Source organism: Hyaena hyaena, unplaced genomic scaffold, assembly GCF_003009895.1.
Source record: "Hyaena hyaena isolate Hyena2069 unplaced genomic scaffold, ASM300989v1 scaffold_616, whole genome shotgun sequence".
In the NCBI taxonomy this organism is placed as follows: Eukaryota; Metazoa; Chordata; class Mammalia; order Carnivora; family Hyaenidae; genus Hyaena; species Hyaena hyaena.
Window position 1 is genome coordinate 125,430 of NW_024081247.1, and position 144,179 is coordinate 269,608.

At 39.7% G+C, this 144,179-nt stretch overlaps 1 protein-coding gene across 1 annotated transcript; it reads right to left on the minus strand.

Moving 5' to 3' along the window:
- Positions 1–9,294: 9,294 nt before the first annotated feature.
- On the minus strand, positions 9,295–108,772 carry KLHL14 (kelch like family member 14). The gene is made up of 8 exons (XM_039257385.1): positions 107,823–108,772; positions 80,646–80,767; positions 32,759–32,848; positions 24,868–24,946; positions 17,980–18,170; positions 17,740–17,898; positions 13,511–13,668; positions 9,295–10,171 (listed from the first exon to the last, which is right to left on the minus strand). The coding sequence occupies exons 1-8, from the start codon at positions 108,770–108,772 to the stop codon at positions 10,031–10,033; spliced, it is 1,890 nt and encodes a 629-aa protein (XP_039113316.1). The 3' UTR covers positions 9,295–10,030.
- Between the last annotated feature and the right edge of the window lie 35,407 nt (positions 108,773–144,179).

Here is a 144,179-nt window from a genome sequence, read left to right on the forward strand (position 1 = left end):
GTATTTATCACTCCTTCTTGGTCTTTTGAATTATTCTTACTTTATAATTTAGTTATCTATATATTCTAAATTTCATGAGAATTCACAATTAGTTTGTATGATCAATATTCATTTTTAGTTACTTACATACTTGTCCATATATACGTATATATACTCTTTTCTATTCTTTTTTCTCTCTGTACTTCATTTGGACATTTTCTTTTTTTTAAAGTTTATTTATTTATTTTGAGAGAGACAGAGAGAGAGAGTGGAGGAGTAGGGGAAAGAGAGAGAGAAAGAGAGAATCCTAAGCAGGCTCTTCACTGTCAGTGCAGAGCCTGATGCAGGGCTCGAACTCACAATCTGTGAGATCATGATCTGAGCTGAAATCGAGTCAGATGTCCAACTGACTGAGCCACCTAGGCACCCCCATTTGGATATTTTCTATTAAACTTACAGTTTACCAGTCTTGTATTCTGGTATATCTAATTTGCTGTTAACTCCATTCATTTAATTTAAGATACTGTATTATTTTTCTTTTTAGTTTTAGAATAGCTATTTGATTCTTTTAAAATACAGATTCTAGGGTGTCCTGGGTAGCTCAGACGGTTGAGCACCTGACTTTGGCTCAGGTCATCATCTCATGGTTTGTGAGTTTGAGTCCTGTGTTGGGCTCTGTGCTGATAGCTCAGAATCTGGAGTCTGCTTTGGATTCTGTGTCCCTCTCTCACTCTGCCCTTCACTCGCTCATGTTCTGTCTCTCTGTCTCTCCTTTAAGAATAAATAAAACATTAAAAACATTTTTAAATGCATATTCTAATATTTTGGTGAATTTTCCATCCTTTCATTTATATTGTCTACTTTTCCTATATTTTATTTAATATATTGATCAAAGTTATTAGTTTGCCAAATCAAAAATCTAGATCAATAGTGGGTTTATTTGTATTCTCTTTTTGTTCTATTGATTATAGATTATATGATCTTGTATTTATTACCCTGTCTAGTAATTTTTGACTTAATATATGCTTTTGTGTATAAAAGAACTGTAGTGTTTCCATATAACTTTATTTTCCATGAGGAAAAGTTTCCTCTGAACTGTGTTATGCAGACAAAGTGAGGAGGTGATTATCTCAATTCATTCAGGCATTGAGCTTGGCTGGGGCTCATTTCCGGATTTCTTTTTTCTTTCTTTCCTTCCTTCCTTCCTTCCTTCCTTCCTTCCTTCCTTCCTTCCTTCCTTCTTTTTTTCTTTTAAATGCTTATTGATTTTAAAGAGAGAGAGACAGGGGCGCCTGGGTGGCTTAGTCGGTTGAGCGTCCGACTTTCGCTTAGGTCATGATCTCGCGGTTCGTGGGTTCGAGCCCCGCGTCGGGCTCTGTGCTGACTGCCAGCTCAGAGCCTGGAGCCTGTTTCAGTCTGTGACTCCCTCTCTCTCTGACCCTCCCCTGCTCACGCTCTCTCTCTCTCTCCTAGAAATAAATAAAATATTAAAAAAAATAAATAAAGAGAGAGAGACAGAGTGTGAGTTGGGGAGGGGCAGAGAGAGGAAGATATAGAATCCCGTAGCAGGCTTCAGGTTTTAGGCTCTGAGTTGTCAGCACAGAGCCCAATGTGGGATTGAACTCACAAACCAGGAGGTCATGACTTGAGCTTAAGTTGGATGCTCAACCACTGAACCACCCAGATGCCTTTCATTTCAGGATTTCTTTGTCTACCCTTGGTTTGTTCCTAATCCTAGGGCAGTGTCTCCTAGGCTCTGGGCTGAGTCTGGTTTTTGTATCCTCAGTCTGAAGTCTGATGAAGACTCAGCTCTTTCCCGCAGTGGCTTTTGGCTTAATTTTTTATCTTCCTGACTTGTATAACTTGAAAATTCACAAATGTCTTAAGGGAATGAGGAGTCATATATTTGAAGCAGTTCTCTTTACCTGGCCAATCTTTAATTCCTAAACACCATGAGATTGTGGGAACTTTTTCCTGTCTTCTAGAAGTTTTTGGCCTAGTTCCCCATTCTTCTAAACTCCAAACATTTCCTGTCGGGGAAAACTGGTTGTGCGTTTAGGGTTCCTCAAGTTTTCATTTTGTCACTCCAATTCTATATGACAGCTAAAACTTTGCTGGTTTTTCTTTTCCATAACACGAATTATCTGCCTGGGCAAAGGTTGATCACCTTGTGGCCAGGACTTGAAATTGTCCCCAGAAAAAAAAGTTACTGGCCATCATCAGCTCACTTTAGAACTCTGTTCCCCTCTTTGGAACTTTAGTTCATTGAGTCCTAATTGCTTTTAGTGTTCTCTGATGCCTCACAAAATATTTTAAAAAATTAACTGATTCATTTTTTGTTAGTTGCCACAGTGAACATCTTGGCCTACTATTGATTACTTCATTCTATGCAAACATTAAAAGTCCTTGCCCTCACACTTTTTCATTTTCTTCATAATTTATGCCACCATTTGCTCTACTCTGGAGAGGATTATAATATCTTTTATTTAGAAGTTTTCCATATGAAACTAAATTAGTTGTTATTTACCAAATTTTTAAATTGCCTTACAAGCATTAATTGAAGAAAAAAAAATTCTATTTATTTTCTACCTGTTCTTTAGGACAGACTTTATATACTCCCTCCACCCTAGCCTTCCCTGATACCCCTAGTTGGGCATAAACTCTTCCTTCCAGAAACTCCCACATCACCTTATTCATGTGTCTTTATTGCATATACACCTTGCATTATATACACATATATATTTACAGGGTATATCATAGAGCTTTGTCCATGCCAGAAGGAATAAATGAGGAAAAAAACTGACAGCATAATATTGGAGATGCTCTCTGGGATACCAAGAGAGTTATTACCTATTCATCATCATAATTTGTGAAGAGATCCCCTAAGAAGCAATATTTGTAAATGTTTTCTGAACAGAGGCCAGAATTGTACCAGTACTATCTTATTTGTGTACTGGGGCAAAGAGTTCTATAAAAGTAAGGTTTTAATACAACTGAACAAGGGTCTTTTCATTAAAATTCTGGCTTTCACAGTCATTAAATAGAGGAAACATCATTAATATGACAAAGACAATTAGCTCACCCACACTTACAAAACAGAGGCTATTGTAGAGTTTGTCATATTGAAAGCAGTCAGAATTGTCCTTGAGAAAATCCACGTACAACTTACAATTTCAAGATTATGAGCATAAAATTTCTGAGTCAGAAATGACTTTTACTACTCCACAGATTCTAATTCTTCAAAAATCAACTTGTTCTCATTTATTGAGCCCAACTGTGGGCAAAGCACTTTGGGAAAACACAACATCTCAGGCATTGTGCTTTCTGCACCAAGGAAATTAATTAAAACAAGGCATAAGTATGTCATATAACACCATCAGTATAATAAAATATACAATTGACGTTGTATGAATGTATGTATAGGTAGTAAATATTCTAAGTATTTAAAGGGTATGATGACCAGCCTACGTATGGTTTAGTCAGAGACTTGAATTATATTTTCTCATAAGACATGTAGCCCCAAGGGCCTTTGGTTTTAAAGTTCTTTCTTTTCCTTTCTATTTTTTTCTTTCCTATGAGTTGGATTAACATGACCAATCATGTTGGAAAATAAATAAATACATTTAATATGGCATCCTATCCCAGATGGTTTTAATAGTCTGAATTGCTTTTAAGAAGAACTTGTAAGATAAGTAAAGAACTTCCTGCCAAACTGTATGAATGCCAGGTGGCCTGAAGTGGGATGTTGGTGGCCTGAGTCCATTCGCAAGGAAATTAGAAGTTACCACAACTATTCTAGAAGAGCCTGGAGGTTGGGGGCTAGAGATGAGCTGAATAAGCAAGATCTCTGGAGAGCCAGGGCTTTTATGTATTTCCAAGTGTTTGTTATAGTCAAACAATATTAGCAGTGGGTAGAATATGAACTGCAGAGTGAAATTGGTGGGAGGGAACCAGAAAGGACACATAAGAATGCTGTTTGAGGACCCTGTGGCACCAGTACATAAATCAAAACTTGCCAATGCTTGAATGTTCCTCCAGCATATTATGAAATTATTAAAAATTACCATAAAGACCACCTAGTTACATGGAAGCAGGCTTGTGAAATGTTAAAAGTTTAAGCTGTCAAAATATAAATTTAGTTGCATAGGATGCAAAATGTAAATGAAAAAGACATGGGTAAGAGCTCAGACCCCTAAAGATAACAATTATTGTTTTGTATGCTGGACTAAAGGTAATCTTTTTTCCCCTTGCAAATATAATTTGGTTATATTACATTGATAATTAAAGAAATATTACCCTTCTTCAATAAATATTTTATGGCATTATGTTTTTTCAAAGGCACATTGGATATTATCTCTACCCTCAAGGAACCCTGAATCTAGTAAAAGGGTAAGACATAAAAACCTCACAAATAGTATAGTAGAGATAAAGTAAGAAAGCCATAGTAAGTCAGATGAAAAATATCACACAAGACTGTTGTGATCATGAAGGCTTAATGAAAGCAGTGGAGGTTGAACGGGACCTTGAAGGACATGATTTTAATAGATAGTGTTGAGCATGAAATGGCATTCTCTGTGGAGAAAATGCACAAGCGAAAGGGCAAAGATGGAAAAGCATAGCTGTGTTTGTGGAAAAGCAAGGATTCACATTGCTTAATAGACATGGTAGTAAAGAAAAATGTGACCTGAATGTGAGGCTGAGGCCAGATTTAAGGTATCATGCAAACCAAATTGAAAAGTTGGATTTTGTCATTGCATCCTGATAGTTGATCTGCGTATCTTACTTTGGAATTTACTAGATGCAAAGAATTTTCACATTCTTTACCTATGATTTTCACGATAATGCTTTGAAGAAGAGATTGTATCACTCCAAATACAGATGACAAAGCTGAAGCTGAAGAAGCTAAATGACCTCCCAAGGTCACACAGCAAGTTCTTTTTGCCCACTCTTGCACTTCCCTATAGTTAATTTATACCAGCAATATAGCATTTGTCATGATGCATCACCATTAATTGTTCCCTTTCCCCTCTAGCATATCCCCTTCATATATGGCAAATGTAGACCTATCCCTGGAGTTTCTACACGACTTCAAATGGTTGACTTAAGAAGTTTCTTTGTTGGTAGGAGAAAATGGTGGTTCAGAATGACTATTCTATTCTATTCTAATTAATCAATTAATTAATTAATTTTAAGTAGGCTCCACGTCCATCAACGTGGGGCTTGAACTCATGAACCCTGAGATCAAGACCTGAGCTCTGAGATCAAGACTGGGAGGCTTAACTGACTAAGCCACCCACGCATACCAGACGATGACTCTTTTAAAGCTTTTGGTTTGAATCCTCCACTACCAATCCGTTGTCTAACCTTATCAAATAGTTTACCCTTTCTGAGCATAAGTGTCCTTACCTTTAATATATGGGTAATATTTACCTCATAGAACAACAGCTCAGAAGAATAAAGGAGAAAAATATGTATAAAATACCAGCATAATACCTGATTCCTAATAAGCATTAAGTTAGTGGAAGGGTTATGTTGTTAAAATGTTGTTGACATAATAACTTTGAATGAATAATTAAATCCTATCTCTTTTACTCCTTTTTCCTAATTTAATTCAATCAGTTCCCAAATGTCTCAGATTTGAGTGACTTGATTGGAAGCCAGAAGCCAGCCGTCTCTCTAAATGTAGGGTGACTTTGTCCTGCAGCAAATGTTTACCTCTCCCTCTTGTCCCTACCCCCCACCTGCTTAACCCTGTGTGTCATTTTTTGTACATAGGGGATTTGGATTTGAAGAGGGGACTCTTCAAGGAGGAAGAGTTAGCCTAATAAATAAAAGTAAAAAACAGAAGGGGAAGTTAGAATCAAGGATCACTTTACCTAAAGTTATATAATTCTTCTTAAACTGAGGAGCAGACAGTTTTACTGTCTACATGTTAACACCCTCCAGTCATCTTGTTTTTAGCATCATTAGTGAGCTAAAAATACTAAGGTAATATTACTCCTGCTAATATTAAGAATCAATATTTACTGAGTCCTTAATATATGCCAGGCAATAACTTAGAATAAAATAAGCCACTCAATTTGTAGAAGACTTTTGTCTTTTTTTTAAAAAAAAGTTTATTTATTTTGAGAGAGAGAGAGAAAGCATGAGCAGGGGTGGGCAGAGAGAGAAAGAGAGAGAAAATCCCAAGCAGGCTCCATGCTCAGTTCAGAGCCCGGTTTGGGGCTCTATCTCATCACTGTGAGATCATGACCTGAGCCTAAATCCAGAGTTGGATACTTAACAACCAACTCAGCCTCCTAGGAGCTGGAACACTTTTGTCTGATTCTCATACCATTGTGTTGCATTCTTGAAGCACATTGTTCGTATGCATCTAGAACCGAACCTTTTGTTATTGCACCAAGACTGTAAACTCAACAAATGTAGAATACCTCCATCAAGAAACTGCATCCACTACTTGGCCCATGTTTATTGTACTAGCCAGGGCAGCACTATACAGCTTCAGCTACACAAAGCAAACATACTATTTAGATATTTTTTTTATACTGACCTTTCTTCTGCTTCTTATTGCCATTTTATCTTCTATCACAGCTTCAACATCCTCTAGGTCAGGTGCTTCTAAGAAGTCAGGCTTGATCAGTCATGATCTTCCTGCTACCTCATCTATTGGGAACTCAGTCTATCAAGATACCTGCCAGTGTGTATTAATTGGCTTTGGGATGCTTTACCAACCGTATGTTAGCTCATTTTCTATATCATTTAAAAAATGCTTTGACCTAGAGAACTAAGTTTAGTAAGAACTCTGGCATTTATAATGATGCCTTTTGGGATATGTTCAATAAATACTTGATCCTTCAATGTCGAGAATGATGACAATTTGTTAGGTGATGTAAGTGTCATGCAGGTGGGAAAATATAAATTTGGCCCTAACTGGAGAGAACAAATGCAGGTACAAATTTTTAGTCTACAGACACAGCTTAACTAACTAAAAAACCTGGTCCCTATGCTCACTCTCCCAGTTTTTGCCAGTCTAATTATGGACTTAAAGTAGGTGGTTTCATGGGATTAGGAAAAAGACAAGTTTTTGCTTAACTGTCCATGATTTTGCTTAGTACTAGAGCTTTTGGGGATTCAGAGCATTTGGAAGAAGCCATACAACAACTAGCCATTTGTCTCAGGAGAAGATGGTAACAGACGCTACCATAGACAGCAAGCGTGGAGAGGTGAAGATTCAGTAGAACACAGAGAGCTCATTACTCTTCCTTTCATGGAATACTAGGAGGGATCAAATGATCCTTAGTTGTGAGTTTAGTCATCAATAAAGGTGCATTTGCCTGGGAAAAATTAAAGTAGTTTCCTCTAGCTTGCAGGCTTCAGGAAATAGCTTCCAATACTTCGTATCTCTTTGCCTAGAAGGTTGCCCAACTCCTACCTTCAATGACATGCCTCAGTTTCCCCTACCGCCTCCCATAGCCTCTTTCCTTGCCCTGCACTTCCTTTTCAGATTTTTAAAAATAAACATCAATTAAATACTATGTATTTAGATAACTGATCTAATTAAGTATGTGATTCACTTATTCTTTAGAAGGTGTGCCAGTACTTTTTAATACTTATGGTGCTTCTATTACTTTACATATTTAGTTATTAGATCTTAGGTAACTTATGCCACTTTTGCAGTGGATAAATCAGATTCTAATCATGATTTTAAAAAAGTTTTTTAAGTCAGTTCTACACCCAACATGGGGCTTGAACTCACAATGCCAAGATCAATAGTCACATGCTGTACTGACTGAGCCAGCCAACCAACCCCTCTACTCATAATTTTTAACACAACATTTTTTCAGAAGCAATCTATAATTTTTTGCATTGTCCATACCATATACATTTATATATTCCAGAAAGCTAAATGATCATATAAAGTGTATCAGCAGAATAAAAATATTTAGGCATTTATATATTGTAAACCTTTAAACAGTTCGGTGTAGAGATTTATACATATGCCTTATAAGTAGGAGTATGAGACAGTTGAATTAGTACATAAAGTTTTTATTTAAAGTTTTCCCCTTCCAAGCAAGCCTCATTTACACATTCTAATACTGTACAAAATTTACAATCTCTGTGACTTACTTACTTACTTTTCACTTCTAATAGTTTGTGCCTTTCTGAAATACAGAAAAGCTTTACTTATAGTTCTCATAAATGCTCTTATTTATTTTGGCTAGAAATAAAAAATAAATGAAGAACAAATCTGAGGAAAGTGAATATCCTTGTATAAACTGTGACTTTCAGAAGAAATGGTGGCAGTTGACAATAAAAGGTTCTGAAGCAGACCTTGTTCTCTTCGTGACGTCAGCTAGGATTTTCCAAAGAACTGTAACTTTTCTTTCCTATATGGCATATGTTTTCAAGGAAAAAGAAATGAAAGTTGATTGCACTGGATATATATATATATGTATATATATATATATATTTATATATATATTTTTTACAACGGATCCTTTGGATCTGAACATACAAATAAATACAAAAACAACAAAGATTGCACTTTACTGTAGAAACGGCATTGGATTCCAGGACACCCATCTATCTCGACATGCTCCACGGTGAAATCTTATCACCAAGGCATTTTTTAATCTGTGGCTTCCCCATGTTGTTGTTTTGAATGACACCTTTGTGGAGGGATTGAACAACACCTCTGGGTGATTAAAAAATATTTTAGGATATTATTTAGTCTTAACTGTTGTTGCTTCAGCTCTGAAGGGCTTGAAAATCAAATTTGCGTTCCTTCCCGTTTTGCTCTTTTGATTGGTCACACTGAAAACTATCTCATGCTCTCCTGACCTTCTGCTCCTAAATTCCTCATGCTTCTAAAGACAACTAGCAATTGTTCAACTAACTGATCTCAGGCATCTTTGGTGATAACAAAGAAATATGATGAGTTGGAGAATAATCAGGGTAAGTCATGTTCTTTCCTAGAGCCAAATCCAAAGCCATTTCTAGGGCCAAAGGTGAGGAAGAGGGAGAAATATTTGTTAAGAGCTATAATTCGCTCTTGAGGCTCTTTTAAGTGATGTGTTTTAGGGACAGAGACACAACTGGGATCGCACTTAAAAGAAATTATTCTTTCTTTTCATCCCTGAATTCCTGAAAGCAATCTCCCAGTTTCATCATAGGTTAAGTTTGGGTCAGATGTGTTATCTAACAGAATCTCTTCAATATTGTACGAAAACTGTCAGTCCTACATTTTGAATAATAGGTATGTTCACTACTTTTTTATATGTTAAAAAATGAGAAAACATGAGCTTCTGTGGAAGGAATAGTGACAGAGTAGGTTTTGTTTTAATCTTTCATATAAAATTGAGGACACAAATTATGACCGGCTAGCTTAGAACCCACAGGGCAGAAAGCAATTGTTAAAGGAGCCAACATCTTCCTCTTCTGTGATTCCCATGAGGTGCTGTAAGGGGCAGATGGTACATGAAATGAAGTTATACAGAAACAAACATGTTCCCCTTTAATCTTATATGATTTTCTATAACTGTGTTGCCTATGGAGTCTGTGAAGTAGCCACAGGTTAGAAATATAGAATCAAGTGGCAATTTCTGTAATGCAGTGTAAGTATTTCAGTGGGTCAAATTCTGGATCATTCATGAACACAATATCCCCAAAACTTCAACATAGGTCACATGCAGGTAGACTACAATGCACAATACTGATCTTAGGTCTCTCTGGGGCACTCTTCTGTATTTTATCTTTCTCCTTTTGAAAGTTAAGATCCACACGAGGAGTTTTTGTAAAGCTGGGACAAGTTAAAACCAGTCCCAAATGGAAGAGTCTGTCACCACAGGAAGTTTGGTGTGATCCGAGTCGCAGACACAGTATCTGTTCAAGAACAGGTCTTTTTCTTTTTGTCATTACTTGTAAATCATTAGAAACCAAGGGTGGGTTTCGGCAGTTGTACCATTAGAATGCACTGTTCCTAGTATAACAGTGATGTCACCTGTCATTGTTTCCTAGAATTCGAGAGTGTTCATTCCAGGGCTCCCTGGAGTTATTTGTTGTAAGGTACACAGGCGGGCAGGATAACCGGTGCACAGGCGGGACCTGCCAGTGGCTCTGCTACATCTCCTTCCAGTTCTGTCCAGGTGCCTTTTTCCGGACAATAGCATATTGTGGATGACTTGTAAGCCCCCTGTAATGGCAGAGAGGGGTGTGTTTAGGGAAGAATATTTCGAGAAGTGCAATGGCAACTTTACCTATCACATTTACATTGGAAAGAAAATGTCAATTCTCTGTTCTTGCTAGAAAGTTCCACATGAAAGCGGTGGATTTGGAACTGTTTTATTTTACAGGACAGTTTGAGATTCTCAAGATTTCAAAATCTGTGTGTGTGTGTGTGTGTATGTGATTAATAATAAAAGTCAAGTGTCTACAACACCTAGATGATCAGCAAATCCTTTAAAATAATTGACCTCAAATTGGAATGTATCCAGCTTATTTTAGTTAAAAACAGTCATCTTAAATTTTCAAATAATTTTGGTCAATTGTGTTTTAGATCGTTGCCTCACGTTTCCATTTTTATTTTAGTACTGTAGGGATTAAGAGCTAGGATTCAAAACTAGTTCAAAATAAACCAGACAAGAGGACTTGTCACCTTCTTTGCACATTGATTTATTTATTTCCAAGTGGCCACATGAGAAATTAAAAAAAAAGTCTTTAACTTTGTTTTCTATGACATTTCCCTTCTATAACCAAAGCAGTTTGGTTTTTATCATAGGCGAAACCCCAAAATCCCAACCAGACTGGTCACCATTTTTTGAAAGTCCTCTCCTGGTATCTGATTCTAAATGTGTCCACTCTCACAGCTAGTAATGTGCACCAGTGAACAAGCTGCTGTATGAATAGGTAGTTCAACATATATTTGCCTCCGTATAACTAATACCTTTTTAAACTCCCCCCAAACTTTATACAACAACCACATTTGATGTAAAAGAAATAAACTAATATTATTAAGACCCCAAATTAATATTATGAAACCAACACATATAAATCAACAGTCATCATTTAAAAAGTGAACGTGTAGACCACAAGGCCCTACATGTCTTTTAATGTGATGTAATTCGAACTACACGATCACCTCCTCAAGTGTTCTTGACAGAAGAGAAGAAATAAGGAACAAAATAAATTTAAAAAAGAAAAATGCTGAATTTGTGTTAAGTCCTTAGGTCTAACCTCCAGTTTTGTAGGGAATATGGAGACCAAGACTATTTTATTTTATTTTATTTTATTTTATTTTATTTTATTTTATTTTATTTTATTTTATCTTTTTTTACAAATAGTTTATTGTCAAATTAGTTTCCACATAACACTCAGTGCTCATCCCCACAAGTGAGACCAAGACTATTTTAAATGACGCTGCAAGGTAGGCATTAGCTAATTCCAGAATGTCAGCTTTTCTCTCTGATAACTGACCCTGTTTTTTTCAACAAGTTAATGGCATGGAAGAAGAAGTTGAGTGGGGTGATTTTCCAGATTGCAAGAGATGGATGAGATATAATAACCAAATGCAAGGGGTAGTGTTGGATTCTGACTTGAACATATCAACTTGAAATATATATATATATTTTTACAAGTCAATAGGAAAAATTTGAAAATAAGGGAATTATGGTTAATTTTGTTGGGTGAGATGATAGTATGTTTACATAAGTGAAAAAATTTTTAAAGATAAATACTAAAGCATGTAGGGTGAAATAATATGATGTCTAGAAGTTGCTTCAAAATACTTCAGCCAAAAATTTTTAAGGGTGGATAGATGAAGTATGCCAAAATTTTGGTGGATGTTGAAGCTGGATGCTGGGTTAACAAGAGTCCATTGTACTCCCAATTTTTGTTGGAAATTTTCCTGATAAAAATGGAGGAAAGTGAAAAGCAATGGCAAATTATATATCCTCAAGGGAATTTGTGGATATTTAACAATTTCCAGTGTTCACGCCTCACTGGTCAGAAACTTTTCAGACAATTCAAACAAGCCAACAAACTGTTCAAACAATTGCAACAGAACATTTGTAAAACCACTTCAGTATCCTTCGTTGGAAAGCCAGAATCCCAAAAGCATGGAGAGAAAAGAGAAGCATAGAACTACTGCATTTGGAGACATAGTTGATCAGATAGGAAGACAGCTCAATAGCAACCACACCAATTCTATTTTATTACTTAAAGTAACGTACTACTCGCATACAAGCATGATACTCCTAAAAGGTTTATGTGTGAAAACAAATTCAAACTGGATGAAAGACCTAAATGTGAGACAGGAAACCATAAAAATCCTAGAGGAGAACATAGGCAGTAACCTCTTTGATCTTGGCTAGAGCAATTTCTTATTAGACACATTGCCAAAGGCAAGGAAAACAAAAACAAACATGAACTATACAGATATCATCAAGATAAAAACTTCTGCACAGTGAAGGAAACAACAAATCTAAAAGGCAGACTACAGAAAGGGAGAAGATGTTGCAAACAACATATCTGATAAAGAATCAGTATCTGAAATCTCTAAAGAACTTACCAAATACAACATCAAAAACATAGTTAAGAAATGGGCAGAAGCTATTTATCCAAATAAGACATTCAGACGACTAACAGACACATGAAAAGATGCTCAACATCACTCACCATCAGGGAACTCAAAATTAAAACCATGATGAGATATCACCTCACACCTGTTGGAATGGCTAAAATAAACAACAGCTGTTGGCAAGGATGAGGAGAAAGGGGAACTCTCTTGCACTGTTGGTGGGAATGAAAACTGGTACAGCTGCTCTAGAGAACAGTAAGGAGGTTCCTCAAAAAACTGAAAATAGAATTACCCTATAATCCAACTATTGCACTATTAGGTATTTACCCAAAGGATACAGAAATACAGGTTCGAACAAGTACATGCACTGTTTACAACAACATTATCAACAATAACCAAAGTATGGAGAGAGCCCAAATGTCCATTGACTGATGAATAGATAAAAAAGATGTGGCATATATGTACCCAATGGAATATTACTTAGTTATCAAAAAGAATGAAATCTTGCCATTTGCAATGATGTGGATTGAGCTAGAATGCATTATGCTAAGCGAAATAAGTCAATCAGAGAAAGAGAAATACTATATGATTCACTCATATGTGGAATTTAAGAAACAAAACAGATGAATGTATGGGGGCGGTGGAAAGAGGAGAGAGGAAAAGATACTTCAAAAAAGTCTTACTAGAGAACAAACAGGGTTGATGGAGGGAAGTGGGTGGGGGATGGGCTAGATGGGTGACGGGTAGTAAGGAGGACACTTGTGATGAGCACTGGGTGTTGTATGTAAGTGATCAATCACTGAATTCTACTCCTGAAACCAATATTGCACTGTATGCTAACGAAATAAAATTTAAGTTAAAAAAAAAAAAAGGTTTATATGTAGGTGATAACGTGTAGAGGGAAACACAAAGTAAGCACAACCAGAAGGAGTGGATGAGGTAAATGTGGACACATACCATACTCCAGCTGTAGCCACCCACAAGGTAGATGCTGTCATCCAACACTGCACAACCAGGGCCACTTCGACCTTCCAAAATGGGAGTTTGCAGAATATTCCACTGATCACCTTTTGGGTCATAGCATTCCACAAGCATTACATCAAGGTGGGAGAAACCTGAGTGACATAGCAAAATGGAACCACGTAAGAATAAACTCTCAGGGTGGATGGGCGCCTGGGTGGTTCAGTCGGTTAAACATCTGACTTTGGCTCAGGTCATGATTTCAGGGTTAGTGAATTTGAGTCCCCCATCAGGCTCTCTGCTGTCAACCCAAAGCCTGCTTCAGATCCTCTGTCCTCCATTCTCTGCCCCTCCCCACTCCCTCTCACGTGCTTTCTCTCTAAAATAAACATAAAAAAACCAACTCAGGGTCCCAATTCAGAGCTAGGGCTGCTTCTTCTTCTTCTTCTTTAAGTTTATTTACTTATTTTGAGACAGAGGGTGCCAGCAGAAGCAGGGGAGGGGCAGAGAGTGAGGGAGAGAGAGAATCCCAAGCAGGCTCTGCACTGTCAGCACCGATTTCCAAAGCATCACTTGAACTCACAAACTGCAAGATCATGACCTGAGCTGAAACCAACTCAGCCACTCAGGTGCCCCAGGATTAAGACTTTTTAAAAAAATAGTTCTAGAGCCAAGAAATAGATAATTGTGTCTTTAAAGAGACAAAGGTATAAGTTTACTAGTGAAATAGGGAGACATGCTACAAGAGACCTAAAACAAACTCGGAGTATGTTCAATTAATTCAAAGCAAGAATGTCTGACTCAATGTCCTTGGTAAATGTTGATTATATAGGGGTAGATCTTATTTTAAAATGTTTATTAAAACCTTATTTAAAAGGTTTAAAATAATTAAAAGTAAGCATTTTATAGAGTGTTTACAATAAGCGAGTTGTCTTCCAAATGCTTACATAGATGAATTCACTTAATTCCTCTCAACCACCCTATGAGATAGTTATGCCATTATATTCATTTTAGAGATGAGAAAACTGAGGGCAAGAGAGAAGTAATGACTTGAGTAAGTCACACAGCAAGTAAGTAGACAGGCTGAGGTTTAAACTCAGGCAAACAGGCTTCTGAGCTCATATTAATACAGACTAAACTGTATTGCTTTTCCTAAATGAATATTTAGCTCTCGAAATGCTTTTAAAAAATTTTAAAAAATGTTTATTTCTGAGAGAGAGACAGACAGACAGACAGATAGAGTGTGAGAGGGAGAGGGGCAGAGAGATGGACACAGAATCCAAAGCAGGTCCTAGGCTCTGAGCTGTCAGCACAAAGCCTGATGTAGGACTCAAACTCACAAACCACGAGATCATAACCTGAGCCGAAGTTGGATGCTTAACTGACTGAGCCACCCAGGTGCCCCATCAAAATGTTTTAATTAACTAAAAACATGGTGTTCAGAATCTTTACCTTTTTAACAGTTTATGTTGATAAACAACTATGATGAAGTGAATGGTTTCCAACATCTACTACGAATCAAGTTCAAGTTAGGGGGCTAACTTCTGCTGAGGGCTTCTTCTTTCACCTCTGATGAAGTTTTTCAGTGGCTGGGGCAGTAAGTGTCTTGCAGAGAACAACTTAAGTTCTCAGACTCCACTGGGGGCCCTGCCTTTAATTTAGAAAGTCAAAAATCTGGAGGGGGATTTTTCTTCTTTTTACACGCGTGCAACGGATATTTGCTAGCTGACAATTACAATGCATATGCAAATCAATGAACCTACTGGACTCCTCAAAGTAATGAAAAAGATAGACCAAAAAGTAGAATAATTTTCATTCTTGAAGAAGAGGACAAATTATTTCAGGCCATGAACTTCTTACATAACATAAATCACATAGATTTGGGAACAGTAGAGTGAAGGTTTTACTGGAATTCTGTGGTATATTCCTTTCTTTTAAGATTATTGATGATAATATTTGAAGCACAGATAATTAGAATAAGGACTGGGGCAAATTCCCAGATCTGAAGTTCTAGTGGCATCACAGGAGGATATGTATGCCTTCTCGGTGCCCACTACATATATTACATATGTTGACTGTAAGTCTCACAAACACTACCAAGGAAATGACGTCATCCTTCTTTTACAGATATGGGGTTAAGTGTCTTGAGTAAGACCACACAATTACAAGTCCATAACTGAGACCCAGATCCATACCTTTCCCTCTACACCATAATACCTCCCCGAGCTGACCTAACTTTGATATGTGTGTGTTATTTCTCATTTAGGCTGTCATTACCTTGTCCATGTATAACCTCAAATATTAAAGCTTCCTAGAATGTGGGGCACCTGGGTGGCTCAGTTTTATGAGCATCTGACTCTTGATTTCAGCTCAGGTCATAGTTTCATGGTTCATGGGGTTAAGCCCTGTGTTGAGCTCTGCTCTGAAGGTGTGGAGCCTGCTTGGGATTCTCTGTCTCCCTCTCTCTCTACCCCTCCTCCACTCATATTCTCTCTCACTCTCTCAAAACTAAACATTTAAAAAAAGTTCCTAGAATGTTTAGTCACTATTATGCAAAAGAAATGAGTAGAAATCACACTTTAATAAAGAAAACTACAAAATTAATACTGCATACAAATATTTTGATGAGCAGGAATGCTGTATGGCTCGAGATGAAGGAGTAGCAGTGAAAGAGAAAAAGAATAAAAAGGGAAGAGTTGCAGCCGCAAAGGTTAATCCATCCCCTCTCACTGGGGAGAATACAAAGGTGAGCAACATATATTAGGATATTGACATTTCTGATTGAATATGAACTTGGAAATATTTACATAAAAATTGCACCTGTGTGGTCTTTCTTATGTTAGAGGTATATACGTATTTGAGAACCAGAAAGGAATGTCTACATCTACCATTTTTTTAGATGGGTGTATGATGGAAAGCTAGATGCGTCGAGGGCCTTCTCTATCATACTTGGATGGCTTGTTTCACATTTGGTTCAGTTTCAAGAATCATGGCAGATCAGAGCTGGAGGAGATTTTAGAGATCATCTAGACCAGTTTCTTCATTTTTAGGTGAGGAAACTGAGGTCCAGTACAGTTCAGGAATCTTAATATCACCGTTCTCTCTGCTTTCCTGTCAAATTCAGTGTGATATGCATTTAGATAGTTAGACACATGCACAAAATTACAAAAAGTTGTAGTCAGCGGCACCTGGGTGGTTCCTTTGGTTAAGCATCTGACATGGGCTCAGGTCGTGATCTACAGTTCGTGAGTTTGAGCCCTGTGTTGGACTCTGTGCTGATAACTCAGAGCCTGGAGCCTACTTTGGATTTTGTGTCTCCTGCTCGCTCTCTGCCCAGCCCCCACTCATGTGCGCGCACCCTCTCTCTCTCTCAAATAAATAAACTAAAAAACAAACAGTTGTAATCATATAGATATATGGAGAAGGAGAGGAGCCCAAACAAAACTCTAAAAATACCATGTTTTAGGGGTGCCTGGGTGGCTCAGTCAGTTAAGCGCCCCACTCCGGGCTCAGGTCGTGATCTCACAGTTCGTGGGTTCAAGCCTCGCATTGGGCTCTGTGCTGACAGCATGGAACCTGGAGCCCATTTTAGATTCTATGTCTCCCTCTCTCTCCTCCCCTCTCATGCTCGCTCTGCCTCTGTCTCAGATATAAATAAATCTTAAAAATACCATGTTTTAAGTGTTCTTTTTTAAATTATAAAAGCAAATAGAAAGAATTTGAGAAGCATAGGTTTGATGTTCAACTCTTAAAAGAAATAATTCTAAATTTAGACATGAAATTCTACTAAATGTTTTCTTTAAGAAAAATCACGTATTAGCTTCTTTGTGCAGCTATGACTGAAGTTCTTTATGATCACTACAAAAAACAATTTTCTGGAAAAAATTTATTGCTATGACTTCGGAGATAGGGAATAATTTATTTTACTGAATTCATTGTTACAACAAATTGTTTGTGCTTTCAGTTATTAATGCTTTTGTTTTTTACTTTCTGTTGATATCATTATTCATTTCTTTAATGTGTGTAGTAACTTAAAAATAATCCTATCTGCAGAGGAGCCAAAATAAATGTGTGCCCAAGGGTACAGCTAATTTACGCAGAGTAGATTTTATTTGGTCAACATGTTTTTTACTTGGTTAACTATGATTATCTAACGAGAAACCCCTTTAGCAAGAAACATGAGATGCAAATGATATTGTGATTTAAAAAAAGAAAAAGAAAAAGACCTTTCAAATGATTTCCTCCAATTGCATACAAGCGATCATTCATTACAGCCAAAGTGTGGATCGCGCGTTTTGTGTTCATATCTTGTTTTCGAGCCCAGACATCCATTACAGGGTCATAGCAATATAGCCATGGGACATATTCTCCATTGTGTACACCCCCTGTGAATTAAGCATATACATACAAGTCAAAAAAGTGCCTTGGAACTGAACTTTGGAACAGAAAGTGGAGGAATGACTTGCCTGAAATGTATATTTTCCCATTGTGCACTGCTCCCGCGTGAGCAGCCAGAGGCTGGGGCAATGAGGACACATAACGCCATTCGTTTGTTTCTAGGTTATAGCTCTCCACGCTGGACAAATAGCCGGTCTCATTCCTTCCACCAATAACGTATAAATGCTTGTCCAATCGACATGCATAGAAACTGGCTCTTCTACAATGAAAACAACAACTCGCCGTAAATCACAAAAAGGGCTCCATCAGTTAGGGAAAGGAGGTACATCCTGCTTTAGAAAGGGTTGCAGAAATTTGGAAATTACACATATACCTCCCTTCTAAATCTGAGACAGTAATCGTACACATTGCCTGGTCTGGTTGGCATTTTCATCTTAAAGTAACAGTAGAGGAGAAATTCACCCAACCCTGCTTCAGCTTCTTTTATCTTTTTTTTTTAATACGCTGTTAAAGTGTTCACTAATGTTTGGGATATTTGGTACCTTGTACAGATATCACAGCACAGTAAGACAAAGTGAAAAATGAGGTAGATAATGTAACAATAATAAATTATCTTGACATTCACTTTTTTCATGGTCCTTCAAGGGTCATTGTTCCCAATTTATAAGAGGACTACATCATCAAAATTTTTCTTCAATTATCATTTTTTTTCTTCCCAGTACTACAGCAAATAGAGAAACTTCTGTGAACTGAGTAGGGTGCTAGAATTTTACTTTTATGCAAACCAATTGTAGGAATTTCACTGATACAGCTTTTGGTGTTGATTATCACAAAGCTACGGGATATTTTTTAAGTATCCTTTCAAGAGAAGCAATTTATTAAATTATCCCATTATGCTTCAAAGGCAAAAGACACAAGCTGTTTTGAAAGGGAAACCGATTCTGAGGTAGATCATATATAAGAGTGAGATATTAAGGACCTGAAGTAGAGTTTTACAGAAGACATGGAAGGACTGAGCAAAAGATATTCCAAAGGAAGATCTAAGACTTGGGAACTAGTAAGACATGAGAGCTGAGAGAATAAATGTTCAAAGGGGACTCGAAAATTTGGAGTTAGGATGACTAGGTTGATATATTAAGCAAGTCCTTGACCCTTTGCTTTTTTTCTCATTGATACTACTGGAATAATATACTTTACAAGAAGAAGATGTGGTTCAATACTGAATAAGTACAATTGTTAACTGCCAAGCCCTCAGAGAATATATTTTATATTTGATAAATGTATGATCTTTATAAAAATAAGGGCCAAGACTCTTGGGCAATGTCAGTAGCAAGATCAAGAGTCCTAGAGGTTTTTAGCAGAAGATTTTCCAAGTTGTGTTTACAAAGTGCCAAAACCTCAAGGAAGCAGTAGACAGCGTCTTGATTGACAGTTTGGTCTCTGGAACAGATTGTGTGGCTCCATGATTTATTGGATGTGTGACCTTTGACACGTCACTTAACCCCTCTTAGCCGCAGGTTGCTCGTCTGTAACAGGGGGATGTTAATGGTACTTTTTTTTAGAGGATTGTTTGCAAATACGCACATAAAGTGCTGTCATCATGTCCAGCATTTTGTTCATGTGTCAGAACCATCAGTTAACATGACCCAGATAAAAATGTTATTAAAAATCAGCCATTAAGATGTTTGCATATAAACTTTGCCTAGTGATACTTTAAATGACAGTGAAATTCTTTGATGCTTGTGTAGGTGATTTATTACCTATAGGTATAGTATGTTATAGATGGTGATGTATTCAGTTTTATTTTATTTTTTTCTAGTTTTATTGAGGTATAATTGACAAAGTTGTAATATATTTAAAGTCACAATGCAATGATTTGACATATACATACATTGTGGAAGGATTCCCACAATCAAGTTAACTAATGCATTCATCACCTCACCTAGCTACTTTTTTGTTTTTGTGTGTGTGTGTTTTTGGTTTTCTATTCTCTTAGCAAATTTCAAGTATACACCACAATATTAACTAGAGTCACCATGTTATACATTAGATATGCAGAACTTATTCATCTTATTATTGAAAGTTTATACCTTTTGACCAACCTCTACTCATTTCTCTCATTTCCTGGTCCCTAGCAACTGCTATTCATTCTGTTTCTTTAAGTTTGATTTCTTTCTTTCTTCTTCTTTTTTTTTTTTTTTCAGATTCCATGTATAAGTGAGCCCATATAGTGTTTCTCTTTCTCTTTTTCTCTTTCTCTGTTTGGCTTATTTCACTTCACAAAACTACCATTTCATCCATGTCGTCACAAATGGCAGGATTTCGTTTTGTTATGGCTAAATAATACTCCATTGTACATATATGCTCTCTTTATTCATCTGATGACAGACACTTAGGTTGTTTCTATATCTTGGCTCTTGTGAATAATGGTGAAATGAACATGGGAGTGCAGATACCTTTCCAAGATATTGATTTTATTTTCATTTTTTTTGACATAAAACCAGAAGTGAGATTGGTGGATCATATGGTTCAAGGATTTTTTTGTTTTTGTTTTTATTAGCTCTGAAATTGTTAGCATCACGGACAATTTTAGAGCAAAATTTTGGCTGTGTTCATTTTTTTTTCTTTTTCCTGTATATTCCTGATGCCTTTGAAAGAAATATGTGCTGTGGGAAATTCAAAATGACAATAAAGAACAGCAATGATGGAAAAAGAGGAGGGAGAAAAGGAGGAAAGAAAATAAAGAGCAGGTGTGGCAGATTTCATAGAGTGAGTCTTTTTAACCCAGATCTTCTGAGGGATATGAAGCTCTGAAATTGTAATAAAATAGTAATAAAAAGTTGTATATGTAGGTTTTGCACATAGGCATTTTTTGGAGAAAGATATTAAGAAGAAGCTTTCAATCAGATCAATCCCAGATCTAAAAATTCTGAGATCCCCTGTTACAGAGAAGTAAAAACCCATTGAAATATAAAATTAGGTTAAAAATAGTTGCAAAATTAAGTGCCCACAGATGTCCATTGCTTCCTTCTATTTCTCTAACCAGATTTCAATTGCTTTCTCATTGAATAAGATAGGTCAGGGTTGTCTTAATAGTGCTTTTACCTTCTCAGTTAAAATGTTTCATTGAAAAGAATGACATGTCTATAAAAATAGACTAAAGTGACATAGATATTTCTTTGCACTATCGACACAATCCGTCTTCCATATGATGATTCTATAACAAGTCTTAGAGCCTCTGAAATAACTAATATACCAATCCTACTAATGGGCCATCTTTAAATAATTTGGACTATGTGGGCCATAAGGTGTTCTGTTCTTCCATATGCCAGATACTGGCCTATAAGAGCAAATGCCTGTTAGACATGACAAGTATGAAAACCCTCCACCAATTAAGTTTAGATAATGGAGAATAAGAGCAAAGTCTCCTTGTAGTAGTGTGAACTCCTTTCATCTAGTCTAAATTTCAATTTTCTCACTTTTTTCTATCCTGGTTCCTTCCTTCCTCACTGACACTGAGTGAGCCTGTCAGAACTTGCTCTCTTTCTAGCTAAGATTTTCTTAATCTGATACTTCATGTGTACTCCTAGCTTTATCCACACAGTGTCACTGTTAGGATCTAAATGGGAAAAAAAAATCAGTAAGTTCCGCTTCCTGACGAAAACTGCATTTTTATGTAGAAATTCCAATAGTGAAGATTCTGAGCCTATGACTTATTCCCTTGCATGTCCAAAGTGAGAATTCATGAAATGCATTATAGGAACACTGGATAGTTAATGGTCTGTCAGCAACTATGAACAATTGCTCCAGGCGAAAATGTTACCATACCAGGTCTCTCTTGGGAGTGTTCCCTGCCCCTCCTCCTCATAAGAAGAGGACACATAATTAGGCTATTTTTTTTTTAAAGTAAGTCCAAGATTACTGAAAAATTTTAAATGGGATTACACTATTTGTACTTCAGTTTGTTCATCTCTCCTACTGCCTCCACTCCCTCCTCCCCCAACTCAGGAGGCAATAATAGTCAGTGTATTGTGATAAGTTAAAAAAGACCACCAGCAACTTCCACAAAGACTTTGTGAACCCTACATATTGTACAGGTCTTTCCTAGTTCTTTCTGACCCTTTGGGTGGTCAGTTTATATCCTAGAGCATGAGATTGAATTACTGTAATCTTAGCTTGAAATCTTGACTCTCGCCATCCGGTTAAAAATGACAACAGATTTTTTTTCAAACAGAATATTGTCTCACATTGTTTCTTAAGGCTTCTAGTAACTATTTAAATATGGAAACGCTTTTTATATATTTGCTTCTAGCTCTTCTCTTACTCTGTGAAACGTAAGCTTTGTTGGTGGTGCTTTCTAAACTCCATTTACTTTTTCATTTTTTTTTTTCTAGACTAGCTAGGGGGTAAGATTTCCATATGAATCATAACTACAATGTCTATTTTTATTGAAGAAAACTGTAAAGTTACCAAAGCATTTCTATTGATCTTAGTTTCAATTTTTACCATCTTCTTTCTCCTGAAGAATCGAATCCCACATCTGAAATCACAATAACTCAGTAACATTACATTTAAGTGTCTATTTTCCTGTAATCATTTCACAGATAGCAGGGATGCATTTCATGAATTGGTTGGGTAAGCCTAGAGGCAGTGTGCCAATTCCCTGAGGAACTAGAGGGTAGCACGCACTTTCATTATAGCACTCCTTTGGAAGCTCTGACTAGGTAAGATATCCAAAGAACCTGTCCAGCCAGCTCTAAGAGTGGGTTACCCCAGACGTGGTTTTCAACAGGTTTCTATTATTCTCAGTTTGGTAACTTCTCAGCAGTTTGGTAGCAACAATGGAAGGTGGGGGGTGGGGGGACTTCTGGTGAGCCTGATTCATGATCTATACAATGTACAATTAATTCAAGTAAATGTTTCAAGAAACTTCAGATCTGAAGGGGATCTCATATCTGTTTTTTTCTTTATTTCTTCTTTGTGTGCTCACCAATTAAGCCATGTCAATAACTGATCGTATTTGCTACTTAGAATGGAGACTTGGCAACAACAGAAAAATTTCATTTTAGGTTACGGATTGCTGCCAGGGTCAACCAACCCATAGGAGATACGGAGCTAGAAGATTGACTGGGCATTTGTGAGATCTGCCTTTTCCCACTCAGCTCTGTAAGGAGCTCTTTATTTGGTCTATCGAGTTGATTGTTCTAAATCTAAAAAAAAACTTCTTTTACTAGGGACCTGACATGATATACCATAATGACTTAGAAAGAAACGTTAAACAGTCCATCCTGTCAACGGTGGCTGCCGGGCGCCGACGGACCATGGCAGGTCTTTTTATCAGGTCAATGAGCTGCTAAAAATTGTCTAAGTAGGACCCTGCCATGATAGGCCATACCGCCTCAGAGGAAGTCATTATAGAATATCAAGTAAACAATACACATTTAAAAAATTACTAATTAGGTTTTGCGGCAATACTTCTCATCCTTAGGGGCTCTAGAGTGAGATAATTGACCGCGACGTGAGTTATGCCTCCCAAACGGAAGGCGTGAAGGTTAATTATCATGGTGTGCAGCCCCCCAGCAAAGGGGAGCGTGGTGATGAGATGCTGACATTTCAAACAGATTATTGATATTCATTTTTAAAATATATTTTTTAAGGAAAACTTTTCGGAATGGTTTTGTTTAAAGGGTAAAGTGATGCAGCCACAATAAGAGAGGGCGGGAAATAACCCCAAACGGAGAGAAACAAGGTGCACCAGGGAAGGACATCAGGGGCTTTCATGCAGGCACGTGTGCAGAAGAGGAGGAGTGAGAAGTTTGTCTGGGTATTAACTGACTTAGAATAATTTCTTCAGGTACCTTTGAACTACACATTCTCAGGAGTGTCTGTGGTTCTTACATTATGCCTCATCCTTTCCAGTGGGTAGCTTTTAGTCTCCTGAAAGAGGGTTTTAATATGTTTATAGGGAAGAGAGAGCTAGACAGGGAGTTTTTTCATAGCATAGATTCATACTGTGCAGAAATGCACATTTTTGAATAAATGATATTATCTGAACACTTCCTTTTAACTTGGAATTATGATGAAGGATCTAATTTGATCTTAGTGATCTAATTCGATCTAATTGAATGCTTATAAAAGATGTGAAGGTGGAGAGTCATGAGGGAAACAGGAAAGAAAGTCATTTCTTAAATAATTCAGTTGAGAAGAACTAGGTTGCAGCTTATTGTTATTATAACTGATACTTTGCTCACGAGGATGCTGAGGTATTATTTGAAAAGTATCAAGGGCTCAAAATTTAGCATGGGAATTTGCATATGCATATGAAGGTGTGGCCTTATGTAGGTAACAACCACGAGAGGCAAAATATGTATAAACAATGGTAGCCACTTGTCCCTTGGCTCCTAGGAGACTGGGGTGACATAAGCACCAAATATGTAAAAAAATGAGATGATACTTTTCAAACTCTGTTTCTTAAGCTAACAAATGACCTGTTCTTGAATGTATAATGAGAGGATAGTTGAGAGGGCAAATGTAAAGGATTTGAGTTAGTGAGACTTGAAAACTTAAGACTGAAATTTCTGCATCAAAATGCATACCATTGTAAGAATGGTGTTTTAGATTTCATTTATAGGATTTAAATATATTATCACCAAGAAAAGTGAGATAGATAGTGAGATTTTAGCTCCACTTGCCAACAAACCAAAGTAATGTAGTAATGGAAGACAAGTTACACATTTTTTCTCTTCCTATATTAGGACCAATAATTGACTTATTTGATTAGTCTTCCCCATTAAGCTAACAAAGTAGTTATTCCTGATTGGCCAGGCCAAATTTTGTATTTTGACTCGTATGTCTTTCCTTAGCTCTGTTTAGCATAATTTATGATAGAAAACCATTCAGCATTCATGCTTGTAAAGCAGCCACAAATGTTTCAGACATAAGACATAAACACTTACCTTTCTTGCATGGGTGGAAGTTGTATCCAGCTATTAAATCGAGGATCATATCGACTGACAAAATTTGTACTGTGTTTTCCTATAAAAATATATGTGAGACATTTGAAACTTAGTTCCCTTTGTTGTTTTGCACATTTAATAGTGTTTATAAGATGCATCTGTTTTCAGGTTTAACACACCCATGAATTAAGTAGGGGGACTATTTAACCCAGTCTGAGAAGCAGTAAGTCAGCAGAAGAATAAATGTGCCACCTCAAATATTTTTCTTTTTTTCTTCTCTACTACTCCATCTTTTCTTTCTTTCATTTTTTTGGAATGGGTCTGAACAAAACTAAATCAACCATAATGATAAAAGCAAGTACGTTTACCAAACCAGTTTTACCACAACGTTAGGGGGAAATTTTCTGAGTTTTGGTATTTTTGTGTTTTGAAAACATGAAGTTATTGTCTATAAATAATCAGTTCCAGTGACTAACTTGTGTGATATCTGTGGTTAGAGCCCCCCCCCCAATTTTTTTAATGATCCAAGAACCTAGCAGTGGTTGAGTCAGCCCTCTCCCCATGGAAATAACACCAATCACTTCAGTGAGAGTTTGCATTAGAAAATCAGGTTTAGTCCATGCACATCACGTGTGTTCTGTGTGTGTGTGCTTGCGGGAAACATGGTTGTGAGTACATGTACTGAAGTGGGAAGCATGAGTCCTCAAAGCTGGTGAACTGGTCTATCCCCTCTGTTGAGGCTAGGAGCACAGCAATGTCTCCAAGGTATTAAAATGAATCTTATTTTACCTATAGATTGACACCAAAGCAAGAAATGGAAGCAATTTCCATGTTCTGTGTAGCACCTGCGATGACAATCATCTAAAACACTTGAAGTTTTAACTTTGAAGATGTTTTTGTTCATATATGTTTAACTAAACATTGAAATACAGGTACCAAACTTCACCACAGGAATAAATAGGTAAGTGTGTATGTGTGTACATGCTTGTGTGTACATGCTTGTGTATACCCAACATAATTGTTAATTGCATAAATATATTTTTAGCATTTATTATATGTCTTATGTGCTCTAGGTTTTGAGAATATGTTGGTGAACAAAAAAGTTAAAGTTTCTGTTCTTGTAAATGAATAAAGAACTATATATTTTCAAGTAGAGATGAATGTTATAAAGCAAGGATTGATAAGGGGCAGGCTGGTTTAAATAGGATGGTTACCTGCCTTCAGATGTTTTATGCAGAATGAGCCCCTCACACAGTGGGCTTGGTGAATAGAAAGTCCCAGGAGTTGGCCATGAGTTCAAATCCAGCAAGAATGCTGGGGTGACTTAGACAGAAGTCAGAGGCATATCAAGATCCAGAACACAGTGTGCTTTGTAGACTGGAGCAGGATTGTGTCTTCTGTTATAAGAACAGTAAGAAGTCACTGGAAGGTTTTGAGAAAATGAAGAATATGGCCTAATTTATCTCTCACAAAGATTACTCTGGCTGTTGTGTGAAGAATAACTATAAAAGGGCCACTCTGAAAGCAAGGGGGCTGTCAGGAGGCCATTATAATGGTCAAGGCAAGAGCTGATGGAGGCTTGAATGAAGGTGGAGGCATTGAAATATGTTGGGATCTCATGTATGGGCACAGCCAATAAAATTTTCAGATAGATTGAATATTAGTATGAGAAAAAGTAAGCAGTTAAAGATGGCTGCCAGATGTTTAGCTTGAGTAACTAGATGGAAGGTCATGAAATTTGCTGAAGTATGGAAGACCAGGCAAGAGCAGTTTTAGGATTAGGAAGAGAAACAATTAGTTCTGTTTTGGACTTAACCTTGAGAGATTCATAGGGTCTTAAAGTAGAAGTATATGGTAGGCCACTGGTTCAATGAGGCTGCAGATGCAAACTTTGAAGTCATTAGTCTAAAGGTATTATTTAAAATCATAATAAATTTCACAAATTGAACCCATTTAGGCAGAGGGTATAGGCATAGGAAATAATGAGTCCTGGGAATGAGCCCTGGAATACAAGAAAAACCAGCAAGGAAAGGAATTGTCAGAGATAGTAGGAAAAGTATGATTTTTGGAAGCCATGTCAATAATGCTTCAAAAATAAGAGTGACCAAATGGCAAAGCATTTGGCAGCAGGGAGGCTGATGGAGGTAGTTTGATTGTATTTTTAAGTCCAGAAATACTGGAAAGTCCTTGAGTAGGCAAGAGGTAATGAGATATAAGCCTTAGATTAGAGCAGAAACAGTAATAGGAGGGAAGATAAAATACATGGGTAGTAATGGCAGTAAGTGAACAGATTTGGTAGTAGCGAGATAAAGATTTTATCTTTGGATTGCTTCTATTCTTTTTGAACTAAAAGGCAAGGCCATCAGTTGAGAGTGAGGAGAGAGGTTTTGGAGAAAGAGGCATTTGAGGAGAGAGAAAGTATGAGAAAGTTACCTTGGGTGGTAGAAGAGTATATTGACCAGGGAAGTTTAGTGGAGTTGGCTAGTAGTGGGCATGGTTCATTAGTAACCAGTGTGGCTCTGTGGTTTTCTACATCCACATTAGGTTGTCCAAGGAGAGGGAAGAGGAGGTGGAAGGGAGTTGGGCTTAACCAGGGCCAGGGCTTTATCAGGCAAGTATAATGAAAGGAGAGATGGAGGTATAAGTGCTAATGTGATTATGGGAATGGGCACTAGAATATAAGCCCAGTAAGAGGGGAGGTAAGGACATCAGAGCATGAGGTACAGTGAAAAAGTGGTAGAGTAGAGTGAAGGAGGCATCATTTCCAGGATAACTGTGGCTAGCTGCCACATAAGAGGGCAGCAGGTGATAAGACCTATAGATATTCTTTACAATGGTGGGCTTTAAGGTTATGGGAGTGACGATAAAGAGGTAGTAGAAAAGCTATCTGCCTCCAATAATAAGAAGTTCTGGGGTTGGTGGTGGAGGCACACAGTCTCTGTTAGACAGGTGGCTAGGTAAAGAGTATTCTTAGAAGACAGCCAGGTTTTTATTAGAAGAGAACGGAAGTGACCGTTAAGGATTAAGATTAAGAGTTTAAGGATTCTGAGGATTTTGTGGATGTGATATCATAAGTTCTAAGGATCTTATGAGAGGGTCTGGATGGTGTGATTGATTGGTAAATTAAGTTTTATTTGGAGGGGTACAGAAAGAGTTAAGAGTTCCAGGAGTGAGAATGACCCAAAAGATTTGGATTCCACAGAGAGAGGCTCCAGCTGAAGGAAAGATTATGTCTAGAGTTGGTTTATAAGAAGTTTTTGTAGAATTTGTAATCACTTCATTCTAGAAAAAAAAAATTCTTAGTAGGTTTCAAGGTTAATTCCTCAAAGTATCTGAAGATGAATGCTGTTAATAGGAATGTAGAGCATACCCACTACATATATAAGAATGTTTCTTTATGAAGTTTGGTTTAAATTTCCATTTAGAGGAAGACATCTGCCTCCTTTTAGCAATGGGGCAGAGTGCCTTCACATGTTGAGCAGTGGTGGCAGAAATTGGCAATAGTTGCTTTGGTTGTACTGGTAGTGGCCTTCACTCAGAGAAGAGGCTAAGCAAGGACTGATGTGATGTGTATGTATGACAAAGAATTGCTAGCGGCAAGGTCAATGGTGTGAAAGAGACATAAGGATGGGAGGACTGGGGAGGGAAAAAGAAGGAAGGCATTCTGGAGTTGGCAAAGGACGTGGAGAGGGGATAATGAACCTCAGAAGAAATGAGTGTGGTATAGTGAGGAAGGTGACTTAAAAAGGAGTTACTAGTTCCTTCCTTGTGGCTTCTATTGGGACTCTACCAGCAGCTTGGGTGTGGTGGCCATATGCAAGGGAATTTGGGGTTACTTCACTCCTTTAGTTTCTTCTCATCTTTTCTACTTTTTCCTAATTCTTCCCCTAATTCTTCTCTTTTTGTGATGATGCCCACCAGATAGCTTTTTTTTGACTATCCCTTAGGTGATATGTAAAATGGAGCATGGGTGGCAGTTTTCAGACAGTGGTGAAAGGGAAGAAGGGGGAAGGAAAGGAAGTCCCCTACAGGCAGTGTTTTGGGGAGTCAATCATGAGTAAGTGACAAATGTAAATTGGTCTTCTGTAAGCTGGGCCAGTGACAGGAGAGATCCATACGTATTAGAGTATTATAAGGCGTTCCTATCACTAATAACATGAAGGGAGTTAATTGGAGTTAATATTTCTAGCTGATTTAAAAATGGGGGTACTTGGGTGGCTCAGTCCATTAAGCTTTGGACTGTTGATTTCGGCTCAGGTCATGATCTCACGGTTTGCGAATTTGAGTTCTGCACTGATAGTGCAGAGCCTGCTTGGGATTCCCTCTCTCTCTCCACCTCTCTGCCCCTACCCCACCCCTCTCAAAATAAATAAACTTAAAAAACTGTATGTATCCTGCTTAAATTTCTGGTAACTAATACGTTTTATGATTTCAAATTTTGGTTTTATAATCAAGACAATAGTTAAATAAAATTATATTTGTATTTTATGAGTCCATACGTGTTTTATGTGCATGCATTAAATATTACAATTTTGAATTTCATTCAAAGACACGCATCTCAGGCACCATTTTCATAAGAACTAAAGTTTAATTTAATGTTTCATCTTTGGAACTGACATATCCGCAACATTTGGATTCATGGATTTTTAATTTTTCCTCCTTGGTATCAATGAAATTAAAGCATGTTATATATTATCATCGGATTGTTATTCTGTATAAATTTTGGTATTAATTGCTTACTTTTTAATTGCATAATGTAGTCTAGTATGAAAATCCCATATTTTTTAGATGATTGAGTCCCTTCATGGTTTTCTAAATCAGAAGTGATGAAGATTCTTTGAGAATAAGGGCCCTTTCTACTGTGACACAATACTAACTTTATTCCAAAAGATCAAAGGCAAAAACACGATTGTTATTTAATATCAAACAAAATCCATATGCTTGTGTGAGGGGGAATTGTCATACAATGGTTAAAGACTATGGCTCTGGAGTCAGACAGACATACGTTGGAATCAGCCCATCTTCATGCAAACTGTATGTGCTGGCCAGTTATTTCCTCTATTCAAGCTTAGACTCCTCATGGTAAAACTAAAACAATCATGGAACAGACCTCTCAGGACGGTTGTGAAGATTCAGTAAAATGATGCAGGTGAGTGCTTATCAAATTCCTGGGAAATAATTAGTACTCAACTACTGTTAATAGTAAAAAAAAAAAAAAAAAAAAAAAGGTCAGCTATGGTTGACCAGATGGTTGGAATAGGAAGCTACCTGGAAAATGTGCAAAAGATTGTAGTAGATGTGTGTTTTGGTACCTAGCCCAGATCCCTCTACCAGACTGGTGCCCCTGTCATCCAGGTTGCTCATTGTCACATTTGTTCCCTCTCTGGAGATTTGCTCTCATATGTACAGGCCATGTCCCTGCCTGCCATCCTCCCTGACCCGGGGGAAGGCCTCAGCCAATGACTGAATGATTGACCTAGGGGTACAGAAGACTGGCCTGCTTGACTCCTGCTGTGACCTATTCTCCTCTACTTCGGAGAGCCAAATGGTTCATCAGCATTTTCCCAGATCTATACAAATGGCTTCACATTCCAAACATGGCAGGGATAGAATGACTCAGCTTTGCAGGTAGGACTCCCACAGCTCTAAAAAGGGGTCTTACAGACAAAGAGTTAGCTGCTAGGCCTACATTGAGAATAAATGTAAAATTAAAATATAGTAATTAAAGTTTTACTAAAATTCAATTCTGAGCCTCCTAGTGGCTAAAGCAAAAGAGGAGCGTAAGTGGTGATTTTCAAAAGTACACAATGACCCAGTATTACGCTCTGGCAAGAATTTGTCACATGGGTCTCCTCATGGGGCACGCCGAGTGGTGAGTGACAGGTGTCCCTGCAGTAACTGCAATACTGCACCTTCTACAGTATTTTGTCACAGCATACTCATTGAGGGCTGCAAAATGAATTCCTGTTCCTCTCAGGCCTGGGGGGAGGCAAGTGAGTGAGGTCCAGTGGCACAGTTTTGTGGGACTCTGAATTAGTTCAGAGATAACACCTTGACTCTCCAGCCTAGAGGAAGGAATGTGGCCATGCTGCTCTTCCTTATCGCCCCACCCAGTCTCTTAGTTGTGTTTGATAGGAGTTGATCAGTAAGCAGTTGTAGGTTATTTTGAGGAGAAGGGGGCAGAATCTGGGAAGAACGTTTTCTGTTTGCTGAAAAACTCTGTCTTAGCAGAATGGGAGGTTCATAGTGTTTTGTGAAAACTAAATGTTTGCACCAAGACTGGTACTTTTTTTAAAATTTTATTTTATTTTATTATTTTATTTTTTTGAGAGACAGAGAGAGAAAGAGAGGGAGCAAGTGAGTGAGGGGCAGAGAGAGAAAAAGAGAGGTGGGGCTCGTGTTTGCCTGAAGCAGGGCTCATGCTCACTTGATGTGGGACTTGAATTCAAGAACCATTAGATTGCAACCTGAGCCAAAGTCAGATGCTTAATAGACTGAGCCACACAGTCACCCAAGACTGGTATTTTAAAAGAGGCCTACCCCATGTGGGAAGAGGGATGGGCTAAGAGAGCATTGTCACCAGAAAGAGGACTTCGCAGCCTTCTCTTGTCATGTGTTCGTTTTAATCTGGCCTTCAAAAACAATGTTCTGTAGATTCTTTGCTTAGATAAACCTTTGCTTAGATGGCTGTGCACTGTTGACTTCCAAACTCTCTATTCAGTTCAAAGCACTTTGGAGGGAGAACAGGTTAAATAGTAAGCGGGCAGTTACAGTGGATTGTACATACGCTAGTGGTGATTTCAGAGTGGGGAACATGTCAAGTCTGTCATTGCAAAGATAATTTAGAGGAGAGATATTAAATCTCATTTTTGCTGCTGTTCTAAACCCGTTTCTCACATGGCCCAGGCAGGAGTGGTCTTCTTTGGATAGGACCCAACAAGGCTGCAGGTTTTGGGAAAGAAAGAATGTCCTGCTCTCTTCAAAGAAATGTTCTTGGAGGTTGGCCTGGGTTGTTTTCCTTTAAGATTTTCTAGAGTGAACAGATGTAACAATTTTCTATAATTTGCCTTGGTGCAGATGCTGAAAGAGAGCATTCACAATAAAATATATGCAGTATGTGTAATTTCACTTGGATGTTCTGGGGTTTTAAAGCAAAAATGTGTACCTGCAAGCTGTTTTATGGTTTCTCAGTCATAATTTTCTCTGTTACACAGAAGGCTACAACTGCAACCCCTCCTTTGTGGGCAAGCGTTCCAAAAATATCTTGATAATTTTGCGTATTCGGCAAGGCACGGTGTTCTCCCTGGGCTGGCTGGGGAGCGGTGTTAACATGTTCAGTTTCTGTTTGCAATGAATTTATGAAGTAACCACACCCACAGGGAGGATGGTGGATAATCTTCAAAAGGATCCCCAACTAGAATGGGTCTCAAGTAGGAAATGCTGCAAAAGAACTTCAGCTGTGAAGTTCACTTCAGTTCTGACTGCAGATGACACTTATCTATTGAAACTGCATTATTACACTGATAAAATAGGAGGAAAGTGGTGGAGAAGGTGGGGAGAATTCTTAATAGCTGCAGCTTGCTACCTGCCTCTGGGGAGTCTGTGCTTATGCCTGTGATGTTCCTCAGGGGATGGATAAGGAGAGGGGCTGGGGCGCCACTGCGAAGCCAAATCCCCAGACAGTCCATGAGCGAATGCTCCACTGCGTGCGTCCTCTGCCAGCTCAATGGTTGACCCTCCCTCCAATCGTCAGCCCAATTTACCGACTGTTTCATGTGTCCCTGCGCACAGAAGTCTATTTTCCACAGTAATCACAAAACCGGCTGCTACCAGTGCCTTCCACGACACACATGCTCGTTGAGCATCTACTATTGAGCAGTTCAATAGTTACCATTGGGGTTCCATTGGTCCTCTCCACCCAGCACAAACAAGAAGTTTTCTACCTCCACAACGCAGTGGTGGGCACTGTTGTACGGCATAACTGGAATTGAGGGGGAAGAAAAGAAAAGATGCATGAAATTCTCCATCTTAGGACTCGAGACCTTGGCTCCCTAGTTATTTGCTGCCACCAACGGCTGTAAAATGTGAGAGTAACTCAGAAGGAAGAAGGGAGCAGCAGCAGCAGAGCGGGGCACCCGCCGATCTACAGTGGTTCAGCCGTGTGTTCACAGCAGTTTCAAACCCAACCCCTTTTGATTAATTTTACATAATGTTATTCCACAAATTAGTCAAGAACAACCTGTCAATGTGGCTTTCGAGTCTTAAGTTCTCCTCACCTGCCTGATGATGGGGATAGCATTCCAAACCAATGACTGATACTCCCAAATGGTCAGGACTGGGGGTTACTTCTTGGAAGAAATAACCCTGCACACACTTGGAGCCATTAAGATGCTCTGCCCAAACTTGGTTTGCTGGCAGTCTTTCCATAAACAGACTCAGGGTGCTTGGTAGCTTTCTATTCCACAGCAATGAGCAAGCTGAATTTCCATACAGTTTTAAGTTTTTAAATTAAGGTCCTGCTGATTTAATGCCTTCTCCAAATGTATACGCTTAATTTCCTGTACAATGTCATTAGCAGCACAATCACACATTTTCTATCTATCTGCTTAGGAGCTCTTCTGTAACAAAGATAAAAACTGTCAGGAACATCACAAATATCCATTCCCCCAGTCTCGCCCTTCTCCCTGCCCCAATGTGGTTGCTGTGAGCAGGGGGTGTTATTCAGAAACCCACCAAAGCCCAGTTTCTCTGTATTTGTTTGTTTTCATTTATATTTTCTTTTGGGAGACACACACAGTGAGAATAGGACAGCCCTGTCACCCCATGTGCTGTGCGGTGTTGGTGTCTGCTATTATAATATCATATGGCAAAGGTAAACTCGCACAGAATTAGTTATCATCTCACATGCCGTGGTTTGGACCCAGTGACACCAGTAGGAAAAATGATGTCCTTGTTCAGCTCATCATATGGGCACCTTAAATCTAGGTGAGGACAAATGGGGAGGTGATGTGCATGTTCAGGCAGAGAACTTATTGCTTGACACGGATCAACAGAGCACTTAAGAAACCAGTGCAGTGGGAAATCAATATGAGTCAGGGCCAGCTCTTCCTCTGTGCTCTTCTGCCAATGCTGAAAGAGACAGAGCCTATCTTAGACCCAACTTATTTGGGATGATATATCTCTCTCATTTCATTCTGTGTTTATCATCTTTTCTTTTTCTCAGAATGCACTTACGCTGGCTGAGATATGTAAATAAAATTAACAAGGGACAGGCACAGGACAGCTTTGAAGTCTATAGCATAGCTTCAGAAAGAGCGAATCAGATCCCTGAAGCTTCTTACTAAAAGATTTTAGGAGTTTGGGCTATTTTATGAGTTACTTTTTACTGTGCGTACTCATCATTTTTAAACATATCTGTAATGCCAGAGGCGTTGGTATGGAAAACCCTGATTTCTGTGATAATGTAGAAATTGGATGTGCCCTGGATTTGTGTGGTCCGTTTATTAGGTCATTGACAAGGAATCATCTTGGGGATGCCCGTTTGCCCCTCAATCCTCAGTTATCTCTTTGGAAAATGCTTTTCACCACATAGCCCTGCAGAGATACCATACAGTTTCTCAGGATCCACTGGGGCAGAATATATGTTGAGTTCACCGACCAACTAAGATGGAATATGCTTTGAACACCTTTTTTTTTAAATTAAACATCATTGTTTGGATTATGATGCTGGTTCCCAAACAGCAAATACAAAAGTCTGCTGCTCATGTATGATGTATATTGTGTATATTGTGAACATCCTGGTGCCACTCCAGTTCATCATCATGTCAGCTGGGCAGTGTAAACTCACAGCATGGATTACCATCTGCACGCAACTATTCACATGAGATGTGAGGAGGAGAATAGAGGCCATTGACTATAACCAATGAGTGTATGACTGCCACTCTTTCAATATTTAAATTTTTGGTCAGTACAATGCCCAAACCTTATAAAAATGAAAAACTGCATTATCATCTTTTTAACCAGAAGTCCAGCTTGATAATAAAGCACAATCTCTGAAAATATAACAACACACGTGCTGTGTTCTTGCCATTTATTTGCTCCCACTCAGGCAAGCAGAAATTAAGTGAAGGAAATAATACATGATTTATTCTTAAGCCTCTTTCTCATTTGATTAACCCTATTGTTATGCTTTATGCAAACAAATGAAACTATTGCACTAAACTAACTATTGGAACCCTCAAATAAGAGAGGTCTTTTAAGTCCCAATGTAAAGGCTATTGAAGGCATCCTCATTTTTTACTCTTATTTTTAAACCTTGTATGCTATATTTCTTGGCTGAGTATTTTAGTATTCTCATTCCTGAATTATTGTCTTTTCTAAATTATTACCATGAATCACGAGGCTATAAGTACACACAAATAACTCTTTGAAATTATTCTGAATGTGGAACGTTCCAAATTTGTTAGAAAAAATCTATATTAAATCAATGTTTGAGTTTTGCAAAAGACCTCATTTGACTTCGGATTAAACCTGAAGGAAAGCAAAATAAATAGAGCAGTGAGCATGAGCAAACATCTGTTTAAAAGGGCACCGGGTACTGTACATATTGATTACCTTTTAAATAACAGAGAATACACGCCTGACCCTTTCCAGCTTTCTCGAGAGGTGGACACCGGCCTCGCCCTCGCAAACAGGATTGGAGGAGAAGTTTGTACTCATGTTCATATACAGCCCAGTGTGAGTTTTTAGCGTGTCAGTCAGTGAGTTAGAGGGAAAGGGTAAAGAGAAGCTAATCAGGATGAAATGAGATTAAAGGCTGTCTAATTTTACAGCAACTGTGATCCATCAGCCACTGTGAAAGTGACAGTGGAAATGAATGATGGAGACAGACAGGTGGGGCTGTACATTTCACTGATTTATCCTCAAATGCACTGGGCCTTATTTTATTGAGTGAACATGACCGCATTTATCATGACTGTCATCTAAACCCACTTCCCTCCATTTAAAAAGGTCACTTTACTCGGAGGGAGTAGGAGAGAGGCACTTTCAAATCAGATTTAAAATCTCATAACACGTGTTTATAAGACCCTTTGTGAGAATTCTAAACTTTATTAAACAAACTCAAAGTGCCAGAAGGAAAAGGAAGAAAAAAAGTCAGAAAATAGAAAAAAGAAGAAACCTTTGGTCACCTGAGGGGACACATTCATTTAGTCTCTGAATTGGAAGCAATTTGTATCGTTTTTCCCTTTCCTGCTCCAAACACCAGATATTCTATTCTAGTCTGGGAAATTAAATAAAGCACTTACCTTTAGTATTTTTAATTAAGAAAGTAGGAGGCAGGTAAATGAACTTGGAGAGGATTTTAAGTCACAATATTTACTCTGCAGAATGACTAATCATCACCCACTCAGTAGATGTTAGGAATTGTTACAAGCTGTCACAATTTACTTATATACCTGTTAATTGTTTCTCCATAATTTTAAGGACATAAAAAAATCTCAGTTACACAAAATCTTTCACCCTTCCCTGTATCAGTGCAATAAAATATCCTGGAGTGTTGTGTACAAATTGGTCTTTGTGGATATGAAAATGGAGAGTCAAGCCCTCAGAGTATTTTGTGTTATTTTACATAATACTAACCACCATTTACCAAACATTTATCATGTGTTAGCCACTGTTCAGGTGCCATAAATACAGATAAAGAAATGAAATATGTAATTATATTCACGCATAGTTACCTATATTATATCTCTGAAAATATAACACTTGTGTTTTGTTTTTGCCATTCACTTGCATCCATTTAGGCAAGCAGAAATTAGGTAAATAAAATAATATCTGATATTATAGTACATGATAAAATATAATACCTGATAAAGTGTACCAATATTTTATTTACTGATACCTTTGATTTAATAAAACTGACTCCAGGAGAGGCATTCCTCATTCACTTTATCTCTATGAGAAATACTGACGCCTTGAGAGGTTAAGTCACTTGTTGAAGGTCATACTCCACTAAGGAGCGGCAGAGAGAGAATCCAAACACAGGGATAACTGGATCCCAACCCACGTTTTTGTCCATTTCACTCTACTGATTTTCAATAGGTATGTTCATCCAACCAGCAAGTAATTACTGAGTACCTGTGTGTTCAATGATGGTGTTTGTGAAATTTCTGCATAATTTTTTGCATTGAATAGTGTTTTAAAAGTTTATTATTTTCGTATTGAAAGGAATCCTTAATTACAGTGAGTGGATACTCCTACAAAAAAATTTTTTTGTAAATCCAGATATTCAAATAATTGGTTTTCTTAAAAATAGGATATTGTTGTTTGATGAAGCCAGGAAAACACTGAACAAGTTAGCCAGTTAAGGATGGGTAGAGTCTACTGGCAGAGAGTTTTTATTTTTTAAAAAAACAATGAGGTCATATTTCAACCTTGTACGCAGATTCAAAGTATCTTGGGCACATACCTCCTTTTCCTGACATACAAAACATGTAGAGGGCTTGTTGAATTTATGAAGGCCTTATATTCTGTTAGAAATCCACACTACTCTGTTTCCTCCCATATATATCAAAGCAATATATATCTCTTCCAGCAGAAAGTATAGGTATCATCACAAAGTTTCATGAACATCCAAAGAAGGGATTACATATGGCTAAGCCAAGTTTATAGGATTGCTAAATAAATAGTTATTGAATACTTATCATTTTGCTGTAACATTTATGGGGGGCTTCATTTCCTGTTGGCCTCAGATATATAGACTTGTAAAACTGTCAACTATGACATACTTCTTAAGTAAAAAAATTAATGTCCATGGTAAGAATACAATCTTATTAAAAGTAAAGATGTGTAGGACCAGTAAGGTTTCCTCCTATCCCTGTGCCTCAGCCTACCTCTACTACAGAGGCTATCACCATTACCACGTTCTTGGATTTTCCTTTCCTTTCCTATATAGACAGGAGTCATTTCCTTTAATACAAATAGCTGTGGCATACTATGAACATTCTGTTTAGTACCTTCCTCTTTTGCACTCAAGAATGCATTCACTTACTCTTTCTCCACCAACCAGATATTTGCCCAGCTGCTACTCTATGCCAGGCAATGTTCTGCCTGCTGGGGTGGTTGTGGTGGAAAAGAGCATCAAGGACTGTGCTAGTCGGGAAGCACATAGTGAAATGCACACAAATAAACAGGCCCTTTTTTTTCAAATGACAGGTGCAATGAAGACAAGTAAAGCAGGGTCAGAAGAGAGAAAGTGACAGGGGGTAGGGGTATTGATAGTGGTTAGGGAAGGCCTTTATAAGCAGACTTTTGACTCATCTCAAACTGCCTGAGGTAAACCAGGGAACCAGGCAGGGTAAAGGTTCAGGAATAACAAACACAAACACAAACACAAACACATCTGAGGCACAGATGTGGGATGATTCTAGAATGCAAGAGGACCAGAACAGAGAGATCCGAGATGAGGTCTAGGTGGGAGACCAAGGGCAGGCCAGGTGCAAGGATGCAGGTCCCGTCAGAAGAGAATACTTAGATTGTCCACCACTGCATTTTTTTTTAATGGCCGCACAGTGTTCCGTTTGATGGAGATCCTATAATGTATTCCATTCTTAATTCATTCAACAAGCATTTACTCAACACTCATTATGTGCAGACACTTTTCTGGTTGCTGATAATGCAACAGGGAACTAAGCTCGCATAGAGTTTACATTACAGGGGAAAGAAGTATGTAAACAAATACATAATGAACAGGAACACAGCCAAATGAAAATAGATGACATCAGGAGAAAGAAAATGGGATGATGTGTTACAGAGCGAATGCCTGGTTATTGTTCCAGCTGGGGTGGCCAGGGAATGGCATTTAAGATAGAGAATGAAGGGTGAGAGGTAGGCACCATTATAAAACAAGGGCAAGGAGTCCATGCAGAGACCCTGAAGCACAAACGAGCTGGATGTGCCTGAGAGGCCAAGGGCAGCCTCTGTGTCTGGAGCTCTGAGGTCATGGGATGAAGTCAGGAGGCAGGCAGAGGCTGGGTAGATGGCTGTCATAGGCCCAGTTAAGTGGTTTGGGTTTCATTCTTAGCATGATGGGAAGGCATTGGAGGGGTTTTTAGCAGCTGAATGACATAATCTGATGTATGTTTATAAACATTACTCTGGCTTCTATAGATGTGAGACTGAAAGGGGAAAGAGGGACACTGAACAGGGTACCCTTTCTGTGATCGGGATGAGAGATGACAGACACCTGAGCAGGAAGCGGTGCTAGGGATGGAGAGAAGGGACACGTATTGAAGGTCTTTGCTCTAACGGTGCCCTGTTATGTCCTTGCAGGTACACAACATGCACACACAGGAGTTCATCTGTAGGAATGATTTCCTCCCAGGGAAATTTCTGGGCCAAATCATGGCTGCGTTTTAGATTTTGTTGGATATTGTTACACTGTACCCCTTTTCACATTTGAATCTTTGCCAGTATGGTAGGTGAACAATTGGTATCAAGTTAAAATGTAAATATGTACGTATTTAATTATGCTAAATTTGAACGTCTTTTCATAAATTTAAAAATCTGCTTTTCATATATATTTTTCTGTCGAGTTTTCCATTTCATGATATCAGAATTTATGTTACTTATAATTATGTGATTTGTGTTTTTGATGTGTTCTTTTCTATGGAGCTATCTAGACTGGCAAAATAAACGATATTCTGGAAGCGCGATGTTGCTAGAATATATATTTGTAAAATATATACTCATTGAAGCAAATTCAAATAGCAATTACATGCTGTTGAAAACAAATATAAAAGAAAGATGCCTCACTTTAATAATATTGAATGAGTATTCTTTCTTTGCCATAGGATCATATAGGAATTTTTAAAAACATTTTCTTTAACTTTATCATAAATGTAACTGAGAAACATAAATAGTTTAAAAATTTACTAGTTAGTTTAATCCTACCCTCCAGTGTTTCTGTAAAGACTTAGCAACGTAGCCAGTGACTGGTGATAGAAACAGATACATAATAAAACATCTTGCATTAGGCAGGTGTTTGATAGATACTGTTGAATAAATAATCCACAGAAAAGGCCCTATTTTTTTTTCTGTCATATTTGGACTGTACTATTTCTGTAAACTACCAATAGTAGTTTGCATATTTGGGGATGACTTGAGCACTGTGGACAATTAGTCTGGAAAATTAAGCCCTGTAAGAAATCTACATGGTCTGGACTCAATGGTGAGTTGGTTGAAGTTCTGAATGAAACCAAAGGTTACCAACATTTTCTCCCTCATCTGCAACTTAGTTCTGCACATCCTGAGCCAGGATCCCATAGTCCCACAGGAAACAAAAGTATTGGAATGAGTTCATTATATTTATATTTATTTATATTTATATTTTTTTCTGAAGAAAGTGCAGGTGTATTAGGTTTTGGAAGTTTTGCATGAACCTAGAGAAGTTTTTTCTCTCTTATAGTTCGAAATTGTATCTTAGGAAGAGTTTTCCTGACAATGAGTATTACTTTGTTACTTCCTGAACCTTGCAACTATGGTACTAAATTCATGCCTTTATTGTAGACTTGACAAGTCATCACAGTATATTAAAATTTTGTTTTGTTGCCACTAACGGATCTGTGAGCAACTTGAGGCCAGACTGTGTCATCTTTATTGCTGTATCTCTAGCACAGTGCCCAATACCTAGTGCCCAGGCATTGCTATAGCTTTGACATCCAATACTAATTAGAAATATTGGTGACTCAATAAATGTTAGCAGCATGAATGAATGAATGAATGCCAGCCAAAGAGACAGTAGAATTTACTTCTTTGGAGGGTGTGAAAAATATGATGAGTCTCAGAAGATGTGAAATAGGGAGGGCTTGAAGGAAGAAAAGGAAGAGAGGAAGGAAGAGGTGCCTTAGATGACTTCTAGAAGAGATGTCCCCTTGTAAGCCATACATATGTTTTAAACAAAGGAAGTTTGTAAGTTCCTCAGAAACTGTGACATATTTCTTTAGGAGCTATCATGGATTTAATTGTGCCAAGGTCAAAGGTTTTCAATAAATCCTCGTTGAATTACAGTTTTAGCTCTGAGCTCTGGGGAACTGCTAACAATAAGCTTAAAATAGACTTCTATTATCTATTTAAGCAAAACTGATTTTCAAAGTCTTATTTTTATTTTAATTAGAATATTTTCACTAATTTGTTTGTAAATTATGACTGTGTTTTGCCATATCGACCGTTTAATTTCGGATACTTCCTGGCATGTTAGTTGGACATTAAATGTAGTTTGATTTTCACTTTTGGAAAGGAAAAATATCTTTAGGAATAAAAGCTTCAGTCTCTTCTGACAATTAGGTTTTTTTTTTCTGTTTTATAAAGTGTTGTGTTTTCAGGGACAGGTTGATGAAACGTGCATGTGCCTTGATGTTTACCCCTTCCTATGAGCCAATGCAATGGTTTCCTAGTCTTCTCTTTCTGGGGGAGTGAAAAATTATTTTTCGTTCTACATCTAAAACGTGTCACTAAAAATATCGTAAACTCTTTAAATGAATTAAAGTAGCAGAGCAGCACATACTATTTAAAGCACTGAAAATGAGACCATTCATAAAGCTCAATGGAGCTGGAACTATTTACCCTTTGGACAGTATAACAGCAGAGTAGCAAATATGGTGGTCAAATATTTTGAAGTCTTTTAGATGATGGCCGCCCTGTTGTCCCAAATTATTGAGGACAGGAGGAAGGGAATGGGTGTGGTCTGTATGATGGGGATTTATGAAGAAGAGTGTTTTGGGTACAGATCCCATAAACTCAATATTGGAAGTGAACACTAGTGGTTCACATGAAAAGCCATGAGATGCCAACATCACTTGTCTATCAACTCATTTGTGCATTGATTTCATTGAAAAACATTATGGAGGAACCGGTAGTTATCGTGCTAAACTCTGGGACACCGTTCCTGTATTCCAGATGTCACAGTGTAAGAGAACATATGAACAGGGACCCAGAACGCACAGGGCTCTCGAGGAAGAGCAATAGAAGTACCAGGGGGAAATGACTAAAACTTCAGGGACAAAGAGATGCTTAAGCTAAACCATAAGGCTAAAAGGCATTTTCCAAGTTGTCACAGCAGCAAAAGTCCTTGTCAGCAAAAGGAACACGGATTCAACAAATATTGACCTCTTCCCATGTGCCAGCACTTGGACTAGACACTAGTGACATTATTTTTATTCTTGTTAGATTATTGTATAAAAATTGATTCTTAAAATTAGATCAGTTTCCAAAATGTTCTTAATATTATGGTCATATTACTATAATATGAATTGTTTTGTTGAGACCAGAGGAAACGTGTTTGGGGACTGTGGGAACGAATAAAAGGGCTGGACCATCATCTGTGCTGTCTTTTTAGACAGCTGTCCTATTGCCCAACTCGAATTCCCTCTGGAGCACTGTCTCCTTAGACAATCCAGCAGTAATGGCCTCTGCTCTAATTAAATCTCTCCCAACATTTGGAGTCACCTGCTCGTTCTAGAAGCAGTTGGTGGGATTATCAGAACAGCGAGCAGTACTTTTGTTCCTTGCAGACTATCCTTCACCGCATTTGCTCTTGTGTTGTTACGCTATTGCACTCATTTGACTTCAAAGGATATGTCACCGCAAAGATGCAGATACATTCCTCCCATGGACGTGTCAAGGTGTGTGCCTGTGTACATTCACACAAGGTTGTGTGTGTCAAATCTGGGAAATACTAGGGCAGCTGAGCCTCGCAGTGACGATTATATGAAGTCAATAGTTTATAATACACAAAAGAAATTAAAGTGCAGCCCACGGTCTTAGATGAGCCCATGTTGAGTGGTATTTGCCATGGAAAGGCACCTAGAACCGTCTTGAGAAAGTTCTGAAATCTGTATTTCTGGGGAAAAGTGGAGAATTGTAGCTGTGTGGATCTAAAGAGAGAATATGTAGGGAAAAATGATGAATACTGAAGTTGCCTTTTCACCTTTTTTGGCACCATTTTTACTGGCAAAACTAGACAGTCATTGAATGCTAAGTGATATTTACTTGTAAATATATTTATGAATGTGCATGAATATTTGGCACTTTTCCTGTCTTAGAATTTAGGCTGACACCCTAAGGCTGAAGCTAATTTAAAGGTATATGCCAGGCCATCTAAGCAGGACTAGCCAAAAGTGGCCCCTGGTTACCTGTGTATACACACACACACACACACACACACACACATGCACACATACATACACATGCACACTTGCACACCTCTATTTAGCCTGTAAATACAATAACATGGAAGACTATTAATGAGTGAGGAATTTTCCTTAAGAGAATGTTGTGGGAATTTGCAGGAGCCTTGGACATTTTCCATCTGCAGGAGAACAGAGTGCTCCTCCCACCTCCACCCCGAAGACAAATCAAAGACTGGTGGAAGATTCTTGGGCCAGATGTTTCTTTGTCTCTTGGGGCTTGGCAGGCACAAAGAGAAGTCTGAAGGCAATAAGCTGGTAGGAGCCATCTGGGATGGGAGTGTGGAGGGAGACAGCTGGGGAAGAAGTGGCCTGCATTTGTGGATTTGGTGGGGCAATGGTACCTACTACCTTCCTGTGCCCTGAGCTAGTGCTTGGGAAGCTTGCGTGGCTAGAGCTGCCATGCAAGAATCCAAGAATATTAATTTCTAGGTCAAGGTGACCCCAATAGAAGCTATGTGGTGGGTAGCCCACGGTATAGTAGAAAAGTCTTCAGAAAGAGGTTTATAACAGAACCCATTATGACAGCTCATCAAAAACAAAGTCAGCTGTATAGCATTTGTCCCCTGAAAGCCAAGTTCTAAAACAGCTAGTCCCTGTGCTCCCCCTCCTCCACCAGGTCTATTCCTGGTAGAACTAGATTACTCAGGATGGCTGAGTTTTCCTCCAGGGCTGGTCAGCCTTTCTCACACTCCTGTCAACATTGCTATAGGCAAGGGCTAACTAACACTGCAGGCCTGAGACTGCTATCCATAGAAAAGCCTAGCCTTTCTTAGAAAAGTTGACCTTTGGCTGATGTCAGGGAATTTAGATTGCAGGGTTATTCTAACTACCTTAACTGAGAGTGGCTATTTGTGCCCGAATTGAAAAACAAAGTGATTTATCCTGAACATCTGCCTTTTTTTCTGGGAGTATGGAATTTTGGATGTCTATCTGATCAGTACTGAGTCTCTCATGAGCTTCACTGGCAGACAACGTTTTGCCGTGTTGCTGTAATTGGATGCTGGAAGAAATGAGTGTGTGCAGGGGACTCTACTGGGAGAGGACTCTTGGAAGCTTGCACCTGGTTTCCTCCAGACTTTGCCACATGCACCTTTTTCCTTTGCTGATTTTGCTTTATATGTTTTCACTGTAATAAATCACTGCCGTGAGTACAACTATATGCTGATCCTGTTAGTTCTTCTAGTGAATTGCTGAACCTAAGGGGGGGGTTACTGACAATCTCTGATACGATAGGAGACATAGAATCTTCAAGCGTATTTAGAGAATAAGGTTTAGATTTAACATCCCGTATAACTGAGGAGGCTTTAAGAATGTCCTGAGGTTGTAGCCCCAAGAGAGGTGTGACATCCAATAGAGAGGTTTTGAAAAATCAGTGGTTAGAAAAAATCAAGCTGTTTTTAGTGAAGCTCTTTCAGGAAGCTGATTATGGATGCATATATTTATGACAAGACTGCGTCTGGACTCCTGAGGAACCCTCCTAGCTGGAGAGGCATGGGCTCCAGATTTGCTTGGGTTGGAATCAATGTGTAAATCTCTCCTGAGAATCTACTGGTGGCCAGCTCTGTCCTGTCAGAGGTGCTAGAGGATTTGTCGGAGAAATGGACACTATAGCCCTTTTAAGTTTCCTCAGAAAACTTACATTCTAGTTGAAACACTAAATAGGCATATGTGAGACCACTTGGAAGGAATATTGCAGTGATGAAGGAGCTTTATGTCACAGAAATCTGAAGAAGGAGGAAGTCCCTGAGCCTTGGCTTAGGTAGCGACATGCTGCTGCCTTCCATGTCCTTCTAGCCATCCCTTCTTCTACGTCTTCACAGGGTGCCTTACATATCTTTTGGGTGGGGGAACCAGAAATGGGGCACTTGGGTGGCTCGGTTGGTTAAGTGTCTGACTCTTGATTTTGGCTCAGATCATGATCTCATGGTTTGTGTTTGAGCCCCATGTAGGGCTCCTTGCTGGCAGCCTGGAGCCTGCTTGGGATTCTCTCCCTCCCTCTCTCTCCAGCGCTACTTATACATGCACGTGCATGCATCCTTTCTCTCAAAATAAAGAAATAAACTTAAAAAAAGAAAAAAACTCAGAAAATGCAAACTTCTTTCATCCTGCTGGCCCTCCCAGCTCTCCTTAGAGCACCCCATATCCCTGGGCCCCAAAGCTAGGCTCATTGTCACAGCACTGAACACAGTGAAGATTGGTCCCATGAGGGTCCCATGACCCAGCCAGTCCCTTCAGAGGGGTTTTTGAACTGGCGCTGATTAAAAAAAAGCCTTTGACTGACCACAGATCCCAGAGCTTCTCGTGGCAACAGAGTAAGTCTGAACAAATGAGCTTGTGCAGTGAGGAGAAAAGAGACTTACAGAGAAAGAATCCTGAGAGGATGTCAGTGTTTTGTTTCCGAGTCCTGTGTAAGGCTGCTGCCGCCCTGCCCTCCTGGTGATGCATCAGTTCTCTTTCCAATAGCCTCCTGCCTCCCTACTGTCATTGTGTTCCTTTTTGGCTTAGTCTTCCTAGGGCGCACATAACGATCCTTCCATCTGAGTCAACTCAGATGATGACACTCATTTCTATTTGGTCTTTTCTCTGCATCTCGTCACCCTTAGAATTAAACATTCAAGTTTTCAGAATGGCCTACAAGGACCCTATGGCCTAGCTGCGGGCCACCTTCCCAACCATCTTTTCTACCACTCTCCCCTCACCAGGGGTGCTCCAGCCATACTGGTTTCCCTGGGATCTCCCCAATACCACAAACACATTCCTGTTTGAGGGCCTTTGCACCAACTGTTCTCTCTGCCTCTGTGTTCTTTCTTTGTGTATTCTCATGGCTCACTCCATCACTTTATTCGGGTGACTGCTAGAAGGAGAAACCTGCCCTAACAGTCCCATTACAAAAAGACTCACTTGTCATTCATCACTTCTTTTTTTTTTTTTTTTTTAATTTTTTTTTAATGTTTTATTTATTTCTAGGAGAGAGAGAGAGACAGCGTGAGCAGGGGAGGGTCAGAGAGAGAGGGAGTCACAGACTGAAACAGGCTCCAGGCTCTGAGCTGGCAGTCAGCACAGAGCCCGACGCGGGGCTCGAACCCACGAACGGCGAGATCATGACCCAAGCGAAAGTCGGACGCTTAACCGACTAAGCCACCCAGGCGCCCCCATTCATCACTTCTTTACTCCGCTTTAATGTTCCTAATAGCACTCGATGATGCCTATCATGATATAAAGTTTTTGTTTGTTTATAAACCATTTCTATACTCACAAGTAGGCGATATACTAACATATTAGCTGCACGCTGCATGACTGTCGTGCCCACCACCAAGTCCCTAGTGCTTAGAACAATGTCTGGTGCATAGTGGGCACCCAGAAAATATTTGTTAATGATGAAATAGTTTATCTTTTTATTTTATTTTATTTAAAAAAAATTTTAACAATTATTTATTTTTGAGAGTCAGAGAGAGACAGAGCATGAGCAGGGAAGGGGCAGAGAGAGGAGACACAAGATCTGAAGCAGGCTCCAGGCTCTGAGCTGTCAGCACAGAGCCTGAAGTGGGGCTCGAACCCACAGACCTGTGAGATCATGACCTAAGCTGAAGTCGGACGCTTAACCGACTGAGCCACCCAGGTGCCCCAATGATGAAATAGTTTAAGTTATGTTGAATTGCATTTTTGTGACTCAAAACCAATACTTTTAAATTTTAGATGGAGGTGTAAAGCAGTATGGTTAAGGTGAAATAGTAATTCAAAAAGCATGTGGCTTTAGCTACTTAGTTCAATACTGGAGACTTATGTCAATTTACCTTTTAAAAGGGAAGATGGTATAGTGCCACATAGATCTGGGTTTTATATCATTTAACTGTGTGAGCTTAGGTGTTTTGATTTTCTCCATCAATAAGATGTAGATTATGATATCTACCTCAAAGGGCTATTGTGAACATTCAATTAAGTTGGATAACTTACGTAAAGCACCAGGCTCATCAGACAAGCTATAAAAGTTAGTTCCTTTATTATCCCCTTTCCACTACCAAATATGTTTACATTGTTTAATTTTACAAAAGGCAAACCATTTCCAGACAAGCAAAGTTCCATTACTTGTGATATTAACTAAGTAATAAGAGGATGAAATTGTTAAAGCATAGATTTGATATTGAACTGACTTAAAATACAGTTTTGACATATTGGAGTCAGAATGTGTGGTTCTAAGAAGATCACATCTGGATATATGGATAGGATGAAGTGGCCCAGGTCTCTACAGTTTCAAGAGTTATATTGGTGGTGCTTACAGTGGTTTAAACTAACCTCCTAAGAACACACAGTACATGAGGCTAAGAGATTTCAGTTAGTGTTTACTTAACATATAATATACACAGCTACTATGTGCTGTGTGTGAAACACAGAAGAACGTGAGCACAGACCCTGATCCCTCCCAACAGGAGAAAAATTTACACGCAAATGGACATTTAATGCAAAGCAGACTATAGTTAATGATATGATAGAGGTCCAAAATTCAGAGAAAGACAAGACAAATGAAGAGTAATTATTTTAGTTGTCCTGGAAAATAATACTACAGGTGGATGTGTGTTGAGTCCATGCAGGAAGAGTGAACCAATGCAGAGGGGCTCGAGGAATTCCAGTCAATGCCATCCATGTGCAGAGAGGCATGGTGGCTGGGGAACTGTGAGGCAGTTTTGTGGGGCAGGAGTGTAAAGTTTGAGGAGCAATGGGATGTAACGTAGAAAACTTAGCGAGAGACAAGGTCACAGAGATCCCCAAATACCAAAGAGTCTGCCACTCTTACCTGGGAAGCATGGAAGGTTTAGGGAGGGGAATAAAGCATAAAGTATGTGAACAGGTAATAGATCCTGTCCTTTGATCTTGCTAACATCCTTGCCCTACCTGGGTATATTTCTGCCAAAGTAAAAACAGCCATCATCTTAAAGCTCATACATCCAACGAGACAGAGAAAGTTCTATAGGGGGAAAAAATGAAGAGTAGGAACACTTTCCAGTGTCTACCCAGAAAAATAAAACATAACCACATGTAAAGGCTAAGAGGCGAATAAAATGGGAGACTGAGACATCAAAGGAGAAAAAGAAAGACCACTAACGATATAGGCATTATTTGTGGAGAGAGATTAGGCAAGAAAATGTTTATATAATAAAGGGGGAAGAAGAGAGGGAGTAGTCCTAATAACTAAGAAACTAGGCATAGCTGTAAGCAAGGTTGTCATTCAAACACTACTTCCAAATTGGATTTGAGTGATCTTTCCCCTCATGTTGATAAAATAGGGAGTAAGAGTACATCTACCCTGCAGAATGATGACTGTTCTATGCATTGTGACCCAACAAGGTTTGAATCACTATTTAGCTCTGACTCTTCAATAAAGTAGCTAATGAATTATCCTTTTTCCTCAGAAGGAATGTCTGAGTCTCAAAGGTTAATAGAAAGGCCTAAATCCATTAAGCCCGCCTCCTTCTCACTGCCCTTCAGAGCCCATACCCCTCATGTCTTCACTTCCACCCTGACTCAGCTTAGATGTCACTGCTCATCTTCATAATAATTTTCTGGCTTACATACTCAATTCTCTTGTTCCTACTTGCAGTCCCAAACTAGATCTTGGTTATATACAGCCCTATGTCAACACCCACACAACTGAATGTGACTGGAGATATTTATACCACCATGTGAATAGTCCTCATTTTATTTTACTAATTAATTTATTTTTTGTTTGCTTAATTTACCCTTTGTCTTAGAAACTTAAAAAGACACACAGGAAGGTGTGTAAAAGGAAAGGCCTCCTTTCCCCTTCCCCCCAACCCTCCCTCTCCAGAGGCGGTATCCAGACCTGTCCTTCCTACCATCCATTTTTAAACTTCTGCGTAAATAAAAGGCCAGGTTTGGGCTTGTTTCTTTTAGTAACCAGAATCATGCTATAGGTATTGTTTTTAATGTGCTTGTTGAAGATGTTCCCAATCTGACACACTTCTTTTTTTTTTTTTTTCTCATTTTCAAAAAAAATGTTTGTTTGTTTAGAGAGAGCATGAGCTAGGGTGAGGCCAGAGAAAGAAAGGGAGAGAGAGAGGGAGAGAGAGAGAATCCCAAGCAGGCTCCTTGGTGTCACTACAGAGTTGGTCTCATGAACTGTGAGATCATGATCTGAGCTGAAATCATGAGTCAGATGCTTAACCCACTGAGCCACCCAGGCGCCCTTCCCAACACAGCACATTCCTTTCTTCCATTACATATTCCACATAATTTGTGTCACCATTTGGGTTGCTTCATTCTGTTATAATTATGCCCACTTTTGAGCACAACTTTAAGTACAGGGGCTGGAATTTGAGGGAGAATCTCAGTTTGAGTCCCTGTTGCTCTGAGGTGAAGACATATTGATTTGGCGTTAAGTAAGTGGCAGGCAGTGCACATTGACTTGGGCAGGAGGGCGGCCGGGCATAGATTTGGGACCGACAGGCTGATGGCACTGTGTGTGACAGGAAAGTGGCTAGTTTTGCTCTCGGTTTAGAACAGGCTTCGTTTTAAATATATATGCATATATATTTAAGTTTTTATTTATTTTGTGAGAGACAGAGAGAGTGGTTGGGGGAGGGGCAGAGATACAAGGAGATAGTGAATCCCAAGCAGACTCTGCACAGTCAGCATGGAGCCCTATGGGAGGTTCAAACTCATGAACCCAAGAGTTGGACGCTTAACCAACAGCCACCCAGGTGCCCCAGAATTGACCTCATTTTAAATTCATGATATCGTTGCCTGAATTTCCTACCATGTTTCTCTAGACCACTCATTATCTCATTCTTTTAGATCAAGGGTTAACAAACTATGGCCCTTGTGTCAAATCTGGCCAACCACCTCTTATTGTAAATAAAGTTTTATTGAGACACAGTCACAACCATCAGTTTATATATTGTCTATGGTTGCTTGCTTTCATGTTGCAACGGCAGAGGTGAATAGTTGTGACAGGTACCTAATGGCCTGCAAATTATAAAATATTTACTATCTTGCCCTTTTCAGAAAAAGTTTTCTGACCTCTGTCCTAAATGATGATTTCACATCTTGTTCTCTCTCCAACTCTTTAACATCTGCTCCTTGACTTACTTTTAGCTGATAACCTTGTTTTCTATTTCACTAAGAAAATAGAAACATTTAGAAAGAACTCCTACAGGCTCACAGCATCATACCTACCAAATTACCTGTGCTGGTATATCTATGCTCTGCTTTTGCTTTTGTTTCCCTTTGTTATTAAGGATGGATGGGCTGCCCCTGCTCCTTTCTAAAGTCAAGCCCTCTATTCGTGTCCTAGGTTCCATTCTCTCTCAACTACTCGAGGATATTTTCCCAGCAACATTATCATGTCTCATATTATCAGTCTTTTCCTGCTTTATCAATTCTCTCCTATCAGCAGAGAAACATGCTGGTAAACTGCCACCTTAAAAAATTTCCTTGGATCAGTCTCCTCTTCTTCCTACCCATCTCATTTCTCTGTTTCTCTTTACATAAACAGTCCTTGAAAGAGTTGTCTTTACTCAAAGTTTCCAATTTTCCCCCTCCCATTTACACTTAAACTCTTTCCAGTTAGGCCATTAGCTTCATCATTCCCCTGCAACAGCTGTTGTTGCATTAACATCCAGTGCTCATCTCACAGGATATATCTGCAGCATCTGACGTAATAGATCACTGTCTCCTCCACATGTGTCCTTCTGGGAGGCCATTCTTCCGGCATCCTCCTTCTACCCTCTTGGCCATTCCTTGGTCCTTCTTCTTTCTGCTTCTTTCTCATCTCCTCAGTCTGTAAATGTTGGCATGCCCCAAGAGCACACCCTTTACGTCTCTTCTCACCTCTACCCATATTCACTACCTCTATGATCTTCCGGCCATATGACTATAGCTCCTCATGGGTATCAGATGGACTCTCCAACGTCACACGCTCCCAAACAAGTCCCTGGCTTCCCCTCCAAACACTGCTTTCCAACTAAGTCAACGTCAACTCTGTCCTTCCACTTGCTCAAGACAAAAAACTGAGTGGGCATTTTTGACTTCTTTCTCTCATATTATGCTTGATAAAATACAGTATTTATTCCCCTTGGGATTAGAAGTATCCTTTTAGATTTTTCTTTGCCTACTCAGAAATAAAGGTGGAATATGACATATATGCTTTTCTAATCTGCTCTTTTTCACTGTGAATATATGGTAAACCATTTTCATTTCAAAAATATAGATTTTTGTTAATTGTTTTTAATAGTGGTAAGCTATTTTGGGGTGGGGGAATGAATAAACTAAAATTTATTCAACAATCCCTAACTGTCCAAGTTTGAGTTCAGTTAATTGCTATGATAAACAATACTGAAGTGAATATCTTTGAACATGAATGATTATCTCCTTAGAAAAAAATTTTTAGAAGTAGGACTGCTGAAATCCAGACCATTATATTTCTTTTAAAAAATCTATCTTTTTATGTACGTATAAATATAAATAGATATTTTTTCAAGATCCCTAAGTGAGAGTGGTATACTCATAGTCATTGTTGAAAGTTATATAATAAACGATAACTTAATAATGCTTTTACTGATTACATTTGAATTGCAGTTATTAATCCAGTGTATGCAGATGACATCACAGTTTCAGTCTAGAGAACAAGCCTTGTGAGGGTGAATTCAAAGACCCTTTGCAACGATTCTTGGCTCCCCAGGAGTTCACAGACTGGCAGCCACATCTTTAGTTGATGATGATTTAGACCCACAATTCATTTGGCATATGATTACAAATGGAACCTCTTTCCTTTTTCATCCAAGTTGCTCACTTCATGCTATAACAAAGTATTCCAGTAGTAATATTAATTCCAGTACTAAGCAGGCAAGAAAAAGTTCTCATTAAAGCAGAGTAATTATAGATACATATCGGAATAAAGTAGGATTTTAACTGTGGGCTATTTAAATTAACTTCCTAGATTGAATCTTTTTATGTGCTGTGAGGGCTTCCCCCTGGAATTCGTGGCAACCACTTCGGTGTTCTTCAGGCTCTCAGAGAAATGTTGAAGAAGAGCTGTCTGTTAATTGCCATGGCTGCAGACACCCACGCTGCATCCTGCTCAGACTCCCCTTCCTTGACTCTTGCAATTTTGAACGGAGCCACTAGATGGCGTACACTGTTCTTTGCTTGCCCCCCGGAAAAAGCACCAAGAACTATGCTTAGATATGGGGCTCTAAGTAAGGCCAACAAAAACAAAGAGGAAAACCACAACAGTAAGACGAAAATTAAGAGGATCTTTTAAAAACTCTGGCGTTCAGAGTAATCCATCTTTACACTTCATACACCTCGGTGTTGAAGGCAATATAGTTTATTTCCTCTTTCAGAACCTCATATGGATAAATACTTAGCAGTGATATTACTCTATGGTAATATTATTAAAGAGGGATATTTAAAGTAGGCCAGATTCTCCAATAATTAAAAGATCAGCAGATAAGGCCTGTGATGTTTATGGGGCACAGATGTAACGAATTAGAATTTACTGCTGCCCTTTTGTCTCCAAGAAACTTTGATCTATGCATCAATATAAACTTGTATTTCTATATATGGTGTACACATGGTTAGGGAAATGATTTGATTTTCTTTTCTTTTTCGGGAATAATTCCACACTGCATTTTTAAATGGTAAACTGTTGTAAGAAGCAACTTTTTAGAGAAATTGAAGAAATAAAGTCCTTTGCTTTACCTTAAAGTTCTCTCTTGGGTTTTTACAAATACACAGGCATTTAACTATGGATGACTTTTTTTTTTAAAGTAGCTTCAAGATACCTTTTAATCTTTTTTTAAAAATGTTTATTTATCGTGGCGCCTGGGTAGCTCAGTCAGTGGAGTGTCTGACTTTGGCTCAGGTCATGATCTCACCGCTCCTGAGTTCCAGCCCTATGTTGGGCTCTGTGCTGACAGCTCAGAGCCTGGAGCCTACTTGGGATTCTGTGGGTCTCTCTCTTTGTCTCTGCTCCTTCCCTGCTCATATGTGCTCTCTCTCTTTCTCAAAAAAAAAAAAAAAATTAAAAATGTTTATTTATTTTGAGAAGGGGGAGGGGCAGAAGGAAAAGGAGAACAAGAATCTCAAGCAGGCTCCACGCTGTCAGTGCAGAGCTCCTGATGTGGGGCTCGAACACAAGAACCATGAAATCATAACCTGAGCTGAAATCAAAAGTCAGAAGCTTAACTGACTGAGCCACCCAGGTGTCCCTCTTTTCCTCTTCATTGAATTCATTAAAAAATATTTTAATGTTCATTTATTTTTGAGAGAGAGAGAGACAGTGTGAGCAGGGGAGGGTCAGAGAAAGAGGGACACACAGAATCTGAAGACAGGCTCCAGGCTCCGAGCTGTCAGCACAGAGCCTGACGCGAGGCTTGAACCCATGGGCCGTGAGATCAAGACGTGAGCCAAAGTCAGACACTCAACCGACTGAGCCACCCAGGCGCCCCTTGAATTCATTTAAAAAAATTTTTTAAATTGCTTTCAGTTAGGAAGCAAGCATTCTAGGGGCGCCTGGGTGGCTCAGTCAGTTAAGCCCCCAACTCTTGATTTCAACTCAGGTCATGATCTTGCAGGTTTGTGAGAGCTGCGCTGTTAGTGTGGAGCCTGCTTGGGATTCTCTCCTCCTCTCTCTGCCCCTCCCCGGCTCATGCTCTCCCTCAAAATAAATACACTTTTAAAAAAAAGAAGCAAACGTTTTAGTGAAGAAAACAAATGGGGTTGCTGGAGGGGAGGTGGGCAGGGAGATGGGCAAAATGGGTGATGGACAGTAAGGAGGGCGTTGTTGTGATGAGCACTGGGTCTTGTATGTAGATGATGAATCACTAAATTCTACTCCTGAAACCGGTATTATACTATATGTTAGTTGGTTGGAATATAAATTAAAACTTGAAATACTAAAAAAAAAAAAAATAAATAAGAAAGGATAAAAAAAAAAAAACCCTCCTCCCCCTAACCTTAAAATACTCTCTCAGATTTTTACGAATAACACAAGCATTTAAACTACGGATGATCCTTTTTTGATTAAGTAGTTTCAACATATCTCCTACTCTTTCTTGTCATATTACCCTAGGTCTTATATGAATTACGGCTCCTCATCTCAAGTAGCAGTTAACTTTCTGAATCCTTAATAGTCACAGATGACTATAGGAAATCAGTAGGGTCATCCTTTGTGGGGAAATAGTCTTCAAACAATCCGGGCCTCTGAGCTGATAAGAGCTGCTCAAAGTTCATTTCCTCCACATGGTAATGAGATGAAAAAAAACCCATCTATAGGTGGATCTTCACTTGGAAAGTCTAAAAAGTCAGTGAAATTACTAAAAGGCCTTAATGGTGCTTCTGAAAACAGATACTAATTTTATGTTCTCATCTTTTGAATTACAGTCATCTGACATTTAGAAGTAATTTTAAGGAAATTTTTTTTATTAGCTGAGAGACGAGATTTCTTGGGCTATAATGATAAATGATGACTGCAGTTTAGGAATATGGTCAACTCATGATCATTCAATGACTGGTGTTCTGGTTCATATATTATTCCAGTATTATTATTTCTTCTGTTACCTCCTTTCAGCCTTTCCTTTGGTCATTTAATTCTTCAGCGAGTGGGTAAAGCCAAAGGGCAGTGGTAAATGCAAATAAATTGATCATGTATAGCCATGAAAAGCTTTGCTCTTGGGCGGGGGTGTGTGGTGAAAGAATAGGATGATAAGGCTGACATTTTATAAGTTGTGAAGTTTTTAGTTTGCTTGAATTTTAACAATCAATTTTAGCCTTTTACTTCATATAATTAATATTTAGAAATTGTTTTTTCATGTCATTTTGTATCTAGTTTGTATTTTAATTTCTTTCCAAATATTACTTTTATAGATATGAACCTTTTACATTGTAACTCCTGAAAGCTTTAGGTTTAATTTATTATTTACATATTGTTTGTCCCACTGTCCTCATCTGCCAGTCTATGCTGGGCCTATAAGAGCAAAATCAACTCAGATTGAGATTGAAACGTCCTCTCTCTCCAAAGAGAGGTATTGATCAAGATATTGGGCCAATAATTCCACAACCTCTTATGCATCGTGTTGCATATATGAGTCATAGTAAATCAAGTAAGTGGAATGAATATTTTGGTTCTATTTGGCTCACTCTGAGTGCATGGAAAACTGTTACAAGAAGTTCCTGTCACTGTCATAGTCTTAAGGAAAGAATAATTTGTTACAACTGCACTTTGATGGTAGATTTCGGTAACTGGAAAGAAAACATGTGGAGGTGAGAAGCACAAGGGAAAGAAATTCCTCATGGTTGCCTGAAATATAGGCATTACCATGCACGGTCCCTCTTGGAGCCAAATGTTGAGTTGTAGAATTCGTCTCTGTGATTCGGACAAAACACTGGAGACCAAACAAAGGGCTATTACAAGACTCCCAACTGCACTTTTATTCCTGAAAAGTTGGTATTCATTCATTCCTCCATTCATGCATTCAATAAATCTCTTTATAAAACCCTACTCTACATACATAATACTATTTTCTTAGAGTTGAATAATTAATTCTCTTTTGACTCCATCTCTTCTCCTTTTCAGATCTCAGTGATGTTATTTGTTTAATGCTGACTTCAGAATTTGTATTTCTAGCATTCTCTTCTCTGTCAGTCCTCTGGATACCTTCCCTTGAATATCTCTCAGTCTTTAATTCTTCCATTCTTCATTGATACATTCACCAAATATTTATTGAACATCTACAATTCTACAGGCACAGGTCTGGGTGTGATAAGTATAGACACCGCAGTGTGGATGTTTGAGACTACACTGACTTTCCTCTAAACTTACATCTTCTTGGTTTCCTCTTTCGAACAAAGGCATCAGCTCAATTTGAGCAAGCCAGGCCATCTCTTATCTCTCTTAATGCCCAGCACTACCAAATGAGGTTTAACTCTATTCATAAAATGAGTTCTAATTTTGCCATTCTTTCTTTGTTTTCATAGCCATTGCTGTAAATCAGGCCCTTATTATCTCCTGCCTGGGTTATGCAATAAATGATTAGCTTGTCTCCAATCTCTCCTTTTCCAATTCACCCTAAATTAGCTTTTAAAATACAGGTTTAATTATGTTATTTCTCTGCTCAAAGATTTTTGGTGACTCCCCACTGACCGTAGAATAAGATCTAGATAGTTTTCACTTGACCCTTTACACCTGTTCTCAACCCAACTTCCAGAAGTTCCCAACTCTGCAATTTCCTCAATTTAAAATGCAGTGTCACACACCTTCGTTCATGTTGTTCTCCCTCTGGCTGGAATAAGAACTCATCACATTTGCAGGTCACTTGCCAGTTTACAAGGGACTTTCCCATGCACCTTCTGTGAGGTAAGGAAGGGATTATTCTTTAGAATTTAAAACTGGAAGAACCAAGGCAATGAACACATAAATGGTTTACTGAGGGTCATATGATTAGCAAGAGAGCCTGGATACTAAACATCAATGGGCACTAGTGCCAGAAAATCAGATTAGATTGAGGTGTAGCATTTTTACTGAATTAAAGTGAATCTGGAATATAGGTTTCCATCAGTTTTTGGTGTCATGTATTTTATCTAAGAGCTTCTCTTACACAGAAAGCAAATTCTTACATTCCATACTATATCTCTGGATACATTACAGTAATCAGAGCTAAAAATTAGTTAAATAGTTTCAGTATTTTATAGTCACTTTAATAAGCTCCCCTCTATTTTTAATCTTTGTGTATTTTTACAGTGATATAGATATACTCCACAATATGGCTATAGTGTAGCTTTCTTGAACATTTTGTAAAGATAGCACTTGCTAGTTTCATCAAAATTTATAATACCTTGTGCTACAATTGGATGGAAACACACTACCTCAACAAATATTTAGCTAGTACCTGTTTTGTGCAACTATGGTAGGCACTTAGTACACAGTCTATAGGAAAGAATACATTTTCAAAGCTTGCCCACAATTTTTGAACTTGAACTGTAAATAAGATATGCCTATATTCCTTAAGTTCTCTGTTCAAAGATCTGGATAAATTAGATATTTCTCTCACCATTAACAACTATAAGCACTTTGGGGCCTCACTATATAATATTATATATGTGGGTATATATGTATATAATATTAAATGCATGTGTGTGTGTGTGTGTGTGTGTGTGTACGTATCTCAAACAATTTGATGTAACACTCCTCCAAATTGATCACTGTATAAATAAGATGTGAAGGTAAACTGGCTTTGATGTCTGAGAGTTTATTGATTGCCAGGGTTGCTTAAGCTGCTATTGTTCAGGCTCTACTTACTCATTTCTTCAATAATTACACATGTGCTTGGCACAGTGGCTATCAGATAAATAAGGCACAATATTCTTGCTTCCAGTATAGGTAGGCAGATATTTAAACAACTACAACACAAAACAGTAAGCTTCCTAAGGTAAGTGTGGGCAGGGTTCTGTGCCAACACAGAGGAGACTGCAATGATTTGTCAGAGGTAGGTCAGGAGTGACTGGCACGTGGTCAGAAGGAGATGCGTCACCAAGTAGTTGTGACTCTATGTTCTCCCTTAACACCCTGCACTTACTTGTATCTTGGCCTATCATATTACATAGAACTATTTCAGTATGTTTCATATGAAAACTGTGGAGGCTTTAACGATATGGTGTCTTATTTGGATCCCAAATTCCTAGCACAGACTTGCAAGGCTAGAACAAGTGTTGCACAAATTATGTGTGGAATTAGAACTGAAGAGCATCCGATGCAGAAGCGAGGGCATGAGCAATGGCCTGGCTGTCAGAAGGATGACATTTCAGGGATCTGCATGTAGTCTGGAAAAGCTGGAGGACTAGGTGTGGGATGGGAGAAAAAACATCGGTGAATCTGAGGAGGCAGGCTTTAGAAGCCATAGCGAGGAGGTAGCTTTCATCTGGTATGTTCTGGGGATTCATCGAAGTTCTTATACTAGGGACTGATAGGGTGAGTGGAGAGGAAGGGATGAGTTAGAACAGAATAGAATAATGACAGCACTTATTGGCAGGATGCAGAAAGGCTTAGAGAAGAGGGACAAGTCAGGGATGACACTGAGGCTTCAGGCTGGGGAGATGAAGATGTCATATACTGCCATAGATAATAGCAAAGATGAGTCCGAAGGCAAGATAATGGTTCCAAGGCCAAGCAGACGTGTTCAGGAAGTGGTTGGAAATATAGCCACCAGTTTCAAGAGAGAGGTCTGGGAAGGAAACCTAGGTTAGTAGTCTGTCACCATCTATTACGGATGCCACAAAGCAGGAAAGGTGTTCAGGATGAGGGGAGGGCTGGCATGATGTTTTGCCAAACACCAGTACTTAAAGGGTAACAGAAAAGAGGCATCTAGGAAGGTATCCTAGACATTACATTCTTCCCAAAGCTACATTTTCAGAGTAAGAAGGTGACTTAGCCAGATAGATGCAACATTCACTGGGATGAAAGATATGTTAGAACTGCTAGAAGTGCAGAATGGATACTCCATGAACCAGAACTCATGGCCAAATAAAATCCTCCTTGTTCTTCATGATTTCAATACTAGGCCCACCTAGCTTCCTCACATATTAACGATTTAAAAAAATTTTTTTCAATGTTTCTTTTTTTTAAAATTTATTTCAGAGAGAGAGACAGCGTGAGCCAGGGAGGGTCAGAGAGAGAGGGAGACACAGAATCTGAAACAAGCTCCCAGTGCTGAGCTAGCTGCCAGCACAGAGCTTAACACAGGACTCGAACCCACTAACCGTGAGATCATGACCCAAGCCGAAGTCGGACGCTCAACCAACTGAGCCACCCAGGCACCCTGTTACATATTAATGATTTTAAAAATTGTCATTCTTGGGGTGCCTGGGTGGCTCAGTCAGTTAAGCGTCCAACCGTGGTTCAGGTCATGAGCTTGCAGTTTGTGAGTTCGAGCCCTGCGTTGGGCTCTGTGCTAAAAACAGCTTCAGATTCTGTGTTTCCCTCTCTCTCTGCCTCTCCCCACACTCATATTCTGTCTCTCTCTCTCAAAAATAAATTAAAAATGTTTAAAAAATTTTTCAAATTGTCATTCCTCTCCTCTTCCTCCAGTTCGTCTTCTCATTTGGAAGCACAGGAACTTTAAGATGATCTGCTTCACATTAGTTTTATTACATGGAAATACGGGAGACGGGTGATGGCAAATCGGTAAGGTGAACAGTAGAGTTGGGGAGAACAAAGCACATTGTCTACAGGGAGGGCTCTTTGTCCCCACGTCGGCCAGCAGTATGCTGGGGCTCTGAGGCTGGGGAGTTTTAAGCCACTCCAACAGTGATGCCCTCAATTCCATGCCTCTAAGCACTTTGGTAATACTTGTAGGCAGGGGACAACAAAAGTGACCAAGTTCATATTTAAAATCCGAATGACAGAAAATGTGGGCATTTATTACTAGTCTGTGGAGTGGCACACCCTTTGGGTGGTTTTAGAGAGATCTAGGGTACAGCAGCTGTGTGCCAGCCCTGATGCCCCGATGCCTTGCATTGCAAGAACAGGTAGAATTAAAAAGTAAGAAGTAAGCACTTCTTAATGGGACCCATCTATTTAAGGGATAAAAGAAAGGAAAAGAATGACTTTCAAACTAGATTTTTATTGAAGTTAATAATACTCATTAAGAATGATTCGTTATTGGGGCGCCTGGGTGGCTTAGTCAGTTAAGCGTCCGACTTTCGCTTAGGTCATGATCTCACGGTTTGTGGGTTCGAGCCCCGCGTCGGGCTCTGTGCTGACTGCCAGCTCAGAGCCTGGAGCCTGTTTCAGTCTGTGACTCCCTCTCTCTCTGACCCTCCCCTGCTCACGCTGTCTCTCTCTCTCTCTCNATAAAAATATTAAAAAAAAAAAGAATGATTCGTTATTGACATCTATGTTCACTGAGCATTTGTTCAGGCTTGAGTCCCATAAAATTTACATTTTTACCTGTTTTGTTGTTGTTGTTGTTGTTCACTCGAGGGAAGATCTCCTCTCCCCCAACCTTGACACATTTGTTCTAAATGGCTAATTAAAAGCTCTTCTTTTTCACATGACTGACCTTCCTCAGTTACCAATCTAAAAATCTTTACACGGTGAAAAATATTAGAACACTTAGTTCTCACCCAAGTTTGGGGAAGCCTTCTCCAGTAGCTTCTGTCTTCAGATCACAAGCGCAGTGAATGCACTTGCCTGACTCATCCATTGAAATCCGCGATTACCCATCTGATCTTGAAAAATAGACAGTGTGATTCTCCCACAGGACCCTCCCAGGAATGGCTTTTCCTTCAGCCTTTAGTGACAATCTGGAGGCCCCAGTTCAAACCTATGCTATCCCTCAGACACACAGGGCCTTTTTCTTTATCAGAAACAGAGCCTCCAGTCTAACAAGATAGGAACAACAAAGACAAAAAAGAGAGAGAAACATGTCAAGGAACCTGGGGAAATGGAAAGAAAGAAAACAGTAGCAGACCTGTGCTCTGTAAATAAGGGACCCAGAGAGCCCTACCAGAATCCACATTATTGAAGATAGTGGTCTCAGGTCTACTACACATACCAATAGTGTTTTCCAATAAAGGTGAGTCAGCCCACTAATTTTTACTTTGTAACATTAAGCTGCGTAAAGCACAACTCTGTACCATGGAAAAGGTCTTCAATTTGCAAAGAGAATCATAGGGAATGAGAAAAAGGAATTCATCTTTTAGAAGTCAAACAAACATTTGCGGTTATTCTTACTGTGAGGGATGGGCCTGGCAGAATACTGATTACGGGGCTTGAGCTGTTAGTTGTTACTGGTGGACAGGTTTGGTGGCATCATGTCACTGTCCTTCTGTTACCTGCTTCCGCTCCAAATTGTTACTTTGGTAGTGAACCAGTTAGATCCAGTAGAAAATAGAAAATAGCTCAGGTTTAAAGGAACGTGGGTAAGCCAAAGTAGACATTACAGTTCCAGAGAGCTGACACTGTATCTGCATTTCGACATTTTCAGTCATCGAGCTTGGTCTGTAATAAAAGACAGCTTATGAACAGTGAAGGGTGGGCTTCTTCTGATTGGCTCTGCAGATTCACTCCCTACCCCTGATGACTCTGCTCGGTTCTTCTGAGGGCTGATGGTACCACCCACATCCAGGGCCTCCCTCTCCTCTGGCTTCTGCCTGGATTCGGTTTCAGAAGACTAAGAGGAGGAGGAGGAGGAGAGGAAGGTCAGGGTATTTCTTCCCCCGGCTTCCTTCTGGTGGGTCAGTGTGGGCGGCTTCCCTTGTTTGAATGAAGGTCTTATTGGATGACCATCTCAACTCAGCCCCTCTGTCCCTGATTCTGCTAACTTCTCCCTCTCCTTGCCCCTCAGGCCTGGGTGGGAACAGGGCCCCATTGTATTGGCACCAGGGAGTGGGGAAGGGGGTGTACCACTCCTTGAGGTGCTCTTAGCCCTTGCCCACGTCTCTGCAAGCAGCTCTTATATCTGCTTCCTGTTGGGACCCTGTGTTATTCCTCAAGTACGCCTCAGCTTTGATAGGGCATCCTGTGAGTTCTCAGGTCTGCATTCTTTGCAACAAGGAGTTAATTGTTTTCCATTCAAAATGGCTCAAGTGAGTTAAAGTCTTCTGATATATACTTTTCTAAATAATCCAGTTGGAAAAAAATATATCATGTTAGAAAGAGATCAAATAATGTCAGTTACAGGTCAAAGAACTCCTAATAAGGTTTCATAGAACATGGCTTAATAGAAAGAACACTGAACTAAATTAGGTCAGAAGCTATGGGTTTGAGTCACAAATTCATCAATTATTGGATGACCTTGACAAGTCACTTTTAACCACTCTGAACTTTAGTTTCCTCATATGTCAAACAGTAATAATAATGCCTGACTTGTTTATCTCCTATGGTTATTATGGGGGACCCAATGAATGGCAGACTTTAAAGTGCTTTACAAATGTGAAGACTGGATAGGGATATTACCCAAGGTTGTAATAAGAATAAAAAGCATCCAATAAATACACTTGTAAAGTTCCATTATCTTGGAGAGCCCTCAATACATGTCTACTTTTATCCTTAAAACAGTACTGACAAGGGACATCTGGGTGGCTCAGTCGGTTAAGCATCTGACTTTGGCTCAGGTTATGATCTCATGGCTTGTGGGTGCAAGACCCACATCAGACTCTGTGCTGACAGCTCAGAACCCGGAGCCTACTTCGGATTCTGTGTCTCCCTCTCTGTCCACCCCTGCTTATGTTCTCTCTCAAAAATGCATAAATGTTAAAAATTAAAAAAAAAAAACAGTACTGACAAGATGAAAGCAGTACAGTGTTGAGTTTAAAAGGTAGAATACACCTGCTTGGGGGGCCCTGGGTGGCTCAGTCAGTTAAGCGTCTAACTCTTGATTTCCGTTTGGGTCATGATCTCATGGTTCATGAGATAGGGCCTTACATATGGCTCTGTGCTAACAGCACAGAACCTGATTGGGATTTTCTCTCTTCCTCTCTCTCTCTGCTTTTACCCTGCTCATGTGTGTGCATGTGCTCATCCTCTCTCTCTCTCTCAAGAGAAATAAGTAAACTTAAAAAAAAAAAAAAGAAGAAGACAACTGCTTGGGTTCATAATTTGGCTCCACCATGAATTTTCTTAGAAACAGTCTTCGACCTTGGTTTCCTCATTTTTTTAAAAATTTATTTATTTATTTTCAGAGAGAGTGAGTGAGAAAGCAGGGGAGGAGCAAAGAGAGGCGGAGAGAAAGAGAGAATCCTGAGCAGGCTCTGCACTGGCAGCATGGAGCCCGATGCAGGGCTCAAACTCATGAACTGTGAAATCTGAGCCAAAACCAAGAGTTGGATGCCCGATGCCCAACTGACTGAGCCACCCAGGCACCCTGACCCTCATTAACAAATGGAGAAAGTAATGATCTCAACCTCACATTGTTTCTCTGAGTATTTAATGAGATAATCCATGTAAGGCACGCAGCACAATGTGTGACACAAACAAGTTCTCCATGGATGTTAGCCTCAAGCCATGGAGCATCTCAGTGAAGGCAGTGCCATACATTGGTTAAGTATTCAGGCTTTGGAGTAGAAAATTTGTACTTTGGAATATTAGCTGTAATTTCCAACAAGGTATTTACTCATCTTAAGCCTTGGTTTTTGAATCTTTATCAGGGTAGTTACATCTGCCATAAAATGTGATCTAAATAAGAAGATGTATACAATCTGTTCAACACAATGCTGGGAGCGTAATCAATGCTTATTAAAATGTTCGTTATCATTTTGGTGTTGCTAAAATCAAAACTCCCTTCCTTATCCTTTTCTTCTTTACTTTTTTTGCATAGATAGTCGCAAAGAGACTGGTTTTTATAACAGATACTTGCAAGTTCAGACAGATTAAAGACAAGCAGAAAAATGTAACTGTGTACATGCTGGACACATCCTTGAGAGGCTGGCACTTTCTCCGCACAAGCAGTATACGACCTCCTGGAGGACCCCATGGCTATTGAGTCAATGTTTAGCTACTTTAGGGACTGGCCTGTGGCTCTGGCAAATGTGAGAGTTAATCCGCTAATGCAACATTTGCCCACTGTCTGTTGGCTACGTCCTGTGAGCCAAGCCAGGGAGTGGAGTGAGTCCACAAGGTAGATAGAATGTTGGCTCTCATGGTGCTGGTGGAGAAAGTATCTCATTTATGTGCACAACAGAGTCTGTTTCCAAAGTTAAAGAGGAAGGTCACTTGTGATTTGGCTTGTGATTTAAGAGCATGATCTCTGGACCAAGACCACTTGAGTTTGAATTTTAGCTTTGCTTCTTACTTAGGGCATCGGACAAGTTATTTTATCTCTTTTTTTTTTTTTAATTTTTTTTATGTTTTATTTATTTCTGAGAGAGACAGACAGCATGAGCAGGGGAGGGTCAGAGACAGAGGGAGATACAGAATCTGAAACAGGCTCCAGGCTCTGAGCTGGCTGTCAGCACAGAGCCCGACGCGGGGCTCGAACCCACGAACCGTGAGATCATGACCTGAGCCGAAGTCGGACGCTTAACCGACTGAGCCACCCAGGCGCCCCAAGTTATTTTATCTCTTAATGCCTTGGTTCCTCTTCCATAAAATGGGAGTCATGGTAGATCTTGCACCATGGGATTGTCGTGAGGATTCAATGAGCTAATGCATGGGAAGGGCTTTGTCGGTCTAATAAATGTTAGTTATGAGATCATAAGTATTGCTTTACTACCAAGAGGTGTGATTTATGAATAAAATAAACAAGTCCTTAGATTAGAGTGCAAAGGTTGGCAAATTACACTTTGCAGGTCAAACCTAGCTCTCCACCTATTTTTATAAATAATGCTTTCCTGGAACATAGCCTCACATATTCATTTATGTATTGTCTAGACTGCTTTTGTGCCACAACGGCAGAGTCGAGTAGTTGTGACAGAGACCTTACGTCTGCAAAACCCCAAAGATTTACTATTTGGCCATTTACAGAAAAAGCTGGCTGACCCTGGGTAGTAGGGGTAGTAGACAACTTCTACTTGCGATATTTTTTCTTAAAAGGAAAAGTTGCCATAGAAATTTTTTATTCTGGGAAACATGTTTATTTTCATGTGTTTGCATTCTGGCAGGTGACACGTGATACACTGACAACAAGTGAGACTCAGAAGACCTTAGAAGGTACTGTGCTGTGCCCTCCCTGTGACCTCCCTGCCCTCCCATCCGTTCTGCTCAAGGAAGCAACATGCAGGAGGATGATGCTACTAACCTACTTTCAGCAGAATAAATGTCCTGGTATTTTCCAGTAGTGTTAATGGATTTGCACTGTTCCATCCTCTCTTTAGTGGGTTTGCATTACCAGCAGTCACATACGCCTCTATGAAGCTGGGGGGCGGGGCAGGGAGGCACAGCTCGTGGCTTGGGAAAAGAATTCCCTCTATAGGAAGCCAGCTGGGCTGTAAAAGGAATTGGACTCTTACCCTTGGCTTTCCTCAGATCATGACAGACTCGGGCATTGGCCATCATATTTCTAAGTAACTACACTTTACTTGATAAAAAGAACAAAAGTTGTGTCTTAAGAAGATAGGTATTTGATGTTTCTGCCTTCTTTTTGAAAATGGAGTATGGAAACTTCCCAATTTTCCAAAGGTCAAAAAAGGTTACTCTGTCTAGTGAAAGCACTTGGTAGTGCTTCCCTTTTGGCTTCATCTTGTCCGTGGGTCTACCAGAGCTTTTCAGTTCAGGGCTGAGACCGGCTGGTGATGAAAGCCTAATGCTGTGGCTTGCAAATGAACTGGACAGTAGAGATATAGGTACACAAAATATGAGAACCATCTTGGATCATTTTCTGATTTAGATCTAGAAACCCACTTACATGTATTTGTGACAAATGCACTGTAAGATATCAGACCTTGCAAATTTAACAATAAGATTGAAAGCACATAACCATTACACTTCTCCTTAATTCGTCTGCACATAGATCTTTTGATTATCACTCAGGTGGGAAAAAGGACTTGAGTTTTTGACAAGAATAAAGACAAAAAAGGAAGCTCTATCATTTTTTTTAGATGAAAGCTCTAAAGTGGAAGAAGTAATTTATTCCTAGGAAATGTTTATGCACACACAAGAGCAGCTACTGGTATTTGGTAAACTTAGTGATTACAGTAATGAAATGCTTCAGACAAATTTATGAGTGGACAGGAAATGAAGTTCTGGGATTTACTGATACACTACAGATGAAGGAGGCCCTCTGCGTCATTAATATAAGATAAAACAGACAAGCAGGGAAACGTACACATACAGCTTTTCCCTATTTAGCCAATAGTGTCTTGGCACACAGATCTTACAATTATGATTTCTGTAAGTGAGGAGGTACACACAGAAAGTGGTGGCAGGAGTTGCAAGTCACCTTGAAGATCGCCTCATTCTAGAATGATTTTCCCCTAGAAATAACTCAATCCAACATTCTTCAATTGAAAACAAGGAAATACTGGAAAGTCCAATAAATAAACATGCAAGATATTAATATATTCAATTTGTGCAGAGAACATTCCATTTTATTCTGTGTAAAATGCTGAAGTGGGCTGTCCAGTCTTGCTTCACCTTGAGCTCTTTTTATGATATGCACTTTGCTATTACTTGAGTAACAAGAAACAGAAGAGCGTAGGTTCTGGAGCTTTATTTGGGTTTACATTTTGGCTCTGCCATTTACCATCTGTGTGATCTTGAGCAAATTACTTGATGTCTCTGTGCCTCCGTGTCTTCATGTCAAGTAGAGATCATCATGGCGCCTAATACCATAGTGGTGTTGTAAGAATTAAATGAATAAATGCAAGTGAAGTGACTAGGACGTGTGCCTCCCACACAATAAGTGTCTAACAGCTGTTTGTTTTCCTTATGTGTATCATTTGCTAGGGGTCATGAGGGAATTGTGTCTCCTGAAAAGATACGTTTAAATCCTAACCCCCAGGACCTATGAACGTAAACTTATTTGTAAATAGGGTCTTTGTGAATGTAATCAAGTTAAGATGCGGTCAGATTGGATTAGGGTGGGTCCTAAAGCCAATGACAGATGTTTTTATAAAGGAGAGGAAAGCAAGATTTGTACACAGAGGAGTGTCATGGGAAGGAATCTGTGTAAAGACAAGGTAGAGATTAAAGTGATGGAAGCTACAAACCAACGATTTCCAGGACCTTTCCAGAAGCCAGGAAGCAGCAAGAAAGCATTCTTCCCTACAGTCTCTGCAGGGGCCATGGCTCTGCCGACACCTTGATTTTAGACCTCTAGCCTCCATCAACGTGGAGGATATATTTTTGATCTTTTTTAAAAATTTAATGTTTATTTGTTTTTGAGAGTGGGTTGGGGGGGAGAGGGGCAGACACACACACACAGAATCTGAAACAGGCTCCAGACTCCAAGCTGTCAGTACAGAACTCGACACGGGGCTCGAGCTCATAAACCACAAGATGATGACCTGAGCTGAAGTAGGACACTTAACTTACTGAGCTACCCAAGAGCCCCCTATTTTGTTGTTTTAAGTCATCTAGTTTTTGGTATTTTGCGATGGCACCTCCAGGAAATGGATACACCAGACTTATAGATGGAGAGAATGCAAAATTAAAAGATGACACCCCAGTACCTAGAAGAGGGCTCACATGTGGTTCACTGAGTGTTCTTTGGCTTTAGTTATTTCATGGGGTCACCTATTTTTTTCCTTGCACAGAAGGGAGTAGGTTTGGACCAGCAAGGTTGGGGTGGCAGACAGCTCTCCAAAGGAAAGGTGGGCATCACAAAGCTGTCATCTAGAGCTTGCTGTTGGTGCAGAAGCCACTTACCATGGGAGGTGATTTAAATGTAAATTTATTAAAATTAAATAAATCTGAAACTCAGTTTCTCTGTTTTAGCCAAAGTGTAAAGTGCTCAAAAGCCACCTGTGGCTAGTGGCTGCTATATTGGATTTCAATGTTTGAAAGAACATTTCCATCACTGCATAGAATCCTATAGGACAGCACTAGATGATATTTTTATTGTTAAGATTATTTAGGAGGTAGTAAAGCAAGCAGACAGGTTGTGTAGAAAAGAGGAAAGTGGCATACTCTGGTAATACAGGTAAACAACTACATCATTTATTAAAGGAAAAAAGAAAATGTGAATATGGTAGAATTGTACTTGGGTAGCTGTTCACAAGGCAAGTCTCACTTGTCGAATGGTCTATTGTTTCCTTCATAAAGTCACTTACATCACTGCTTTTCTGTAAGTTGGACAAAGGATAGCCTTTAGGCTGAAAATTAGTATAGCCAAAAACTAACTTATATCCAATGCCGGGCATCACCAAGGAGAAATATGGCCTGTTTTACCTTCATCTGGTCGAGATATACCTTGTCTAAAATTGGTTACTATTTGGTCCCTTAATACTGTGAATGAAGTAAATGGTATAAGGCGACAAATGAGATCAAGAAACCTATGAGCCACAGTTTCTCTCCTCCTCTTCAGATCTAATCATACAGATGAATAAATTGCTATAAAAATACCAAAAATAAAACTAAAAACAATGACTGAATCTTTTTTTTAATCTCATGTACTCTGTGTTCAGGTAGCAAGAAATTTAATTCCAGTCAGACCAGTCTCCTGTGATTTTTTTTCCCTTTTCATCTAAGATATTTTTAATGCTCAGAGGCATTATAATAGAAAAGCATGTATTTTTGCTTGGTTTATACCCATCATCCTTACCATTACAACAAGACAAAAGCATTAAAGTAAAATTAATCATGTCAAAAGATTTTAGCAAAAACAAGTGAGACCATGCATAAAGCATCGCTTTGTCTAGTGTGAAGTCATGCTCTGATTAAAAACATATAATGAAAGCAAAAGCGATACATCATTGCCTTAGCAGTAGGGTTTTCTGAGAGTGCTTTGCGGTTCTCAACATAAAAATGTGGGAAGATTCTGGTCTTTGAAATTCACAATGATTATTGTTCTAGCTAAATAACTGGAGTTCAATCTTAATTTTTTTAAAGAAATTAAGACTTAATGACCAAACAAGGCATGCCAGTAGGATTAATAATTAGCACCCGCTGTACGGAGCAATTGTTTGCCTTGGCATCCAGACAGAGAGGCAAGAACGTGTCTGCTCAGCACTCCCCTTTCAGCAGAACCATTGTTGAAGCCGGCTCAATGTGGCCAGGCGCTTAAGGTATCTTCTATGAAGCACTACTGTTTGCTCCATCAAAAACAACATAATTAACAAGTACAAAGGTGTGGTCAGAGAGTGATCATTTGTATACGATACACATAACCAACTTCTAACTGACCAGATCGTCATGAAATAAACATTTACTTCCTAACTCCGGCACAAAGTGATCTCGAGGATCTGGAAGGGAACAGTGTGCTTATTTGCACTTTGCCTTAATTACTCCTTTATTTTGATGGAGATATTTGCATATAATAATCACTCACCCCAATTATCTTTCTATTTTTTGTTGTAATTTTGAAGTCATTTTAATCTTTTTTTTTTTTAATGAGTTCTCTTTAAATGATAAAAACCGTTCTGTTCTATGGGAATTATGTGTACCTATGCAATTTTTATCTATATACATTTTTGCATATCTATGTTATAGATGTGTAGTAGTTGAGCTATAACAAGCAGTAGAAACAGTGAAAATTACATAAACTCAGACATAATTAAACTATTTGAAGGGAGTAAAAATTTTATTTATTTATTATTTTTTAATGTTTATTTATTTTCTGACAGAAACAGAGACAGAGACAGAATTCGAGCAAGGGAGGGCTGGAGAGAGAGGGAGACACAGAATCTGAAGCAGGCTCTGGGTCCTGAACTGTCAGCACAGAGCCCGATGTGGGGCTTGAACCCACAAACCGTGAGATCATGACCTAAGCCAAAGTCAGACACTCAACCAACTTAGCCACTCAGGTGCCTTGAGGGGAGTCAAAATTTTAAAAATTCCACCCCAGGGGCGCCTGGGTGGTTCAGTCGGTTAAGTGTCCGACTTCGGCTCAGGTCATGATCTAACCATCTGTGAGTTCAAGCCCCGTGCTGGGCTCTGTGCGGACGGCTCAGAGCCTAGAGCCTGGTTTGGATTCTGTGTCTTTTCCTCTCTTTGCCCTTCTCCCACTCACACTCTATCTCTCTGTCAAAAATAAACATTAAAAAAATAAAATTCCATCCCAAATGCATTGTAATATTTAGAATTTATTTCTTTATCTCTTTTTAATTTTTAAAAATACATATTTATTTTCGAGGGAGAGAGAGACAGTGCAAGTGGGGGACAAACAAAGAGAGAGGCAGATACAGAATCCAATGCAGGCTCCAGGTTCTGAGCTGTCAGCATACAACCCCACGTGGGGCTTGAACTCATGAACCATGAGATCACGACCTGAGCTGAAATCGGACACTTAACTGACTGAGCCACCCTGGTGCCCCTATTTATGTATTTTTAATAGCTTTTTTTCTTTCTTTCTTAAAAATTTTTTTTAATGTTTATTTTTGAGAGAGACAGAGAGACAGAGGACGAGCAGGGGAGGGGCAGAGAGAAAGAGGGAGACACAGAATCCAAAGCAGGATCCAAGCTCTGAGCTGTCAGCACAGAGCCCAGTGTGGGGCTCGAACTCATGAACTGCGAGATTATGACCTGAGGTGAAGTCAGATGCCCAACTGACTGAGCCACCCAGGAGTCCCTGGAATGTATTTTTAAACAGTTTCTTTAATATAGAGGTGTCTAATCTTCTGTGAATAAATATCAGTCCTGACAATAAAGTCATACTGATGCAGGAACAGATAGAAAGATGCATGGAGCAGCTCTCTTCTAACTCATAACTAGTCACAGGAGGAACAAGGATATTTTGGATGTGACAAGAGTGATTCAAATATTTGTTGAACATAAGGGTGCATGGTTTGTAATCATCAGGGCTATTCAAGAAATATTTTGATAATCCTTCTGAGACCTTGGGAGGATTATGCTTTTCCACCTACTTTGAAGTTGGGTGTGGCCAAGTGATTTATTTTGCCAATAAAATGTGCTCAATTCAGAGAAGAAGCTTAAAGAGTCCGTATGAAATTGCCCTCTCTCTTGCCATGGCAACAGTGACAAGAATCGTGGAGTTGTCATGAACCTGAGAATTGGAATAAAGAGGTGGAACAGAGATCCCAGCAAACCTACCAGAGATGGGTGACTTGAAAGGAAATAAGCCCGTGAGGTTTGGGACTGACATTATGACCCCCTAGTCTAGCCTAGCATAGGGTTTGCTGTCAAGAAGGCCCACAGTGGCTGATGACAAGGAAGTTGAGATTGGAGGGTGGAAAGATGAAAATGCATGTTATGGCATGGAAGACCACTTGGTAAAACTGCTGTTTGGTCTTATTTAGATAGTGAATCATTATTTAATAATCTTCCACCTCTGGGTGCCTGAGTGGATCAGTCATTAAGCATCAGACTTCAGCTCTGGTCATGATCTCACAGTTTGTGACTTCAAGTTCCACATCGGGTGAACATCGGATGGGCTTGTGCCCCACTTTGGATGAATACAAGCCCCAGCTGAGCTCCACTTCTCTCTCTCTCTCTCTTTGCCCATTGTAGGATCCTCTCTCTCTCTGCCCTTTGCTTACTTGTGCTCCTCTCCCCCAAATCTTACACTTCCAAGATTGGAAAACAGAATGTTCACAATTTTCACTGGTTGCTGTAGGTAGTACTTGGCAAGATCTGCAAAAAAAGAGATGATCTCACAAACAAAATTGGCCTATTTATTTATTTAAAGTTTATTTATTTTGGGTGGGGGGAGGGAGAAAGAATCCCAAATAGGTTCTGCTCTGTGAGCACAGAGCATGATATGGGGCTTGGTCTCAAGAATCATGAGACCATGACCTGAGATCAAGAGGCAGATATTTAACTGACTGAACCACCTAGGCACCCCAAAATTGGCCCATTTATGAGCAGGATTAAGGAAATGGAGTCCAGAAATCGAAGAATGTGCAGCATTGAAAGAAGTAATTTTTTTTCAATCTCATCTGGTAAGAGATTTTGGTTTTGTGTATCATACACAAAATGAAGTGAATCTTAAGGAAAAAAATGTAAATTAAAACTCAGCTGACAGAGACAAAATTAAAGGTATTGTTTTCACAGTAATTTCACCGCATTAGAATATCTCAGAAGAAAGTTTGAGTGAAGGGCGAGATACTCAGTAAATTCTTCTAACTCAGGGAGAATAGTAAAAAGGGGGCTTTCCCATTAAAGACTACAAATATAGAGCATATTAGAGAGAGTGTGTGTGTGTGCGTGTGTGTGTGTGCGTGCCCACACACACACACACGTAAGTGTGAAAAAGAGAGGAAAGATGGAAATAAAAAAAGAAGGAGAAAGCAATCTAAGAAGTATACTAGAAAAGAACTGTGGACATGGTCACTGGCAATGGGGTGGATGTAAACGTAAGAAGGTAGCAACGTTTTCTAGGGAATTAATTGCCAAAAGACCCACCAGGCTGGATTAAAAGAGGCTGTGAAAATTAGAGACTTAAAATAACCATTGTTATAACAATAACCCTAAATGTCTACAGACAGGAAAGATACTTAAAAACTCTCCCATTTCCAGGAAGAGCATAGTCTCAGGTTCACTTCAACTATGTCCCAGGAAGATAATGGAAAAAGATAATGAATCTCCCATAAGGCAGCAACAGGGGCCATGGGGGACAAAGGACAAGGAACAAAACTAGGGAGGTCCCTAATCAAGGAACACAACCTTGGATAGGCATCCTTCAAAATGTCTTTTTGGTGGGATTGCTAAATTGCTATTCTCTTCCCAAATGAAGCTGATTGTGTTGATCCTGTTCCTAATCCATCACTGTGCATGATGTAGGAGGAGACCAGATAATTTGATTTTTTAATTTTGTTTCTGGATTCAGATGAAGAACAAATGAACCTGGTATTGAGATGATTGTCCATCACCCAGAGATCATCACTGAGCTTGATGATTTGGGGTAATCTCCCCTTGTGGGGAGGAGTGAGTGTACTTTGAGCATGGCAGGGAGAGTCCATGGAATATTTAATGTCCAGCAGAACAGATTACAGTGGATACATTGCACTGTTCACCAGATACTTGGATGCTCTTCTTGCTGAACCCTGGTAAGGTTGCACTTCCCTGCCCACTTAAAATGGGGCATGATCTTGAGACTGAGCATAAATGTGAAATGTCACTTCTCATTGCCAGTGCAAGGCATTGCAGCACATTCTTCCCCCATTGCGTTGATGACAGAAATACACGTTAAGATGCAGCCCCATATGCCTGGATCCCTAATGACTGATAAACAGATGCTCTCTGCCAACCTGTGTTGGACATGTAGCATGAATGAGAAATAAATTTTTTGAGATTTTGGAGTTGTTTCTTATCATAGCATAATCTAGCCAAATTTTATTCTGAATCAAAGGTGTGTCTTCTTTCTCAATCCTTGATGATAAAAGCAGAAGACTAGATTCAGTCTTTTGGTTTTCTTTGTTTGATTATATGCAACATAGGCTAAAATAGAATAAAAATGTATTAAGGAACAGCTATCTTCCAGATACTGAGCCTAGAGCTTGATTTGTATGATTTGACTTAATTCTCACAATAACTCTAAGAAGTGGGTATAATAATGTTCAATTTGCAGATGAGAAGGATCGAGTGAAAGCAGCATTCCAAGGTCTCAGCCAGCAGATGTCTGGGGGTGTATTTCAGTTTAGATCTACCTGTCCTGAAAGATGTCACTCCGTGGTGTGTGTGTGTGTGTGTGTGTGTGTGTGTGTGTGTTTGGTGTTGTTTCATTTTTGATACTGCTTCAAAGACAGAGTGAAAATGTTAAGAAATCTGCATTGAATTATGGTTTTTCCAGTAATATCAAATGCAGATTTTCATAATTTGCAGTTTAGTCCATAAACCAAGACAATATTCTTAACCTCTAGAAGGAGAATATTCATTCAATTAACCTACACTAGTTTTAGTCTCCGAATGAGGTACTATGATAAGTACTTTGGATCCATTTAGATTTTCATGGGTGAAATGGGTCAGCACAGATTAAATCTCACTCATCTGCTTGGGCTCTTGACTAATGGCACTTGTTGGTGAGACAGATTGGTGTGGTACGTGAGGCAGCACTGCTTGACGGAAATACAGAGGCCAGTGTTCTCTTCCTCATTCTGCCACTAAATCATCTTGTGACTCTGGGTATGACACCTTCTCTCTTTCAGTCACTTAAAGTAAAAGCCAAATTTGTGAACCTGCCATGGAAGTGCCTATATGGTCTGGTTTCTGCTAAGGTCTTTTGCCACATGTCATATCTTTCTCCCCTTCAGTCTTTGATTTCAGCCATGCATCTTCTTTCCACAGGGTCTCAGTACTTACTATTAATTTATCATTAACCAACTTGGAACAATCTTCTTTTCACCTCTTTACCTGCCTAACTCTGTCTCATCCTTCAGTTCTTAGCTCACACGCCTCTTCTTTGGTGACATTCTCCAAGAAGGCTAAACTAGATCAGGTCTCCTTATTACAGATCTTATATACTTTTTACACATTTATGCTCTTGCTTCAGAACACTATCATATTTTGTTCTTATATATTGGTATCTGGGATTACTGTTATTATTTCCTATACATTAAAAAAATCTTAGTGTTTATTTTTGAGAGAGACAGAAGAAAGAGAAAGAGAGAGACTGAGAAGGGGAGGGACAGAGAGAGAAGGAGACACAGAATCTGAAGCAGGCTCCAGGCTCTGAGCTGTCAGCACAGAGCCTGACGCAGGGCTTGAAGCCACGAACAGTGAGAGCATGGCCTGAGCCGAAGTTGGAAACTCAACGAACTGAGCCACCCAGGCGCCCCTATCTGGGATTACTTATTAATGCAGTTCCCCACCACCACCAAAATCTAGGATTGGTGAAGGTGTGATAACATTTGCTTTGACTCAGCACTGTTTTCCCTGTTTTGAGAATAATGCCTGCTGCATAGAAGATATCAATTACGTTTGTTGAATGAATGAAATTAATGTGTAAAATGAGAGGGTTGGGCAAGGAGTTCATCTAACCTTTTAGTATTCACATTCATTGGCTTGCCAGACTTAGTCTGCAATTTACCTAGGAATGTCACGGAGCAAATTTAAGCAGGCCATGTGATTCATACCTCCTTTCTACCAGACTCGGTAGCAAATACCACAGCTTGTGTGTAAAGAAAGCATCAGAATTATTTGTACACATGCTGTTCTCTGGAGAAAAAGCAATTGCTGTATTCAAGGGAGGTATAAACCAGAAATAAAGTCGACTAGTTTTTCCAGAAACCCAACTTCCTTGAAATACAGTATTTTGGAGTGACCATCACACATATTTTTTTAAAAAAAATCTATGAAAAATCCACTAATGCACTGGTGCATGAATACACTGTAGCAAATAATTCAAGATATATAGCAATGTGCAGCCAAGTATCTCAAATTAGAATTGAGCTCATTGAAGGTAAAATTAGATGCTAACATATTTAAAAAGTCCAAACACAATTCTCTCTCCTTCTTCTTTGTCCAAAGTCATGGAAACAGCCACTCCATGAACTGAAATAAGAAGTTCCAAGCTAAGAGACAACTGCCAGACTATTATAGAAAGTCTTTAGATCACTATGTTTTCACTAACCTTGAAAACAGAAAAGAGAAGGGTATTCATTACTCCTCAGTTCTTGCTTCTTAAGCCTATCTTGACAATTCCTTGAAATAGTCCCGTATAATGTGGTTCTTGGTTAACCCTCCAGCCCCACCATATACTTTCCTAGCCTCAGACTCTCCTGTAGATACACAGATTCATTTCAGTTTCTAGATGGCACCAATTCTCTCTTGCCTTTTGGCATTCCCAGTATTAGACCCTCCTACTAAAATACCTCCTCATCGACTTCTTCGCCTTGATAATTCCTACCCATTTTTTTTTCAACTTCACAGAAAGTCACTTTGAGGAAATCTTCTCTAACCTCTCCTCTTGAGATTAGGGGCCCCCTTTGTGTGCTTCCATGGGTCCCTGAGCCCCAATTCTCTTTTCCCTAGCACACTCTGTTGTAATTGCTTCCTTAGGTTCTCAAGAGATTATGTTATCTACATTCTACCCTCCCACCCAGCACAGAGTGTATATTCAATAATTGCTTGTTACATGAAGGAATGAAGTCTATAAATAAGTCTAAATTCTTCCCAGACAGCTTCAGAGTCCGTTTGGAAGCACCTGATTGTTTTTTGAGGTTCTCCTGCAATAGTGTAGAAACGCACTTCCTACAGAGTCTCCATACCTTCTAGAAATGAAATGAAATAAAGTTGAATAATTTGTGGGGTTTGGATCTAAAGATAATGTAAGTAAAGGGAACCCACAGGTATAAAACCCTCAACTGAATTTACTTTTTATTTCTTGTTAAATAAATAATCGTAAGAAATGATTATTCACTTTTGATTAACTTGACTTTCCTCCAACATATCCTTGAAGAACAGAAATTAACCAAAGTCAAGAAACAGAAGGGCTAAGGAAAAACGTCCAGGGGGAAAGTATTAATATGCAGGTTTATGATTTTCTGAATAATCAGCAATTATTGGATATTGTATATGATCAAACCTATGTTTATCTTTTGGAACTGAAGTTCAATGTCTTTTATAAACTTTGTTTTCTTGGTACTATTTCTTCAACCTTTATGGAGAGTATATTTAGCCTCTGATCTTTGTGACTCTACTAAAAGAAATGGCTGAAACCCTGCCCAGGGCCCCTCCTGTGTGGATGGGATCGCATTCAGTGTCCTCCAGGGATTAGAGAAGACAACCCAGGAAGCCCTGGCACAACGGGTTCTCTTACTTCTTGTGACTAAAGAAATATAAGGTCCCAAAGCCTTGCACTACCAGGTAGAGGACAGAGCTGCAAATCAACTGAAAGGGAAGGGGCGGAACAGGCATTTTCTCCTACTTCTGACAAAGGGAACCGAGGTGGCCGAACTAAGGAAGAAGCCTTGCTAACCTATTTCTTCTAATTTTCGTTTGAACATTATGAAAGGGGAGTCATCTCTGACACATGGAAGTACAGATCTTTGTTCTGAACTCCTTTCCTTCTCAATGCTCACAGAAAGCAGTAACAGTCACCTAATAAGTAGATTCTCTCATCTGAAATGTAGGAAAAAGGAAGTCAGTCCCCAGGAAACACCTTTCCCCATCAGTGAAGGATGTGGCCAATGGAGAAGACAAATAAAATAGATGGCTCCTTAGTGCTGTTTCTAGGGATGGGGGTGGGGAATGTAAACCACTTCTATGTGCGGACTTCATAAAAACTTTGATCTGCAAGCAAGGTACTGTCCAAAGCATAGAGTAGCCACAGGAATTATTTTGTGTGATCTTTGCACCAAGGATTTGGGGCCTGCAAAGAACAGGAGGCATTTTTTTTTTTTTTTTTTTGCACTGGCCATTTTAGTATTCATGTCTCCTGTACTGCTTTCTAATAAGTTAAGAATGAAACGGGAGACTGCGTGCAGGAGTGAGAAATGCGGGAAGAGCAGAACTGTAAAATAAAAATGAACGAAAGTGCATCTCAACTTCCCGTCCGTTATTAACACTCAAGAGGACAACAACGCCAATTTTACTGTTACTACTTAACATTTCGCACTGACAAAAGGATGTTACAGTCATTTTTGCATGTTATTTCTCGATACTTTTCTAAGAGAGACCACCGAGCTCTGACACCATTCTCAACATTCATTATATAATGCTACATTAAATGATTTTTCCGAGGAGGAGGATAAAAACGCAATCTGTGCCAGCATGTTCCCAAAAACAGTCTTTTCAGCGAGAACAATTGTTCCCTTTGCTGTTCAGGTAGACGAGACTGGCTGATGCTTGGATTTTGTTTTCTTTATGTTCTATAGGTCCACTCTCTCACTTTTATTCACCCCTCCTCCATTTGATTTATTATTATTTGTGTACCCCTTAAATTGTGATCCTAAAACTTAATATAACAGGGTGAGAAAAGAGAGAAGATGACTGCCTTTCCTTTTCATTCTTCTTTGTTACAGAATTCCTGTAAGCCGTGTGGCTCCCATACAGTGACCATGCCCCTCTCTGGGGAATGGCATCTTTCTCAAAGGAGCGTGTTTGCGAGACAGGCTGAGAGATGTGTGCTCGAGTCAAGTGGACGAAAGAGTCTCTGATTCAGAGGCTCTGGCTGACCTCGAGTTTTAGGTGTTTGCTAGCTCAGCTTACTTGTTAGTTTGTATGGAGACAGCCATTTAATAAATGAGCAGACCCCAACCAGGCACCATCTCCTAGCCTTACTTAGCGTCTTTGTCTTCCTGCCAGAAACTTTAGCAGTTCTTCTGGGTCAAAATAATGTCAATGGGAAGCTCTGAAATCCCTAATGCTTCGTTGGATTTGGGGGAGAATGTGGATTTCTTTTATTTTTAATTCAAGTGAGAAAAATTTCTTCCTTTATTGTTAGATGGCCCAAACAGTGTGGAAATCTGTCAGTGACCTGACTTATTTATTAATTAAATAAGATGCCTGAATTAAAAAATACAGTCCAAGAGCAGAGATCATTTAGGTATGCTGTCTATATCTCTCCAACAAACCTGAAAAATATGCCTTCACTTGGGGCCATGTGGTCACAGCCCAACAGGTAATAAACTCTATTTTTTAAAGTATAGGTCCCAGTGAAATGAAGAATGTAAGTGGAGTAGACATTTATTTCAGAGCTAGAAGCGTGCCTGACTATAGAAAAAAGGTGCAAGATCTTTGAGTATGTTCCCATTGTAAGAAGTCTATACATTAATATCTTTGTTTCCTTCCATTTCAAACCTGGTGAATGGGTGATAGGTACCCATTTATCTTTACTTCTTAGTCTGTGAATTACCACATCCAACATATGCAAACCATGGAAAACAGGCTCCTGACTCGGGGACAGGGGGTCCAAGTGTTGTGTCTGTGGTGTTGTAATTTGTCTCCCCTTTGCATGAAGGGTCTGAGTTGACCAATACCTGTAGGGCACAAAGCTATACACAATCTTTGTGCTAATATTGGTAGTGGTGTTACAATAATAGTCATAATAGCTTCAATTTGTGGAGCTCATGCAATGTGTTAGATGACTTTTAAACACATCTTTATCCTAAAAATACCCAAATGGTGCTGACAAAATGAAGAAGCCAGGAACTGGAACATTTACATGCCTTGCTCAAGATCATAGACACTCAAGGTTTGAATCAGGTCTGACAGATTCAAGTTCATGCCTTCTTACCACATCCTTCTAGGTAGAGTTAAATCTGGCAACGCAAAAAATTTGAGCAGGGTGACCACATGTTTCAATGTATACCTATTGCTCCACCATAATCAAAGGGTCCCCATTTCACGCTCTAAAATGTCCCAGTTTGGAGAATAAATTGGATGATCACTGTCTCCAAACAAGGTTTAACATGAACATAAGACTTTTCTTAGGTATTACTCATGATGCTTCAGGGAACCTTTCTGCCTTTAATGAAAGGCTTCAAACCAATAACAAATTGGACCTGGCCTGGCGTATCTGGGAAAAACAGACGTTTTTGTGAAGGAATATCACTTATTGCTTGAGTGTACTCTTACCTGTCTGTCTCTGTCGGTCAAGAATATTTGTCTTTCCTTCTCCTTGCCTCCCCCTCATATCTGTCTTATTCTGCGTAGGCATTCTATACTGATCAAGTGTCAGGTCATTGATTCTTTGGTTTTACTTTAAAAATACAGGTTGGTCACTCATTGAGATGTTTGACTCACTATTAACAGTGCTTTTGTTAAAACGAGAATAAAAAAACATTTCAAGACACCTCTTAACTTCTTTTTCTTTCTTCCTTCTCCTTAAGCTTGCTGCTATCATTCCCCCCACTTCTTTACCACAGCCGTGGTGGATAGGTGTCCAGGGAGCTTCCTAGTTGTAGCCCCCGGACAATGCTACTGGCAGTTTCGCTGGGGTAAGTCAGATCCGAAACGTATTATTTCAAGCACCACCTCACATGTCTGTGCTCCTCTTCTGATCTTATGGGCAAACTATTGTCCTGTTTCTATTATTTTCAAGGGCTTTTAGGAAGACGAAAGGAACTGATTTTTTTTTTAAGCTGATAAAATATATAATGGCTTCAAAGACACAATGCTATAAGAAAATCTAACTTTCTTTTTTGTCGGTTTTAAATGTATGGCTTTGATTTATGGATCAAAATTACTCATTTATTATTTTATCTATACAGCTCTGGGCAATTTTGACAGTTAAAATTTAGTTTTATTGACCAGTGCAGCCACTGTACCCACGAGGGGCCTGGTGCACACAGCCTGCTGCACTCAAGAAATGATGATTTTTGATTCCATGAGTGAGTCAGATTGGGGATCATAACCGATATAACAATAAGTTCCAAATCTCAGTGCCCAAGGCAAGAGTTTTGCTGTAAAACACAATCACCCTGGTAGGAGGGGAGGAAGAGCATCGTGGGCAGAAGTCTGCAAGCACAATTTAATGCAGCTGGGACAAGCCCCGACTGTCTGTCCATCCCAAATGTGGAGCCACAGAGGGGAGTGTTTCTCTAAGACCCAGTTCCACAGACTAAAGATTAACGAGCAGAAATGCCTAAAACGCAAAAGGCATGTTAGTTACATAGACAATGAACGAAACAACCATTGAGAGATGAGAAAACCTAGTGCAATTAACCAAACTTTCACTTTTCAAGAAGCCAAAAAAAAAAAAAAAAAAGAAGAAGAAGAAGAAAGAAAGAACGGAAGAATCTCTTCTGGAACATCTCAGTTACCACCCCCTCTCTCTCACAGAAACACAAACTCGCTCAGTGGTTTTAGGCCAGTTTAATTTAGGCGTATTCCACGACCAAATTGGCCACCTCTGCAATGTTAATTTAGTCTTTTACTCTGAATCCCCTGGGATACATAAACAGACCTCCAAAGGGTAACAAATCAATAAAATGTCTAATTTGATTAACCATGTTTTCAAATCCATCAGGACAGCTCTGTGCAGAAATAAATAGGTGGGTAAATGAATAAAGAAGGGCACTCACTTGTGAGTATTTTCCATGTCTTCTTGTCATCATCATAGTACTGGACCAAATTGCTGGGAAGCCGGTCCGGCCCAGGAGGCAAGCCTCCAACCAGTAACAGCATTTTCTTGTTAGAGCGAATTCTTCACCCAAAACAAAAGAGGAGATGGATAACCACATTATTGTAGAGCCTCTTTAGTGGCAACGAAATCATAACCATCAAAAGAATGTTCCTTGCTTGCAGATTTCTATTTCATTTTTTCCTGTTTCTTTTCCCATTCATGTCTCAACAATTTTTTTTGAACCAAGCAGAAAAATGATCAGAAGAGCAGCATATCCCCATACTCATGGAATAATAAGCTCCCTTTATGCAATTTGTTAGAGGTTCATTCTAGAACGACCTTTTTCTTATATTATCCCTTTAAATCATCACTCTTTACAGCTGAGTACACATGAAATGCTCTGGAGTTGTACTAAGGTTAAGCATTAAAGTTGCATGTCAAAAATCGTATTAGTCAAAATCATTATTATAAGCCATTCTCCACTCAAAGAACCTTGAAAAAATTAAGGTTATGCAGAGAGTTTGTGAGCCAACTCTTTAATCACCCAGGGAACTTCAAATACCAGTTTGGTACAATTAGTAGCACAGGGCTAACTGGGGTAGGTTAACCAGGATCATCAAGGAGACTTTCTATTTGTTTAATTTAGCGGAGACTTCTGCCTTCATCTCCTTCCCAGGGCCCCTCCCTCCCTCCCTCCCTCCCTCCCCGGCTTCTCCCGCTCCCACCCCCATCCCTGGGCACCACTGGCGACACAGCAGCACCAATTGGTAAAAATGAGACTGTGAGGTTGTTTTGAGCCTCCCCAGAGTGGAGCCCTGCCAATGCTTGCCACTGATCCAGCGGCATGAACCTGCTCAACTGTGCAAAGTCACTCTAATTCCCTCCCTCTGTTTTTCTACCTTCTCCCCCAGGGGGCAACCACTGAAAGGAGTGACTACCCACCCATCAAGAGCTGGCAATTCGCTGCTATTAACCGTGACTGTGATTCCCAGTCTGCCTGGCAGTTCCTGAGAACAGGCCTGCAACGTCTCATATGCAGTAAAAGCTATAAGATGCACCCTGGCCGGCACACTCGACCTGATGGATGTGCGATCCTCAGGAAGGGTAATGGATTGAGCACACTTGCGATTGGAGCAGGGAGGGGAGGCCCAGACCCCCACAAGGGGCCTGCTGATTTAACAGTCGCTTTACATATAATTGAACTTTTCATTTACCTGAAAGGCTGAAGGTGGTGGTGGAAGAAACGGAACAACCATGACTGAAGGAAAAAGTCAATAAATACGAAAGGGTTCCCCTTAAATATGATCACAACCCGCGCTGGTGGCTCTGAATCTATTATTACATATTCAGCCTGTCGTTCTGATTCAAGGACGCTTGGCAAAGTACGCCCTTGTGGAGAAGCACTGTTTATTGGTTAAGAACCTAACATTCGGAGAGTTAACTTAATACAGTTAATGACATTTCCATGTGAAGGAAGGGAACAAGAGAATTCCTTTAATGAAACTCTGGTGCCATTGAATGCACTGTAAACGCCTCAGTAGAAAAAATACCTTCTGGAGAAACTCTTCTCAGGGAATCATGGACAGTACGTAAGCCATACTTACAGAAGAACGCCTAATGTGACAGCAGCTCGCAATATTAATTTTGTCACAAAGAAAACCCCTCACTTCTTTGAATTCACAATACTTTGGAACTGTACCCATATGCCTTATAGACGTGTAGTTGTGAAACAAAAGCCGAATACGAGAGCAAAGAGCTCCATACTTTGAGGATTGCAGTGATCGGGGTGGTTTGCTAAAGAGGGGTTCTGGGAACTCAGTGTAGTAAGTATTCTGGAATGAGAACATACATAACTGATGCGCTATATCATCTCTTAAATGCATGGTTACAAAACTGTTACAAGATGATTTTCTTCTTGTAGTTTTTTTAGTCCAAATAATCAACCAGCCTGTGAGGAATCAAGATGAGAGCAGATACTCTTTTTTAGGTTGCTATCCGTCACCCTGTGTCGACGTTGCTGTTCAACTGGAAGGCACCATTCTGTGATTTTCATGATGTGACATGTCTACCTGCTTTCAGGTTCTGGTAGAGGCAGAGAGACCACTATTGATGGTTAGATGTAAGAGGAAAGGACTCAATGAAGTGGTATGACCAGAGCAATACAAGTAAATTTCTGTTATGATATGTAAATAAAGGTACTCCTTTTAAAGGGGGTTTCATGAATGACAAATGGAGACAAATGAATGACTTACATTTATTTGTAAGTTTGTTTCATTAATTGATAAAGCCTGCTTCCCTGGACCAACCCACATTGGTGATTTTCAACAGTGATTTAGATGGACCATCTCTGCAGATGAGGAGAGGATCTAGAGTCTTTGTTCTCTCTTCCCAAAGAGCCACCTGCTGCCATCTGTCCTCTGAGAAACTGGCCTGGGACTACCCATCCTAGGCCACTGAATAGCTGGAAAATGGCAACAGCCCTCACTCCCGCCAACAATGACATGATTCAAAGGGCTAGCTAGCATAGCAGCAGCGACATCCCCCACAGAAACCAAGATGGATCTCTAAACCATCCAGCCTTCTCAGGGAATGTGATAAGAAATTACATGGAAGGAAAGGAAATCCCACTTACCCTCATGGGCCGCGTGTTTTCTGTGGAGAAGTGTTTTAAGTTCATCGTGTACAGCCTTCTTAGTGAGTGAAGACACATTTAAAACCCTGTTTCATTACATTCGTGTCATCATCCATTTCACTTATTATAGCATTGCACTTGGACTATCTTGTTTCTAATGCTTGTTGTCACTTAATTTTCCAAACAAATATCGGTATTATTTAAGTCTAAAGAAAGTTTAAAACTCTACCTTATGCAGGTGAATCACACAGAAGCCAAAAGTAGGATAAAGCGTGTGAGAAGTAGCAGAGTGCAGAAGGAAGAACACATAGACTAACAAAACACGTTTGAGTGGTTTCTCACCATTTTCTCTATGACTGTCAAAACAGCCATTTTACAGGCAGCTGAGAACGTTCTCATAGTAAAAGTGGCATGAGCTGTGTTGAGACCTGGGCCTTCATATGTTACCAGGCCTATGATCTTTTTAAAATTCAAATTTGTTCTTTTTTTAATTTTTCTTTTACCATAACTTCTGACTAAGACCCAGATGACCTGGATTCTAGGGCTAATTTTGCTGTTGGGCAGAGTAATTTTGTAAAAATTACTTGGCTTTTTGGAACCTCTGTTTTCTCATAATAGATAAATAGTGTCTGACTTGCCTCTTCAAGGGATTGTCATGAAGATTATATAAAATGAAGTGAAAAGTTCTACAGAAACTCTAAGGTAAGTGATTATTAATCTGTAGATGCCGAGAGTACAACGTGGGCTTCATTTCAACAGACCAAGCCCGATTACATAGTTAAGAAAGAAAATTAATATTTTTCACCGAGATTCTTGTTGAGTTTGTGTCTATAAATACAAGCTAATGACGAGAACTTCACTACACAGCTGTTATCTTATGTGTTCTTAGAAAATTGTCACTTTAGTTGTACTGGACATCTTTTGAGCCTTGTTATAAGAAAATATACATTTGGACATTACATAAAACTGCACCTTTCTGAATCCAAATAAAGGAGCCTAATAGAGATCACTCTACATTTCTTACTTCTTTAGAATAAAACAAATGAGAAAAACCATCACATATTTTACTTTGATATAAATGCAACATCAACTATTCCATTACTCCTAGAAAGTAATACATGTGAATAATTCCTGTGGAAAAGCTTCCATTCTTTTTACAACGTGCAATTATAATAGTGACAATGACAATAATGACAGATAATAATGAATGTGTATTGGATATTGAAACCTCTGATTATCATGCTATTTATTTGATGTGTGTGAACTTCAATTTGAAAACACCGTGATAAAAAAGATACCTTGTGATCCAGAAAAGTAAAATGAGAGGGATCTGAATTAACGTGCTGAAGGGGGTTTCAGTTATTCTTTTTTAAATAATTCCGACAGAACCTTACAGGTTTCACTTTAGATTAGTCAAAATCTACAAGTGTTACCCCTTTTGCAGTGACTAGAGTTCCTTCATATGGCTACCTGGTATACTTTTCAGAAGCCATTCACATAAGGAACCAATGTACCCAAAATGAATATGCTCTCTTCAAATTTGTTAATATTTTAAAATACACGTACTCTTTTTTACTCCTCAACTTGGCACTACCCAGACCAAACTAATGTGTTTAAAAGACATGAAATTAGAGACAAAGAACTTAGTATGTATGTCATAATTAATAATATTATTTTGATGCCTTTGATTTGGGCTCCTAGATTCTTGCATAGAAAAATATAAGGTTAAAAAGGCGATAGAATTTGCAAGTCCCCTTTGTTCCATCTCAGTAATTGCCCAACATTTACCATGTGTCATATTTATGTGTGTGTGTGTGTGTGTGTGTGTGTGTACGTGTGTGCTTGCGCGCATATGTACTTTGGTTACGGGGATGAATGATTGAAGGATGACCTAAAACCTCCTGGTGTAAACAAATTTTTCATCATACTGGTGCTATAAGTACGGTAAAGTCTCATTTATTTATATTTCAGTGATTTGGAACTTTAATAATTGGGAAACAGGCCAGATAAAGTTTACCTTCCCATGATACATGAAAAAAGTTTTCATTACCTAGATTGCAAGGAGGGTTTTAATCTGTTTAAGAAACCAGGTGGTCTGCTGGCATTTTAGAGCTACCTATGTCCCTTTAGACTAAATTCATTTTGCAGATTATAAATTTTTCTCATTTATTTTGGTAAAGAAAACATTCTATAATCTTCTAATCATTAAATGAGAGAGTTAGAAGACAACTTGGAAGTAATCTAGTTCAGCGAACCCCAAGCCTGGTGAGGCACCAGGATCATCTAAGGGGATTCTCGAGTCCCCACTCCCACAGATTATGATTCAATTGGGATGAGGCCTTAAAAATCAGTAATGTTTCACAGTCTTCCAGTTAATTTTAACTAACACAGAGCCAGATTTGAGGTCACTGATTTGGTCCTGCTCTCTACCTAAAGTAGAAATCTTTTCAATAGTTTTTTTTCAAAGGTAATTATTCTTACCAATTAAGCGATTTATTTTATTTTATTAAAAAAATTTAACAATTATTTTTGAGAGAGACAGATAGTAAGCAGGGGAGGGACAGAGAGGGGGAGACACAGGATCTGAATGAAGCAGGCTCTGGGCTCTGAGCTGTCAGTATAGATAGAGCCTGATGTGTGGCTCGAACTCATGAACCAGTGACATCATGACCTGAGCTGAAATCAGATGCTCAACTGACTGAGCCACCCAGGCGCCCCTCAGTTATATAATTTATAACAAAATGGACCTTAGTTTTTCAAAACTGCTTTATTGTGGAAAGATGTTTGGGCAGATGTGTTAAATATATGTTTTTCTCCTTATGCTGAGCTGAAAACCTACCGAAGTCTTTTAGAAAAAAAGAGGGCAAGACTCGTGTCTTTTCTGGCAGCACTTCAAATATTGAAAGATAGTTGCCATATGTCTTCTCTTTTCTGTGTTAAAAACCCTCATTTCTTTCTGAGAAAGTTTCCATTTTCCCTCTCATCATTCTCACCTCTCTAAAGTATCTCTAGACCATCATTATCCCCCTTTAAAAATGTGATCAGAATTATATACAATATAACAAATGTGGTATGTGATATGATGGATATATGTGTGTGTGTGTGTGTGTGTGTGTGTTATAAAGCTTTCATTAGTCTTTCATAAATTACATTAGTCTTTTAGCAGTGACAGTGCAATGCTGGGCTGCTGTTCAGCTTCCAGAGGACTACAGATATAGAATTTTTAAAAATCTAAGTGTTTTAACGTCAGGTTTTTCCTATCCTATGTTTCTTCTGGTTAAATATTTTCAACATCAACACATGAGTATTTTAAAATGCTTTTGTATATTCTACTGATTTAGGTATTTTGTTTCAATTCACTTATTTTTTAAAGTTTTTAAAAAATGTTTATTTTTGAGAAAGAGAGAGAGACAGCATGACTGAGGGAGGGGCAAAGAGAGAGGGAGACACGAACTTGAAGCGGCATCCAAGCTCTGAGCTGTCAGCACAGAATCCAATGTGGGGCTCGAACTCACTAACTATGAAATCATGACCCAAGCTGAAGTCTGAAGTTTAACCAGCTGAGGCACCCAGGCACCCCTGTTTCAATGCACTTATTATTTAGCAGTTATTGATTGAGTTCATACTATGTTCCAGGTACCATTCTAAACACTAGAGCTAATGGTGGGAAGAAGAGGTATAAATTCCTTGTTCCTCATGGCACTTACTTCCATCCTAGAAGGAACATCTATTGAAAACACCTTGATTCTTGAAGTAGGGAGCCTGGTTGTTAAGGGTATAAGCCTTACAACTTGGGTGAGGCCCCTGGTTTCAGCTCCTTTGAGATGAGTGACCTTGGGCTAGCCTCTTTACCCTTTTCAACCTTATTTATAAAATAGGGATAACAACAGACTTAGGGCATAGTTTGTTGGTTTTTTTTTCAGGATTAAATTAAACAATATATGCACAGCATTTATAAAAGTGCTAGATCCATGCTATCATCAGCTTCCTCGTCGCCATCATCATCAGTATTAGCTATTTCTTTGTGTAACTTGCAGATTTGATAAGGTAGTATGCCTATGCCCCGGTCCAAGTTTTATTACTTAAAAATAATAGTGTTGTGTTTCTTTTGTTTAGATGTTTTAATTATCATAGCTTGTTCTCTCTGAAATAATACTAACTCACTGGGGTTTTACTCTGGAGTTCCTCATATACTCATATATAGCCTTTAGGAGTATACAGCTTTTTGTTGTTGTTGTTGTTGTTTGAAACCTAGAGATTTGATGGGAAAACTAAGCAGTTGTGAAGTAGGAAGGTAAACTGGAATAGATAATCATTTTCCCATTCTCTAAGGGCCAAGTTAATTTTCATTTAAGAGTCAGCCACAAGTGGATTTAAATTCTCTTTCTACCACTTCATACGTTTATATCCTTGGGTTAGTATTCAATCTCTTTACACCTCAGTTGCTTCATCTGTAAAGTGGGAGTGTTGTGAGGGTTAAGTGTAATGGGAAAATAAATGATTGCTACGTGTGAATAAAATCACCTTCTAGAGTCAGTCCCTTTAACAAATGAAAAGTACTTTGTGCTGCTGATGCCTTGAAAACTGAGTGTCTCTGCATAGTGGAGGAAGATAAAAACTGATACCTCCGACATAGCCCAGTAGGGAGAGGCTGGAGAAGAGTAGAGGGAATGACTCATTCCCATTACTTTCCAATTTCAATGGACTTGACGAAACTTATGATGCTTTGGTATTTTCTACTAGCAGGGAGTGAAAGGGCAATTTCACACCTGGTGGTACAACAGGGATGTATGTTGGTGGTCTGGGAGGCAGAAAAAGCCAGGATGACACAAACCCCCAGGGATTCACAGAAGTGAGGATGGTTTTGGGTTTCCACTGGCCATGAGATTGGTGGGGTTTACACCAATTTTACTGGATCTGGGAAGCCACCAGCTGACATTTGGGTCGCATATGGAAAATATTTATGTCGCTCCCATGGTAATCAATCGGTAAGCAATAACAAATATTATGCATAATTATTAACCTTACAAATCACTCATGTGAAAATCAATCATTGGCATTTGGCTTTTTCTTATATTGCTTAGAAGCCTTTCAGAAACCATAGGTTGTGCTGTTTATAAATAGCCAGAATCTTTACTGCATAAGCAAGTTTCTTGAAAATATAAAACCACTGGGCTTACTACAGCGCTGTGGATCCAGATCTCGTGAACAAATTCAACCTGCTCACCCTTTGGTCTGCCATCTCTCTCTCTCTGTTGAAGATGTCACCAAACTGTATCCAAGTCACCAAGTTTAAAAAATTTTTTTTCAATGTTTATTTATTTTTGAGAGAGAGGGAGGGACAGAATCCGAAGCAGGCTCCAGTCTCTGAGCTGTCAGCGCAGAGCCCCTTGTAGGGCTCAAACCCACGAACCTGTAAGATCGTGACCTGAGCCAAGGGTGACGCTTGACCAACTGAGCCATCCAGGTGCTCCTTGAGTCACCAGATTTTATGAGAATCTTGACTCTTCTTCCATTTTCTTGCTATAGTCAATGTTTTGCAAAGTCCTATAGATTCTAGAGCCGTATTGTTTCCTGAGCCTATCTCTTCATCCCAGTCAGACCGCTATTAGCCTGACTCAGCTAGGTTGGCTCTCTCCCAAGCTGATGTAGCAGTGGAGTCTCTCCTTCCTGCGCTCCCATTGAATCTCCCCTCCACAGCTTTGTCAAATGAATTTCAGCAAAGCCTGATGTTAAGGATCAACTGCTTCAGTCTTCTTCTGAAAAACTATCAAATAATTCCCCATTACCTATCATCTACAGGGTGCATATTTCCCCCACGTTGTAACTTCCGTTTTCTCTCTCACAGGTAAATAAATGCCTTCCTTGAGATTCTTTTCAGGGATAAAAGAGTTTCTGAGTTAACGTCTGAAAGAAACTTGAAAGAGGAATTTCAGATGGAAATTGCTTAGACCGTGGGGAAAAGTAAGGAGAGGAAGATCCGGAGTGATTGGCCAGGAGGAGACTTTGAAAATCAGCTAGCCTTCCCTAAACTTCCAGCTAGAATGGTCCCCTAAAGTCCCCAGAGGACAGCTGCTACCCTTTTCTTAAAATTTTCCAGAGAAGTAAACTCCCTTGAGAATTTGTTCCAGCTGATTTGCTGTTGTATTTAGGTTTCTTTATCATAGCTGTTCTTGGTAATTACACAGCAGCTTTCATCGGAAGAGGCTTTAAATAGACCTGATAATGCCTCTCTGAGGTAGGTAAACACAAACTATCATTATCCCCATTTAACAGATGAAAGAATAGAGGAAAAAGGGCTTGGGCATCTTTTCCAGTGCCTCAGGATGGGTTTTATTTCCTCTATTTCACAGAGGAAATATCTCTAGGGTTTTCTCACACCAACCCTTCTGTGATTCTCAGGGTCAGGTCTAACTGAAAATACCTTAGCTTCCCATCTTCTGACGTTGATTCTGCCCCTGCCACCGGGAGTCTGGCTTCGTGATGACTGCGGAGGGGTCAGTTGCACGCATTATTCCGTTTTTCTAAGATGGAAGTAACTCTAAGATTTGCTTGATCATATCATAAAGACAATTCATGCTCACTGAGAAAAATTCTGACAATACTTAAAACCAAAAAGGATTTCGCATCTAGTAGGTGGTCAATAAATACTTCTTGTGTGAATGAGGAAATGATAAACAAAAGAACAAATGGGTGAAGAGACACTGGTAATCTGACCTTCGAGAAATGCATCATTACAGCTTCTTTATCATATTTTTTTTCCTCTCTCACTTGTTTTAAGTTCCAGTCAGTGAGTGTGATGGTGAAACACGAGGAAAAGTCGTGTTTCTGAACTATACGGTGGGAGAGTCAGAGGGTAATACTCTGGGGAACAGTCTTATTGACAAACACCCAGATCTAACCTGCTGCCTTTGCACTGCCCCAAGCCCTTTTGTGTCTTATGCCTACTTGCGCATGTCCAAATCATCAGTCTCGCCGTGGTCATACCACTACATTCATGATTCTCATTGGATGCCTCTGTCTTTCTCTTGCTCTTTGAGATTACTATTGTCTCACGGAATGGGAACTATGCACAATAGAGAAATGTTATCCAATTTCAGTTATTAGCACAATAGAGAACCTTCATGATATTTGCTATATTCACACACTGATATTATTTAATACTTTATTGAAAACCTCTCACTAAAAAAATAAAATTAAACAACATAAAACTACTCACTTAAAAAATGTTTAACACCATTCTATCCTAGCGGTTCCCAGGGCTGGTTGCTCTTTAGAATCGCCTGGGAAAGTTTTACAAAGTGTCTAGGATGGGGGCAACCTCTCAGAGATTCTGGGTTAACGACCCAGGGTGGGGACCCAGCATTGGTTTTTGTTTGCTTGCTTTTTAAAGCTTTCTGTGTGATTCTAACATAGAGGAATATTGAGAATTACTGCTCTACGCAATTACATTTATGAATTATGGGCTTCATGGGTTAATTGTTTATTTCTAATATATGCTCAAATGTAGTAATACCTCAAAATTAAATAAACATTAAAAATTTTTAGAAAGGGGCGCCTGGGTGACTCAGTCAGTTAAGCGTCCGACTTCAGCTCAGGTCATGGTCTCGCCATTAGTGGGGTTGGAGCCCAGCGTTGGGCTCTGTGCTGACAGCTCAAAGCTTGGAGCCTGCTTCGGATTCTGTGTCTCCCTCTTTCACTGCCCCTCCTCCACTCATGCTCTGTGTGTCTCTTTCTCAAAAATAAATACACATTAAAAAAATTTAAATGAAGTATTATCTAACCTACTACAATAAATTTAGAAAGGGCTTTTTGTGTACCATCTGAAACTGTCTCACATCCTACCAGTGGTCAGTAATCATAGTTGAGGACACACTATAATGAACGGAAGAAACCAGGACTTTAAAATGTGAACCTCTAAAAACTGGGTTACATTCCAACCCTGCCACTAGTTATGCGTTTGGCTGCAAGATCAACCTCTTTACTGACACGTCGCAATCCTAGATAACCACCTTCCCTCTCCTACACTCTTACTTCAGCCCCTGTGGCTTGCCAGGGTCTTCCACAATTGTTTCCTGGCCCATACACATTCGGGGTGAGTTAGGAATGTGGCCGTGTCTTCCTGTATGTGGATGGGGTAGTTTGCTCATGTTTTTGCCACTTTCCTCTGGGACCAAACCTGCAGACTGGTTAATGGTGGCAGAGGTCGGTGTGGCAAAAAACCCTTCATCTGAATCCATGAAATATAGGCCTTCCTGAGGCTTCGATCGTAAGCCTGAAGGGCCAGAACACGTCTATGTTTACACTGTACATAGCGCTTCACACTCCATCCTGGGTCCTCTGCTTCATGAGGGACCATGGCTTCCGGCCAACCTGATGCTCACTGCATTCTCCCCGCCCCTCCTTCCACACCTCCCAGATTAGAGCTTCCTTTAGTAACTAGAAGCAGCTGAATATCTTCTTTGCTTGATTACCTATATAATCCCTAATTCTAATACCTAGTACTTAGTGCCTTTCTTCTGAAGAGCATAAATTGCAATGGAAATAGCATCTCATTAATCCTCCCTGCATCCCTGTGAGGAGGTTGAGTGGCAAGTATTACCTCCTAGACTAATCCCCGTGCTTGCAAGGGGGACACCGGCTCTCCCTGCTCACTAGCACAGAGGCTTGCTACCAAACACGCTGGCAGGGACAACCACTGTTCGTGCGATAGGAGAAAGCTCTTCTTGTTCAAGGGAGAAGCAGTTCTATGCAGCCCATCACAGAGGAGCCATTGGGGCTCTGTGTAGCTTGGTGACAAAAGGAGATACAGCATTACTCACTCTAGTGATGGACTCATAACTAATGCCTGCACTTAAACCCCAAATAAAGCTCCATTGTTAGACTGTGCAGCCTCCTGAGAACCAGTCTCATTGAGACTTCCCTCTCTCTCTTTCTTTCACTCTCCAGCCCATCTGGCCCGCTTTTTGAAGAGATGGAGTGACTTCCTGACCTGAGGAATCTGGTACCTGCTGCACAAGAAAAAGTGCAGAAAGACATAAGGATGGTGTTGAAAATTCAAGTTCAGGATGTAACATACCCGGCTAAAGTTACTTGTCTCCGAGAGGACGCAATGGTCAAAATGAAAAGATGAACAAAGTCAGCATTCCGAAGGAATCAGCGTTCCGCTGATGCTGAGGGGCGCAGTGGCTAGATCCTACCTCGTGATCTAGAGCCTGATTTTATCCATTACTCTAACTCCGGGGAGAGATTTCTCATGGGGAAGCCAGGAAGCTTGTTCGGAAGAACTGGAGCCAGCCTCCTGCCAAGCAGGCTCTTTCCAGTTGGAGAGTCACTGCAGGAGTGGCCACGCAGGAAGACAGTGAGAAAAGTTAGTTAGTAACCGAATATATTACTCCAGGCTTCCTGTGGAATATTCACGGCAACACATAGGTGTCCATCTTCAACTCAAGGAAAGGGAGCTTCAGCTAATACCTTCTAGATGGGCCCAGAATTTGATTTTAGGAGACGAATAATTTTATCAAACCATCCTGGGGTTAAGACAAATGAAGAAGGTTACCCTTACTTTTGGGTAGATAAGCAGCAAGGGACTGAGGCAGGCCCAGGGTGTGTGTGCTGTGGAGACAATGAGGTGTGGCTTGTGGGATCCAGCTTAGGGACACCCTGCTGCTTTGGGTGAAATAGGAATCTCTTATCCTGCTCCTCTTCTCCTCTCCCTCCCTGTGGGGAGCCAGTTCTTTCTGTTCCTTGCTGCTCCACCAGCCCTGGAGGGGCTAATGCTAAAGGAAGCCCTAGCTGCAGGGCTCAGTGAGGCTGAGAGACTCTTTAATGTTCCCCGTGCGTAGGGCATCTGCGAGGAAGCCTCATGCACCCTCCCAATCAGCTGGTCCATGACACTGTCCTCTTCCATTATCAGACTTTTGGCAGGCAGAAACAAATCCTCCTGGGAAAATGGAGCACGTTCTCTAAAACTGAATTGTGGACACTGTAGTGTGTGGCTTGAATGATTCTGAGAATTCTCTGGTGCGGTAGGTACCCCGATTTCATCATCAGGAAATAAATCCCTCAGAGCTGGTAATTCAAATAGCCTTCTCTATCACTCATTCCCCCTCTCCTCGTGTCCGTTTATCAGAGTACTTTGAATTTTGCAACACATTTCCCTCAGACTTGTCTTTCAGTAGGATTAGGATTTTCTCCCCTCTTCTATAGATATGTAGCAAATTGGAAAACAGGAGCAATTTTTGGTTTAGTCTTGGGATTTTCAAAGTGTGGTCCAAAAGGCACCAGTAGCAAAACCACCTGGGATGTTGCTAAATATGCAGGTTCCTGGGTCCACGTTCCTGGTCAGTTTATTTAGAATCTCTGAGGTAGGGCCAGGGAAGATATATTTATTTAAAAATCTCTATTGTTGAGTCTTAAGAGAACTATGGATTCAGGCAAGACTTTCTGAGACTGAGGAAAGAGGATATTTTTGTCTTATAGCTTTGTATTGCTGGAAGAGCTATTAATATATTGCTGAGTTGGATCACTGCTCAATTGCCTATATAACTTTGCCGTATAGACCTAGTTGAAAAGTAACAGTTCAGCTAGCTTCCCTAACCTGTTTTCAAATCCCTGGATCCTCTTACTGGCTCTTGGTATAAACTGAATTGTTTCTGCCAGATTTATATGTTGAGGCCCTAACCCCCAATGTGACTGTACTTGAGGACAGGGTCTTTGGGAAGTAATTAAGGTTAAATGAGGTCATAAGGATAGGGCACCAATCCATTAGGACTGGCATCCTTATAAGAAGAGGAGGAGACACCAGAAGTCTCTGTCTCACTCTCTCTGCCAGTGCACACACAGGAAGGGCTGTGTGAGAACACGGTGAGAAGGCTGCTGTCTGTAAGCCAGGAAGAGAGGCATCACCAGAAACCAATCCTGTTGGCAACTTGACCTTGGACTTCCAGCCTCACAGAACTGGGAGAAAAGAAAGTTCTGTTATTAAGCCACCTAGTCTGCTTTATTCTAAAATGGCAGCTCGAGCAGGCTAATCTAGACTTCCTAGCAACTGTCCTACCAACAGGAACACGGGGCAGAAGAGACCAATGAGTCTCATACTCACTTTTGGAAATTGACCCTTGAGAAGGAGCCTTCTATGGTCAAACTTGCACAACCATCTTGAGAAAGGATCTTCCTAATGTCACCACAGAATAACTTTACTTTATAGCAGCCTACCAGCTACACTATATATGGAGATTTGGAATACGGGGAGGCAGGTTCCTTATCTACTCCTCTGTTTGGTGCTCAAGTACTGTGCATATGCAGTAAATGTTAATGGATAACAATGTTCCAGCAGGGGAAGGGCGACTAGGATGGATAATAACAGATATGGCCAATGGAGAGAAGTGATTCGAGTATGCTTTTGGGGCAGACTCTACTTAGCGTCTATAAAGCCACAGACACGAATTTCTTTGTGCTGTCAGAAATTCTAAATGCTTCTTATGCTCTGAGACTCTATAGTTTCCTTGCCATAAAAAAAGTGAAACATTTTCCAGAAAAATCTTTCAGAGTTGAGAATTATTCTTTCTAGGTCAAAAACACTGTTGTTTTCTAGAACTTGGGCTCTCAGTTTGACGAGGCTGATAGAAGGCTTGAGGGGCTCCTTTCTGTACAGGGGGTGCTTCTTCCCCGGAATAGAGTTTTACTTAGACTACCTGCTGCTGGTTTAGTTTGCTGTGCCCTAAGTCTGGAGAAATCACAGGCCCTGAGTTTATTTGAGTGCATTGCAGTGATGTTCACATATTTCAGTTTTGCTTTGTCTGCTTTTCTCTCTTCCCAATTTTTTACTATAAGAATGTCTCAGTGACAGTTGGAGTTTGTTAGGCTTCTAGGGATACTGAAGTGACTGCCTAGAATGAGTACCTTCTCTCTGTAAGACTTCCGCAGATGGACAAAGGTGGCTGCTTTCTAAACACACACACAAGTGACCAATTTGAAGAGGTTACCTGCTTTCTTGGGATCTGTTGGCAGTGCATACTAAAAACTGTAAAGTTATCATATATTTTGATAACACTTTGTCCCCTTGAATATCCAGATAATGAAATACATGCTAAAATTCCTACCACTTTGCACCCAGATCTATGATGGCCTGGAGTCTTCTTTGTTACATAATGGAGATATAAACCTCACAGAAAGCAACAGATTAATAATCAAAATAGAAACTGTCCATCCAGAAGCATAAACATTAAGTTTAGGAAACAATCTGCTGAACGTACTTCCATATCTATACGCTCAAAGCAACAGTTAGTGAAGTAATAGTACCTAGCCTACTAAGAGTCGTAAATGTAATTTCTTGTCAAGAGTAGCAGGTATTTTTTGTCCCTGAGGAAAACTGCAAGGAGACTGTAGCAAAGGAAGATGAAAGTGGACAAGTTACTCTCATGCTGAATTTAGCTTTTCCATGTCAGAAACTGCCTCGATAATATGTGTAGTGAAGCCCTCAGTTGAAACCCAGCCATGACTGGAAATACTGGGCTGTACTATTTCCTGCTGATTCCCAAAAGGAACTCTTTTGCCTCCCCTTCCAATTGAGAGGATGTGTTTTGCAGTTTTGTTGTCTTTTTACATATTTCTTCTTCTTCTGCAACGACTCTTCTGAGTTATCATTGTCTTGGCAACCAAGAAATTTCACCTCATTTTCTGGTCTCGGCAACCAAAGAATTTTACCACATTTCCCTAAAGTAATTATTGGGTAAACATAGTTCGAATAAACATTTCTTATGTACCTCTAAGAAAATTTAAATAAATTAATTAACGGATAGTTTTTTGAATGAAATTTTTGCTAAACCAAGTCCAAACTATCGGTTGAGAAATATAATGCCTCAGTAAATATAAAGCCAAAATTGTCACACAAAGAAAACAAATAACAACAAAATCAACCACAGATATTTTCTTCTGTCATACCCAACACCAGAGTTTCCGTAACTGACATATGTGTCATACAAAAGTACCCCGAGAGCTTTCCAATGTATATCTGCATGCATTTTCTTGTCATTCTCATCAGCTACAACACCCAATTCCTGCAGAAGGTGGGCCCTGGCTGTGATGCAGGAACCACAGGAAGCACTGCTAAAAATGCTTCAAAGGCTTATAACTCAGTAAAAAAGAGACAGCTCAGCTAAAAAATGGCCAAAGGATTTGAATAGACATTTTTCAAAGCTAAATGAACAAGTGGCCAATAAGCACGTGAAAAGAGGCTCAACATAGCTAGCCATGAGGAAAATGCAAACAACGATGAGCTAGAGCTTCACAGCCATAAGGACGGCTATGGTCAAAAAAGACGACAACAAGCATTGGCAAGGATGTGGAGAAACTGGAGCTTTCGTGCACTGCCGATGAGAATGCAAAGTGGCATAGGTGCTTTGGAAAACAGCCTGACAGTTTGTCAAAAGGTGAAACATTTGTTCATTGTTCACTGAATACCATATGACCCAGCAATTCCACTGCCAGGTGTGTGTGTGTGTGTGTGTGTGTGTGTGTGTGTATCTCCAAGAGAAATGGAAACATAGATCTATACACAATCTTGTACTTTCATTACTCACAGCACATTATTTATAATAGCAAAAAGTGGAAATAATACAAATGTCCATCAACTGATGGGTAAATAAAATGTGTTATATCCATACAATGAAATACTATTTAGCCACAAAAAGCAATGAAGTACTATTACATGATTCAATGTGGATGAACTTTTAAAACATTGTGCTACATGACAGGATCCCATCAAAAAGACCACATATTGTGTGATTCCATTTATCTGAAGTGTCCAGAACAAGCAATATTTGGGTCTCTGGAGACAGGAAGTAGATTAGTGGTTGCCTAGGGTTGAGGGGAGCAGGGAGGAGATGGGGGCTGATTGCTAACAGATAAAGGGTCTTTTGTGGGGGGGGTGAAAAAATGTTCTAAAATTAATTGTGGTGATGGCTGCACAACTCCACAACTACTGGGTTTTACATTTTAAATGAACAAATTGTATGCTATGTAAGTTACACTGCAATAAAGCCACTCAACATGAATCTACCATGGTTTTTCTAACGTTTCCAATTGCTGACATAGATGGATCAAGAGGATAGAACAGACTCCAAGACTGGCCTAAGTTCTGTAGTTCACGCAAAGAACTTTGAGTGGATAAAATGGACACTTTTAGCAGAAACATTATCACAATCAGAGCAACACTTGGGATTCATGCTATGAGAATCCAGCTCTAGAAAGAACATGCTGTATGGAATTAGGAGTCCTAACAAGTAAACAGAAAAGCAAAATAGATATAAGTAGAGCTACTGTTATAAAAATAAAATCTATCAATTACTAAGTATTCATCGCCAGGCACCACGTTAAGTGTTGTACATACATTCTTCAAACATTGAACTGCCCAAATGAAGTGAGTATTAGTATATACACTTTATAGGGAAGCAATCTGAAAACAAGTAAACTACCGAAAGAAAGCCAGCTTATGAGTGTCGAGGTAGGATTTGACCCACATCGGTGTGACTTTTGGGTCTTAATTACTATGCCATAGAACTGTTTAAGATATTTGCATTATAACATAACCATTTCATTTCTACCTCCTCTTATGCCATATTCTCTCCCTTATTCATATATGTATATTTCCTAGCTTTACTTTGTAGTCCCTACCTACAAATGCCATTTTGGAGTGAACGATTGGGAAAATCTTCAAATAGGGAGAGTACAGAGATTGCCTCTGACTGTTGTGGTATAGTCATTATAGTTACCAATCCACCCAATTGGTCTTTGCTGCGAGGCACACACTCCTGTCTCTGTATAATACACCAATATTGCCTGAGATCCATCACAGTATCAACGAACCCCTGTGAATGCGTATGAAGTAGAAAGTGTTGAGGTCCTAGTGTGCATAGTAAAGCATTGACTTCTTTCCTTCGGAGTTTCCCTCTCAGACTTACAGGTATTACATTCTCTCCTCTAATCCCTTCCATTTGCCCAGGACGTTCTGGTGTGGTTGGTCTTGAGGGGTGCTGAAAATCAGAGCCACACAGCGGTCTGCTGCCTGTTCTATGTGGGATTTACAAACATGATTATTGTCTTTTGGTAAAAAACTGACCCTCCCAACCCAATAATGCCTCACTCAGAGCCAGACTGAGTTGTTGACTGTCCTGAATCCACACCCACATACAAAATAGACCTTCAGCTGCTAAAAACCCATCTGGGAAATCTCTGTACAGAAAAACTCAAAGCTGGCACCAAGCAACATGCACTTTGGCTGTGGATACGCACACAGACACGTACGCACATCCATCTATCCACATTTTTCCACAATGCCTCTACATTTGCAAGGACTCTTTCTTCTCTAATATTGGTGCTGTCTCTCTTCCTCCTCCTCTCCATTTCACGGGCCTCGCCTGTCTTCAGAGGCACCTGAAGGCACATAAGGCAGGGAAGTGAAACCGACTGTAATTCTTCAGTTCACTTCTCTGCAGCCTTCAGTGAGCCAGTCTCCATACGGTGGCCCAGCTGAGCTCTGAGGAAGTTCAGAGTCCCTGCGCAGGTGCAATTTACCAACCGCTCACAGGCGCGCTGGGAGCCCAGGACCTGACATATGTATGTGAGGGGCTCAGGGACAGCAGAAAACGAAGTCTCGGAGCTTGACTTTATGAGATTAAAAAGAAGAGGGACTCTCCTCTAGGAATGGAAGAAACGGAAGGCTTTTACACCTAAAAAGGCCATCATTTTCCCTTTGAAGAATTATATATAAATTACTGAGAGCTATCAGAAAGTCTAATTTTCTCACTTCCTTCTGATGCCCTTGTGTTCACCTTCGGGTTCCCTCTACTTCATTCTTCTGGTCTTAAGAGTCTCTGACTAATTCTGTGCTCCAGTGAAATCACAGATATGTTCGAGAGATTTCTTAACAGGCAAAAACATATTCGAGTAAATGTTTTAATGTATCTTTTAAAATTAGTAAGTTGATTTTAAATAGTATTTTCTGTTTATATGGGTTTTTTTTTTTTTTTTCATTGTCTCAGCCTATCTTCACCAAAACCCTGGCAGGTAGAACTATATTATTAACACATTTTACTGATGTGGGGCTCAGCTAAAGTGGAGCTAGGACATATATTTAAGTTTATGACTTCAAAAGCAGTGTTTCCACCATGCTATTGCTTATTGTCTCAGTTCAAATTAACAACAACAAAAAATGCTGATTTTTTTCCACTGTGGATCTCAGTCATGTACTAGAAAATCCTATGATTTGGACAACACTTCCCACATAACCCCTAGCCATACGTACTTTCTTTTGGTCTCCAGAGGGTACCAAACTTTTCTCTACCTGGTGCTCATGTGTATTCTCTTCTCTTAGCATGTGCTTTCCCTGGGAGGCACACCATGCCCTCCTCCAGACCCATCGCTCTGGATATCTCATCTTTCAAGGTTCATCTTAAACTTCTTTGTAGAGAAAGTCTACTGTGGCCCCCCTGACGAGGTTATAGCCCTCGGTTATGTTGTCCTCTTACATGGCAGTTGGCTAATCTATAGCATGTATTACAGGTCTGATTAATTTATGTAATTTTTTATTCTTTTTCCGTACACTGTAAACTACATAGAATCAACAATATGCCAATACAAGCTTGGGGTACAGTCCACAGAACTTCTTGTTGGTGGTATAATGCAATGCATGAACCCAAGTTCCCATTGTCGGGGTTGGGTGGTCATAGGCATGGGTTTAGAAAAGCTGCCCAAGTTTATGAAGGTCCCCTTGCTTCTCAGGTCTTCTGCCAGTTCCAATTATACTTTATTATTAAGATGATTTTTACAAGAAAGGTAGATATATTTTCATCTCCTCCTTTGGCATAACAGACTGTCCCCTTTGAACTCTGACACTTCTGAAACTACTGCATTAACTAGCACAAGAACACAGAGGGTTTTGTTTTTGTTTTTAAGTAAGCTCCACACCCATTGTGGGGCTTGAAACATGACCCTGATTTCAAGAGTTGGATGATCTACCGACTAAGCCACCCAGGCACCCGAAGAACACAGAGTTTTTAATAAAACGTCTTAACTCAGATTACAAATATATAATTACTGAGCTGAACTGAATCATAGGAGTGAAGATACCACAACTGGCCTTTTTTTCTCGTGAAACATCCTGTTTTGTTTCTTCTAAGGACTGACTTTTTTTCTTTTCAATGAAACACTATCTATAATCTTGTAAACTATGTAAGTTGGGTATGCAGTGACTTAAATGCTTCTAAATTTGTACTTCTTTGTCAAAAAAATATTGACACTTATGTACTCTCCAAGCTCTAGAACTTCCTTGCCCATCTTCTTGTACTGCTAGTTCTCTTCTTCTTTCTTTTTCAGATGCTTTATCTTCTAATAATTTCTTTGATTTCCTATATTGCCTTGTATTTTCCTTACTGCTTCTTTTTCTTCTTTTTCACTTCCCTAGGATTTATTTTCTCTCTTTGCATCATAAATATTCAGTACTTTCATTTCCCCACTATTGTAGGCTTTCTCTACTACCTTTCTGCTTTAATTCTAGTGTCGCAAATAGCCCTAACCCTATTTTTGTTAATATTATTTGTGACTAGATAGGCTGTTTTAATATTCACAGTGAAACAGACATATTCACTATTTCATCTGTGTTACAACTGAGAGTCCTTCTTCTGGTTAAACTCATTCTCCTACCTATATCATAATAGTGTTTCTTTTTTAAAGAAATCATCATTAGTAATTCATGCATCATGAATTATCTTGGAAGTTAATGGAAAGGACATAGCAATGAATATATTTTCTGAAATTCTAAGTGAATGACAGAAGGTATAAACATTTATGGCATAACAATTGTTAAAATGATTTTCTTGAAACAAAATATAAACAGAATAAAATTCCAATTAGAGTAATCATATTTTATGTTATTAGAATATACAGGCTTTTTTTTTTTTATAATTCTGGTTCTTACCTGTTGTATTTATCACCTATAAGTATCACTAATGTGAATAGCTATTGTCCTCACAGAAACAAAGCTGATACCACTCTAGTACTCAGTGCACAGAAAGCTAGGGGAAAAAATCCTCTTGGTTCTAATGCAGGCACCTAGGCTTTGTTTAAGTTTGTTCTATTTTCACAATTATTTGTCATAGTTAAATTGAAAGTTCTTATTTTTATTGATTTATTTAAAATATATTGGCTCATTGTATTTTTAGTATGCTCATTTCGTGGTGATAAATCCCAGCAACCCCATTACATAGCACTTTAATCTCAGAACTAATAATTAGGTATGGTAGACCAATGGTAAAGGATTCTGGGTTTCTAATATATTTCTCTCACTCCTTATCATTGTTTGGATGGTTTGAAGTTGCAGCTTTTAATCTCTTCTGTGGTGTGATAAAACAAAAGTGTGAAAGGTTTGGATTAGAGTTTGTTATCTTTCCCAGCCTTATTTATAATATACACTCATAACAAGGAGTATTCTTCAGATGATGATGACCGACTTCCAACTCAACTTTATCTAGATAATTAGACAAATTATTGATCTTATCTGAGCCTCAATTTCCAATAGTTAAAAAGAAAAAAATAACATTATAAGGACTAGAAAGAATGTAGGTAATATGTCAAATTCATGGTTGGTGCTCAATAGTGATTGTTACTATTATTATTGGTAAACAGCAGTACATGTGTCTAATCATCTTTAAAATAACCTTCGTTTTTATTTCAGCATTGGCTTTGTCAATTCACACTTAACAGAACCAAATCCTAAGTGTTCACTTCAATTATATTTAAGACCAATGTCAATTCCAACTGAACTCACATTTCTAGATCAAGGTCAGGCACTTGATCTACTAAGGGAGACAGACACATAAACCAAACCTACAAACCTACAACAGTGCTCCTCCAGAGGTTAGTCATTTTGGAGAAGGCAGAGGGGTGCTACAGGCATTCTCAATCTGGTAAATTCACTCCAAAGTCAGGAGTCCTGACACCACTTACGGTTGATCAAAACAGCTGGAGATATAGGATGGCACTTAGAAAAATAATTGTTCATGTACTCATTTATGTGCCTTGATTAGTCTGCTGGATATATACACGTCAATCTTAGCAATGTGTTAAATGTATCTGACTAATTTCCTACTAGAAATCATTAAAATACCATATAAATGATATGTAAACCTCTTCTGAATAATGACTAATCTATGCTAGTTGGTTCTATATATAGTATGCTCGATAAAAATGAGCAGTTCATTCACTTTTTAAATTAATTACTATTTACCTTCCTGAGATTGCTACTTAAATTCTTAAGTCTTACTATGGAAAGTTGAAACTAATTTGGCATTGGTAGAATTATCGAGACTTATATTTTTTCCAAGCAGAGGGAGAAAGATCATTTGGATTCTTTCCACTAGAATAAGGACAAAATTTTGTGTCCATTTTGTTCATTGATGTATCCCAAGTGCCTAGGACAGAGGTTTCTAACTATGACTCACAGAGCAAATCCAGCCTGCCTCCAGTTTCTAAGTAGCCTCTCATGCCCTGAGTGGTTTTTACATATTTAAATGGTGGGGGGAATTTTTTTAAACAAATAACATTTCATAACATGTGAAAATTATATGAAATTTCAATGCCTACAGGTGGCATCCTAATGTAACACAGCAATGCCCACTCATTTACATATTGTCCTTGGCTGTTTTGTGCTACGAGGAAAGAATGGGATCCTGTGACTTCCAAAGCCAAAAATAATTACTGTTTGGTCTTTTACAGAAAAAAGAATTCTGACCCCAGGCCTAGAACAGTATCTTTCCTTACCTTTTTTTTTAAAGTCAGATACATTAATATTTAACCCTCTTAAGTTTCTTTCCAAAAGGAAAGTCTTGGGTCTATATATAACTCTAAGGATGGTCACTAGATCATATCCTCGCACGGAGAAGCTCATAGCAAGAAGCAGAACACTGTGGATGAGAACACGGACTCAAGAGCCATATCTCCAGGGCTCAGACTTTGGCTCCACCACTTATCAGCTGTGCAACCATGGGCAAAATGCTTAACTTCTCTGTGTCTCAGTATTTCCATCTATAGAAAGAGGTTAATGATAGTATCCATTCCTTAGGGTTCTTTTGAGCATTAAATAAGTTAATGCTTGTAAAATGCTTAGAATATCCTTGGGTATGAAGTAGCTGTTGTAAATAAATGAACATTTTTTTTTTTTTTTTTACTGTCATTTTCAGTTAAGAAAATAGAGATACTTAGAAATTAGCTATGGTAATGAGTGAAACTCAACATGTTCAAAAATATGGAATAAATACAAGTACGAATTAAAATTTAAACATGTCCTCTTTTGTCAGTAAATTCTCTAGGCCAATACAACACATTAATATCTGCTCTAATTGCCTTTCGATTGCAGGATATAACTGTTTGGCTCCCATACCTGTGATATAATTTTGTAATCAATGGTCCTGTTTCACATAATAAACAAATTGTATTCTGAATGGTTGAGTAACTTCTGATACAAAAATCTAAGTACCTAACAACTTCTAATCCGAGGGTATCAAATTGATATAAAAGGAAGTAACAATTTAGAGAATACATGGATACAAGATTAGTTTGCTTTGCTAAGGTTGTTATTCAGGCCTTATGAGGAGAACCAATCGAAAATACTGTTCTACATTTAAAGAAACACTTTTTAAGCACCAAAGCCAGGAATCAAAACTGTGTTATTAGGAAAGCTAATGGCTTTTTAATCATTACAAGTCATTTTAGCCAATAGATAATTGTAGTTCTGATGTTTAAATGGATTTCAAATTAATTTCTGTGAAATCTTTAAATAGACTTTTTTAGAGAGTAAAATCTTTATAAGGTAGCCTTCTGTCTTCTATAAAATATAATCTCTGGAAAAGTACACTTCCATACAGGACTGTACATAGGAGTGTAATAGCTGATGGTTAAATGTTTTTAAAAATATGATTATTTTCACGAATGCTTTTCTATGACAGGTGTTTTCCTGTAGGTTCAATAGGCTTTTGTTATGTGCATTAGTCACATAGATTGAGGAACACATTGGTGAAGTGCAAGGCTGAAGTTTTCTTATTTTATAGTCTTAATTCTTTCAATTTTCAATGAGCATTCCCTTAACTATTACATTGTGTGAGAGCCAATGAAAATGTAAACAGGAAGGTAATGAATCCAGTCCAAATTGACTTATTTGAATGACTACTAAATTATACATTAAGTTTTTAAAACTACAAGGAAAAAAGATACTTTGGGGATTATGTAAGCTAAACTTAAGAATATATGTCTTCTGATATTTACTTTTTAATGTCGTAAACGTTGCATGTTATGTCACTTATTAAATTGAATTTTCATGCTTTTGAAGCTTTTAATAATGACTTTTGCAGAAACTTTTTCAAGAGCTTATTTCTTAAGTTTTTTATTTCTTGCAAAAAAAAATAAGACTTTAAATGTCTTAAGTTTTGTCTACTCAGTTCCTTTTCTCTTAAATTAGTAATGCATATATTTGAACATCATATAATAAGTCTCTTATTTTTAATTTATTATTCTAAATGTTTAATTTGCTAAGATAAAATACAAATCTGAGCATAAATGGCATACTTGGAAAGACTAAACAACTAGAGCAAAGATTAAAAATTTTATTTATATATTAAGTCTTTAGGTTTGGGTTGCTTTATTTTAATAAAAATTCAAAATCACTTAGTAGTCTTTAAGAATATTAAAAACATTGTTATTACATTAATAGCCTTACTTTCTATAGAGAAAATGTATTCTTAAATAAGTAAATTCTTTGTGAAGTTATTCTATTTCCTCAAATTTTGTACTTTTTCCAACAGATAACTCCATTTAAATTTTTTCAACTCTTTGCCTGAATTTGAGGAATTCTTTCATATTTAGACCTTAAAAATTTAGGTGGATAAAAAGTAATAAATATTATGCAATTGCCTTCAATAAAAGTGATGTGTTTGCAAAAGCAATTGTTCAACATATTTATCCTTCTGTTAAACTACATGTAAGTCTAAGAGAACATTTTTATATTATGCTGATGCTATAATAAATGGGCCAATATAATACTATCGGTTACAACTTATAGCATTTTTGTCTACATTAAAGTGAAGATCCTGATGGTTCATCTTACATTCTTCCTGCGAATTAGAATTAGAACAACGGTAATTAATCCCAAAAAATTAGAATGCCACAGTTATCAATAATGGAACAAAATCTAAATTGTATTACTTTGAGATCAACAATAGGTTCACATGAACTGTTTTCTTCTCTGTGTCTTCTGCTTTTAAGGAAAAATACAGTTTTTCTTCCTGCCGCAGAAGTATCAGATTCTTGCAGCATTCATGACACTTGTAAGCATTTAGTGGTCAGACGCCACTACATATCCTTCAAATGATATGGCCCAGTGAAGCTGGAAGGTGTCGTCACGGAGCCAGGCAGCCTGCTATCTCAGCCATCCACCAGGACAGAGCCAGCAGGCCCCAGCCGGGAGACTGAAGCCAGACTAAGGTGGAAAATGGATTTTGCATTTTGACAGTCAACTGTTCTAACACTGGACCCTAGAACATACTTATTAGGCACAAGTGCATCGAGGGCTTCAGAAATTCTTTACAAGATCAGATCTGTAATGCTCATATCCCCCAATCATTCTTAAAACAAGTTAAGTCCTAATCTTCTTATCGCTGTAGGTTTCTGAATTTATACTAGATTTTACATGTTGTTAAAAATATGAATAAATACATGTTCAGGACTACAGCTGTGTTGTTTGTGAATTCTGTGGATGAATATGTAAAATATATGCTAAATTAAGTATACCTGTAGGTCACTGAGAAGTGATAAAAGTTAAGATTACAGAATATTAATCATCAGTGCCCAGTGGTATGGTGACATTTGCCCATCACACTAAGTTTTGATCTTTAGAGCAATGAAGAGCTCTCACAAAATAAAAATACATTTCATGCTCTTGTTCCTACTTAGACTCCTGTGCTCGCTATTCGGGTACACAAGGGTCTGGATTCTTGATTGTGCTATTGTCCTACTGTCATTTTTTGACACAGTTCATGAACTCATCTCTCACAAACACTAGAAAATCAACTTAGGTTTGTGAGTCCAAGGTTTCCCATACCTTTGTGGGCCTCACCTGAACACCAGCGCTGTCTAAACAGCGGGAGACACTATCTTCCTTCTCTTAAAACGTTGCTACCTGGGTACCTGGGTCTAGTAGAAACATCATGACTAAAAAAATGTTTTTACTCCATAAAGCTGCACATAGTGTCCCCCCCCCCCCGCCGCTTTAGACATCCCTTTGAATGGGAAAATGTCATTTTTTTTTAAAACCCTCTAATACTTTGCTGAATTAGGCTGGGGTAGCCTGGCATCTGAAATGATATTGTTTTATCATGAGAAACTGAGAAGATACTGCTTCCCTTTTCTAAAAAGAGAAAGAAACCCTCTGCGAGGGCTCATTAAAACGGGTTTTAAAATTGGAGCCAATGAAACACGACTGTCAATTCCTACGTTAAAACAAACAAGCAAACAACTCAGCAACATTTTAAGAAGGCATCATTTCTCTCTCCCCTTTGACATGAAACCATTTGTACACACAGACATGTTCCGAAGAGCAACGACAAGCCCGTCCCCAACTTCTTTGTGACTTCAGAACAGGTACAAGGACCTAACTGGAGCCAGATGACAGCGCTCCTCCCAATTTTCAGCTGTCTCCCCTTAGAGATGGAAGCTGCGAGGCACGGTTCACTCTGACACCCTGAAACCTCTTGCTTTGCTCTCCTTTAAAAGTGAAAAGGAAAGGCTTTCCACAAGATAGAAAAGTTTGCCTGGATAGGTAATGCCAGAATGTCCAATAGTGACCCGAATAGACAAAACCCTTGGGAGCTCTAACTTCCAAAGGGAGCAGACCTCAGTCACTAGACGACGACGACGACGACGACAACAACAACAACCACCACCACAAACCTTGAGTGTCTGACGGAAAGAATGAAAGCTCTCCTCAGGGAGCATCCCCAGGGCGCTCCCGCTCGCCCAAGGCAGGAAAGGGGTGGAGCGGGGTGGGGACTTGTCAGCGCCGAATCCTTTTCCTTAAGCAAGCTCGTTTTGAGATTTGGAGGGAGCACTGGTTAGAGAGGGTGGTAAAGCTGCACCTGTACCTGCCCCGGCCTTTGGCCCCACCTGCCTGTCAATGTCAGTCCACGAGTCCCACATTTCTTGCTCTGGGGATGTTGACCCAGCACGGGCTGCCTAGCGCTCAGGGCGGTTCGCAGGCCGCTTCCCTGCTGACCTTTAATGGACTCAGAAATCAACTTTCCGCACGCAGTCTAAATTGTTTGTGCTTGTTTTCAGCTTGCCGGAGCCTCCCACGCAGCCCATCCCTCTCCCCCTCCCCTCTGCCCCCTCCCCTCCCTCTGGCCTTTCCTGCTCACCCCCCCCCCCCGCCCCCCGTCCTCCCTCTTTGTTGTCTCCTACCTGCTGGCCAGGCTCTGCCTGCAGTGCTGCCTGAAGGGCATCAGGTGGTAGTTCATGGCGTCCAGCAGCAGCTTCTGGCAGACCGGGTCGGTGCGCATGAAATCCACCGACTGGACCCGCTCCACCAGCTCCGGGGCCGGGATGAGCGCGAAGCGGAGGCGCTTCATGAGGTCGGGCGCGTACTGCATGCGGGTCTCGCGGTCGTGCTCCAGCCACAGCACGGACATCTGGAACAGCGCCAGCTCCGACTCCACGGGGGGCGGCAGCGAGTCCAGCAGGGCGCGCATCTCCTCGAAGTTGAGCAGCAGCACATCCTCCACCAGGTACTTGTTGGCCAGCTTCTTGGTCTCCTCCAGGCCGTGCAGCGCGGCGATCTTGCACACCTGCTTGTAGTTCTGCACCGAGATCTGGTCGTTGAGGAACTGCACGCAGAGCTTGGTGACCTGGGGGATGTGCAGGATCTTGCTGACCGACAGCACCTCCTCCACCGTGTCCAGGGAGAGGGTCACGTTGGCCGTGTAGAGGTACTCGAGCACCAGGCGCAGCCCGATGGACGAGCAGCCCTGCAGCACCAGGTTGTTGATGGCCCGGGGGCTGGTCAGCAGCTTGTCGTCGGGGGAGGAGGAAGGCGTCCCGGGCTCCTCCTGCGGCGGCGGCGGCTGCTGCTGTGGCGGCTGCTGCGGCGGCGGCTGCTGCTGCTGGTCCTTGGGGGCCCCCAGGCCGTCCTGGCCGCCGACCCCTCCCCCGAGAGGGGGGTGGCTGGAGAAGAGCGATCGGAAGTACTGCGAGCAGGAGGCCAGCACGGCCTTGTGGCAGTGGAACTGCTGGCCCTGGGCCGTCAGGGTCACGTCGCAAAACAGCTGCTTCCTCCACAGCAGGTTGAGGCCGTGCAGCAGGTTGTCGCTGTGGCTGGGGTCGAAGGTGGAGGTCCTGTCCCCGGATCTGGACATGGCGAGCTGACTCGGCGCACCTGGCTTTAAACCCTCCTCCGACCTGGCAGACAGGGGTGGGGGATGGGAGGGAGGGGAGCAGGGTGGTGGAGGGGGTGGGGTGCGGTCGGGGTGTGGAAGGGTGTGGAGGGGAGGGGACGGTGAAGAACGACAATCAGTGCTCAGCTTGGCTCCCGCCCGGCGCGCCCCAGGACCCGGACCCTAGGGGTACGGTCGGAAGGCACTGAATCCGTGAGCGCCACCAAACGGGCCCTGTCCGGGGTCGGGGCGCGGGCTCCGCTCTCTGCTGCTCCTCACGCCACCGCCCACACACTTCGTCCCTCACTTTCCTAAAACCACCCGCGCTCGGCTCTCGGCAGCGACAGCGGTAGCAGCAGCGACGGCAAAGTGGCGGCGGAGGCCGAGACACCTCGTGGGCTTGTGTCCATGCCGGGCCCGAGGAGGGGAGAGGCCGGGGAGTGGGGACCGGGGGTCCCCGAGAGCGCAGAGGCGACCGTCGGCGGAGGTTCCAGGTCAACTAGTGCCTGCAGCTTTGCTGTTCGCAGTTGGTCCAGTTTGGGGGGGGGGGTAGCAAAGGGGACCCGACAAACGTGCGGGTGGGCGACTCTCAGCCCTCCGAAAGCTGGGAGCCCCTTCGATTATCCGCGCTGCCCCGAGAAACTCCTAGGCTAATAGTGTGAGGTAGCAGAGAAGGCCCTTTCTTCTCCCGGGCAAGTGCAGCGGAGCGCGGTGAGGACCCGCTCGGCGGACTCGGCGGAGGCGGGAGCTGTCCTTATCAATTCTAGCTCATTTCCCTCACCCCGGCCCTGCCTGCCTCCCCGCTTCGCAAACTGTTGGCTTCCCCGTCGCCACTCAGTGTTGCTAATTTTCCAGAGACGCCTTTAAACCTGGCAGGAGAATCCTCTCAGCCCCCCACCCCCACCCCCCCCACGCCCCGGCCTCCTCTCTCCCGCCCCCCGCATCTCAAAGCGTGGAAGTTCAGACGGGTATCCCCCCTTCCCTCGCGGGGCGGCACCGAGGGGGCTGAGGAGGGAGGCGGTGGGGCTCCCGGGGCGGCTTTAGAGCCGGAGCCCGGAGGCCCGGAGGGATTCACGTGCAAGGTTGCGTCTCCCAGGCAGCAGGAACACTGGCTTTAACTCCGGGAACTGTGAGAAGTTCAAGTTAACCGGCAGGTGTTGGGGGAGGGGTGGGGGCTGTCTCATGCGGGGGGGGGGGGTGGAGGTGGAGGTTCCGTGCGGGGTGTCTGCATCCCACCCGGCGTCGCCGCACGAAGCCGCAGCTTCCTTCTGAGCCCCTCGGTTCCAAGCCCCACCGGCCCCCCACTCGGGCACCCCCACTCTCCTGGCCCTGGAACTACTTCTGTAAAAAAAAAAAAAAAAAAAAGTCTGAGCCGCCCGCATCTAGGCGGAGGACGGAGGCTGGGGGAGGCGAGGCGAAATCGATACGCCAGGTCCTTAACCTGTAATTGCACCTTCCAGGGCCGAGCAGGAAGGGACCCTCTGCCCACATCCCGCCCGCGCGCCCGCGCGCCCGCCCGGGAGAGCAGCCGCCGCCGCCGCCGCCGCCGCCGCCCGGCTCCGAGGGATCCCGCCGGACCTGCCCCTTCCCCTGCGGCCCCCTCCCTGCCCTGCCTGGCGCCAGCCCTGGATCGCCGGCTTCCCCTTTAGCCCCCACTGGGCTCCTCTCGACTCACTTTACCATCCCGTTCCAGGCGGACCCTAGCCTCCCTCGAGCTCCCTCCCCCGGCAGGACCCCCTCCCCCAAAGGCCCCCAAAGCTCGGGCTTTCCTGAAACAATCTCCCAGAGTCTCTCCCCTTAAGTGGACCCGGTCATACCTCTCTCACTCTCCCCGCTTCGTTGTCTCGCCCCCCCCATCTTTTTTCTGTTCCCCTTCCTTGTTCTCCTCCTTTGCCTTTCCTCCTCATCTGCCTATTTCTTGCCATAGGAGTTTAATTCTTTATGAGCGTTTGCCACACAGCCCCCCCCCCAAAGACTCCCTTCCCGTCCCTTCCCCCCGCCAACAACCCAAAAGACAGAACAAAATACACACAAGGCAGACACAAGGCCAGAAACTTACCTGCTTTCAACCAGCTGCAAAGTCAAGGCTCACTTAAGCTCCCCCCCAAAAATCAATTGTCCTTCCTTTTTAAAGGTTTGCTCTCTCCTTGGGAGGGGGAAAACACCTTCTGGTTCCCAACTCCAGGCAGTCACTCTTTACAATTTATTTTGTCGTACATCATTTGATCACCATGAATTAGCAACAGCAAGAAAATGTAGGAGAGGGAGAAAAGAGAGAAAGAGAGAGGGAGAGAGAGGGAGAGAGAGGGAGAGAGAGAGAGGGAGCAGAGCTTTCTGCAAGAGAAGAAGAAGAAAAAATGTACGTGTGACAAATTATGCTACCAAGAAACAACACATCATTATCCTTGGGCCTGGGGCTCAGTGAGTCGTAACGAGAGTAATAGGAAATCCACGGTTGGGGAGAGAAACGGTCGTGCTTGGCCAGTAGAGAGAGACCATACAGGGGGATGGATGCTGGAGAGACTCGCAAAATTATGGCTCAAGGCTATTGTAAAAATTGTCGAGCGTAAATGACTGCGATTTCAAACATCTTTGGAAGAAAGAAGGGGAAAAAGCGAGCCCCCCCTCCCTCCCTCTCCCTCTCTCTCCCTCTCTCTTCTCTCTCTCTATAAAGAACCGTCAAGTTTTAGTGCGCATTGCTAATTAGTCAATTTCTCTCTGCCTTCACAGGCTGGCGACTTCGCTGCTGAGCTGAAACTGCTAATTTCTGTGACCAGCTTTTTTCTTAGCTGTGATCTGGATGAATGAGTAGCTGTCTCACAGAGATGACAAAAATAAACTCTAATCCCCCCCAAAATTTCCACTACATCTTTCTCATGCATAGATTTATGATCTTCAAGCGCTCTGTGCAATATGCAAACTTTTTTTTGTGTCTGTATATATGCTGTTGTTTCCAGATTTTGCTACACTGGTGTGCTGCTCCCCCACCCCACCCCCACCAGGAAATGCAGAAACCTTCTGATCTCAAAGTATGCCAAGATGCCACTTTCTAGTGTCTTGATATTTGGGGTTTGACTCTGATGTGGAACACACTAACCCTTGCCTAAGTGTGAGTGGCTGAGTGTACAAACCGGGGGGGGGGGGAGTTAGAACCGGTAGGAGGGAATAGAGGACAGCCCTTCGCTACATGTGTGTTTCCCTGCACTGTTCAAGCTTCATGATCTTGTTGGAAAACATATTTTCTCTATTATTTTGTCTGGTTAAGCAACCATCTCTGAACTTCTGTGTTAGCTCTTCAACAGATAAGGATTCAGAAGTCACATTTTTTTTTTAATTGAAAGATTATCATATTGTCAGATTTGTCTTTCAATTAGGAGTCTTTGATTTGCAGGAGCGAGAATCAAGTGCTAAGACACCCCGCTGCAATTTCACAAATGTGACCTTTAAACTTTGGACCTCATCTGGTATATAAGGATGACCACATAGAGCTCACAGTTTTGACCCTGCTTAGCATGCGGAACAAAGCCCAGAGTGATTCTGGAATTTTAGCTGTACCAGAGATTCATGTGCATTTTGGTAGAGGACATGTTCTCTAGACTTATCTCATGATGTATTGCACCCTTACATTTATAGCCCTGCATTTTGGTTGTCAATGGGGGTTGGAGGTGTCCAAGAAAGAAAGAAGGGGGGGGGGGAAAGAAAGGCATGCCCTTGAATAAAAGGAACATGAAAGAAAGCTGGATATGAGTTAAATTGAGTTTTCTTTGCTATTAAGGATATGAATATGATTCATTCTAATTTATATGTGCTCTGATTAGTAAACTTATTAAAATACACATCAGAGCACCACTGAAAGGTTGTCTTTCCACCTTCTTTTTTGATTTGTGAGAGATGGAAAGAAACCTGCTTAAGTGAGGGGGGGAGGAGAACTGAAAATTCTTCGGTCTAGAAATAAGGAATTCCCCACTTAGAATAATAAACATTAATGTGCATGTGGGATATTTGCTCTTCAATAAATGAAGAAGGATCCAACTGAAGAATTTTACCCTTCACAAAGGCCCTTCTCCATCAAGGTCCTAGGTGGTCTGAGACTAAGACACTTTATTCACATCTTGTTGAGATGCTGCATTTTATATTCGTATGTGTAACAAAAAGCTCAAATACATGGTAAAATAATAGAAAAGGATTTTTTGTTTAGAGCAGGGAAATGAAAAAGAACAGATTACCCAAATATTCTGGCCTTACTATTTGTTTTGAATCTTCCCTTTTTTGAATTTCTCCTATTGAGGTCCTGAACAAGAAGATTGTATAATTGTAATATAGACTCTTTTTTTTGGGGGGGTGAATCTGTGTCATTAGCAGTTAAAGCTATCAAGTATGTGGAGTATCACCAAATCTCATACACTGAAAGTACAATTTGTATAGTATGCTTTTGGTGTTTATCTTTTATGAGCTTCCAATGAAGTATTTGGCACTAAACTCAAAGGTCAGTAAGAGTATTGATCACTTAAGCTATTGCCATCTTTCCATTTTATCATAAAGGAAGTAAGATGTGCTTTGTAGATCTCAAACTATCTAGATTTTGAATTATATGTAATTTTTACTGGTAAGACATATTGATCGCTAGTTATGATTACAAGGATCTTTGCTGCTGTCAAACAATATGAAAGGGACATTTCAAAAATTTTAACTATCTATAATTTTGATGCTTCTTTAACAACTAGAATGGAAGGGGAAAAGAAGGATTGGGGTTCTTGCAAAATTCTAATACAGCTGTTGAAATGAAGTGGCTAGGCTGTTTTCTCCTGGGTTTTAAAGTTACACTATTTGAGAATGTTTAAAATTTCAGGGAAAAAAATGCAATGTGGCTGTTTGGTCCGCAATTAAAAATAATATTGGTAATAAAAAATCTCTTCATAATCTGTGTGTAAACTGGCATATATATCATGTAAGCCTCACACCTCCAATATCTTGCACTGGTTTTGACCGAAATTGTTACAGAACTCACAAATGATATGACACTATTTACAATAAATCCTGTTATGAAAGATTCAATTTGCAGCAATCAGATGCTAGCTACTAAGCGATTGTAAGTATTTGAATTTTCTCCTACTTCACTGTTCAACGTACAGCAATTGCATCTGTGTGTTTGATCTGTCCTGCTGAGCACTATCAGCCGTTTGCATCTCTGCCACTATTGTTTTTAAAATGGCAGGAAGGACGTGACTAGTCAAGAGCACTCAGCAGGATGGATTTCACATGGCATAAGAGAAGCCGGAATTGTCTTATAAAAAAAAAAAAAACAACTAAATATGATCATGTAGTCATGTAATTCAAGCAGTCTTCATACTTCGACAGAATTATCAAAATTATTCATCGGTGAATCTGCATTGAAAGTATGTACAGTGGAGAGATTCTAAAGCTAGTGCCCCTGAGCAGTCTACTAGAGCTGCCCCCAGCTCCGAGCAGTCCCGTCAGCCTTCAGGGTGGCAGGGACCCAGGCGAATCAGTGGCTCTGGTTGCGTAGGACCATCTCACTGGACTGGATGAATGTAAGATGATCTTCAGAACAGTTCCAGAAGTCTTTTGCTGCTTCACATGAAGGGGTAGCCACATTCACACTTTATTTTCCTCATTCTTGACTTTCCTGCTTAAGATTTATGATTATAATCCCCAAGTTGTATAAACATCACAGCCTGGTGTCTCCTGTGTTTCTTTGGGTTAGTAAATACTTCTTCCTGTGGCCTGGCCTTTATGATTGCCACCATTTGTAAAATGGATGAAGGGGGAAATTATCCCATCTTTACAATAAAATTGAACAAAAAAGGACCTCCTAGATCCTCAAAGCCAGGGAGAGGCATAACCAAGACAAAAGTCATAAGTTTCTATTTTAAATCATGGGTAGATATGGCCAGAAATATCACAAAACCATCAGCATCAAGAAACTTATTGAAGAACAAAAAAATAAAAATAAATAAGTAAAGTAAAAGTTAAAGGTAAGTAATGACGCTGTTGGCTAGCATTTAGTCAAAAGCCAATGGTTACTATCACCCCAGGGTCAAGCCCAACTCCTTGGCCAGTGTCCCAGGTTCCTAGGCTCTTGTTCTAGCTCTTCTGGGAAGTCTATTGTTAGCTGCTTTCTGTATACATCCCGCTTTCATACCACATGATTACGTTGTATTCCTACGGGAGGCCTTGGTTCTCTACATATAGAAATCCCACCTATTTCTCAAGATTAAACTCATTTCTTTCCACACTGAAACTCTTCCTGGCAACCTTGAACAGAATGATTGTAGCTAATTCTTACTGAACTCATTACTCGTTTGGTGGACACTAACCGAAATCCTTTAAATGTTTTATTTTCTTAAACCTTTTGCTAATCCCATGACAGAGTATAGTAGATTGTAAGAATGGTTCCAACTCTTCATCCTTCTGGTATAAACACCCCTTTACAAGGTGGCTTTGCTGTTGTTCCCATCAAGAGTGAAGTCTATTTCCCCACTCCTTGAGTGTGAGGTAGCCTTATGACTTGCTTGATCAATAGAATGTGCCAGAAGTGACTGTGTGCCAGTTCCAAGTCTGAGCCTCAAAAGGCCTTGTGTGCTTCAACTTTCCCTCTTTGAATCTTGCCAGCTGCCATATGAAAAAGTCCGGGTTGGCCTGGTGGCAGATGAGATACCACGTGGTCTCAGTTGACCTGATAACTGAACTCGGATGTATGAATGAGCCCAGCCAAGGCAGGAGAACAAACATAGCCCAAATTTACTGACACACAGAACTCTTAAGGAAATGAATGGCTGCTGTTTCAAGCCATTCATTTTTGGGGTGATTTGTTCCATAGTAAAATTAGCCAATAAAGAAAGGCACCATTATTTAAATCTTCAATGAGCAAAAGGAAGTGCAGAGAAATCAAGTAAAATTTTCAGGGCCATATGACTTCTTAAAGGTAGAGCTAAGATCCAGATCAGTGCAACCTGACTCCAGAGATTAACCATTCTGCTACACTAGCCACAGAAGAAGTGCCTGCCTTCTATAAACTTCATTCATTTATTCACCAAACATATGTTAAGCATTTATTATATACCAGACAACGTGCTAAACATTGTGCTAAACAATGAGGGAATAAAACTGCATCCTTGCCCTCAAGGGGCTAACATTCTAATGGAGGAGACAGGCAGGTAAATTAGACACAGCATGTGAATAATTACAGTGTGATAATTGCTCTAATAAGGGTATGTGTAATGAACTACTGGAGCATAAAGAACAGGCTCCTAACTTCCTTATAGAACTTATTATCTGTAATACTCTTTTGACATTTATTATTTACTGCTTTGCATTCTTAGTTGCTTATTTGGTAAATATATTTTAGGATCTCAACTAGATGATAAGCTTCTAGAGGAGAAAAAGCCTTGTATCTGATAAAAATTTCCCATGTTCCACAGCTCTGTACCTTGCCCATAATAGTTATTCAATAAATATATTGATGGACTATGAAAGATGAATTTTCAAATTTATCAGGGGAACAGCTGAAAGAACAAGGATGTATTTCATAATCAGGGACAGTGCTGGGCATTTAACTAAAGTGATGTCACTCAGTTTCTTGATTTTACTGATCTACTTTCTAAAAATTAATAAAATCTTCATAGCATTGTGAAATAAACAGTTATTGTTCATAGCACATAGATAAGAGTCTGATAGAACCTTATCAATGTTTTCTTCAAATCCATCACTTACGGCAACCGTCACTTAACAAAGTGCTCTAAAAATTTGAAGAGAATAGTTACTTTCATGGAAATATTGATTAAACTGTTAAACAAAGGTAGTAGAGAGTTGTGATTCTCAGCCTGCATTCTGGAAGCAGGCCACTTACATTTGAATCCCAGCTTTGCAATACTTTCCATCCTTGTGACTTGGGATAAATAACATTTCTCTGCCCAGTTTCTGCATCTGAGAATAGGGATAATTTTAGTGCTTGTCTCCTAGAGCTTTATATTGCTTCAATTTTTGTAAATATTTGTAAAAGTGCTTACAACAGTACCAGACACATAGTGAGCACCATGTCAATATTTGCTAAGTAAAAAATACACATATGTAGCTAAAGATTTCTTAGTTTTCCTTCTATTTTTTTTTCTTTTCTGCACATTGTATCTAGTGCTCAACAAATACGGGACAGAGGGAATAAAAAATCTATTTTTCTCAGCTTTGTAATAATCCATAATGCTATTCAAGAGACAACTGGTCACTTTAATAAAAGAACCATGATTTTTTTTAGTTTGCTCTTTAGATATTTAATGTTTCAGTTTGTTTTCCTATAGTTTTAAACACCACCATTCTTTTATCTTTGGGAACATTTGTTGTTTTATGTATGTGTCTTGGGTAACAGATTCTAAAAATGAAGGACTTTTATTATTAGTAATAGTTTAATGATAGGTTGCCGAATATATACCTGACTCTGAAAAATGGGGTTTTGGCAATAGGCCTTCATGCCAATGACTGAGAAGAGAGAGGATGTTGTTGAGCTTCAGCTTCTGTCTTTGACATCACTTGTGACCCTGGACAGATCACTTTTATTCTCCAGGTCTCAGTTTCCCCATATTTGGAGAGAAAGAGCATTTTCTTCATTTAACTGGTATGAAGCTGCATTGAGATAAGAGTAGAGTGAACATTTCCCAAAGAACAATCCTCGTGACTTGTAGAATAAGATGAAGGTTTAAATAATAAGAAAAAAAAAATTATTCTCCCCCTGAAAACTGGCCCAAGGCTTGAAGCCAGAGTATTTATTCAGTCATCTTTGTAAAAATAGTCAGATACAAACACATAAAAAATTGGAAGGATTTTGAGTGTATCAGCAAAGACACTCACAAATAAATTATTTTATATGTATCAAAGTTTTTGAAGAGTTGGATTTATGGGAAAGTATTTGCTTTACTGTAGAAATGCCATGTTCTGAATGTCGAGTAAAGGAAGGCCTGGAAATCTTTCCCCATTGGCAAGACAACGCATCTTTTCACAAAGGGTTGTCACCCAAATTTGCAAATTATCCTAACCACCTTCTCCACCCTCAAATTTTCCTCGATTTGTGGCAATATTTTTTGCTCTTACTAATTTTTAAAAATAAAAATACATATTGTTGGGGTGCCTGGGTGGCTTAGTTGGTTAAGCATCCGAACTCGGCTCAGGTCATGATCTCTCGGTCTATGAGTTTGAGCCCCATGTCAGGCTCTGTGCTGACAGCTCAGAGCCTGGAGCCTGTTTTGGATTCTGTGTCTCCCTCTCTCTGCCCCTCCCCCATTCATGCTCTGTCTCTCAAAACTAACATTAAAAAAATTAAATAAAAAATATGTATTGTTGTGTTGGAATATTTACCAGCTCACTGACATTTTTTATAGTTAAATAGAATGATGTAAGTTTGTTAGTCAAATACTTACAGGCTTTATAAAAACTTTTTTTTTTTTTAAGAAACAGACTTTTTTTTTTAATGTTTTATTTCTGAGAGAGGGAGAGAGAGTCAGCATGAGCAGGGGAGGGTCAGAGAGAGAGGGAGATACAGAATCCGAAGCAGGCTCCAGGCTCTGAGCTAGCTGTCAGCACAGAGCCCGATGCGGGGCTTGAACCCATGAACCATGAGATCGTGACCTGAGCTGAAGTCGGACTCTCAACCAACTGAGCCACCCAGGTGCCCCTATAAAACCTTTTTTAAAAATTTAAAAAAAAATTTTTTTAAAGAGAGAGAGTGTGCATGAGCGAGGGAGGGGGGGTGGGGGTGAGAGAGAGAGAGAGAGAGAGAGAGAGAGAGAATTTTAAGCAGGCTCCATGCTCAGCTCGAGGCTTGACGTGGGGTTCGATCCCAGGACTCTGGGATCATGACCTGAGCTGAAGTCGTGTACTCAACTGACTGAGCTAACCAGGCACCCCAAATACCTATGTGCTTAATCAGTAAATATTATTGTATCATTACAAGGGCATACCATCTTGAATGAGGTCTACTTTCCTTTACAGATAACCTGTTTACACGTTTACATATCTATTTATTTCTGCTCTCAGCTTCTATGATATTAGTACAAATTTTTCCAACTGTTCATTTTCAGAATAATCTTTCTCTGTTGCTCTCTTACCTTTTTCACCATACCCTTTCTCTCTATCCCACACCAGTACACTCAATCCTATTTTTACATGTTTGTTTATAACACAGTGCTTCATAATACTTCAGAAAGGTTGTTCAGATTGTTCAAATTCTATTAATTGATATGGTTATATTGTTGAAGTATTGTCCAAAACTTTAGATACATTTTGGGATTTGATTGGCTGAGGTGACAAATAATTAAAGTATTCTGTTGGGGATTTCATTTCATTTTATTTTTTAAAAGACAGCTGCCTAACTAAAGGATATGTCTTCTCAAAATCTGATGGTAAAATGCAGCCACGGCTACTACCATGTGATAAATCTAGGTTGGAAACTTTCCTTTTGTCTTCATATTATTACTGAACTCAACATTAAAGTAACTTGGGTCAAGATAAGGACTGATTTCTCAGTGGGGACTTGAATTTCATCTGCAAGAATATTTTGTCCAGTTTTATCTTGTTTTATGTGTATTAGCTGGCTTTCTAACAATAGTCAAAGCACAAACCAGATGCTTCAAGAGAAAAATGTCAAGAATGCTCTTATTGTATAAGTGTAAGATGGAGCTCTTTGGAGTTCTCATCTTTAAGAAGGGCTTTCAATTGTAACTGTGTTCATAAACCTAAACTGTTTAAACTCTTGACACAAAATTCTACACCATCTGTAAAGTGGGTAAAAGCTGTCAGTTGAATCTCATATGTAAATGCTTATTTGCCCATTTAATGGACATGTGTTATAGATATTTGGGAAAGACTCAAGCACAATGATTTTAAGTAACATGTACAGTATTTAATTTTGAAGTTAAAATTTTAAATGTGTGTGTATATTTGTTCTTGTTCTCCAAAGTTACTATTCCTCAGCATAGGTAGCTATGACAAGTCAGTACTTGTCAAGTGGATTCTTTCTTGAAACTATTATTAATATAATATTTTATTTAGTTTTCTTTTAAGCTACAGAGGTACTTTTAAAATAATATTTTTATTTTAAAATAGGTTTAGATTTACAGAAAAGTTGAAAGGATAGTACAGAGATTTCTCATATACCTGGCACCCAGTGTCCCTTGCTATTAACATCTTACGTAGGTATGGTGCATTTTTTACAATTAATGAATGATATTAAAAATATTTTTAATGTTTATTTATTTTTAAGAGAGAGAGAGAGAGGGAGAGAGAGACAGAGTGTGATCAAGGTAGGGGCAGAGATAGAGAGGGAGACAAAGAATCTGAAATAGGCTCCAGACTCTGAGCTGTCAGAACAGACTGAGCCACCCAGGTTCCCCTTAATAAACAATATTGATGCATTATTGTTACCATTAACTATAGCCCATAGTTTATTAAAATTTACCTTGTTTTTACTTAATTTCCTTTTCCAGGATCCCATTCAGGACATCACATTACCCTTGAGGGTAAAGTATCTACATAAAATATTTGGAACATGTCTTCAAAGGAGATTTATTTATTCTCCCCTATGTATTTACTTAATCATTTAATCATTTCTTTATATCAGTTTGGGTCCATGGATATTTATTTTTGTTCTTTCGGTTATAATCCAGCACTACTTTATTTTGTTGCTTGAACTGTTTCAGCTTTAGCCATTGGGAGGTCTTTCAATCTGCTCCTATATCCCTTGACATATTTCTATCTTTTTTTAAAAAATTTTTATTTATTTATTTATTTTAATGTTTTATTTATTTCTAGGAGAGAGAGAGACAGCGCGAGCAGGGGAGGGTCAGAGAGAGAGGGAGACACAGAATCTGAAACAGTCTCCAGGCTCTGAGCTGGCAGTCAGCACAGAGCCCGACGTGGGGCTCGAACCCACAAACCGCAAGATCATGACCTAAGCGAAAGTCGGACGCTTAACCGACTAAGCCACCCAGGCGCCCCCATACTTCTATCATTATTGTCTTCCTTTCCTTCCTCCCTTTTATTCCCTCTCTCCTTCTCTCCCTTCCTTCCTTCCTCCCCTCCTGGCATGGCAAGATATTGCATGCTCACTTTGTGTATTTCATGCCTCAGTCCTAGAATCAACCATTCCTCTAAGGAATCTTTCTTCCTTTTATTGGAGATGGTATTAGAAATGAAGATCCAAGCATTAGGTATGCTACTTCCTATTGGGGTGTTTCCTTTAGAGCTGACAGCTGACAGGACAAGGAAATATAAGTATGTATAGTAATCTCCTATGTACACATATCTATACATGTTTCTAAATGTAACCATCTGTATCTATATCAAGCTAACCATGAGTTCATATTGATGTCTCCAGCTCTGATCCACTATCAATCCACTTTATTTTAACTGAAATGGTTTACAGGGAAAAACATGAAGAGAAGGAAGAACAGGCAAAACCGTACCCCTACTTTGGGGTTGATGAGACCACAGAGTACACTGAGCTCTTGCAGGAAGTAAACAAGTGCTTTTATGGAGGAATAAACTACATCCTTGAGTAACAGTCTTCAGATTTATCATTTAATCAGGTTACACTTCAAATGTGAAACATGCATAAAAGGAATATTTGCAATTGAAGTCAAATAAGCTTTTAACTGAACTTTTCAAATTCCAATATTTTTTTCAATAAGTTTTCAATAAGAAAGATGTCAGAATTCTGTAACTGTAGAGGAAGAATTCAGACACAGGCCTATTGAGAAGAGGCAATAAGAAAAACATTTCGGCTCTAGCCTAGTCTTGCTTCTATAGGCCTGGTCTTGCTGCTATTGATCCTGATGAACACTGAAGGGTCAGGAGAGTTGTAAATATAGTTGATCTAATGGTTGAAAGTTCAAGGGGAGTAAGAAAAAAGAACACAGGATTTAGGATAGAAAGAAATGGATTTAAAGATCACCTATGTCATTCATTGATAACATAAATATCTTAATGCCTCTAATCGTTAATTTTCTCATTTATAAAATGGGATAATACTAATTTGTATAACATTTATTTTTAAGGGCAGTATAACAGTCAAGAAATCAAACGTATGTGAAAATAATTTTTGAACTGATAAAAACAATGCAAAAATATTATGGGAGGAGATCATACCCATGTAGGTAGTTGCAGGTGGATATTGCATGGTGATCAAGGATGTTGACTTTGGAAAGAGATTGTTTGGGTTAAAACCCCCAACTATACAGTTTACCAAGAAACCTAATATCTCAAAGAACCAGTTTTCTTATAAGTAGAATGGGATTTATTTGGACTTCAGTTTAATCATATGTGGAAGAGAGAAGGGCAGTATGTGGTTGACAATGTCCTTTTTAGCTCTAAATATCAAGGTCTGATTCTTTACTTCCTTAAAATGCTGATTGAGGCATTGGATATGGGTCCCAGCTCATAATGCAGAGCTTTGGTAAATTCTCTTGAAATAAGCAGGAAGATTGGACAGCGAAAGCAAGCTCTGAGGGACCTCAGATAAATTATTCTTGCATTCAGTGATCAGAGGAGGCTATACCCTGTGAAGCCTCCTCACTTGCAAGGCCCCTTCCAAGGCCCTAGCAATGTGTAAAATTTTAAAAAATAAGACATTTTAATTGCAACCAATTAAAATTTCTATTTTCACATTGAGTTTCCTTCATGTCAGATGGTATTGGAGGAGCCATAAACATTTTTGAGATGTGATGGAAGGGAGGTTTAACAGAGAATGTAGTGTGAATTGAGTAGGATGTTTTTTTGTGTTCACAATTACTTTCATGTAGAATTAGGGTATTATGAGCTGCCTCAGCGAAAGAATGACTACCAGGAATATTCTGGCTTTCCACTCTAATGACTTATACAGCATCAAGGAAAAATAAGTGTAGGATTGGAAGTTCTATTGTGAAAGGAATGTGTACTCTTGAAACCATCCTTAAAGAATATGGGGGTATTTAAGATGATTCCCTGCACAGGAAAAGTGAACTCTCATAGATTGTATATGAAAGAAACTTAAGAGTTTTTCCCCTAAAACATATAGTACATGTTGGGAAGTTGAAAGAAATTTTCAATGCTATCAATAATAAAAAAATAAATTTTGATCAATCATAGTAGAAGAAAGACTATAAAGACTGATCTTTTGTTTTTGCTTCTGAAAAACTATTATAAAATTTTTGTCATCATGCAATTGAGACTACGAAGTCAAAATTACATGGAAAAGAGCATTATAAAGGTATGTATTAGACAGTTAATTAGTTAAAATTATGTTAATATTGTGGATTTTGCAATGTTTGTAATATTGCTACCTTTTCAAAATTTGTCACTTTAGGCATTAGAGAATGGGTATCTACCCATGTTTACTTCTTGAAGAATTCGCCAAGTCTGTGCAAGTAGCTGTGGAGGTACGTGGATTTCTCTGATGCACAAAGATATAGGGCTGAATGTAAATTTCCTTTTAGATCTTTTGTATTTTAGGAATTCTCATGAAATGAAGAGTTGAAGCTCCTGTAGTTTCCTTCTGTTTTTATGGTCTCTCTCTGCTGACCTGGAAGAATTCTATGGCCTCCGAGGGCTCAGCTTGCTACCTGGAGGCACTTAGGCAGTTAACTGGTCACCCACCACTGGGGATAGAAGAGTTGGACCTGTTTGTTTCAGTTGTGCTGGTATACAGCTGGGTCTCACTGTGTATTCATTCATTCATTCATTCATTCATTCACAAAACATTAAATGCTATATGTGAGATGACTTTTGCACATGTTGTTTTGTACAACAAATGCCTTGAAGTTTGTGCACAGGAGAATTGGCACTGCAAGATCATCTAAGCACACTGTCCACTTATCAACATGGTTCTGAAATCTGTAGAAACCTAAAAACTCTTCTGGGATCCTCATCTGGATTTTCTTGGACTCACACAGATACACGATGGCAATGCAGCAAACTTCACCCCCAATTGCTTTATTCTAATGGCCAACATGTCAGAATCTGATAGCGTATTTGTGCTAAATAAATTTCTTAATAAGAATGCAATGATTTAAAGACTGCAAATTACTTGGGAAAATAATGTATTATTGATTAAAACATATAAATAACAATTTAAGTAGTCAAGTTCTCTATTCCAGGGTAGATAATGGTGATTTTGCATGTATGTTTATATGCATTCATGTATGTATACATGTGTGCACACGCATATGCACACATGAATTATACTTTTCCATAGATGCACATCTACATACACGTCCGTAGACATTCATACCATATATAATTACTGTATGTGTGCACTTGGTAAAGCTTAAGAATTGCTTTACCCATCCTTAGAGGGTATGATCTATTAAGATATTGTTTTAGGACCAATGTAATACCTTTAGTGTAGTAAGAAATATTACCTGTCTCCTATGACCCATGTGGATTCTGCTGTTTAAAAATATATACACGTTTGCTCGGTGGCCTTGTATATTTCCCAAGAGTGGGGCACCAGGTGGCAGATGCCAACATCAAGCAACTAAAAAAATTTCGCCCTACTTTCTAAAGATTTCAAAGTCCCAGAATATAAATTTTTGGACCGTTCTGTTCCACAGCATGGACTGAATGGAAGACGTATGGTTTAGGTGAAGGAGCCCATTTCTGGCACCCAAACAGCAAATACTGGTGCATGAAGCTGAGGTACGGATCATCCAGAGTGTAGTCGGTCATTTTACCCCCTACTATCTGCAGACAACACCAACCTGTTATCACAACATCCTAGTCAGCTGGTTAACTGGAGGCTGTGCCTGTCTTCCAGGGTCCCCTCCACGTTGGAGACATTCTCCTAATTGCTCTTTTCCATGCCCTACTGAGAAGATATGCGGTTCCACTGTGAGGCCCCAGGGGTAGCTTAAATAATTTCTGAAGTTATAGCTTACTGTAAGCTTTCATGCACTTAGTCTGCTGACGAAAATGAATTTACTACATGGAATCACACTTCTCCTGCAATATCCCTGGGTCTCCACAATCTCCAGATATATAACAGGCAAAGGAGTGTTTCCGGACGTTGATCTATTAACCTGTTTTCCTAAAATACTTACAACCTTTTCATACGAAACAGAAAAAAAAAATCATTAAACCTATGGTTTGCCAGACAATTACTTTGTCAAATCTCAAGAAATTGCATAATAAATTGTATACATGCATCAAACATGAATAGCAGAGGAGTCTAACAAGCTATGTATTTCCAGTCCGCTTGTTTTTGCATCCAAACGGTAGCTTTTGTTTTCAAGAGCAAGTCTATATCCTTTTGGAAGGCTTTTACAAAATATGGCTATACATTTATCTATCAAACTAAGTAGAAATAATTGAAACACTTAACATGCACAGTAATGGGGAAATGCACGAATAACTTCATTATTAATGTCTATTGATTATTTATGTTTTCAAACAGGCAACTGTGCTGCTAGTATTTTTATCATGTAAATCTATATGTGCATTTTGGTTTTACCTGTTTATTGGCAAATTTACAATCTGCATTATGGGAATTTTTATTGCTTTACACACTTATTTGATATGCACATAACCAAGGTCAGTTTACAAACTGACTAGTGCTTACTCAATTTGATTACTATGTTACATTTCTGAGCAAATTTTCCCTTTGGAAAATTAACTGTACAAGGAAGCCCAGTAAATCTTTACTTAAAAATTCCAAACTTTAGATTGATTTCAGCAGTGAGTTTGTATTGATCTCAAAAGCTTTGCGTTCCTAACTAAAAACTAATCTTTATTTCACCCTTTAGTGACTGCAGCCATAAATATGCTCACCCCTACCAGTGGAGAATGGATTAATGGTTATTGGAGATTGGGGCTTCCAACTGAGTCTGGGAAACCTTAACCTTTGGAGGACAACATGAAGGCATTTACCCCTTGTCAGCTATAATCCCTAGGTCCACTTTTGACATTTACCTGAGTGTTAAAGAGGAAGCAGAGCAGGGACTGGGGAATAAAGCTGCAGAGATTTTGCTTGGTTATTAATCACTCACAGTTAGATTGACTGCCGTGCCTGAATCGGCTGCCCCCCCGCCCGGCCGTCAGAGTCACGGAAAGGCAAGGCCCTGCCCCTCCACCTGGAACCCAGGTTAACTCCTCCTGGGGAAAGCTTTTCCCGTGTGCCTGCCAGGAGGGGCTTCCTGCAACGCTAAAACCCATTGGTCATTATCCTTCCCACTTTGCTGTATTGATGGAACTACTATTCTGGGGAGTGTGTCCAACCCATTGGTATGATTTAATTATGGAGTATAAAGAGTTAAAAAGGAACAGAAAAGGATTTGTTACCAAGAGATGATCAATAACATTCTGAGCAGCAGCAGATGAAAGGCTGACAAATGGTAATGAAGCTGTAAAGCAGTGTTTCTCAAAGCGTGGTCCTGGGTACCTCCTGGATCACAATAACTGAATGAGATTGTCAACTTAGAATCTTCTGGTACCAGCATTCCGAACTTCAATAAGCACTCTGAGGAGTTCTTATGTCCCACAAAGTGTGAGACACACGGTCACCCTTTTCCACTTTTTTTATTTTATTGTTTATTTATTTTTGAGAGAGACAGACAGAGGGCCAGCAGGGGAGGGGCAGAGAGGAGACACAGAATTGGAGGCAGGCTCCAGGCTCTGAGCTGTCAGCCCAGAGCCCTATGTGGGGCTCCAACTCACCATGCCACGAGATCATGACCTGAGCCCAAGATGGACGCTTAACTGACTGAGCCACCCAGCTGCCCCACCCTTTCCTGCCTTCTATGGTGGAAAGTAAGAGTCTTAACTTGGACCTGATGGCAGAAATTACCGTTAGCTAACTCAGGATCCATATTTGTCATTCTTTTTCATAATGAAACTTTAATTTTCACCTGAGCTCCTTGTTGCCCACTTATTATTTTCCAGCCTTCCTGATAGCTAGGTATAAGAGGGGCTTTTCCGTGGCTCTCCTAAAATGCCTCCTTTAAAGGGTTGGAGCATGCCCTTTATCTTCCTTTTCTTCAGTGTGCTGCCTGAATGTGTGTCCATATTAATGGAACCTCAGTAGCTCATCCTGGACCACGAGGACAAGGCTGACACTTGGGATCAGTGGGTGAGGATTTGAAAGGGCCTGGGTCCCTGATGATTTCATGAAATCCCTGCACTGGTCCTGGGCTGCCTATGACTGGATCTCTTTCACATGATGCAAAGAAACCTGTGTGTTTAATCCTTTACTAGGGGAGGGATTCACTGTAGTTGATAGCTGAATGAGATTAATAACTGGTACAGATCCCTTGAGGATTGTGGGTTGACTTCAGGCAAAATCTTCCCACTTTGGATGACCCCAACTTTTCTCAAGCTTTGGTATTGCCTGTGACAGCGAGAGTGCATCTGAATATTAATCGTCACTTTGTTACATTCCTGTGGGCTCAGGAGTCAAAAAGGTACTCTTAGAATTTCAGGGAGGTCCGTGTGCTGTTAGAAAAGCTGGGAAGAATTGCAAATTCTTAGACCCAGTCCTAGATCCACTGACTCTGTCATCCACAGAAAGGTGACAGGTTTGCAGTGGCTAGTTGGCTGGCCATAGGGGTTCTAGGGAGGGTGGCAGCCCCAAGGACAGATGTGCATGCAGGAATCTAGATTGCCTGTTAGAGCAATTGATCACTTAGTGGTGCCCTCCATGCTCCGTGAAGTTAATCTTTATCAGACTTAAGGCTAGACCTGTTACATATGGATGAAATACAGTGTCTTAAACACATTTGGAGCTTACCTAAAGTGTTCCTTTTACCTTGAGGAAGAGAAGATTGTATTTCTTTTCTCCCATTAATATTTTTATCCCTTCTGTTTCTGAATCTGATGCTATCAAGTCATTATCTTTGTGTAGGGATAGCACTTCCAACCCTTACTGTCATGACTTTTAAGACAATGTGCAAATACAGCAGGCAAAGTAAGATTCTCTATTTCCTTCACTGTTGTTGGCTCAGTTATTGAAGTCATTTATTAGAGGCTTTTTCTCTTTTTTTAAATTTTGTCCTTCATTCTGCCACAGATGCAGTTGTATAAACTTTAACATGATCACCTTTATTGAAACACTGATTAATGGAATGGCTACAGATTCACTGTATTCCAACATCTCATATGACTCTAGTTATATTAGAACAGGGACTATCAAAGTGGGGTCCCTGGACCAGCAGCAACTGCACCACCTGAGAAGCTGTTAGAAATGCAAACTCTTGGGCCCAGTCCTAGATCCACTGAATCAGAAACTCTGGAGATAGGGCCCAGAAATTTGTGTTTCCACAAGCCTTCTAGATGATTGTGATGCCTGTTAAAGTTTAGAACCAGTGTTCCAGACTGAGTCCAGTCATGTCTTCAAACTAACCCACCAAGAATGCTTGAAGGTATATTCCTTAATGTTTCCACCAAGTGAGATCTTAGATTCCTATATGTTGGAATTGAACATTTAATTGTATTCCTTTTATCTCATCTATCTTCAGTGTTCTGATAACTGGGGCAGGCAGTAAGATGATTCACTTTGTGCTACAATAGCACAAATAATAATAACAGATTACAATATATAGTATTTTTTCAGTCTTCAAGGTGCTGACATATTTAAAATGTCATTTGATTGTGTAGTAGATTCAAATATAGCATCTGAGTTAATGCAGTTTAATTGTAGGACAAAATTATAAAAACAAACCGTTGCAGAGCCGTGTTTTATTTTTTGCTTTGTCCCTATGTCACTGGCTTTTCTGGCATTAGAAACTACACTTGGTGAAGTAAATATTATTTAGTGAATGATCACCTAAATGAAGGATATTTAAGAATATAATGAATAGTATTTGCTAAGAAATTAGAGGGAGAATCTGTGGAGCTTTAGGTCAAGTCCATTTGGAAGGAGAGAGAATTTATGAAAAACATTTCAGTTTTGTAACCATGTATTTGACACTAAGACCTTTGACAAAGGTTACTAGTCACTGACCTACAGATGCACTGGAGAGCTTGACTTACTGTCTTCATTTCAGTGGAAAACAAAAGCTCAAGATAGCCATTGGATCACACTCATGGGGTGAATATTATTTTTGTGTTATTATGGAATATCATTAGATGGAAGAATATAATTTTTCAAGAACATAAATATAATATTTAGGGATTTGTTTTAAATGGTTCTTAAATCCATTTTTTAATGTTTTATTTATTTCTGAGAGAGAGAGAGAGAGAATATGAGCAGGGAAGGGTCAAAGAGGGAGAGAGATACAGAATCTGAAGCAGGCTCCAGGCTCTGAGCTGGTTGTCAATACAAAGCCCGACACGGGGCTCGAACCCACGAACTATGAGATCATGACCTGAGCCTAAGTTGGACGCTTAACCGACTGAGCCACCCAGGCACACTTTAAATCCATTTTTATTATACCTGTAACATAAGTTGAGATTTTATGCTCCATTGGTTTACTAAGTATGGCTTAAATAGTATTTTTAAAAATTATATTAAAGATAAAAATTAAAAATTGCCTTTGAAAATGAGGAGAAATAAAGCAAAGAACCTCAAAAAAAAAAAAAAAAAAAAAAAGCCCAGCCTCTAACTAAGAGCTGAGTTTATTTAAAGGCATTAACCAAGTACTTTTACTAATATTCCGGGATTGTCATCCCAACCAAATATTTCAGGGTTTGATAATATTCTCTCTTAGCTCTGAGACTCTTAAAAAATAATATCAATCCTAAAACCCTTAATCTTTTCGTAAGCTTTCCAAAAACAGCAAATCCCAAACCACAGTGTTTTGAAGCAAACTTCTGATAAAGAATTGGAGTATTTTCAATGAGAATAACAAAATTAAATTTCCAGGAGTGTGCTTTAGTGGAAAAGAGTCAAGTTTTGGAGTTAGAAAACTGGGCTCAATTTCCACCTCTTTAACTAACTAGCTCAAAGTCCCAAGTTAGTTATCCCACTGAGCCTCAGTTTCCTCATCTATAAATTGGGACTTGTAATAATACCTCTCTCATGGAATTTTTGTTAACATCCACCAGAACTGTCTGTGTTGATTTTCCAGCCTACAGACTGACAAATAGAAAGTCTTCGATATACAACAGCTCCTGTTATGTGAAAAAAACGATGCAAATGTACGTGAAACACTTTGTAAATGTAAAAGGATGCCTGCATGTTGGTTTGATATATTAGTTTTTGTGGAAGCAAAGTGAAACAGTTATAGCTGGGGAATCACTGTTTCTAAACACACACTTGGAAAATTCAAATCTGTTTGATTTCATGACTTTGTTCAGTTAATGCGCTAAGGACTCACATAAAATCTGAGGAAATAGCAAATTCTTCTATCAACGTGTATAAGGGAAAGCCATGCCCAATTCCCTACTAACTCAAAAGAAAGCTGATCTGGAATTCTGGAATGCTGAAAGACAAGGAACTAGATAGGCACATTCAGAGAAGCTGCATGCTTTTTTAGTAACAAAAATATAGCACTGAATTTTTAAAGAGAAAAATAAAGATGGCAAAATGAGCGACAGCATCCAGGAACGATCCTGTCTTACATTCTTAGATAATTTTCACATCACCACCTACCACTTACCCTAAATGAGTAGTAATAAAATAAGGGTGAACAATATCACCCACGAAGACAACTACCCTGTCGTCTTTTAATTCACTGAACCCCCAACCCTTCCTGAACACTTAAAAAATGTCATGTGTTATCAGTTCCAAAATGAAAGCGATGCAGTATCTGCTCTGGTACAGTTCAGCAGTCCAACTCTGCAAAACGTGACCGAAGGGCAGATATCTCAAAGGACCTTTGTAATTGTTGAATATGAGGGTAAAATCAGGGGACTGAAAATAGCCAACAGAGAACTAACTAAAACACACTCATTTTGAGGAACTTTCATGATAACACATATATAGTTATGCACACCTTACAAATAATACCACAGACACATCAGTGAAAAAAGGCCTAAAGATAAGGATGCAGAGTTTCTCATAGTTCTAGGAGGTTCCAGTTTTTTTCAGTTATAAGCACAAGAGATTATTTATACAGAACCATGGTTCTTAATAGACCCCTGGCGGTGCCTGAAATCCTTTCAGAGGGTGCACGAGGCCAACACTATCTTTAGAATAAACGAAGATGTTATTTGAACTTTTTACCATGTTGACATGCATACTTACAGTTGAAAAGCAACGTGGTAAAACTGCTGGTGGCTTAGTAAGAATCAAGGCAGAAGCACCCAATGAAACAAGCGGTCATTGGATTCTTAAACGCTATGCCCTTTCCGGTTAAAAAAAATTTGCCAGTTTCACTTAAGAACGTCTTTGATGAAGAAATAAAACAGCAATTTAGTACCTCTTACTTTTGATACATAAATTTTAACATTCTGTGTGATAAAATGGGAAGTTCGCCTGTATACCGAAGTGTAACGGTTGTCGTAAGGAAAAGTTCTTGTGCAACTGCTTGAGTTGCAAGCTGAACTAAACTTTTTTTTCTTTTTTCATGAAACATGACCCTGACTTGGAAGAGTGACTGAAAGATATTTTCAGACATGGATATATGGCAGACATATTCTTGATAATGAAAAAAGTGAATCAGTCATTTCCAAAAAAAACCCAACCAACCAACCAAACAGAAAACCTGACACTAATTATTGCCACGGATAAAATTTGAGCTTTTTCATGTAAAATCGAATTTTAGAAAACATATTCACTACCATGAACTTGATTTAATTGTTTATCTTATGAGACTGTGGTACTATTATTAACAGACAATTTTTAAAAATATTGCATAATGATTTGTGTCAACAGGTAGAAGCTTTGCATCATTTGATGAAACCCTCTTTTCCAAATATTGATGCCTGATATACAAATATCATACATGGGTAAAGGATTCATGAAAAATGTAAGGTAAACCAATGGATTCAATGTAACAGGGTACAGAGAGTTAGTTATTATAATTTTATATTCCACATTGCAACTGATTCAAAGGTAACTACTATTTGTTGAGTATTGATGTAATAGTCAAAAAGAATATCCAAAATTATCTGAAATGCCTACACAGATGCCTTCCCTTTTCTATCTACCTCTCTGTGTGAGTCTGGATTTTCTGCACATGCCTCTCCCAAAGTTACATATTATCTCAAACTGAATGCAGACGTAGACGTGAGAATCCAGTTGTCATCTATTAAGCCAGACATTAAAATGATTTGTAAACATATTTTTCAAATGACACTAATGTTCACTAATGTTTGTTTATTTAGGACAATGTAGTTACTTTTCATAAAATTATGATTTATTTTAACAGATAGCAGGTTTGTCATTTTCAAATGAGTGAATAAGTATATATCTGAAATGTCTGCCTTTTCATTTCTAGTAAGGTAAATATCAATAGGTACGATTCATGTAATTAAAATCTCTTTGGAGTACTATGTATCTTTCAAGAGTGTAAAAGTTTCCCGAACAAAGGGTGTGAGAATCACTAGTATGGATTATAAAAAAAAACTCTTGGTGAGGTTTTGATTTCATAATCATATTTGATTTGGAAGATCTCATCAATCTTGGTCAAATGCAACATTTGAGAATGAAAGGTCAAAGTTAAAATTGCTGTGTTAAATGTCATAGAGGGATTCCTGTGGGGAGTGGGAGTCGTTAATGAACTTCCAGAAGAAGCACAGGAAGTGACTCTTGCTTATAAGTAAGTCCCTCTGGTAAGATCCCCAGGGCATTTATTCTCTGAAGGTCAAAATACTTCTAGCAATGGAGCATAAGGTACTTTGATTTCGTGATACCCCAGGATGTGAAAAATAATCTCAAGGGCTGATAATAAAAAAACCCTCAGTGTCAAATAATTTTCATTTGCTTTAATTTTTAAAAACCTTATAAATATTGAACTTATGATTGCTTTTTAGAGGTATTTGTATGTGTGTATATCTATGTATCTGTGTGTGTATGTGTGTGTGTGTTTGTGTGTGTGTGTGTGTGTGTGTGTGTGTACTAAACATGGTGTCTAACATTTACTGGCTGAGGGATATGGATGTTAAAACATTAAATGGCATCTATGGCTATGAGGACGATGCTTCTTATATGAACTGATATAACCATTCCTGAAGCTCACCTGTTATACTTTTCTTGAATTCTAGCCACTTTATTCTTTTGTTTTTCCTCTTCCTTCCCAATGAGGTTCTAGCTCAGTACCCTCATTGTAATTGACTCCCCCAGGCTCTGTCCATTTTTATTAAGCGCCAAAATGTCAGCTAGTTAGCCAAAAGATGTTGCTGAACTCTGCATGGTGCATTGCACATACTCATATTTAAAGGTATACATGAGCAGGGGAAGCCTTCTGCTGAGCCAGAAGCAGGTCACAAGAAAGAGGAAAGCCTCTTTTGGAGTCACGCCTGCCTGCCAGAATTTCCTCCTAGAACAAAACCCTTCCATTTAAGGCTGAACATATGGGGGAAATCCCAATACCTCCAGTGTTGTACCTTACTGTGAATGAAGAACTCCAGGATCTGTTCAGTAGGTATCTGGAAGGAGAGGCTGGTGGAGGTCCTTCCTGTGGGAAAGGAGAGCTGATCGGTGCAGGAGGGAGCCGGAGACACCAACATTAGTTTCCCCGGGAGTCCAGGTGGCATGGTGTCAAGGCATTGAAGGCTGGTGCCAGCTAGACCTGAGTTTGAATCCCTGTTCCCCCACTCACTTACAGCTGAGTGACTTAAGGCTATCTACTTAATCTCATGGAGAATCGGGCTCTTCATGTGGTAAATGAGGACAGCCGTATCTACCTTGCAGGGCTGAGTGCAGATTTAATGAGAGCAAGCATGTGACATGCCTGGAACACAGTAGGTGTCCAATAAATACCTATTTTCTGTTTCTGTTTTTAGAAGTCTTCACATACATTTTGGTATTACCTTTTGAATGGGCTAATGGACCCATTTGTCAGGGAACAACTAGACATATTTTTAACTTCTTCCTCATGTTGTAAAGAGTTTACCTGTTTTAAAACTTTTCATAGTATCTAACACAGACCAGTATCAAAAGCTTTCTTTAAAAAATGCAAAGAATAGGGTGTTCATTCTATTCTCTCAGTCTTCATGGTCAGTTGTGTCTTCCAGAAATTCCAAGAAGTTAGTGAGGCCCGACCTTCCTCTTTTTCTTCTTTTCTTTTTGTAAAGCATGCCAACAATCTTTAATCATGCTGTGATTTTCTAAATGCCACCCAGGTTAGCTTCTGAAATAGTTTCAAAGAAAGATCTAACCCGCAGATACTCATTTGCACTTTCCAGAGAGTACTCAGAAACATCTTTTTTTTTTTTTAAATAGTACATTTGTCAGATTTCTCCCTTTATTTTCATATTCATTTCTAGAGAGAAGCATTTCCTTTCATCATAAATTTTATTAAAAATTCAGGCCTGATTACAGTTTGGCATGTGCATGTGTGCTTTTTGTTGGAGTAATTAACACGCAAACCACTTTATCATGTCTTTTTCTTTTAAAAGAAGAAAAGTCGATATATGTAAGGTGGACAGAGTTGATTTAGTAGCTGACTCCCAAGCCACCTAGTTTTCAACTGCTGCTAAAAATTAATCTGATGAATAGAATTTACTGTTCAAAATGGGAAGCTTTGGAAAGGAAGATTAGTATAAAGAAAATAGGTGAAAAGGAGGTCGAACCAAGAATAGCAAGTGCTCTATGTATTAATAGAGAGCATGCTGTTGACCTGTCTTATTACAGACCGAAAATTAGCCATCCAGTCACCCTTCTGGAAGAGGAGAACAGTTAAAAAGTTATTCTGAGACCAAGACAAAGGGGCAGACCAAGACACAAAGAGCCAGGAAGTCTAGAGGCAGGATTTCAGCAGAGATGTGAGTACACCTCAGAGTAGCAAAGCTCGCATCAAATGGTTTCTTTGCAGCAAATGTTTCTCGGCACTACCTGCTTTGACATGGCAGTGGCCATACCTGATGTAACGGTTCAAAGGAACAATCTCAGAATGAGTAAAATGGTAAATCAGACTTCAAAAAATACAATGATCTCAGAGATGTCTAGGAAGCACACAATGGCAAAAGCATCCTTTAAAGTAGCTACTTTTCTATTGTAGTCTTTTCATTGATGACAAACAAATCAGGGTCCTTTTACTTGATGAAGGGTTATTGCCAGCAGGACACCCTTTAGTGTTGACGCCCAGGGAGTGCTTGTCCGCCTGGTGTTACCTAGCTCTCCTATGCTAAGCAATGATTAGATGAAAATGTTGGAACTGTTTTTTGGTGTGAACTGAAGCATAGGGTGTGTGATAAGCCAAAAACATCAGTGGCGTGCAGGAAGAAGGCATAATCAACTGGACTTGGGCCCGATGTGGTCTGCCTTCTTGCCTTTCCTTCTACCTTACATTTTTGTCTGAGAGATTTGCTTTCATTCTTTTCAGACCTCTGGTGCATGCAGTGGAAATCCTCTTCAAGCATTCCTCTCTCGATTTTGTTTTCTCTCCCGATAGATTGCATGCTTCCTTCCCCCTGTGAGAAATAGGTCTGGCAGCTTCAAGGCGGGTTTCTTAAAGTGTAGTGGGAATGCCTTGCGCTATTTGTTGAACTTCTTACCACGGTTCTCCTTCATCATGTCCAATGTGCTATTTGCAAAATGCACGGCAAATAACCATTCATCACTTGACATCACCGTAGCATGCCACCGCTTTATTTCTTCTCCTCTAGGTGAGTGGAAATGATGATCTAACTGAGATCACAATCATTGCTGATCAGTACCTGGCCTCCTGCAAAGGCCCGTGTGAGCACACAGACTTTTTGTAAGACGCCAGCCTCTGAGCAGATATCAGATGGAGCACCTCCCCCATCAGCTTCTCTCTGCCGAAAAACTTAATAACTTGGTATTGTTCAGCGAGTCACTCAAGCGAGGAGAGTGGAATTCTACCTGTTCCTCAAGGTAGAGTATCTGGTAAGCCGCTGCAGAGGCTGGGAGGCATTTATAGCTCTTTCTACGTATAAAGAGCTCATGGTTAGGTGAATGCAAACCTTGGGTGAATGCAAACCTTTGTAACTTCCTGTGTTTGTCTGAAGTCATGCACAACTTAAGCCAGTGTGTAAAACAGAGCCCAACAAATATATTCCTCTTTTTCAGTGGCATTTTTTAATGGTATATTCCCCCTGCCCCACAGGGCAAAGATGTCCTAGAAACAGATCAGAAACACACAGGCCGAAAACTTTAAAGAAAACTTTCCTAAATGCCCCACGATTTCATAAATGATCATGAAAAGGGTTTTTGTTAAAACATTGGTTGTAATTTCTACTAGGTGTCACAACTCAGTGAACCATTAAAAGTGAACCGGCTCACTGAACCGAACTGAACTGAACAGATGGAATTCCATCCTTGCAATGCTTGAAAGCGTCCGTGAACAATGCGAAGTCTTCTTTTAAGCCCCCTCCTTGCAGGTGCTTACCTCACCAATGCACACATGTGGGGGGCCCTCAGGCTAGAACACGGCCTCTCCACCCTTTGTTTGGGTGTACGGTGCCCCTGTTGGAGCAGAAGGGAGGGCAGCTCATTTGAAATCCTCAGGGCCACTTTTGTCATTTTCAAAGTCCCAGTGTTACTTTCCATTTGTTTCCAAATGTAAGTTTTGGTAGGATATTTCCTTCTCTTTTCATTTTGCCCTGAGTTGTAATTCACTCTCATCTGTCCAGATACAGATATACCTTGAAATATTTTTTGAAATATATTTTATTTTGGTAAATTGGCCTGAACAACATGGACTACGGTTATTATTCTTTTAGCCTATCTTTGGTTTATTAATTAATTTTCTTTCTTTTCAGAAAATGCAGATGAATGCCAGACCACAACACAGACAAATTCAGGCTGTTCTTGACCTTTTTTTATGTTTATTTATTTTGGAGAGAGAGAGAGAGAGACAGAGACAGAGACAGAGGCAGAGACAGAGCATGAGTGGGGGAGGAGCTGAGAGAGGAGACATAGAATCTGAAGCAGCCTCCAGGCTCTGAGCTGTCAGCACAGAGCCTAACGCAGGGCTTGACTCATGAATGGTGAGTTCATGACCTGAGCCGAAGTCAGATGCTCAACTGACTGAGCCATCTAGGTACCCCTGTTCTTGACTTTCAAAAGCCTCATGACAACGTAGGGGAAATAAACTGATAAACAGACTTATAAATATGTGTAGTGAGGTGCTAAAGGTAGTCTTATAGGACCAAGAGATCAAAGGGCTGTTTTTAGTTAATTCATTAAACATTAGTTAATCAATTAATTAGTTCAATATGTATTTATGAGGCCTAATTAGGCCCAGGCATTATACTGAACATTGTGTGGGATCTAAAATGGAATGAAGCTCAGCCTCTGCTTTTAAAGAGACTGTAATTTAAAAGAGATAAGTTAAACAAACAATTGTGCATATGAAAATTCATACCATTCGAGTGGCTCCTTCATTTCTATATTTCCTCCTGCTCCCCTTCCTCTGTGGGCTCATGACTGGTGCTATGTTCTGTTGCCCTGTGGCCAGCCCATCAATATTTTCAGTTTTGGGGATTTTGTAGATATGTTTATTTTCAAGGCTATATGTAAGGCTTCAGAATGATTTTGCTTCTTTGAAAATCAGACTATTCCTTGAAAACATGTTCTAACAGGGTTTGAGAGACAATGGACCAGAGACAAGTCCAGAGACCCAAGACTGGGAGCTTGGTTAGGCACAAAAGCCACCGGCAGGTGGATCATTGATTAATTCCAGAGAGGTCAGTTGAGGGAGACATTAGCAAGTAAGCGGACAAGAACCAGGGAGACCGGCGTCAGGGATCAGATACTGAGGTTAGGATTCCGCAATATACAAGGTCAGGGGGTGAAATAGAAGTTTTTGGCAACATGGAGTCATGAGTCCAGGTCACAACCCCTCAACAACAAGAGATTAGGAGCCATTCAAAAGGTCTGAATAATAGGCAGAGGGTGTAAACAGAAAGTACAAGTTTGATGCTGAGTGAGCCTGGGGCTCTCAGCCCTTTGACTGGCTCTTGAATTCAGGCTGGAGCTGGTTACAGGGACAGGTGTGTCTGTCTGAGTCCACAGCATCCAGTTTTTTGACTAACTGAAGGATAGGGCAAAGATTGAAGTATTTTCTCAGAGCTTTGAAATATAATATTTGAATCTGTCTGTGAGCCTGATTTCTGAATTTACATATTCCTTCAGGATTAAACCTGCCATTTAATTTTTAGGAAGTAAAACATAGCACTGAAGTTCAGCCTTTAACATTGCAGACTTGAGCTTCAGTCCATGTCATACATATGAACTTGTATAGGGTACTTAACCTCTCAAAGACAGGGCTTCTTCAAGTGTGAAATAAAAATGACACCTATCTAAGAGTGAAATATTCTCAACATTTCAAAATCATAGATATAAAATTATTAGTTGTAGCCATTCTTATTATCATTGTCCTTGTTTTTGCTAACCTGGATTTTTAAATTCAGGAATATTATCCTTTTCCCTTTCAGAATGCAAATATCATATTCTATGATATTAATAGTTTAGTTATTCTCATTGATTTTTTTTAACCCAAAGACTCAATCTTTTTTTTTAAATGCCTTTGCTTATTTTTCATTAGTCTTGATAAGCAGTAATAACATAAGCTTATGAGGAAATGTAATTTAAACCTGCCTACCCCACCAAAATTTTCCAAGCTTACATCCTGAGGTGCCCATCTAAGAACATGGATTGTAACACCGGGAGAAGAACTGAAAGCCTAGGAAGAGCAAATATAAATCCTTCTCTATCCTGTTCTCATGAGGCAAACATTTTACAGTGCCGTTACCCTAAAACCACACAAAAATGAGTTCCTATGCAATTCCTTGGATTTCCCATATAAGCCTTGAGTTAATAAGGTTTCCTTTGTGTATGTGGTCACTACTTAAACCAAATGGATACTCAACTGTGGAATAGTTCAGAAAGTGTTTTAATTTAAATCCTATTTTAACTACTCCCCATGATTGCGATGGGGGGAAAAACACCAGCCATAAATGGAAGACTTCCAAGGCAGAAACTGATGGATGCTGTTACAAAGAAAAAATCAGTGTTCTTCCCTTCTCCATATTGGTCTTCCATACACTTTATGTAAAATATTAAAATAACCTCAAATAAAGGGCAAGAACTTTGCTTTTTTTAGGCTAGGTCTGAACCTGGATTGTCATAGGCTCTCGAGATATGTTTTTGAATGGAATTTCTTCTTTTTCCATGATGCCTGCTTGCATTTTCATTCTTGCTACTTACTCTCACCCATTACCTTATCTTCAATAGTGTTTTCACACTCATTTCTGAACCTTAACTCATTTGTGTTGCCTGAATGTTGGTGTCACATGGAGTGGGGGATCATTTTGGATGCTGGGGGCAAGAAGGCCATTGTCCTAAAAGCGACCATCAGTCTGTGGCTAGATCCATAATCAGACAGAATTCACTCATCTGTAGATTAAACGTATCTCAGGATTTTATGCTTTCACTTGGGGAACAAACTGGTCACCTGGACTTTTTGCTTGACAAGAAGTTGGCAATATCTTTGCAGTTGTAGATCCTCCCTACCCATTGGGCTTTGGGTAGTGAGAAGGCTATGTCTACAGCCAGATTCTGTGGAGCCATTGAAAGATCTGAGAGTGTACAGATCCCTGGGAAGGAAGAAGCCAACTATATTATGCTCAAACCACACTGTGAGTATTCTTTCCCCTGTACGTCTTACAGATTTACAGTGTCCTAGCCTCATGCTTCTGCCTCCGGAAAGCCTATCTCCGTCTCTCATTTGCTTCCTTCAAGTTCCTATGTTGTCTCTTTTGACACACTTCCTTCCACACTCATTTTCTCCGGCCCCAAACAAATTTAACTGCACATTTCTCTTTACTTCCATAGCAGTTATTTATGAATCTCCTTCCACCATTCATCCATGAACTTCTTCAAGGAGGTTCCATCTAATCTTATTCATCTTTGGAAGGCAGAGTAAGTTAGTGGTTAAGAATATGGACTCTGGAGTTAGAAGGTTTCTGTAAAACTTTTGTTTCTTCCACTTACTAGTTGTGTGATCTTGGAAAATGTGCATGGCCACTCTGAACTTCAGATTTATCATCTGTAAAATGGCTGTTGTTACATCAGGAGGTTACTTTGGTAGCAAAAAGAAAAATCCACAGAAAGCACTTGGTATAGCCCTAAACAGCTACAAACCCTGATTGATCATACTGCTTAGTATGCTACTACCTAGTAATGTCTGGCTCATAGCAGGACCTCAGTACCTGTTTTGTTTCATTCAGCCCATGTCATCATTAAATTCTGTGGTAAAAAAATATATGGCTTCAGGAGGCAGCTTATACATTTCTTTCACTACAGGATAGGAAGGAGTCAGGATAGAGCCTTTCCATGAAAGACGGTAGAAAGAAAATGGGAACTGAACCAACTAAAACCTATGGAACATTGTGAAAAATATTCCCCAGGCAAGAGATTGGGGAGTTAGAGATCACTTCTGTATCACTTCTCACTTACTATATGAATATAGAAATATCCTTGGATTTTTTTTTTTGGTAGCTCAGTTTCAATATCCACAAAACAGATATTGTAGTGCTAACTTGCCTTCTCTAGATGTAAAGAAAACAGAGCACAACAGCATTCAACCAATTTTATTACAAGCCCCCTCCTGCTCTTACAGCAGGGAAACTGAGATACAAGTCTGGGGACTTGATCAAGGTCGCAGTCAGTGGCAGAACCAAATTAAAATTCATGTTCCCAGAGTCCTTTCCGTGCCATTGCTTCACCTACTGACCCATGGTGCTCTACCAAGAAGTACTTCTGATTAAGTGAACTTTCAGGTTTCAATAACACAAAATCTTGGCAAGGACTTTAGGTAACAATCTCGTATCATACAGCCCAGTCACTTTTTGGCGAGAACCAGCTGTCTCATATATATGTTGACTTAATTGCCTTGTACAGGCTGACATTGACAAAGGGGTGAATTTGCAATGTTGAACCAAGAGTATAAGAGTTTATTAAAGTCTCTATTTGAAAAATAAAAAGGGCAAATGAAAAAGGGCACAGATGCCTTCCTTGGAGACTGTATAGTCCCTTATCAGGGATCGTGACTTTTTTGGTTCTCTATTGTGGTTTCAGACCCAAGCACAGTGCTTACATATTATGCTTATTCGATTAATGTTGAACAAATGAATGAATGTGGAAGTCTCCATATTTCAGGTGTAGTTGAATAGTCTCCCATAGTTTGGCGTGATAGTCCTTGAAACAAAAATGTTGGATATTTTCCTTTATCTAATGTTTAAAAAATTGTATGTGTATATGTATTAGCATGATCAAATGTAAGTTTTAAGAAAGATTTCACACAATAGATGTGTCCACCAAAGTGAGGCCTGGATCAAAATGGGCATATTTTAAAACAAAAGGTTAAGAGCTGTTTTCACAAATTTGGAGTTTGACACTAGGGGATCACTGCCCCAAATGGAGGGTGTGAAAATGTTAAGAAGGAAAGGGGAAAGCATTTGAGGATCATTTCACCGGGAAAGCTGCACTGAGAGCTTCCTCTTTCTCTCAGGGATGAGGGCTGGGGACACAACTGTCCTCTGCCAAAGAGATTAAGAGAGAACTTCAACAACCGTCCAGAGAGCTAGACATTCCTCCTCTGGGTTTGAGCCCAGAGTGGACTGAGTCTGACTTCAGTTCAGGAAACTGAAGAGCAGAGATGGGTTGGAGAGCTGGTTTGGCAGCGACTGTCTTAGGTGAGTCTGAAGGTAACTGCTCTCCTTTGCTAGTTGGGAGACCAAGACTCAAAACCAAAGAGGGATTGATGTAGGAATGCATGGCCTGAAGTTATTTTATGTCCTGCTTGTGAAGCTCACCTGGAAGAGACAATGGAACTCCTGTAGAGAAAAATCTCCATAGAATGGGCTCTCTAAGAACCAGGGGCTGAGCTGGAAGGTGAGGCATTGAAGGAGAAACACAAGCTAGGATGTAGTTGGAGGGGACCAGCAAAGAACCTCCAAATTTAGCTACTAAAACTTCCATGAGAGAAATAGTCAGCATAACCAATAATCTCTGCCCAGGTAGTGTAAAGTCAGCTTAGAACAATGGCAATTCCCTGCCTGCCCTTCTACTTCTAAGCTGCCTGTGTTTCCCCCCAGGAGGAGTTAAATACCATAGGTAATGAATTGGGTAGAAGAAGGAGAAGAATTTGGACAAAGAAGATGAGTGTCCCGCCTTCCAGGTGACACGAGCTCTCCTAAAACTGGCCAACTGGTGGATAAGGGGGATTCAACACCAAACCAAGTTCAAAAGTTTCATAATTGCTAGCAATGGGCATATGACTATTGATTTGATACTGTTTTGAACCTAAGGTGAATTTGGAACCATTTATTACCAAACAGTAAACAAAGAATCTGTTGAAGGGGCTTTTTAATGGCAGGGGAAAATCTTCTCCACGGAATGCATTTTTTTAAAAAAGTTTGATTGATTTATTTTTGAGAGAGAGAGAGAGAGAGAATGAGGGGGTGACAGAGAGAGAGGGAGACAGAGAGAATCCCAAGAAGGCTCTGCATTGTCAGCACAGAGCCCAAAGCGGCGCTCAAACCCACAAACTGTGGGTTCATGACCTGAGCTGAAACCAAAAACTGGATGCTTAACTGACTTAACTGACTGAGCCACTCAGCTGCCCCACCCACTGAGGACATTTTGAAGGAGGAGGAGACACCAAAATAAAATTACATTTTGAGAATATCTCATAAACTGAGCTTGGCCCAAATAGCAGATAGATTTCTCTTGATTTCACAGTGTACATTCTTTTTGTAAATGTGGACAGAGCTCTCATATTAAAAATGCACAATTCTAGTAGCTTTTGAGAACAATTTCTGTGTGTTACTTCTGTATACTCAAGGCTGCACTGCCTACTTTTAGCGGGTACAGATCTGAGAAGGCCATGGGTCACCAACCCTGCTCCTCAGATTACAGGAAGCCAGATTACAAACATGTCTGTCTGACCAGAATCAGAAGAATGGATTTGAAAGAGACTTAAAATTATTTGGTTTCATACACTGAAGAAACCAAGTCCATTCTCTGATGATCTGCCATGCTTATTTCATATTTTAGAGCAACCTTAATCCAGATCAATGTTTACCAGCTGGTGAAAAGCACTTGATATAACATGGTTCACCTATATGTTTTATTCTCTCAAGACTTCTCAAGGCCATTTCTACTGTTGTTCCATGTTTTTCCCCTCTGGCCCATCAGAGTTAGAGAGTTGGCTTGGAAATGGGGATATGAGAGTCTTGGTGGAAGAAGGAAGAAAATGAGAAAAGAAAGCTAATGACTGGTACATTGTTGCCGTGGAAATGAAGGGGGATGCGGAGGTGACGTTTTCTGAGCAACTATCCAATGCCTTATGCCACGGGAGGGCTTTCACATGACGGAGCTGACCTTCCATGAACAATAGCTCTTTTAAAGTAGGTATTCCTGTACCCTTTGTGTAGAAGAGGAAATGAGACAAGTGACTCACTTAGCATCATGAATTCAGGCCAGTCAGACTCCCAAATCCCTGTTCTCTGCAATTCCACACAGTTTCCTTTGAAACCTTGTTTTAAATACATATTGAAGCTTGCTTGTGACTTCCCTCATTCTTTTTAATCTCCAGAATCTAATCCCATATCACAGCTGATAGTATTTTTAAATAAGGAAATTGTTTTTGATTTCCATTACTACATTTTTATGAGACTACACTGACTTCTGTTATTAGAATTGAATTTCAGGATAGCAAATGTCATATGTTCTTAGCACTGTATACCTTTCCATTATAGTGCACAACAGTAGATTCCAATCAACTTTTTTTTTTAACTCATTCCACATTTCCAATATTTTTATACTTCTATTACCATTCACAAATATTCTCAGAAGTGTGTTCCAATCTGGTGATATTATAACTTTCCCCTAGGGGTTTATTAGCTTCCATGTTACAGTATTCATTTCACCTACTTTCATTTCCCTGGACTAAGTCCAGAATAGCCCCTGGTCCTGTTGATTGCTTCACAAGCTGTGTGAGGGAACATTTTTGTAATGCACTCAGAGACAACCATCCATCTAACTCCATTCCTGTGATCTATCAGTCATTGTCAGGGGATTGAAATTACATCACATTGACTACTTTTATTTCTCTAATGCCTTCGCATTTTTTTTCTGTTCATTGCCTAGCTTTCTGTTCTAGAAAAACACATCTCCTGACATTAATATTTGTTTTTATGAATTTGATTCTTTTTGGAAAAGTGGTCTTTCTATGTGGTTTTGCTTTCTTTCTTTTTTTAAACCAAATAGTCAAGGAGTTCCAATTTGAACCCATGTTCCACTTACTAGGAGCCCCTAGAAGTCAGATTCTTGTCCTCTAGGATC

Excerpts from the sequence above, each read along its gene's own strand:
- KLHL14 (XM_039257385.1), bottom strand. The coding sequence starts at position 108,772 with ATGTCCAGATCCGGGGACAGGACCTCCACCTTCGACCCCAGCCACAGC. Across the intron at positions 80,768-107,822 it reads AGGCAGAGCCTGGCCAGCAG|AATTCGCTCTAACAAGAAAA; the intron begins GTAGGAGACAAC and ends TTTTGGGTGAAG. Across the intron at positions 10,172-13,510 it reads GTGGCTACAGCTGGAGTATG|GGGGCTTACAAGTCATCCAC; the intron begins GTATGTGTCCAC and ends CTGCCATTACAG.